We start from the raw sequence: 144179 nt of genomic DNA, 5'->3' as shown, positions 1-144179 counted from the left end.
TCAAGACTTCTAGAATTGTTGACAGAAAACCAGATTTGGCAGTACTTGACTTAAACTCCATAGTGCTACATATTGTTCCTCTCTTTAAACAAATGACTATTGAACAACTATTACACAGCCGTGTATTCTCTATATAGAAAGTAGAAGACAGAGTTCCTGCCTCAAAACTTTACATTTTGAACTAAGGAAAGATGTTTTAGGGAACCATTTATTCTGTTTTCAGGAGGGCCGTTTGGGTTTCGAAAGGCCTTTACAAACTTTTGTGGAAAACCAACAGTCTCAGACACAAACTCTGTGTGTAGCATTCTTCTGACACAGTGGAGCTCGTTGGCAGTGTCTGTGATCAACACCAACTGCTCTGAAGCTTTGAAGAAAGGCATGAGCATGTGTATGCTGTGTACAATACAGGAATGCCACTGAAATCCAACTTAATCCATTAACTCATAAAACAGATTCAGTGTTTGTTTAGTGCTTGGCAATACATTTTCTCCAATTTCAAAATTCAGTGGAAATCCCACCCACATTTGAACATGTTTTTTTCTTCTAAAATTCTTCAAAGTAATCTTTGCAGAATAGTAACACCAAACAGCTCATATAATAAGTTGAAATTCCTATTGACATCTGACAACCCAGTACACTGGAAAGAGCATGGTTTTTGATGTCAGAAAGGCCTTCCAGTCTCTTTTATGTGAGCCTTGGCAAGTTAGGTGACATCTTTGAGCCTCATTTCTTCATCTCTTGAGTGGGGATAATGACATGTACCTGCCAAGACCATTATAAGGATTAAAGGGATAATACATATTAAAGTCTTGGCACATACGAGGCACTTTGTAAAAATTAGCTGTTGTTACCATTCTTCTTATTATCAGTAGTAATTCTGTTAAGGGATCTAAGTTAAGCTTATGCTCATCACTCATTTGTTCATTCAGTTAGTGTTTACTGCACAATGTCTGCTGTGTTGGGTACTCTAGGGTGTGGGTGGGAGTGATATCACTACATACATTTTGCCTTCAATGGTCTTATTTTCTAGTTGAAAAAAATATGTACATAAATCATTAGAAGAGAAAGTGCCAAAGAGAGGCAGACTAAATAGCAGAAGGCTTAGACGGAGGGAAAAGTCCAATTTTATTAGGAATGGGAGTGAAAGATGAAGTACAGAAAGGCTTCCTAGAGAAAATACAACTCTGTTTTCCCTCCCCACTGGGTAAGTGGGTCCTTCGGGTCAATTAGCGCAAACCAAAACCACCCCTCCCCCCTTCCTCTGAAGCCTCTGACGGTCTTGTCTCAGCCATGTTTCCAATGGCTGTTAGTGGCTCTACTTCTAGTGGTCCCTCATTTTGGCTTAGCGGATCTGAAAGGGACATTGAAGATCAACTCCTTAATTCCGCTGAAGGAACCCATCAATTAAAAAAAAGTCTATTTTAAAAAGCAACTATTTGCTTTCTTTGTGAGGCATGAAGCAACTGTATACCTACCTCTCACCCGCCAGTGAGCATCTTTATTTTGGTTTCACATGGTAAGCCGTGGGGCAATGAAGGTCCAGGTTTTCCACAGTTACTTGCTCTTTGTTCAATTTCATGACAATTATTTTACTCACCTTAAGCAGTTTTTATGTCACCATTTATTTTTTTAGAAAGTACACTGAAGCTGTTTTTATAATACATGGTTAAACTTGAGATTATTGGAGATTTGGCTTATAGAATTAAAGATTGGTTCTTCCCCGTTATAGGCAATGATACAACAAAAATACAATGCAATACTAAAATTATTCCCACATTTTTGCTTAGAAACTCGCTGCCAAATGCAAAACCTAGCTGTAAGAATTACTTTCTTGATAGATACTTGAAAGGCACTTAACAATTTTTATCCATTGTTCCTTGTTAAAATCTATAATGAACAAAATTAAGATGCTATTTCCTCCATATGATAAGCATTCATATACATACATGTTCACACATGTACAAACATATATTCACACACAAAGTCACACATGTCTGCTATCACCACAGTTATTTCACACTGTTTTGGAAAAATAAGCCACACAAGTAGTTAAGAAAATAAGAGAAATAAATTCAGAAAAAAGTCAAATTTCTAATTTCAAAAAACCCTAGAAACTGACTAAAAACTTAGATATGAAAAGAAAAACTAAAAGAGAGACAGAGGGAGGGGGAGGGCAAGAGAGAGAAACCAATAATATAGCTGGTTAAAAACTTAGTTTACAAGACTCTTATGTAACAAGAAGGTGCAGATAGGAAATATAATGGTGAATATTCTGATACAAAATATAGCTTGATACATAAAATATTTAGAAATAAATTGAAAAAATAAAGATTCAGAACTTACATGAAAAACTATAAACGTCCATCAAATATCATAATAAGGGGAGAATAAATGAAAAGTTACACTTGGTTCTTGTGTGAATAATGATGCCATCATTCACTGAACAAACCTATATGTTTAACACAATCTCGATAAAAACAGTTTTTTATTAAATTATTTTAATGTTCATCCAAAACTAAGTTAGCATAGTAAAAATTTTCTGAAAAGAACTAGCATGGGTGGGGAGGAGCACTGAGCTACCAGATTTCAAATGCAATAAATGCAAGATGGCCCATAAACATTTGAATAGATGTCATACTACACTAATAATTAAAGAAATACAAATTAAAATAAAAGTGGGAGTTTCACTTTTGCTTTTTTTGGCAGATGTTAAAAATTATTAAGATACCTAGTGTTTGTTACTATAGGGATCAAAAACTCATATACTTTTAAGGTAAGTGAGTATAATTTTCTTGACAAAAATTTGAGAATGCACTTCACATTTTTAAGTGTGCATGCTCTAAGGGTTATGCACCCAGGTATGTAGGTATGGATGATGTGTGATACATCAGTTGTTTTGTCTAGGAATTTTTCCTATGTAAATGATTAGATGAGTGATTCAAGATATATGAACAAGGATTTTCATTGCAACTTTTTTTATAAGCAAAAATAATGTAGATAAAAAGAAAAAGGCTAAGATTTCATTTATGAAGAATTGAGTTGATCATATGATCATCTATTTAATGCAAGAGCAAGAATCTTTAATGGTTAAGTGAAAAAAGCAGAAAACAGAACTACATGTCATTAAAAAGAATATTTTATATACATACATATACATACACATACACACACACACACATATAGAAAAACAGTATAGATATATAGTGAGCAAGTGAGGTTTGGGCAGGATATACACCAAAATGTTAATAATTTTAATCTCCCAGTGGACCGATTATTAATAACATTCATTTCTATTTTATTCCTTCTTTACTGTCAGGGTATTTAAAAATCAGCAGTTAACCGTTCACACTCTGTCTCTCTCTCTCTCTCTCAAAAATAAAGAAACATTAAAAAATTGAAAAACAATTAACAGTTAAGCTTTTTGGTATCTTTGACTCTTATAGTAACTATGGTTACCCAGCTTCCTTTCCTGTGAGCCCTGAGAAGATATCTCTGCTACCTCAGAACAACAGCCATCTTCTTTCTGGCTCTTATCAGTGGATTTCCACTAAACTCTGGCTTTTCTTGATGATTATGAAGCCACAAGAGGTTATTTTCCCACTGCAAGGACTGGAATCCTCTTTGAGAATGCTGATATCTGAATTGTTACCTGGTATTCCCAAAGCTGCCCATGCCAGCGGGGTTGCATTCTCTGTAATGTGTTAACTGGCCACCAACCTGATTCCTTCCCTTTGGGAGCACCCAGCAAGACTGTCCTTCCCAGGATCCCCACAGTTTGATTTGGCCATTTGGCCGATTTCAAACTAGTGGATGTGAGTGGATGTGTGGATGTAAGGGCCGTCACTTTCAGGCCTGGTTCATTGAACTTTTCCTGGGTGATTCTCTCTGTTCTTCTCGTCCTCTGGTTAGATGGTGGTGCCTGAGATGATGTTAAAAACTATGTGTTGAGGGGCGCCTGGGTGGCGCAGTCGGTTAAGCGTCCGACTTCAGCCAGGTCACCATCTCGCGGTCCGTGAGTTCGAGCCCCGCGTCGGGCTCTGGGCTGATGGCTCAGAGCCTGGAGCCTGTTTCCGATTCTGTGTCTCCCTCTCTCTCTGCCCCTCCCCCGTTCATGCTCTGTCTCTCTCTGTCCCAAAAATAAATAAACGTTGAAAAAAAAAAAATTAAAAAAAAAAACAAAAAAAAACTATGTGTTGAAAGTTAAAGAGCCTAGATCTTCAAATGATTCGTGACCAGAGTCATTCTGCCAGCCTAGACTGCCAGCATTTTACACGTGCTCACACACACACACACACACATCCCAAAAATATAAATAAAACCAAAAGCAAGCAAACAAGAAACACTTCTATGCTTGAGCCCTTGCAGTTTTCAAATGTTTTAATTTTTTTTATTTTAAAAACAATTTTTTATGTATTTTTGAGAGAGAGAGAAAGAGAGTGTGAGTGGGAGAGGGGCAGAGAGAGAGGGAGACACAGAAACTGAAGCAGACTCCAGGCTCTGAGCTGTCAGCACAGAGCTGGATGTGGGGCTCGAACCCACAAACTGCAAGATCATGACCTGAGCCAAAGTTGGGCCCTTAACCCACTGAGCCACCCAGGCACCCTGAGCTATTATGCTTTTTTGAATCTATTTGTCAGTTGCAGATAATTGACCCCACCTGATCCTCAAACCATATAATTTTCTGTGCAGTGCTAGGTCAGGGTGCATTATCCAGCTCTACATTTTATACTCTGTCCAGCCCAGCCAGTATTCATGTATCAGAGCCCTTCATGAGAAGAGCTCCTTCAGCTGGTGTCTCAGTGTCTCTCCAGGGGGCTTAGACATGAGTTCCTGGGGCCCAGCAGAGAATATTCCGAGATACCTTGTCTGTGGTGTTCTCCCTTCCTCTGCCTTCCCTTTAGATACGTATATTCTGAACCTTCTGTCTTTTTAACCAAATCTTTCATGGCATCTGACACATAGAGAAAACTCTTAATGTACTTTCTTCCTGACTGATTGGCTCTACTGGGATAGCTTGAAGCTGAACTGGAATTCCTGTTATACCTGCGAGACACAGTCTGATTTCACAGGATGTCTGTAAGCTACCAAACCTGAAATAAATGAATCCAGAGCCTCACGCTTCACAGCATCAACAAGGAAGTGGGGTGTAGCATCAGACAGACCGGGGTTCAAGTCCTTATTCTGCTTATCAACTATGTTGACCTCTCTGACTCTCAATTTCCTCAGCAGGAGAATAGAAAAGAAAGTAATTTCTACATTATAAGTGTATTCTAAAATATAAATGATCTTTGTAAATCACCTGGTACTACTTACATCATGAAAACGAACACAGATTTGTAGATGGAGAATAACAACTGTGATAGAAAAAATTATGAAAAAAGTTCATTGGGTTGAAATTCTACAGGATTCAGAGAGAAGGATTGAAAGAGAAACTTGAATATTCAAAGGGTAAATACTGACCCTGACCAAATTAAGTTGAAGCCAATGGCACTGTAATATTACATGTGACTCACAGTTATTAAATACAGCTTTAAACCTAGTGTGGTGTTAGTATCAACTTGGTCTGCCATATCCGATGCTCATTCTCTCTCCTCCCTCAAATTTCCATTGTCCTCCTTTGCCATATTTTATGTGAATGTAGATATTTTCAGCGGGTTATTATGCTCCATTGAGATATTAGCACCTTCTAGAGTACTTCATGATTTCATCTCCTGGGTATGTATTCCCATGGAAACTGCATATAGTATAACACAACTGAGAGGGGGCCCCATATGCCTTTCCTGTGTATATCTTCAAGAACGGCATTAACTAGAGGAATGAAGCTGGGAGTATGGGGTTTATTGTGGATTTTCACAGTGATTCCCTTTGCATCTCGTGAAGAGTTCTGTTTTTAATAAACTTTACTAGAAATGTAACATTACCAAAAAGTATAATCAAGCACATTGTATATGTATGAATCATAATAAATGAGGATTAGATAATGTTTTTGCTTACATAAATAGGCTGTTTCACAGTTGATATTTATTTTTTAGTGGAAAATTTGGGTGAAGCAAAGGACTCTGGGTGAAAGGCTTTAGAATGGGGTTGACTTATATTCAAGTAAAATTTATGAATACACATGAAGTTGACCACAATGTTCCCTCTTCCAGCTTACAGTTAACTTTACCCCATGCTGCACTCAAGCATGAGCTGAATCGGTGAGCTGTATAGGCTCTACGGATAGCAGCCATCTGAATCGTCATGAAGGACTATCTTCATGATAAGTTCTTAAATTTGGGGCCTTGTGCATTTAATTTTGCTGTGTTTTAATTTTGGTTTTCTCATTTGTAAAATGCAGCTGCTGAAAAGTGGTGAGCCTAGCACATCTGACACATAAAGATGGGGTTTTGGAATACCCCCCTCCTCTAAGCAACCAAGTGATCTTCAGTAATAACCTTAATGTGCATGTAATAATAGCAGCAAGAAAAGAAATACAGACAATAAATTTTTTCTATGAACACACACACACACATACACACACACACACACACACACACACATATATAATCATGCCAATAAAAATACATTATAAAAAAGGAAAAATACTATAGGATTAATACTTTTAAATTACGTTAATGTGTTTTTTTAAGGGAAAAAGTTACACCTACATTTATGTAATAATAATAGAGTTTCTGTTTTTGTACCTTGTGCAGATATGTCAATGACTTTATCAAATTTGATCTTCCTTGTTTGTTTACGTTCAATAGACAGTATGGCCAACTTATCAATCTATGTTCTCACGTAATTGATCAAGATTTCTTTATTTTAATTTAATTTCAAAAATTGTCTTTCATAAGAACCAATAGGTATACAAATAGTTAAGAAAATATTATGCATAGAATAACTTTGGCAGATTCATAAAACCCCATTTCACAATAAATTCCAGAAATTGTTACACAGATTATGTATCTTTGGAATCGAAACAACCACTTTTAAAATCTCCTATGAAATTAAAAAAGAAAATCCACTAAAATAACTTTACCAGAAAATTTATCAAAACCATCTTACATTTTATAAAATCTTATAGAAAACTCAGAGAAAATGACTACATAATAACTAATATTGACATTATTCCATGTCAACTCATTATTCAATCAGGTGCTTTAGAACAAGTTCCTTGAGAAAATGATTGCGGCAGACATTCTTTTGTCCTTTTGATTTGTCCTAGCAATGTCCAATCAACATCTTTTATTGCTTCTTCTGCATTCTTCTTTGAAATTTGACTCATGCAAAATATAAATTTCCTTGTTGTATAGTTAATGACCCTTTCCACAATTGCTTTGTGCTGAACTTCAGGGACGAATTTTAAAGTATGGTGTTTTAAGGTATATTGATCAGGCTGATTCTGGCTCTTTGTAAGTAGTATTTTTGGTGTCTAATTAACCTCAGGAAAATTCAAATTCAGAACAGTATTCCATTAATGAGCTCAAATTTGCACTTACTAGCCAATAACATAACATCCTATACCTTCGCTCTGTTTAAGTTTTAAATGCAAAATAATTCTCCCAACTGGTCACCCAGAATGTCAGATATGTGATAACTTTAGTTTTGTTTCTTCACCAATTTCAATTATTATGTTGTTGATGTTCATTCAGAATCACTCATTTAAATATAAGGGTAGGTAATACCACAAGGGCTAGAGATGTGAACTGGAATTGTTCTAAACTGTCACAAACATAATCTTGACTTGCATGCCCATAGCCTGTTAGGTGCTGCCGATATAGCTGGGAGTTCTCTGAATTCACTTCTGTGTAGAATATGTTTATTGAAGGATGAGTAACAAAAAAGTGTTAATTTAAACCTTACATACATATTATTAAAACTCACAAGTAATCACAACAATTGTTTAGAATTTAGACTAACAAAACATTTTTCTTAGGGAGGAGTATTTTATCACAGATGTTCTTTAGAATTTCTGGCTCATGGTGATAATAAAGAGCAGACCAATCAGCAGCATTGTTTTAAAGTACCTTACGGACAGTGCCCCCCTTACTGCCTGCACCCAGGGTAGATGGCTCATACCATCTTGTCCTTGGTACCATACTGGTTTGGGAAATCCACTATGATAAGGGCTGGCTTGTGTTAGGTTCTCAACAAATGCTAGATTTTCAAGTTGAGTCATGCCCATCCAAACTTTACTCTGCAATTTATTTGTCTATGTAGGTTTATATGTATTTATGCTTCACGCATTTAGTGAGTATCCACACAATGGCAGACCCTGACCTACGCCTTGGGAATATAAGAATGAAAGGCCTAACAATCTCTGCTTTTGGGCAATGTACTAGTCCATTAATAAATAAATTAGTTTTCAAGGTTTTAGCCATCATTGGAATTTGTCTTTATATATATATATATTTAAAATAAGGGGAGCTGCAAGTGACAATATTAAGGGCTCAAACTGTAAGGCCACTTGCTGTTGGATTAGCACACTACCTAGAGATGTGAGGACCCAGTTTGGTTGCCAGCTAAACAATACTATCTAGGATTTTAGTTCCTTTGGTCCTTTGTCTCTACCATCTTCAGTTTGTATGCAGTGTCTCCTCTTGTGGTCGTAAGATAGGTGCTGCAGCTCTGAGTCATGAAGTCCCCAGTGACTTCTCTTTATGTCTCATTGGCCAGAACTGGGTTGTCTGCTCAACTCTAAGCAAATCACTGATGACATGAAACGGGATTGTCATGACTGGATCACACCAATTATGATTGATTATCTGGACCTGTGCATATGTCCACGTGAATAAAATCAGAGTTTTGTTCCCCAGGGAAGAAGTAGGGGATGGCAGTTGAATTAGGTAGTGAACGCTGTCTGAATCCCTGAGTTAGGAGAACTGTATGCAGACCCTGTGAGGGCACAATTTATCAAATTATTGCCTCTGTTACTTCTTTGTGTAAATAATAATTTCACCTCGCCCATACTTAGCCTGAACAAATGCTTAAACCAGAGACTCAAACTTTGGATAAGAGAAGTTCTAAATTCTATCTGTTTCTTATAACCATGAGAGAAGACCCTCTTCAGCCCTTAGCCTCCTTCAATTCAGAGGTGTTGAGGATTAAATGAACTTCCAAGTTCCTTCTTCTTCAGACACTATATGAAATAGTTCACTGGTGCCTGGAATGTATCAATGATAACAGTCTTAGCTTTCCTATGACCTTGTCACCATTCAGACAAGATTGTCTTATGGCTTTGCTCCATGCCTCTGTCAAGAGAGGCATCCAAGCCGATTGTTCCAGCCATTTAATGCCTAATCGTGAACCTCCCTACTCCATGGGTATGCCAGTTAGAAGCAATATTGCTTGCCTCTGGATTATTTCAGTCCAGCTACTGTCAAAATAGCATAAACATGTGACAAATCTTCCCAGCTATGTGAAGAATCAAGGCACTGGATGTAATACAGACAGTATAAGTCACTACAGCAGTTCAAGTACTTCCCCTAAGGCACTCCAGCTATATATATGCAATCTAGTTACATAAAACCCTTTGAAGATTGGAGAAGACAAAGATCCATGGGGATCTTTTTCTCAAGATCCTGTTTTCTCAAGAATAAAGTTTGCTACAAGTCATGTTTAAAGGACATGTCAAGATGTTTAAGGATACTTCAAGGTACTTGAAAGATGAGTTTCCCTCAGGAGACATGAGTGATCCTTAACATTGATTTGTTCTCCCGAAACAATATAACAGAAAAAAAATAGAATCAAACATTGCTGGTTTAAATGCTTTCTTTCATTATTTATTATCTGCATAATCATAGGCAAGGTATTAACCCCTCTCTTCTGCCATTTTTTTTAAATTTTTTTTTCAACGTTTTTTTATTTATTTTTGGGACAGACAGAGACAGAGCATGAACGGGGAAGGGGCAGAGAGAGAGGGAGACACAGAATCGGAAACAGGCTCCAGGCTCCGAGCCATCAGCCCAGAGCCTGATGCGGGGCTCGAACTCACAGACCGTGAGATCGTGACCTGGCTGAAGTCGGACGCTTAACCGACTGCGCCACCCAGGCGCCCCTCTCTTCTGCCATTTTTGAGACAAGTATGTTAAAGATGGTAGAATAGATCTCCCAAAATGAAGGCTGGACATCAAAAGACAAGGCAATGTAGTTGCAAGGACTAAGCCTGCCCCTAACTGTGTGGTCTTGGTGAAGTCCCTTCCCCTTTTTTGGATTTAAGGTTCCACATATGTGCAGTGAGGGGTTGCACCCCGCTCAGGTAACCTGCAAGTCAATGTAGCGGTTGTCATATAAATGATCACAAGAAAAGGCCACGTATCAAAGAAAAGGAGGAACAGAGAGGGCCTATGGCCAAGATTCACTAAGCCAGGTTTAGAGACTCTTCAGGAGATAATAACAAGGTCAATGACAACTTCGGACAACCCCTGTATAGCTGCAGGGCTATCAAAAGCATAGGTCATTTCATCTTGACGTTTTACCTTTTGATGTTTCCCTTTAATCATCACGGAAGTCAGCCAGTGGTCTCACTATAGTGTAACTACATGGCAGCAACTTTGGCAGTCATCTTGCTTATCTTCACCATTCTATTGGCCACTTTTTCATGGTGAAAGTGGGAAGACCAGGGGATTTAAAGTGATAGGGGATGGTTTCTAGCTACTGCTCTAAAATAATGAAGTTGAATTCTGCTTATCTCCTTTATCCTGCTTCAACATGCAGCCAGTAGAGTGAAGAAGGAAGTCTCCCAAGTGTCAGTCTCTTGTCTCTACATTCATGCCTTTATGCTTTCTTCCCTCACTCCCTACTCAGCTGTCTTCTCTGATTCCCCAGAATACACCAAAGAGTCTTGCTTCAAGTGGCATTCAAACCAATAGGGACAGAATTTGGGGTCCTCATCAACTTTGGATGTTCCCAAATCGCTTTCATATGACACATCTGGAAAAGTATTTGCTTCTTTATTGACCTGGTGATTTCTGTTCTCCCCATGTCAAATCTTGTTATGCCTTCTCCATTAGTCTCTATTCTGTCTTACCTACTTTTATACATACCTTTATCATAGCCCATCCTACTATGGGCTTCTTCACTTCACCCTTCTTCACTTCAGCAGACTTTGAGCTCTTTGATGCCAAGACGTAAGTCTGACCATCCTTTCAGGACAGTGCCTGGTACAGGACATGGCAGAGGAAGAAGGTGCTGGACTCAGTGACTGGTGAATGAATGTATAGTCTGTGAGTCTGACCCCATTTGTTGACTGATGGTTAGGCAATCTCCCTGACACCTGATGATTTCTGCACCCTCCAGAGGCTCCAGTTCTGGAACTGGAACTCATCTAGTTTGTGAGGAAGCACTTTCTCCATTAAATAGAAATCCCCATCTGGACCACAGTCCATTGCCTCAAATGTCAATAAATAATTCAGGAGGCAATAAGTTGACTGGATATAAACTCAAAGTGAGGAATCTAAAAGCAAATAGAAGATGAGATAAGCCACTATATCACACGTACACACACACACACACACACACCCATCCAAAATCAAACCATACTGAAGCACTGAAAGAAGCCTCTCCAGATGGGACAGGAGGCTGACTACTAGGCAAAGCAAAAGCCAAGCAAGTTTCATGGGGTAGAAGAAAGGAACATCCCTTTTCATCCTCTTGGCTCTAGAGAATTCAAGTAATTCAGCTTTGAAGCAGCACAACAGGCTAGACTTGAGTTAGTTAACTAAACCCACAAACAATGCTCATTAAATACCCATTCTGCCTTTATTTCTGAAAATATAGACATGAAATTACAAGGAACTTTCTGTATTGAAGAGACAGCTCGTTATAGTGTGTGTAAGTGCTGTAGTGAAGAGAAGTGCATAGCATGATGTGGGAGACGTAGTACAGCCTGGGGAGCCAGGGAAGGAAGGGTCACAATATGGGTGGAATTTTGAGGAGTGAATAAACAATGGTCAGATAAAGTGGTGGAATAGGGTGGAAAGTGTTCTGTGGAGGAAGACAGCCTGGGCAAAGGCATGAGAAATCTAGAAAATTGGGAGAATGGTAAATCATCCCATATGGCAGAGATAGACAGAAAGAATAAATGGTAGATGAGGAGAACAACCGTGGCAAGAGATAAGGATGGAATGTTAGGTGAGAGCTAAGTCATAAAATACCTTGGAAGTCCTGATGAGAAACTTTCAGTCTTTCCAGGAAGCATCAAGAAGCCACAGGGAAATTCTTTGGGTACGTCATTTATCTGGGTGGCAGAGACAGAGACATTCATTCATGTTGTTGCTCTTTCAATGCAGCTCAGAGAAAGAAAGGAACAGATAGGCCTTTAGCATTCTTTTTTTTTTTTAATGTTTATTTATCTTTGAGAGAGACAGAGCATGAGCTGGTGAGGGGCAGAGAGAGAGGGGGATAGAGGATATGAAGCAGGCTCTGGGCTGACAGCAGAGAGCCCGATGGAGGGCTTGAACTCACAAACCATGAGATCACGACCTGAGCCAAAGCTGGATGCTTAACTGACTGAGCCATGCAGGTGCCCCAGGCCTTTAGCATTCTAAGGCCAGGATTGCAATTTCTTAAGGAATATAATCAAAGTCATGTTAATAGAAGGACCATCCAAGGCTCATGTCGACTAGACAAGGTGGTTTACAGAAGGAATTCAACCCTCACAGTTATATATTGTATTTATTTGGAGAAAAAGAGCCACAGACCAAAAGGAAAACATCCCTCACACCCAGCCCCCATCTTCTCCCCATCTGTTGATCTAGCAGGAACTGAGTGGCCAAAGAATTGCAGAGTTTAAAAGACATAAAAAGGAAACATTTCATCACATTCTGAGAAAGGGGGTGGAAAGAAGCAGCAGGTAGAGAAGGTCATGAAGGGAAGGATGGTGGTGAGAAAGGAAGTGAGAAATAGAAGAGAAAATCTCTGTGGAGCATCCTGCCAAGGCCCACACAGCAGGGACTTGTTCCTTTGTGATATAGGAGGTGAATTTAAATAACTCAAAAGCACAGCTTTCGGCCCTTAATTAGAACTCTTTAATAAATAACTGGTCAAACTTCTCTCAGGATACACTGTGTAATTATTCCATGTTAAGATGTAATGGACATTATTTAGAATGGCGAAGGGAGCTCCGTAGTTTCTGATAGTCACAGGCCTATACCCCATTTGGAGTACAAAACAGGTAAGTCTATTATTCAAAAGAAACTACCAACTGGAGAGCTAGAAGGCTTATTCTATTAATTTTTTCCTCTTTTGATCCTATCTAGAGACATATCTTGTGGGGCAAAAAGATGGGATTAGAAGTGGGAGTCTGCCATAGGGATTCATTATCATTTATTGGGAACATTCTATGTGCCAGGGGCTGAGCTAAGTGCTTTATGTACATGATCTCATTTAATTCCTACCTTAATCCTGTGTTATCAATACTATTTATCTTTATCCTCATTTTAGAGATGAGGATAAAGAGACTATTTATAAATGTCAAGAGTCGACATGATAACTTAGATATCCTGAAGATCCTTATGGTACAAAATCCATGAAACTTCTGGGTAAAATATTGACAAAGGAACAGGAGGAGGAGGGGGAGGGGGAGGGGAAGAAGGAATATTCCTTTAAATTAGTGCATTTGTGTTTTGAAACTGCAGGCCTGGGGCGCCTGGGTGGCGCAGTCGGTTAAGCGTCCGACTTCACCCAGGTCACGATCTCGCGGTCCGTGAGTTCGAGCCCCGCGTCAGGCTCTGGGCTGATGGCTCAGAGCCTGGAGCCTGTTTCCGATTCTGTGTCTCCCTCTCTCTCTGCCCCTCCCCCGTTCATGCTCTGTCTCTCTCTCCCAAAAATAAATAAACGTTGGAAAAAAAAATTAAAAAAAAAAAAAAAAAGAAACTGAAGGCCTTATCCTATCGATGTATAGGAAAATCAGTTTAGTGGGTTGTGACCAGCATCTTAAAAATGCAGTGGAATGAGATGGAACAGGAAAGAAAATGTCAGAGTGGACTGTAGATGGTAAGGGGAAGTATTGTTCCATGAATGTAAGTTTTTTGTGGGTATTGGTTTACAATGTAAATGTATATCTCTCTGTGAGTCACTCTTAAAATTTGAAACCCACTGTTTAAATGCATAGTTGAACTTATTAGAAAATTAGGGAGGTCTTTAGAAGTCAAAACAGAGCAGAATCTTTCACTCTATTTAGAGGTATAACATGGATCTGCTAAGTAAAGAAATGGCTGGAAGTTTATGATCTTTCTAAATTAAAATTTTAAATCTATTGGTAATTTTTAGCATGGTTGCAAAATATTGAGAATTCAGAAAGTGCATGTAAGCTAGACTTTCTGTAGGAGGTAAATGGTTGTTGGTGGGTGTTGGAACATTGTTTTTAATCCAAATATTCTTTTTTTTTTTTTTTAAATTTTTTTTTTTCAACGTTTATTTATTTTGGGACAGAGAGAGACAGAGCATGAACGGGGGAGGGGCAGAGAGAGAGGGAGACACAGAATCGGAAACAGACTCCAGGCTCTGAGCCATCAGCCCAGAGCCCGACGCGGGGCTCGAACTCACAGACCGCGAGATCGTGACCTGGCTGAAGTCGGACGCTTAACCGACTGCGCCACCCAGGCGCCCCCAAATATTCTTTAAAAGAGTTACTTTTATGTTTAAAATGCATCCTGAATACACATAAATTTAGGGGATTGGGATAAAGTAACTGGTGAGTTATAGAAGAAGATTTCATTTCAAAGACAGTTTTACAAAAACGTATTATAATGATTCTTGCAAACTGATGAATAGAAAGATTCAATCTTTATTTTTTCCTTTTGAGACAACTCCCGAAGAGCAGCATTTTCTCACCCCTGGTTCCACAAGAAGGTATAGTTCTCATTTCTGTGATTCCATCTAAAACCTCGAAAGGACACACCGAGGGAATATGCTTAGTAGTTGGCAGGCAGGCTTAGCATCTCAGAGAGGAAATCGATTACCATTTCAGGACTTCCATGCAGTCGCTGTCCAAACCACAGCGAGCAAGATAAACCATAAGTTAAACTGACCTCCTGCTGATATGCCTGGGACACCATCAGAATCTATTTCCAAATATCACAGAGGGGACCATGTGGAATCCTCTGACTTCTGGAGCATTAGATTGAATGGGGAGCCTGCTTTTTATTATGCCTGGGAATAAAAAAAAAAAATGTTTAACTATTCCATGACTTTAATGGAACACAGATTTGGTTTGTCTTGGAAATGACTGTTCGGCATTATAATTACAATTTGCTTGCAGCATCAGTGAAGGCACACGGTAGAGTTGGCTTCCAAACCACGGAGGCAAAGAAGAGAGAGGACAAGCACTAAGATACATGTGTGCGTACACACGTACACACATGCACATATACATCATCCACTGGTTCATTTGCAATTCATGACACTTTGGAACAGAGGAGATTTTTTTTTTTCAAAAGGCAACATCCGTTCCCTGACAAACTCATAAATCATTTTATTTTTCTGCTATAAAGCAAAAATCATTTTTAAAACCAGTGCGATCTTCGAGTCTCTGCTCATTTGGCAAATGCATCTCATGCTGAAATAAGCCTGCTGTCAAGTTTGACAAGAAGTCTGCATTCCCTGAATGTGTGTACTTTGCAATGTTCATTCAGAGGCACGCCATTTTGGGTAATGCCCTCATTGAGCTGCTCTTGCCAGAGTGCTCAGCATTTACACTCATCCACTGGGGCCCTGCCAATGTAGCCCTTTCACCACTTTTGAGGGCTTTCAAGTTTCACCCAAAGCTTAAGTGTGATAGTACAGTATGGAAAGAATCCAAATGAGACCAAAGAAATGAAGCAGATCACAGCTAATAAGATTCTACAAAGCACCATGTGTTAATTCTGGGGTTTTAACTGTTTTCTCTTAGAAACCATAATCCTAGACTGAGTGCATGCTAGAGGAGGGATGGGGTTATTGGCTGTAAATTATTCAGTGCCCAGTGTTTCATCAGCTGGACCTTTGTACTTGCTGTACTCTCCCTGAAGTAGGCGTTCTCCAAGTCTTTGCATGGCCAGCTCCTTCTCATCCTTTAGGACTCAGCTCATTTAATTCTGATAATCGTTCATTGAGTTCAGTGTTATTAGCACCTCTTAAAAGATAAAGAAACTAGGGCTCAAAGGGTCTAGGTAATTTGTCTACTGGCTAGTAACTAGCCAACTAAGATTCCAACCCCACGGTTCTAGATTCAGAGCTCATATTCTTAAAGATTGCATTATGCTGCTTAGTCCTCTGCTCTAAAAAGGATCTCCGACTAGTCCAGAAAAAAGTTTGTTCTTGCTAACTAGTTCCAGAATGGAGGTGCTCGTGGGATGTTGTAGGAACCTGGGAACTCATTGAAGCATTCCTGAAAAATAGCAAACTTGAGCTGGGTTTTGAGTTGAAAGAGTACTGGAAGAGGAAAATATATTCTGTGTAGAGGAACATCAGGCAAAATGGCCTATCATCGTGAAATAGCAAGAATTCGAGAGAAAGCTACTCTAAGGAGATAAGCATTGCTTGAGTATTATTGTAGTAAAGAGAGCGGTAGGAACTAAGGCTGGAGAATCTAGTAGGAATACATATAAGGTCTAAAATGCCAAGTTACATTGCCCCCAATCTTGAAAGGAGTGTAGAACAATCATAAGCAGCAGAGTGACATGGTCAGACTTGCCTGTTAGGAACATCATCATAGCTGTCCTGAGGAGGATGGATTGGGGAAGGACAAGCCTAGGAGATGGAAGACTGTCTAGGAATGCATGCAATAGGAAGGTAAAAGGTGCTGTGAGCCTAAAGCAGGACGGTGACAGTAGACGAAGAGAGGATGGCTCTAATTCATGAAGAATTGGAAGTTAAGATCAGAAAGCCTTGGATTTGAGAGATGGGGAGAGTGAAAGATGAGTTTGGGTATTCTCCCGGGTTTCTGACTCATGTTCCCTGGGTAGATGATGGTGCCGTTCTTGGAGAGCAGGAACCATCATCAGTGAAGAAAAGGATAAACTCCCTTGATTTAGTACCTGACAGGACATGGCGGCACAAGTGTCGATCCTGTTGGAGAGATGGCAGAACTAGGATGTTGGCTGAGAACACACAAGCATATGAGATGTTGTGAAAACCGTTGCTTCAATGAAGTGTGTGAGGAGGGAAGAATGGAGTCCTTAGACCCATGTGGCACACCAGTGGTTACAGGGTGCTAGACAAGAGGAGCTCACAAGAGAAACTTGAACTCTGAAGGAGGCAGGGCCCGGAGACTCAGTCACCTAGCTAGCCTGTAGTTGCTCTGTCCTCTAGGAAATGAAATCAGCTTCTCTTGGGGGATGAAACCAGTAGTCAGGGAGCCCTGAGAAAATGATTGTAAATCCATCATTTATCTGAGTGTGCTGAGGCTAAGTGGGCTGACTATGGAGGATATTAAAGTATTCTGAAAAGTTAAAATTGTTTCTAAAGAGGTACACATTTTTCAGAAGTTTTTCTTAGCAAAATCCAGAGAATTAGAGTTTAATTTAAATGACATGAACATTGTGAATGCAATAACTTTAAAAATAATAATAATAACTATTATTATTATTAATAATAATAAATCTGGCTCTGTTTCTACAGCAGTAACTTTCACAGTCCTGGCCCTTAATTGTGTCAGTATGCCCAGTGTTAAATAGAAAACAGAAAAAAAAATTTTTATTTTCACCATTAAGCATTCAAAGGTTTGGTTTATGTAATCATTTTCTAATTAGACTTCATTTGTGGCTAGCCATTCCCATTCATATGGAGATTTAACAAACTTTTAATGCTAGCCTGCTATCTGCCTGGAGCTATGCTAGGTACTTTGATGTTTCATTTAAATGTTTCCCTGAAACCTTACCACTGGGCCAGAGTGAGGTCAGAATGATTATTTTGTCCATTTGACAGATAATGAAACTGAGGCTCTCAGAGGTGAAGTGATTTGAGTTTACTCAGCCAGTTAGAGGAGACGAAATATTTGAGCACATGTGTTCACACATATATACATACGCACACACGTGTTAAATTCTAAGTCAGGGGTGGTTTTTTTTTTTTTTTTCCTTTTAATACAACTGCTGTTTCTAATTCTAAAATGTGGTTCACATCTTGCTGATTTTTCTAACTGAATAAATCTTTTCTCATCTTTTCTTAACTCCTGAGCATCCCAATCCCATTGGACAAATGCATAAAAAACAGAGATAAGTGAAATTGTGACCTTTATAAAATAACTGTTCCTAGATCATCTGTGCATATTCTTTGGGTCTACATATGTGATAGTTTTGATTTGGTAGTGGATAAAATTCAGTGTCATTGGTGTTTCTCATCAAATTCCTTGAGGCTAATGGGCTGTGGTGATTTACATAAACTTACAGGGCTAGTTAGTGTCACATTAACTATGTGACCTTCTAAATCTTTAACTATGTCCGAATTACCTTTGAGGTTTAAAAAAAGGTGACTAGGCCTAGCATGTCTCCAGTGAGACAGTCCTGTGTGGCTTCAGCGTCTGAGTAAACTCCCACACTTAGCTGAACAAAATAAACATAATGGTCATTATTGGTGTTCACCTTTTTGTCTTCTTTTATTTCATTTTCATAAGAAACTGAGTAGATCATAAATCTGTATACGGGAAGCAAACTCTTGTGTGTTTCAATTGGATTTGCCAGGATGTAAGAGAAGACTATAGGAAAAGCAAAACACAAAAATGTGTGTTGCTACGTATATCCAGTACATTGACAAATTCTATAAACCAAAGTTTTTGGTCAACATACTAATGCTTAGAAAATCAAGCTGAGATTGTCTAAGAAGAGTAAAAAGCCACCATATTTTTTCAGTTCTTTCATTAATTTGGCAAACATCTGAGCACCTACTCTAAGCGAGGCCCTTTGCGAGACACTGGGGACATGAAAATAAACAGGATCGATATGGTTTCTCCTGTTACTCTTGAAGATCCTAAGGAGGTCTTTGTGAGCGCCTACTGTGTGCTATATATATTTTCTGTGGAGACATCAGTAGCGCCTATCTATGTTTAGCAGAAGGCCGAATGTCTGCTGATTGATCCCTCAGAAGAATCTCTGCATAGGAAACCAAGCACATAATTTAGATGGAGCCTTTCTTTGCTTTAGGGCTTAACTATTGGTTATACCTCTGCTATAAGATCTAACAAATAGAGGAGGAAAAAGAGATAGAGAACCAGAGTATGAATGTTAAAATTTTTTTTAATGTTTATTTATTTCTGAGATAGAGAGAGACACAGCATGAGTGGGGGAGGGCAGAGAGAGAGGGAGACACAGAATCCGAAACAGGCTGCAGGCTCTGAGCTGTCAGCACAGAGCTCAACGTGGGGCTCGAACTCACAGACCGCGAGATCATGATCTGAGCTGAAGTCGGATGCTCAACTGACTGAGCCACCCAGGCGCCCCCAAAGTATGAATGTTTAGACTTATCTGATGCCTCTAAGGAATGGAGAGGAACTGCCAAATGACGAGGATTACTGAAAAGGTCTTGATCCAGAAATTTTACTCACCTTTGCACAGGTCCCTGAGGTGCCATCTTTATTAGTAAACATCATGCAAATTTTCTAGCAAAATCTTGCAAATTGACTAGCAAATGGCTAGTATCAGTTGAGTGTCCATTATCTGCCAGGTTCTGTCCCAGTTATTCTGCAAACACAACCTCATTTAATCCAAAGGGCACTCCTGTAGGTGTACATTGTTATCACAGCAGCCACGGGAAACAGGATCCAAGACGTGAAATGGCTGGACTTGGGTCATGTAACTACTATGTGCTGCCTGCACTGTGCTCTTGCTGGCCTGAAGTCTGTGCTGTACCTATTTTTTAGGCTCCCCACCATCATATACTGCCTGGCATTATTAAGACATTTTCCTCTGGTCACCTTTCACTGTTTTTTCCACTTTTACATTTCAACTGACAGAGAAGGCAAAGACATTACATGCATTATCGTATTTAAGCTGCCCCACAATACTATGGTATGGGCATCATCCCTAATTTATCCACGTAAATAATGAGTTTCAAGGGTTTTAGTAATTTCCCAAAGTCCACATGGCTTTTAAGGAATCAGAAAAAGGGAAAGGCGCTTGTGCTTTGAAGTTGGAAATTTGGATTTAAACCTCATCTCTCTATCTCACCACCTATACTAGTTATCCATTGCTGCATAACAAATTACCCCTTAACTTCACAGCTTACAATAACATACCTTTATTAGCTCATGGTTTTTGTGGCTCAGGAATCCTGGCAGGGCTTCCCTGGATCTTCTGGCTCAGGGTCTCTCTTTAGACTACAGTCAAGGTGTTGGCCACGGCCATAGTCATCACAGGGTCCAGCTGAGGTGAGATCCTCTACACGCTCATTCAAAAGGCACTGTCAGGATTTAGCTCCTTATGGGATGTTTACCAGAGGCTGCCTTCTGTTCCCTGCCAGAAGAGTTTCTCCATAGGATGGCTCACAACATGGCATCTGGCTCCATCAAAGTGAGCAAGCAAAAGAGAGAGTATAAACAAGATGGAAGTCAGTCCTTCTATAATCTCATCTTGGGAGAGACAGCACATTTCATTTGCTGTGTTCTGCTCACTAGTGGCAAGTCACTAGACCTGGCCCACACGTAAGGGGAGAAGATTAGACAAGAGGCGACGCCGACTTCCACACTACCTGTTTGAGATGGCTAACTTCACTTAGCTTCTTTTCACCTTTGTTCTCCCATGTTTAAAGAAAGAATAAGATCCGCTTTGGTCCACTGATGTGGGAATTAAACAAAATAGACTATATAAAGCCCCTGGCCCATAGTAACTGCTCACTAAATTATAACTACAACGATCATTGCTTTGTTGATGATTGTAAGTAGGAGAGCCAAAATTCAAACCCAGGTATGTGTAATTCCTATCCATACTGGCTCACATTGCCTCTATACAGCATTGCTTTTGGTCTGAGGTAATCTGAGATGGGGTCTCATTTTCTGAGATAATTTGATTAAAATAGTCCAAGAAGAGCCATCTATCCTAGTGTCATGTGCAAGGGGAGAGGCAAGGTGGATTTCTTTTTTCCTTAACCACTATAAAATATGAGGAAGCCTTCGTAGGAGAGGTTTTCTTTGTTCAAGTCTTTAGCTAGTCTCATAAGACATTTTAATGTTAATAGAGCTCCCAGAGGGATAATATAATTGATACAATACTCTTCCAAAGCTGTTCTAAACATTACAGTCACCCGAGTGTAGCAATATATCTTCCCAATGTCAGAAAATGCAGAGTGGTTACTGAACTCTGATTTGCTTGACTCTGGGATGGTTTCTTTGAAGAAGGATCTTAATGGGGAGGCTGACTTTGGAGCCATGGGAACAAGCCTGATGAATGTGCTGGAAATGCTACAGTGGCCTTTCAGATGCCTGAACGTCACTGGGGGAAATAAAAATGCTAAGGAGAATTAATGTGATAAGCAAGTGCTGTCAGTGAGCCATCTCAGAATCACGGACTTTGGATTTTAGCAAAACCGCATAGTGCGGTGGAAAGACCGTGGACTTTGGAGTCAGCTAGACAAAGCTGGGTTTGAGTCCAAGTTCTGCCTCTTTCTCGCTGGGTGGGACCTTGAGCAAATAATTTAACTTCTTATGACTTCCAGCTACTTGCGCTGCAAAGTTGGGTGATAATAACTATATCACAAGGTTGCATGGGTGTCAAGGACCACACCAAAGGTGCTTAATAAATTTGCGACCTCATCTTCCTTTTAAAGCTTGCTTTTAATCCAGTGGTGGTAAATATTTAACAACAGGCTCTCCAGAGGGTAGGAGGGAAAGACCTGATATGTAGCATTTGCCTATTTCTATAGTGTAAAAACTTCCACCATGCTCATTTCTAGTTGCCAACCTGGTCACTGAATATGGAGCCAGGAAGGGAATATTTGTATTCCACTCTTGGGAGTTTCCTCTTTCTTTCTGTCTCTGTCCAACTTTCTTTCTTTTATGCTGATTTATGTGATTTATGCCTTCCGCCAGGACTATGACCATTTGGGGGAAAAAAAAGGATGGCTTTCCTCTCCTCCAATCCCCGACCCCCTTCATCAATTAAAAATTACCAGGCATGCAAATAAGCTTCCCTTCACCGTTCATCTGGTCCCCCCGCATCACAGGCTGGAGCGTAAGTTGATATGAGTGTTTATGTCCAGTCGATTGATAAAGTAGTCAGAGGACTACGCAGTTTCTGGTCTGCGTGCAAAGTATGACCGTAGCCAGGTACCAAAGCCTGGTGAATAGAGCAAAAGTCTGCTCCTTTACTAACTTTCTGGAAAAGCTGCTGTGTCAAAACTATGATAATTACCATAACAGTGTTTGAACGCAGAGCTCCCGTGTACCCTGTATCTTCTTCTTGCCTTTCTCTCTTTGGAAATTTCAGGGGCTGTCATGGATTTCCTCCACTTATTTGCTTTCTCAGACATGGGACTGACAAGTTAGTTCTCATTAACTTCCTTTCAGTCTTTGGTCCCGTTTAGCAGAGGTCCCTATTATAGAGGGATCGTTCCCTCGGATGCACAAGTACAGACTTTTACTAATTTTTATAAAATGATCTGGTGACAATTCAATAAGGACGTAAGAAAAGAGAAGTTAAATCCTGTTCTCAAGTCACCATCTTATATGGATATCTTTGGCTAATATTTGTATTTTAAGACGGTGCTAAGTGCTATAAGGGAATAAAGACAAAGTAGTGTGCATTTCCATCTACCGATGAAAAACATTTTGGGGAGATCAGGAAGGACTTTAGAGCTTTTCAGAGTCTCTCTATCCCTAAGTTTAGTACCAACAATAAGTAGAGGAAGCCATTTAAATATCATCCCTGTCGTAGCTAAATTGTTTTATTCTAGTGGACTCTGAAAAAAAACAAGAAGAAGTGAGCAAGATTACTAAAATTACTTTAAGAAGGGTTGTCCCACACTATTCCAGGGAAAACAAGCCTTGTCCCCCTTCTTGTAGTACAAGCAGTGCAACAAAGGGGACAGGAAAGCCTCACGTGTATGCGTGGAATTGGTTGGTGTGCCATATAATCCATCTTCCAAGGACCCTTCTCCCTTGGAACCATCTCCAAGGAACCCTCTCCCTATAACAAAGAGGACTTCAGGAGAATTGTAGAGCCAAAAATTCCACATGGACAAAACCCTTTGGATGAGAGAGTGTTAAATTGATATTTTTTACATAATTCACTATGATTGTCCCAGTGTGCTTTGAGAAAAACCAGCTCTACTCTTGGACACAGCCGACTGGACAGGTGAAATGGAGGGAGGCTGGCTACCTCTGAGATGTCTCGGTGGAAACTTTGACCAACATAGACGTTCCATACTGAGTGACAGCGAATTGAGCCACTTAAATTTTCTTTGGGGAGAAGAAAGTTATAGGCGCTAAGTTAATTAGAGAAAGGGTAGTAACTTCAGCTCAGGCTGCTGCCCCAAGGAAACCGAGCAAACTTTTCAGTTTCTGTGAATCCCATTGTCCACCCCAGATTCAGAAGTATGAGACCCAAGGATCTTATGCCTGGCTCATGACACAATTTTCAGCATGTATCTTTTCTTTGCACCACCACTGAGTGGAACATGACTGTTAAGTGCAATGTTTTAGTGGCTAAAAAAGAGAGTTTTACATACCTTTCAAATAGTAGTGTTGATCTTGAAAAGAGCAGTCCAGTGCAAATGTTTTATTTCTTCTGGAAAGAAGGGCTGAAGAAGATTCCACCCCCTTCCACCCACATTATCCTCCAAAGAACTCTATGCTCTCTTGTAATGGGAGAAAAATTAGGTTCTACTGGTACAAAACCTAGGCAAATGTGCCCTTTGACTTGTTTTATGGGATTATCCCTCATAGTATCTTGAGAGCTGCCCCTAGTTCAGATGAAGACAGTTTAGAAAGTTGGACAGGGTTTTTGTTGACAGTATTAACTTGGCGCTAGATGCCTTATTACACATCCAAGCATTGGAATATCATTTTATGACTAACATTTGGGTTAAATCTGTAAACATTGTTTATCTTTGACATTATTTCCCTTAAAAAAAAAGGCAATAACAGCAACATTTTTCCTCCTGTCATTTTGGCCTGCACCAGGGGAAGAAGGTGGGTGGAATGAGGGTGAGGAAGGCAATGATGACAAGATGTTGAGATGCTATCTCTCCTTATATCTCCCAGCTTTGCTGGTGGGGGGACAATGTTGACATGGCATAGAAGGTGCCTCAGGGAGTCCCACGAGTGAAAACTGATGGAAGTTCACCACCAAATCCCTTTCTTTAAGGGATGTTATCATGTCACATTTATGAAAATACAGAATGCACCCTGGATAATATTTTTACATATGCTGATAAACTCAGCTGCCAAGAAAAGCATGCTTTAAAAAAAAAAGAAAACTCAAGAGATGTTGGGGGTTGTGAACAGAATTTATATTTTCATGGACGTTTTTGATTCTCTCAGTGATACTAAGCTTTACCTATTCCCCTCACTGCTTATTTCCACCATAACCTTGTCCAGAACAGGAAGAGTAGAAATAATTAAAGCTTGATTCTTAATTTTCTAATAATGCATGGTGATGGAGATAGAAAACTGGCCCATCTGGAGTAAAAAAGCACACACAGTGCCAAACCAAACCAAAATGAGAAGCAATTTAAAAAATGGGAAATAAAATCATCCTTAGGACATCCATAATACAACATCATACTATTTTGATTTTTTATTTTCTAGTCTTCAGTTTATATATTTTACATCAATGCAGTCATTTTAAATTCCACCCTCCAAGTTTCATCGGGGAAACTGAGCCAATTTGGCCAAAGTCATGATTATCATTTTTTATGTCTCTAGAGTAATCAGTGGAAAAGGTATTCTAATGTTTTAACTGGGTGTTTCTCCATTTTTGCACAACTAGGTTGTTTTCAATTTAACCCATTTAGAATTGCAATTATCATCTTTATTTCTTAGTTCTTTTATTTTTCTTTTGATTGAAACACTATTTAGGAAAAAAAAATTTAAGCATTTCAAATATTGGCTGTTAATGTTTTTAGCACTTTTGCCAAATTATTTTCCAAAAGTTTTGCCAAGAGTTCCATTGGTATTATTCCTTGTATCTTTAATTTCACATAGCAGGGCAGTTTTACATAGGCATTAGGGCTTTTTTTTTTTATTAAAAAAATGTTTTTAATGATGTAACATGGTGTTACATTAGTTTCAGGTGTACAACATGATGATTTGACAACTCAATACATTAAGGCATCAGGGCTTCTGTGAAATGCTCATAAAGCGAACACGTGTGGAATCTCAGGTGGTCACGTGAAGGAAATAAGCGTACCTGGTTATTCTGATGCAAGGTCAATGGATGAGACTTTGAAAAACATCCAATAACCAATTGCTTTTCTCTTTGCATTGTCTCCTATGCATAAAACAGGTAGCCTGTCCTTATCAGAATATAGATTCATATCTTAGATTTCACAGATTAATCTTGCCTCTGGCTTCATTTTATTTTTATATGCTTTTATTTTTTCCTTAATCCCAATTTCTTTTTTTTTTAATCCATCTTTCTCTGATTATTGCTATAAGATTATCTTTTGAACCAGATCAGAATAATTTCAAAAGACAATTCTACTAGGAAAATACTCTGATGTAGCATATGTTCATTGAGTAATCATTGAATAAATAAGTGAATACAATGTTTATAAGGATCTTGAATGTTAAAAGCATTTTTTTTCATGTTCACATATTCACAAATAAAGCTAGGCAGTATAGGGGTGCCTGTGTGGCTCAATTAATTGATATCAGCTCAGGTCATGATCCCACGTTCATGGGATTGAGCCCTGCATTGTGCTCTGTACCGAGTATGATGCCTACTTGGAATTATCTCTCTCCCTCTCTTTCTCTGCTTCCCACCTGTATCAAAATAAATAAATAAAAACTTAAAAAAAAAAGCTAAGCAATATAAATCCTGGTGTACTATTTAGGTTCCTGCAAATTTAAATTATTTTTGTCATGCCACTTTATACTTTAAAAAGTGATTTCACAGGGCACTTGGGTGGCTCAGTCAGTTAAGCATCCTACTACAGCTCAGGTCGTGATCTCATGGTTCATGGGTTCGAGCCCCCCATTGGGCTCTGTGCTGACAGCTCAGAGCCTGGAGCCTGCTTCTCTCTCTGTCCCTCCCCAACTTGTGCTTACTGTCTCTCAGAAATAAACATTTTTTTAAAAGTGAGTTCACTAACATTATCTTATTTGATACCCACAAGAATCCTGTAAGTTGTAAAAGACTGGCAGCATTTCTCCATTTTATAGAAAAGTGAACAGAAACCCAGGGAAAAAAAAGAAAGTTGAAGGTCTTACTATAGATTATGCCCATTCCGGGGGCTTTACTGTATTAAATTGTGGCAGGTATTGTTATCCTGATTTTACCAAAAAGAAATGGAATTTCAGGGGAATTAAGCAGCTTGCCTAGGAACAGGAAGAGCATTCAGGCCAGCTGGATCCCAAGGCACATGGTACACTTTTACATCGCTTACCCATTGAGCACTCCAGCCACCCTTTGGTGAGCTATGATTACTCTTCTTCTTTCCTCAGAAGCAACTGAGGCTCAGAAGTGGTTTTGACTTGCCAAAGCTCATACACCTCAAAATAGAGCAGACAGAATGTAGATAATATTGTAAAAAACAAACAAACAAACAAAAAAAAAACCAAAAACATCTGCTCTGCTTACCACTTGAGTGGAAATACAGAAGGTAGGTATCTGAAGTTACCTTTGAGGTCATCTGGAATAACCACAATAACAAATGAAAAAGCTGATATACTGAGTACATATTGTGTGTCAAGCATCATGTTAACGTGCACCTGCCCCCCATACACGTGCAGTTCTTACAACAACCCTATGAGGAAGGTGTATTATTAACTATCTCTTCTCCTTTTCTAGATGATAAAACTGAGGCCCAGAAATGTTAAGTAACTTGCCCATGGCCACACAGTTAGTAAGGACAGAGCAGATCTTGTGCTCCATGTATGAATTACCCGACACAGCTCATAAAGCATTCTCTGAGGCCCTGTTCTTCCAGAGACGAGGGGTCTATATCTGATGAGGCATTCCACCTGCTGGGAAATTCTTCTGACATATGACTCCCTGAGACCTCACTCATGGGTCCAGAAGAGTGCTTGGCACCTAATTAGCACAGTACAATGTTTGTGAAATAAATGCATATATTTCTTTTAAAGTCTTGCTATGTAGGTCTGTTTTCTCTTCCCTGCCAAGGCCCGTTCTGAGACTGGGGTGCGGAGATCATGTGTCTCTTCTTCAGAATGCATGTGCTCATCTCGCTTCTTCCAAGCATTTTCTACCTGTTGAGTTTTTTTTAATGCCTTCATTTATTCTTCTCAAACCTTGAATATATGAATACCAGAAGGCCAATTTTATCTTCCGTTGTGTTACAGAAAACCACCCTACTTCTAAAAAATACACGTTCGTGGTTGAGTAACAACTATGGGTACATTTCCCATTTTATGACCTCCCATTCCCAGTTTGAACCCCTGGAATAAGGAGCTAAGAGAATTGTCACAGTAAAGGAAATCCACTGTCCTCTTGATAAAATAGGCACAGTAACATTATGATGTCTTTTCTTTTTATGATAAATTCCTACAGTAAGCTTCAGTCATCTGACCATTTGGGCTTCATAGTATATTTACCTCCATTAAAGTAAAATGCCTTTTTTTTTAAATCAAAGATACTATCATATTATATTTGTTATATTAGAATGCTTTCCATATCTATCAAAGTTGAAGATAAGAATAACCATTTCTCCAGAAATCTCTGTCCTAAGTGTAAACCATAGAGAAGTATGTGCGTATATGTACTAGGAAATTCCAACACAGATATTTATATTAGCATTGGTCCAAATTGCCAATAATTGGAAACAGTGTAAATATTCACTAAGCAGTAGAATAGATCTATATGTCACAGCGTAGCTACATAATGGGATATTATGTAGCAATAAAGAAGAAATGAACTACAGATACGTACAACACCATGCATGAATCTGAAAAATATAATGTAGGATAAAAGAAGTTGCACTCGAAAGAATACACACAACAAATCCATTTATGTGATGTTTTAAAACAGCTGAAGAGTATATTGTTTCAGGAGTGTATTGTTTCAGGAGGTATAGAAAAATGTAAACAGGAAAGATAAACAAAATTATTACCATAAGAGTCAGGAGGGTGGGGACCATGGGAGATGGGAGGGGGTATGGGCATCATGAATAGGAAGGGCATCTTCTCAGGTGCTGGTGACCGTGTCTATGGGTTTAACTCCTTTATCTGCATGTGTCCATTTCACAGTAGAAAGTATCTCAGAAGAATAGTGGTTAGGAGAACAAATAAATTGCCACATGCTTACTGCTCAAGTACACTACTGAAAACAACTCCGTGTATTTCCTTGCAGTGAAGAAAATATGCTTCTAGGGGCACCTGAGTGGCTCAGTCACTTGAGCGTCTGATTCATGATTTAGGCTCAGGTCATGATCTCATGGCTCATGGGTTCGAGCCCCACCTCGGGCTCTGCTATCAGTGCGCAGCCTGCTTCAGGTCCTCTGTCTCCCTCTCTCTCTGCTGCTCCCCTGCTTGCACGCTCTCAAAAAAAAAAAAACAAAAACAAAAACAAAAAAAAAAAACCACAAAGCAAAGAAAATCTCCTTGTAGCCCCTTGTCTGCTTCACTTATGACTCCCATTAAAGCACAACTGAACGGGTGAGGAGGAGAATGAGGATCTCCTTTGTTTGGTTGCCTTTTAGACTTTTCCCCCTGTCTGTGAGTGAGCCACATTGAATAAACAATGAGTTGATGGAGAAATATGTGTCTAATTAAGCTGTTGCCTCTCTGATGCATTTCAGGTCCCTAACATTTACCACATTAAAGATAATGAAATGCTAGTTCGGCCACGTACTGCTCTCCTTCGGTGAGACCTCATGTTGTGAGGCGGTAAACACACTGCCAGGCTGTGGATTTTATTAGAGGCAGTAAGTAGTGGCGGGAATAATAAGCAGTGCCAAAGTGATCCATGCTCATGCCTGTCAGTCTCCCTCTCCTCTGTGAGGAAGCCAAGGGCCTCATTTCCACTGTGTTATATAAGCTGAGAAACGGAATCGTGATGCTTTGATGGGCTGCACACAGTTCCCGGCTGTCATCTTGCCAAATCCTTCAAGACATCCAGCTTCTCCCTTCAACAATTCCCCAGGCGGGCATTTGGTATGCACTCTATATGCTCCTTCAGTGACCCACACATACATCACAAAACATTTTTGTTTTATTTGGATTGCAACATTGCCTAAATATTTGTCCTTATTTTTCTGAGATGCATGGAAACCGGATCAGGCCGAATGTGAAGCAAACCAGGCCTGTCTAATTCATCCAGGCCACTCATTAACGTCCTCCCATTCACTCAGATCTGGGGCTCATTTGGGTCCTCCTCATGGTGACTATGAGTGGAGCTCACAACACCAATGGCTGCCAGGCCGTACATCTCCACAAGGTCGTTAGAGCGAGGCAGAACACAGCTCCACGATTTGGGGTGATTAACAGGCTGACATGACGCGTCTGTCTTCCAGACTTCACGATGTGCTCTTTTGAAGGAGACGATGACTTCACCAGAGCAGAGCAGATATATCTGTGCCCGATGAGATTTATTCAGGGCCACATTTACTGAGCAGCCTCTGGGTACCAAGCCAGAGGTGCTGGAGCTCAGAGGGAAAAGAAGTTTCCTGATTGACACACGACCGAACGCATCTCTATCAAGTGAGAGAAATGCACTGTCAGCGTGTTATGGGACACTGAAGAAGGAATCGCTAATAATACCAAGAAGGGCAAGGGCAGAGAAAGCTTCTCAAGAGACTGGTATGCACATGAAGGAAGGGATATTCATTGGAGCCCCACCAAAGCAATTTTGAAAAAGTACAACGAAATCTTCTCTGGGAAAAGTGAGGGGCCTAATTATGAAATGCCACAAAGAACACTCCTGGTTAAGAGATGAAGAGCAGTCGGTAGTAAGGGGCGCAATTCCACTGTCCGTTCAAGGCGATTAACATAAAACAAAAACAAACAACAATAAAAAACCCCCAAGATTCTTCAAAATGGAAAAGCTGCATAGTAAATATTACTCTTGGACTTACTCAACTTTGTATTCTCAGTACCCCGTGTGTCTCAGTAAATTGCGTATGGCGGAATACATGAATGAATGATTTATTATACATCCTGAAAATACATATACATACACACACACACACACACACACACACACACGTGTAGAATGTGTGTGGAAGCAGGTGGCATGTGTAGAGTATGTGAAAACAGACACACTTGCAGACAGGGCCGCTCTAACTGGCACAGCTTTTGGAGACATGGTGCTAATAACAGCCTGGTTTCAGCACTGGAAACCAAGTGTAACCTGGAGAGTACACTCCAACCACCCCAGCCACCTGCAGAAGAGTTTCTCCTATCATTGCTTGAAAAGGAGATTGGGTGAGAGAGAAGAGACACATAGATGGTTTCTGTTTACTTTCTTCCATAAGGTCTGCCGCATTAAGAACAGTGTCATGGCACATAAGAAGCCAGTGTTGGAGAGGATGTGGAGAGAAAAGGAAGCTTTATACACTGTTGGTGGAAATGCAAGCTGGTGCAGCCACTGTGAAAAACAGTAGGGAGTTTCCTCCAAAAATTAAAAACAGAATTATCCTATGATCCAGTAATCTCACTATTGGGTATTTACCCAAAGAATACAAAAACTCTAGTTCAAAAGGATATGTACACCCCTATATTTGTTGCAACATTATCTGCAATTGTCAAATTATGGAAGCAGCCCAAATGTCCAATGATAGATGAATGGGTAAAGACGTGGTGTAGCTATACGACGGAATATTATTCAGTCAGAAAAAAAGAATTAAATCTTGGCATTTACAAGATGTATGGGGCTAGAGTATAATGCTGAGTGAAATAAGTCAGAGAAGTACGAATACCATATGATCTCACTTGTGGAATTTAAGACAAAACAAGCAAAGGAAAAAGAGAGAGAGAGAAACCAAGAAACAGACTTTAACTATAGAGAGCAAACTGATGGTCGCTAGAAGGGAGGTGGGGGGGATGGGTGAGATAGGGGGAAAGGATTAAGAGTGGATTTATCACGACGAACACTGGGTAATGCACACAATTGCTGAATCACTATATCATACACATGAAACTAATACAACACTGTTAACTATACTGGAATTAAAAACTTAGTAATTTTTTTAATTAAAAAAAAAAAACAGTGTCATGGCACCTAACAGAGAAACACTCAAAGAGCAAACTAAAGCCAGAAGTTGCATTTCTGAGCCATCCTTCCGTTGCCCACTCCTCTGTCTTTCTTTGGCCACCCCACTCAGCTTTCACCGTTTCTCCAGAATAAGCTGGCTAAATGTGTTCTAAATAGTAACTCCAGGAGCTTTTCCCATCATGCTGTGTTTGAGTAGGATGTGCTCTCTCCTTCCTTGGAGTGGCATTTGATCATGGATCTGGAGACAGGTGGGATGACTCCTAGGATGGGTCTGAGCGCAACGATCTATAGAAACAATGAGGAGGCACCACCCCAGCCTGTGGTAGAAAGTAAAGGTGAAAGGAAGAAACAGCATGAGTCTTCTAGAAGGGAAATCATCTGGAGTGAACCTTGAACGAGGAATATGTGTTAGCTGGGCTAAGAAATGGAGAGTGGAATTGGAGGCAGAGAGAACAGGATGCTCATAACATGGAGGAAAGGCCAAGCAAGGGTGATTGGCACCTACAAGTGTTTGGTTTCAAAGGATCAAAGGATTCATGGAGGGAGAGGGCCAGAGCGAGGCTTTGGAGCTGCACTGGGCCAGAACTTGAAATACCTTGTATGGGTGCTAATGAGTTAATGCTTTATCCTTAAAGGTGGTGAGGATAGCACAGAGCTCTCAGTGCATTTCGGAGAAGGACCTGGAGGAAAACAGAACCCTTTGGGATGCTCTCCTTGTGGTCAAGGGGTGAGGAGGGGAAGGATCTAGGGCTTCTTCACCCCATGACAGCACTTGTCTCAGATTGCCTTGTTTTCACGTTAATTCTACAAATAAATGATCTTTCCAGCAGAGGTCATGTCTTTTTTTTTTTTCCCTCCCAGCCCAAAGTGTATTTATTTACATCACGATCTGTGTGAGTGCTTAGGAATGTGATGAGCGGGCTGAATTTCTGCAGGTCCAATCCATTGGCAGGTAGTCGCTAGTCTAGCATGATCTTTCTTCTTCCTGCTTTATGTTTGCCTTTGGCCTATTTCAGTTTCCAGGACCTCCATCAGGTGAGGAGGCGATAATGTTTAAATTGTATTTTTCTTTCTCGTACTCTGAAAATTAAGACTAAAAAAATAGAAGTGATCTTCAAATGCGTTGTTAAAATTCAGCTATACTCTGACCACTTAGTAGCTATATACTGACAGGAAATTTCTTAGAAAAACAGAGGTCCTTGTGGAGCCATGCTTGAGGGAACTTCGTCACCATCAGAAGACCCTCTTTAGCTAGGAAAGTCTTCATTTTCTTTTTTGTTTGCCAGAGGTGTTCTATTTTTTATGTATCATTATCTAAAGTGTTGGGAATACATTGTTTATCAATAATTTTACAGAATATCCTAAGACAGCCGGAGGAGAAATGAAAATGGCTCACGAATGGGAATGGTCGTGTCTTAACAAATGTTATTGAACATGTACACTGGATTGGGAACCATCCTAAGCCCTGGGGACTCTGCTGTGAGCAAGCTAAGCCAGATCCATATTCTCATGGAGATATTTATTCAGAGGGGTTGCGGAGGGGAGGCAAACAATAAAAAATAGACAAGCAAGCCACATTCAGCGAGAGGGAAGTGCTGTGAAGAAAATAAAACAGAGTTGTGTGGTAGAAGGAGTGAGTGGAAGGAGGAAAAGCTCTCTCAGGGGAAGTGGTTCTAGCTGAGGCAATGATGAAGAGGTGTCAGCCATACAAAGGTCTGGGGAAAGGTCATTCTAGGGAGAAGGAGCAGTGACTGCAGAATTGCTCAGGTGAGAACTGAACCGGCTTGGGTGATCAAGGTGGAGAGAACTGCCCAGTGCAGTTGAGGCCTAGAGCTTTCGGGGACAGTGCTGCATCAGGAGCAGGTAGTGACCGGGTCCTGTGGGGCTTTGTCACCCATGGTGAGGAGTTTGGAGTTTATTCTAGGTAATTTGGGAGGTCGTTAGAAGGTATTAAACAAATGAATATTACAATATGGTTTAAATTGTTCAAAGTTTGCTCGGCCACTGTGCGGAAAATGGATTGAAAGATGATGAGTGGAATTAGGAAAGGTTGAAGTCCACTGAAAGGCATGATTGCGTGAGTGGTCATCAGCCAGGGCTGGAGCAGTGGATGGAGAGAAAGTAAGAGATCATGGCTCTGTGTTGGACTTGCTTATGAAGTGTGTGTGTGTGTGTGTGTGTGTGTGTGTGTGTGAGAGAGAGAGAGAGAGAGAGAGAGAGAGAGAGAGAGAGAGAGAGAATGGCTAATGGAAGAAATCAAGGGTATTGTGGTCACCTCAAGACCTGGCATGTAAGCAGCCCTAAATGAATGTTTGATGCATTGAAAACATGTTTCTCTTTATTTAAAAATTATCATCCCTCTGAATAATGATTTAATAACTGCACAGCCTGTGCATCATGTGAGCTTAATGAAAGTGTTCTGAGAGGTTTTTCAACAAAATTGCATTTAGAAGTAAATATTTACTTGAATACAACTCATTTGTGAAATTAAGTCATTTTTATGAGGCATACTCAATTATTTTTGTGACTAGTGAGCAGCATAAGTATCTATGGAATTATACAATGTGAAGCTTTTCTAACTAATTATCTTACTTGAGAAACATAAACACAGACTTTTTTTCCCCACCAAGTACAGTTACAGACAAAACAAGTTTCTTAGTACCTCAAAAACATCTAGCAAGTAGATGTGCAGCACCTTCCTGGGTACGTTTAGAAGTCTTGGAAAAACAGGAAGCCATGACTTCTGTGTCTTTTCCCAGTTGCAAAAGCAAATTCAGGGTCCTGAAATAAAATTCCGTCATGCCCGTCTATCATGTCTGCATGTGGTACTTTCCAGACCTGCTAGGGACATTCAGAGGAAGGAGAACCAGTCTCTGCCCTAGGTTCCTAGGTCAGTGGAGAGAGAGAGAGAGAAACCAACGACCAATAATGGTTTTGGTAAGTGTGGAGTGGAGGGTAGATACAAACTCAGGATGCTGCTCTCAGAGCCCAGAGGGCAGCAGGTAAGGGGGAGGCAAGCATTCCAGGGAAGACTTCCTTGGCTGTGAGAGACACGACTAGAATCCTTCAGGGTGAGCAGGAGCTGTGTGGACAAAGACAGGGGAAAGGCAGAGAAGGGCCAGGGTTGGGAGGTGAGAAAGAGCTCAGTGGAGGGATTGTGAAGGAGGTGACGAGAGTCATAGCAACAGGTGAGGTGGGATCTGCTGGGTCACAGAGGGCCTTGCCCGCCATGCCATGCTGAGGACTTCCTTCTGAGGACCGTGGGGAGCCCTTGAAGCTAACAAGCAGTAAGAAGAGGGAACAGATGGACCTTTCACAAAGATCTATTATTAGTGTGGAGGGTAGGCTGAAGGCCGGCGTCTGAGGCAGAGAGAGAGAGTGGGAGACTTCTGGGCCCCCAGACAGGCACATTGAGGCTCTGGGATTGGGAAAGAGGGAATCAGGAAGTAGAATAAACCTCGGGGATGTGAAAAGTAGCTAAAGGAGGAAGCAAGGCTGGATTAAATTTAGGCTGAACCTGGATTATTTTATATTTTAACAAAACAAGGAAGCAGGTCACCAAAGCGAAGGCTCTCAAGCCTTAAATAACTACAAAGCATAACAGCATTACATCTCCAGGCTAAGATTTTTTTTTTTTTTCTGATTTAACTCCTTTATTTCATAGATGAGGTCTAGGACCTGTGCATGTAATTATATATTTATTAGTTGTTTGATGCTAGTTTGTGTTTTTAAATCTATATATATATATATATATATATATATATATATATATATATATATAAAATTATATTTGTGTCGCCCCCTAAGCAATTTGCCTTATCAAGGCATTGAACAAGAATCATGAGATTCTTGATCGGGGCAGAGAGGCATGCTAACTAAAGGAGCTGGTTACCAGAAACATCTGGGGGTCAGGCTCACAAGCCACTTTCCCCTCACTGGGCTGCCTTTTACTTGTCTGTAACTGGGGTGGTAAAAACTATTTTGACACCCTTTGAGTTATAAGGTGGTATTTATTAATTTGAGTTGTTCATTTGTTTATATATTTTAACTCACTGTATTCCTCAAACCCTCCTATGAGGTAGATCGTCCATTATTAATCCTATTTTACAGATGAGGAAATTAAGGCACAAAGCATTTCAATAACTTGCCCGTGATCATGCAAATAAATGGAAAATAGGAGACTTGAAATGGATAGTCTGTCTCCAGGGTCTTTACCCTTGACCACTGAACTCTGTAGCTGCATTCCTTGCCTTGCTTTAATTTTCCATTCAGCTCTTAGGTGGCTTTTTAACTTGTTTTTCTTTTCTTTTTTTTTCTTTTCTTTTTTTTTTTTTTTGCAAATACAAACACTAGTTCATTAAACATGCTTCTATGGAACTCCTTGGTTTCATGCACAAGTTCCTTCCACAGACAATTGTTAAATTAATTAACTAAGGAGGCCATTAGACTGAGGTGGTTTTAAAGCCTTGGTAGCCTCCATAACCAAACCGCAACCTAAGCCTGTAAATGACTCAAGTTTAAGAAATCAAAACCTAAGGATAACCAATCACAATCAGCCAACTACACTTTCCCAAATATGGCAAACCCTTCAGCTCTAGCCAATCGTATGATCGCCTTCCTTTGCCTCTGCATCTTCTCTATAGAAGTCTTTCCCCAGCTCCTGTGGGTAGAGCGCTCCTAACATTACTTTGGTGTTGCCTGATTCAAACAGATTTTTGCTCAAATACATTTTTAGCATGACTCAGTTTATCTTTTAATGCTATGAATGTCATTGCTGAGTCCTAGAGTACTCATTCAATCTCTAGGCCACTGCGTGCTGGTTTCTGCCCCCATCACTTAACCCATACTGCTCCTTTACAACTTATCAGAAGCCCCCGTGCTGCCTTACCCAGAATGTGTCAGCCTTTGGTCTAACTTGCCAGCTCAGCAGCATTCAATGACCCCCTGATCATTGCTCCCTTCCTCAAACAGTTCTCTTTTGTCTGCAGCTGTACTTCATTCCAAAGGATTGTCCCTCTCCCTCTTTTCTTAGTGCCTTGGTCCACATCTCTAAATCTTTCTACCCCTTCCCCATTGGAGATCCTCAGGACTCAGGATCCTTTGCCCTCCTTTCATCTTGGGCTCCCTAAACATCTTATTCCAGTATGTGGATCTTGAAAGATCATTTACCCACTGGCAACTCTGAAATTTCATCTCCATCCCAGACCTCTTCGGAGCTCTGGAAGTATACATCAAACTGCCTCTAAGACAGTTCTGCTTGAGTATCTCAGAAGGATCTCAAACCTAACAGATTCAAAACCACGCTAGCCCTGCTTCTCTTCCAATTTTTCTGATCTTAGTAACTGGTACTTCCAGTAACCCAGATGATTATCCAAGAAATGCCAGTCTTGGAAATCATGTTTCTGGTGGTCCTACACAAATACGTTGCCCATTGATTCCGCTTTCCCCATATATCTGATTCCTTCTGGTTTTCTCCATCTCGACTGTGAACACCCCAGTCCCGGCCTCTACCTATCTTACCAGAGCTATCGAAAGTCCTCTCAGTTGCTTCCCTACTTTTGATCTCCATACAGCATCCTAGTGATCACCAAAAAATGAAACTCTGATGTTGCCCTGCCTACGGCTTAAAAATGTTCGATGCGCTTCCATTAGGAGGAAATTGAAACACCTCATCCTGTTCTAAAATGTTCATCTTGTTCTCAAAGGTGGTTCAAGTGGTTCTCAGCTTTGGTTGTACATTAGAATCACTGGGGGAGCTATTTAAAAATTCTTTTGTCCTGGGGAGCCTGGGTGACTCAGTCAGTTGAGTGTCCCACTCTTGATTTCAGCTCAGGTCATGATCCCATGGTTGTGGGATCAAACCTCAAGTCAATCTCTGCATCGAGTGTGGAGCCTGCTTGAAGTTGTCTCTTTCTCTCCCTCTGCCCCTATGCCCCTGCATGCTCACTTGCTCTCTTTCTCTCTGTCTCAAATAAATAAATAAATAAATAAATAAATAAATAAATAAATATTCTTTTGTCCAGAGCCTACTTAAGACCAAACAAATATTATGATCTCTGCTGTGGAACATGGGTACTGGTACTTTTTCAAACTTTCCCTAGTAATTCTTAGAAGAAGCCAAGGTTGAGGACCATTGAGCTACCCCTTATTTAATTCTGCAACTAATCTAACATTCGCCCCTCATTGAAAAAACACACGCTTTAAAAAAAAAAAAGAATAAAAGAAAAAACACATTCTGACCACAGTAAGTCCTTGCAGTTTTATACTTTATGGCTTTCAAATATTCTCTTCTGTCTGCCTGGAATGCTTCATTCTGGGTCGGGCTAAATTACACTCACACTTCAAATCTCAGCCCATACTTGCCTTCAGCAGAAAGGCCTTCTCCTGCATTTCAGTTTTCTGCCCTCTGGTTTACTCTCCAAGAGACTTACTTATTTTATTTCATTGTCTCATTTAACATGCTGTGTAATTACGTATTTAGCTGCACGGTTGTTTACTCAATGTCTTTCTTCCCCGACTGATCCATGAAGGTAGGAACCCAGTTTGTTTGGCTGACATCACTCTCTCAGCACATATCACGAGGCCTATCCCACAGCAGGTCCTCTATGGGTACCAGGGTCATAAAGAACAGCAGTTGGTCCGATAGCAGTTAGCTATGCCATTTACTAGCCTGTTGATAATTGGAAAATCATGGCTCTCCCAGAATCTTAGTATGAAACCTGGACTATCTTGCCCACTTTAGAGTCATTTGAGATTCAAGTAGGAGGATAGGTCTGGATGTGCCGTGTGTATCATAAGCCTTACATAAATATTAGTAAAATTGCCAATGTTTTTCAGTAATTATCAGCTCAATCCATCTGTCAATATAGTCTTTCTTTTTAGATATCAGGAAAATGGTTCAGAGAGTTTAAATCATTTGCCTCAGTCTCTAGATGTGCCAGCCTATGAGCAGAGAGTAACCAGATCCTAGCACAGCCCTATCTCTTCTCCTCTGTGTGCTTTCCCTCTTCTCTCCTTCTCTCCTCCTCTTGGCTCCCCATTGTCTCAACCACCACCTCTGTCTTGAAACATAATTACTTTCTAACACCAATAATCCTCATTGACCTCATTCTCAAAACTTTGATGTACCAAGGGACCATTTCCTACAAACTACTGCTCAGCAAATTATTTAATAGTACCCAGGGTGCTGCTGAGAGCCAAAGCAACTCCCCAAAATGACGATAGAAACTAGGGGCCGTGGGCCCCTTCATAGCTGCAAATCATTCAATTGTCCTCTTCTTAAACTGGAAGAGCAAGGAGTGATAAAGCAGCAGAGGACTCAATTCGCATATGGGATTTGTTTTAAGATCCTGATGTGTTTTTTAATGGGAGAGCAAGGAAATACAAAAACAACATTCGTTCAATAGACACTTAGTGAGCATTCACTGCAGTTAAGAGCTAGGTTTTTTTTTTTTAAGTTTATTTATTTTGAGAGAGAGGCTCTTCCTATTGACCACCATTTCTTGGAAGAGCTCTGCTTCTTCTGAGCACTGTCCCTTCCCTGGAAGTTCTACACACAGGCTGAGCCCCTCTGTCTTCCCTTCTGCTGCCTCCTTCGTGCTCCTGTTGCTGCATCTGTCAGTCATTCCATGTCCCTTCCTCTCTCTGGAGGGTGTTCGTGTGAGTATGGACCTTCCAGTTGGTTGGAACGTACAGATTCCGGTTGTGCATCCCTTGTCTTCTTCCTGCTCTGTCTCCATAGACCGTTTCTCTGAATTTCACATCATCTGCTGGAAATCAACCCAGGGGTGGATGCTCTTCACTCTCAACATGTCCCTTCCCAAAGCCCTGACTGCTCAGGGATCCATCCCAACCAGAGCTGCCAAATAAAATACAGGAGACCTAATTAAACATGAATTTCATATACGTCGGGAATATTTTTTTGGTAAAAGCATGTCCCAAATATTGCTTGTATATTGCATATACAAAAATGTATTTGTTGTTTATTTGAAATCCAAATTGAACTTGGCCTCCTGTTTTGAGTTTTGCTAAATCTGGCAACCCTAATCCCAGCTCTTCCCTTTCCCGGGGGCCCAGGCAGTGGGAAGAAGCAGGGAAGCGAGGTTGAGAGGGATAAGCCACAGGATCCTGCTCCAGTCCTGGCTCTTCTGTGTACTCATGGTGACCTTGGTGGAGTCTTTGTCCCTCTCAGTGATTCAGTTTCCCCATGTGCACAAGGGGGGTTAAATCAGGTGGTCTCTGAGGATGTTACTGGATCTCACCCTCTGGCATAGGAGAGAGGTTTTGTATTTTCTCTACGCCTACCACCTTGTTCAGATGGTAGGAGGGATGGTTAATTACAAACCTTGTTCCCACCAGATAGAACCGTCTGGTTTCAAAGATTGTTTTTTATTCACAGGCAGCATGGTATTATAGGGAAAAACAAAACGAAACAAAACAAGATTTTGACATCGTGAGTTGAACACTTGGCAATACCATTTACAAATGACCTAGCCTGTGTAAGTCTTAGTTTCTTCATCCTTATTACAATTGGAGGATTGATGTAAGCTCCTAGAACCCTCTCTAGCGCATAGCAAGCACTTAATAAGTGGTAACCATTATCAGTGAGTCTGGCAAGCAAGGGTTATGACTCAGGATTTGCGCTCTAATTATTAGATGGAAAAAAAAAAGATGTAAACACACACACACACACACACACACACACACACACACACACGTATTTGGAAAGCTAAACTTCAAAGATTAGCTGGCCATTAGCACCGAGGAAAGCCTGGAACCTTCCTCCTTGTAGAGAAGACTACAGTAGACCTGCATCTCTTCAGCTTCATGAGAAGGCAGTTGCCTTAGATCCCAGCTCTTAGACTCTTAGAGCAAGTTCACAGACAGCTTGCAAGGATGGGTATAGCCTGGAGTCCTTTTTCAGGCTTGGCAAATCAGCTCAGACTAATGGATCTTCCAGCAGACTTCTTGCAACTGTCAGAGCCTGGCTCTAGTGCACAAACTCCAGGCTCAGGATGTCTGGCCAGCTCCCAGGCAGTTGGAAGCATCCAGTGCATTCTTGGCCACGGCACATAATATGTAGATGAGGAAGTGGGAAGCATAATTTATTCTTTGGGCAAACTGGGGGCTGATGAATGGGTATGTTGACCCAACTTTCTCATTGGAGTGCCAGCTGCAGAAGATAGATTAAGTCCTGAACTGGGGTTGCTGACAGTGAGTCCAGGAAGTCTAGAAGAATAGAGGAAGTTGAGAAAGATGGGGAAAACTGGCATCCAAGACAGCAGGTGCCCAGGTATGCAGGGGTATCTGTGCTGCCTGAAGGGAGAGCAGAGAGGCAGTCTGGGGGGTTGGAGGGAGACTCTCATCTTTTAGTGGAATTAGTCTACTCAGAATAGAGTTCAGGCCCCTAGGAAGCACCATGTCACTATTAATGACAATATTAACAGCTAACATTTATTGAGCACTTACTGTATGCCAGGAATTATACTAGGAACTTGACATGGATTGTGGAATCCAAACATCATGATTCCTCTCCATGGTATTTACTAATAGCAGGGCTCATATTTTAGCTGGTACATTTGGGTGTTAAAATATTGGAGTAGTTCAAATCCAGTTCGTAAATAGCCGCTGACCTGATCTCCCTGAGTGTCTCTCCACCCTCTGGATGCCTCTGTTCCTCCCAAGAGGCAGGAAAGCAGGGGGCCATTCTGAGGGGTCTGTGCCACAATATACTGCTAAGTATATATATATTTTTTTTCAACGTTTTTATTTTATTTTTGGGACAGAGAGAGACAGAGCATGAACGGGGGAGGGGCAGAGAGAGAGGGAGACACAGAATCGGAAACAGGCTCCAGGCTCTGAGCCATCAGCCCAGAGCCCGACGCGGGGCTCGAACTCCCGGACCGCGAGATCGTGACCTGGCTGAAGTCGGACGCCTAACCGACTGCGCCACCCAGGCGCCCCAGTATATATTTTTAATGTTGCGCGGTAGACTGAGTAATGGCCCCTAAAGGTATCTAAGTTCCAGCCCTTGGAATCTATGAATGTTACCTTATACGGCCAAAGAGACTTTGCAGATGTGATTTAATTAAGGACTTTGAGATAGGGAGATCATCCTGGGCGCAATCAGAAGTGTCCTTATAAGTGAGAGGCCAAGGGAGATTTGGCACGGAAGCCTGAAGGTGATATAATGATGTAAGCTGAGGGAGATTTGAAGATGCCATGCCACTGGTTTTTAAGATGGACGGGGTAGCCACCGTCCATGGGATGAAACTCTTGAGGCTGGAAAGGAACAGGAAATGGTTTCCTCCCTAGAGCTCTGGAGGGAGTACCTTGGTTTTGGCACAGTGAGACTGACTTCAGACTTCTGGCCTCCAGAACTATAAGCAAATAGATTTATGTTCTTGAAGCCACTGAGTTTGTGATAATTTGTTAGAGCAGCCATAGGAAACTAGTCCAGTTGTCCTAGTAACAGCCTCAGTGGAGGAGATGAAAACTTGATGGGTAAGTGATGTGCTCCAAGTTGATGATTTGCTTTTGAATTTTGGCTGGCTTACTTCAGAACCCATGTTCATAACCACTAAGCTGCCTTCCAATAATGCTGCAAAGAAATGGCCATTAAACCCATTTCAACATGAGATGGATCATAGAAACATAGAGATTTACATGACTTTGTCTGAGGTCAGAGCTTTGCCTAAAGGACAGAGCTGGGATTCAGAACCCAGGGTCATCCCGTTTTGATGATTTCTATATTACAAAGTCCCCCTGCCCTGTAACCTGGGCTAAATAATGCTGTAACTTGGAGATTTGTGCGTATCTAGGATTCAACCCGGGTCACCAATTGGACTCCCAAGGGACAGCAAGCCACCCCTTCCAGTCCTGGAGGCAAGACTGAAGGTATTCGTCTTGGCCAAATGGAGTGGCTTAGGAATGTGGGTGGGGAAGCAGCCTGGATGTGCCAGTTGGGCTGCTACAGGGAGCTGTGAATACCAGGGTGGGGAAAGGAAGTGGGCCTGAGTCAGCCAAGCCGCACGCTGCTCTTGAAGAGCCTGCTTTCTGGATTCGGCAATATCCAGAGAGAGCAGTGGGAGGATGCCTGTTGATTGGCAGGCAGGCTGAGGGGCCCATGGGGTGTCTGTTAGCCAGGGCTTTCCTGGCCAGCTGTGGTCAGTTTTTGCCAGTGCCTCCATTCAACCCTGGATTCTGTGAAAGGCTTCCTTGAGCCAGGTCACCATGCAGAATTTGGGGTCAGGCCAAAGAATAAATGCAGAAACTCAACAGTCTATGAGAGGCTATGTAAATAGTATCTTGGGCTCAGATTAATGTTTTATTCTCCCTGCACAGACCATTTCTCTTGGGCATTTTCTCCAAATTATGAGGCACATTTTCTCCACGTCTATGAAGCAATATAAGATGAGTACCAGAAGATGGAGACTGGTTCCTGGGAGGGCAGAGAAAGGAAGGGCCCCATCTGGTTGGGGCATCAGGGAACATTCCCCATGGATGTTAGACTGAGCCTTGGAGAATGAAGCGTACCTGGGGTGGATTGAATTGTGTCTTCCAAAAAGAGACACCAACCCCAAGTACCTGTGAATGTGACTGTATTTGGAAATAGGGTCTTTGAAGTTGTAATCAAGTTAAGATGAGGTCCTTAGGGTGAGGCCTTAATCCAGTATGACCGGCGTCCTTATTAGAAGAGAAGGATGCCATATGAAAGCCCAGAGACATGCAGGCATGAAGGGAAGGATGCCATGTGGTGACAGAGGCAGAGATTCAGTGATACAGCTATAAGCCAAAGAACACCAAGGACTTCTGGCCACCACCAGAAGCCAGGAAGAAGCAGGGAGGGTTTACCTATTGGAGAAAGCACAGCCCTGCTAACACCTTGATTTCAAACTCCTTGATTCCAGAACTGTGAGAGGATAAATTTCAAGTCACCCAGTTTGCTGTACTTTGTTCTGGCAGTGCTGGGAAACTAATGCAGGACCAGAGGGTTTGTGCCTTGAGATACTTCATTCCTTTTCATGTCTCCTGCAGACCTGGTTCACAGAGGCTTGTGCTCAGGCTGAAAGTGTAGCTGTGGGAAGACCCATACGAGTAAAGGCCTAGTGGCTGAAAGGTTTGGATCACGTCTGAGGGAAAAAATGAATTTGGCCACAGAGCGGCCAGCCATGGTGAATGGGGCTGGATAGGCAGACCGGGGCCAGATTGTGACAGGCCTCGTTCCCAAGCCAAATACAATATTTTCAGCCTTGGACTTCCTCTTTCTCAGAGGGATAAAGCATGTGAGTCTCACATAAATTACCACAGGACAAAATATCAGAGACAACCTCCCCCTTCTCTACACCTTCCAGAGATACACTGTAAGTTTTGTTTTGAAAATTCCCACTTCTCTGTTCTGAGACGTCAACAACCTCCCTAATTTCACCTCCAATTGGAACCAATTGGAAGACAGAGGTAAGAGTCAGCACAATGAATACCAAGAGATGACTTTCAATATGGTAAAACCTGTTGTAGTGTGTGGTTCTGTGTTAGAGCCAAATATGCCTGACTTGGGGATAGTTAAACCATAAGAAGGCTGGAATCTGCAGAGCAGACCCACTGAGCCATAATCACTGGGTGGAAGAGGAGAATGCCCAGTCCCAGGATTTTTGATGAAGATGTACATAGGGAGCCATGCAGCAAGAGCCATCTGCACCAACCAAGGGACTGACTGCACCTCTGAAGAAAGAGTCAGGGCAGGGCGGGAGGCCAAAGTACTCAAGGAAATTCAGAGGTGTGGACAATAAGCTTTCCACCCCCTTAGAACCCAAATATTTTGCCTGCATGTGTCTATGTGACAGCTTCCTGGGTTGGGGGGGGGGGCGGCGCTCAAGTGCAATGTGGGAAGGAGAAAGGAACACCCTTCAAATCAAGACAGTGAAGGCCTATGGAACTTTGATGGGAAACTGGGTGGGAGGGAACACTGGGATTGGAATCAGAAGACGTGGGATATTTTTGGCTTTGCCATAAACTTGGTGACCTTCTTGCAAGCTCCTTTTCCTTCTGGGCATCAGTTTGTCAGTTGGACCGAGACAAAGTACATACACATTTGTGTGTATGTGTATTTATATACGCTATACATCACTTATACATAGAGTTGTATGTATGTTATATTTATATATGGTCCCTCTAAGCCCAGAGCTAAAGTGATGATCCTGGGGAGAAAGGCCTGACTGAAATGTCTCTGGATGAAACGTATGGACAGTTCCTTAAGTGAACATCGGTAGAACAAATGACCACCGAGATTACTTTGCCCAGATGAAAAGAGAGAAAACTGGTTCATCACTGCAGGCTTCCAAGCATCTCGCAGAGCAGTCCACTTTTCATCCTGGCATTTGGCATCCCTTTGGCATGGACTGGGAACAGTCCTTGTGGTGATAAACAGAAAATGATTAGCCCTCTCAGCATGGGAATGATGGTGTCCCTAGAGCTGGGAGACAGAGAGGGCTCCCCCGAGCCCCAAACCCCACTTTGTCTTGGTGGGAGAGGGTGGAGGAAGCAGGACATCAAGCTTCTGGGTAGAAAGTGGCCTTCCCGAAAGCTCTGGGCTCCTCATGCCTCTGTCTGCCCCTAACTGAGCTCTGGGGGATTCCCAGAGCTCCATCCTCAGTCCACAGCCCTTCTCTTGATGTATATTCTCCCCTGCTGCTTTAACCACCTCCTTTAACATGCTGAGGACTCCTAGATCTGTGTCTCCCCGCTGCCCCAGGCTCGGTTATCCTATTGCCTAGAGGACATCTCCACCTAGATGTTCCAGAAGAGCCTCAAACCCAGCATGTGCAAACTCAGTATCTTTTTTCCTTGTCCACAAATCTATTTTCCTTTCTCAGTGAATGATGCGACCTCTACCTGGTGACCCAAGAGAGAAACAGTCGTCCAAACACCCTTTCTCTCTCCCCCGCCAAACACTGAGTCCTGACAATTCTGTTCCCTCACTATCTCCTGATCTGCTCCTTCCTTTCCATCCTCACTCTACTTGTTCCTAGCAGGCTCCCAGTTAGTCTCCTTGCCTCTGATCTCACTTTCTTCCCACCACCTTCCTCCAGACCAGGGCTTAGCTCTTTTTTTTTTTTTTTCTGTAAAAGGATGGGTGATGAATATTTTTGGCTTTATGAGCTCAATGGTCTCTACTGCAACTACTCAACACTGCAGTTGCAATGCAAAAGCAGCCATAGACAATACACAAATGAATGACGTGTCTGTATTCCAACAAAAATTATTTACAAAAACAGGTGGAGGGCCAGATTCGTATACTGGGCTTAATGAGATCTCTCTAAAAAGAAGTAGGATCATGTTTGCTGTCTTGCTTAAAAACCTTCAGTGCTTCCCCATCACCTCCAAGCTCTTCCCAAAGCACAGCGGATCTGGCCTCTTGCTACCTATTACACTGGAGATCGCATTATTCCCTCTGCATTGTTTGTAGCTCTGTCTTGTTTGCAGTTCCCAGAACGTATTGTTCTATTTGTCAGTTTCATACCTTTGCTTGCCTGTCTCCTCAGCCTAGAAGGCTGTTTATCTTCCTACCACCAAGCTTCTGGGGATGCTGCTTATCTTTGTACACAACCCATATACTGTCTTTTCTTGACTTCATTCCTTCATTTGTGTATTCATTAAGCATTTATTTATAAGCCAATTGGTGAGCAGCATTTATGCTCCAGGAAAGGCCTATACCAAGCATGGTGAAAATGGGGAGTGGGACCTGGGGACAGTTTGGCATGGGTCTCATCAGAATAGGTTGGGGTTTGAGGCATTTTCTCCAAATGAGATGACCTATAGGATTAAGAAAAGGCATTTATCATGTAACTTAAAATTTGTACCCCCAAAACATCTCAAATTCAGTTCAAGATACATTATTATTAAATTTTAAAAAATACTTGAATTGGGGCACCTGGGTGGCTCAGTCGGTTGAGTGTCTGACTTTGGCTCAGGTCACAATGTCACAGCTTGTGAGTTCGAGCCCCGCATCAGGCTCTGTGCTGACATCTCAGAGCCTAGAGCCTGCTTCAGATTCTGTGTCTCACTCTGTCTCTGCCCCTCCCCTGCTTGCATTCTGCCTCTCTTTCTCTCTTAAAAATTTTTTTTTAATTTAAAAAAATACTTGAATTATTCTGTGACTAAGAGAATAACATTGCTTTCTGTTTAGAGAAGAGAGGGAAACAAACCACAAGAGACTCAACTGAGTTTGTTAGAAAACAAACTGAGGGTTGATAGAAGGAGGGGGGTGGGAGATGGGTTAGATGGGTGATGGGTACTAAGGAGGGCACTTATGATGAGCACTGGGTGTTGTATGTAAGTGATGAATCACTGAATTCTACTCATGAAGTCAATATTGCACTGCATGTTAACTAACTAAAATTTAAATTAAGGAAACAACAACTTTCACTTATTACATGTGAGCATTTTAAAAGCAGCATAATTTTTGTAATTTCTTTCTGGCATTGCTTAATTTTTAATTGTATTGGAAGTTTAAAATAAATATATATGGGCCCCTCTGGAGTTCTAAGAGGCTGTGAGACAGTGATTATCACAAGGGGGCAGCTGGGAGAGGGGTATCTTGAGTTACTTTTCCCAAATCTCTAATAGTCTCCCTGCCAAAGCCATGCCAAGCATACTTGAGATCACTGTAACAAGCAGTATAGGGCCTGCTGGAAAATGGAGCTTTGGCCCTACTTTCATTCCGTGTAGGTTGCTGTCCCTAAACATCTTCTGGGTAGAAATTCCATAGGTGCCACTGCTCAGATGCTGGACATACAGTGGTGACTGAGACAGACGGGGTGTCCCCAGTCCCAGATGCTCCATCACCATGTAAATCACAAGTGAATAAACAATATGGCGTGAGCTACTAACAAAGGTGATAAGACAGACAGGGACAGATGGAGGTAGGAGAGAAAGCTCTGGCAGAGCCACCAGGCATTTCCACTTTAGATGGAATGGCCACAAGAATATTTCCCGAGTTGTACAATCTCTGGCTGTGGTCTCACTGCACTTGGCTAGTGTGGTATTTAACCCTGCCACACTTTATTTATTCATTTGTTTACTCATCTGGTGCTCCCTGTGGACTGTGAGCTCCTCATCAGCAGAAACCTCACTGAGTGCTCCCCGTCTCTCTTGTGCCTGGAACCCGGTAGCTGCTTCATTAGAATTTGCTGAATGAGTACATCCAGCTGCACCCTCCAAACACTGCCTGCATTTCTGCCACCAACCACAGGAAGCCATTTAGGGAGACCAAGGCAGTGTCAGTGTAAATCTTGAAGTTAAGCTCAGTGGCAAGCCCACTTCAAAGGCAGATGACTGAAGAGAGACAATAATATATGTGCCTTAAATTTACCTTAGAGATTAAGAGCCAATATCTTCCAGACAAGCGCCGCTGGGGTTTCACCAATCACCTAGATGTCTGAAAACCAGCCCAAGACATTGAACACACACAAAATGTGGCCGAGTTGAGCTGGTTGTGGTGATGCCTCTAGATAAAAATAGCCACTCCACGGCCTGATCCTATAGCAGAGGCAAAGCCCTCTCAGTTCTGATGGGGGAGAGCGTTGCTATTTAAATCTTGCTTTTCAAACAGTTTTTAAAACATATTCTTTATTTCCCAGTCATGAAAAAAATACTTGCTTACTGCAGAACATTTGAAAAGTACAGAAAATTGCAAAGCCCCTCATCAAATGCTTTGGCACATTTCCTGCCAGCCTCACTCAACACAACTCATATGCTGACAGCAGTTAGGAGTAAGTAGAATAAGAGGGAAAATACCATTTATTTATCTCTTTTTATTGTGGCAAAATATACATAACACAAAATTTATCGTTTTAACTATTTTTAAGTATACAATTTAGTGGCATTAAAGTACATTCATAATGTTGTTCAAGCATCAACAATATCAATTTCCAGAAGTTTTCGTCATCCCAAACTGAAACTCTTACCCATTTGACAATAACTACCCATTTCCCCTTCCCCTCTTTTTCTATCCTCTGTCTCTATGAGTTTGCCTACTTTGGGTGCCTCATGTAAATGGAATCCTAGAGTATTTGTCCTTTTGTGCCTGGCTTTCATTTAATGTAATGTTTTCGATGCTTATCCATTTTGTATTTTGTGTCAGAATGTTCCTCCTTTTTAAAGGTGTTAAATGGATGAAACAAGGAAGCCAGTAGACTGAGGTAGCTCTAACGCCTTAGCAGTCTGTGTCGGCCAACCAAAATCTAGGCCCTATAAATGCCTCAAGGTTAAGAAATCAGAACCCGCGGAAAACCAGTCAGAGACAGCCAACTGGACTTTCTCAAATAAAGTGAACCCTCAAGCAACAGCCATTCACATGATTTCCTTGCTTTTCTTTGTCACTTTCTCTATAAATCTTTGTCCTGGCTCCTGTCGGTGGAGCGCTCCTGACCATTTCCTGTTGGGCACCGCCTGATTCATAATGATTTTTGCTTAAACTCTCAAAGTTTTTAATATGCCTCAGTTGATCTGTTAACAGGGGTAAATAATATTCCACTGTATATATACACCACACTTTGGTTATCCACTCACCCATCGATGGGCATTAGGGGGTTTTCTACCTTTTGGGTATTGTGAATAATGCTGCTTTCAATATGGGTGGGGCAAGTATCTATTTGAGATCCTGTTTTCAGTTCTTGGGGGTACATACCTAGGAGTGGAATTGCTGAATCACATGAAGATTCTCTGTTTAACTTTTTAAGGAAAAAACTGTTTTCCACACCTGTGGCAACATTTTACCACATTGTGTGCAAGGAAGGGTTCCAATTCTCCTCACACTGATCAACACATTCTTTTCTTTTTTTTTTTTAAGTTTATTTATTTATTTTGAGGGGGGAGGGGCAGAAAGAGAGGATCCCAAACAGGCTCTACGCTCAGTCTGGAGCCCGACACGGGGCTTCATCTCATGACCATGAGCCACCCAGGTGCCCCTCTTCTCCATTTTTTTTTTTTTATTGTAGCATCCTAATGGCTGTGAATTGATATCTCATCATGGTTTTGATTTGCATCTCTAATGTTTGTCTCTTTAGAGGAGGAGACTAAGTCACAGCAAAACAGTAACTTCTCCACATCACACTGCTGTTAAGTAGTAGGCACAGGATTCAAATCCAGTTTCCACTGACCGTAGCATCCAAACTTTTAATTGCCTCACTTGTTTGCCACCCTTCAGATTAGAAATGCTTAAAGTGGCTAGTGATACAGATCAGAGATGGTTCTCAGCAAGAAGCTGTCCCTTAAGTGATAGATTTACTCAGTTATCCAGACCTACATCAAAGCATTCATTTAAAAGACACTAAAAGATGGTCCTCACTTTTGAAGATCTCTCAAACTTTGGGACAGTGCTTTTCAAACTTCAGACAAAGAATCTGTTTTATTTCTTTAATTCACAACCCATTACACACTGCTATTTTTGTAAGGCACATTAAAAATGAGTTACTAGGAAAATAAAATAAAAGACATATACAGTACATCCCTAAATACCTTGTTATTTGATTTGCTGCAAAAAATTACTCCATTCCATAGCTATAAATATTTACTCCCTTTAGATTTCTGTATTTGTCTCATCATGGATCGGTGACCATGCACAGACAGCATGGTCCACAAGTTACATGTTGAGGAAGAAGCTCAGTCTTAAAGGAAGGAGACACATTGAATTTTGAAGAACAAATGTGAGTTGGACACTGTTGATATGAAATTCCTGGGCATCCATTGTTTTCACCTCTTTTCTTGAGGAACTAGATCCCAGAGTACATGGCAAATTCCAGGGGCATTAAAATTTGGCTCCAAAGAATTGGTATGTAAGATTAAAATATACTCTTGGGTCAGGCAGATCTGGGGTTAAATTCTCGCAACTGTGTGTCCCAGCTGGGTGACCTTGAGCAAGTCATTTTTTCTCTCTGAACGCTATTATCATCATCCTAAAAAATGAGGCAAGAAAGTCCTATCTTACAAGGATGCTGTTAAGATGAAATGTCACCAAGTATGTAAATCACTTAGCACAGTGCCTAGTCTGTCATAGCTACTCAACCAATAGATGCTAGTCCCTTCCCTTTTTTCTTGGCAAAGCTCTGACAGCTTTCAAAAGCTGCCAGCAGAGTACCAGACCACAGCAGTCTAAAAATGCATCCTCTCTTAATTACCGTTTGGTTTGGAAGGAGACTGACTCATCTTTAGCCTCAGCAGCAGCAGGTTCTGGTCAGGAAAGAGGCGATACTGGGTCACTGGACATGCCTTGGCGTTCTGCCTCTTCCCAGCATGCTCTGGGAGGCTGCCACATTGGGGCCATTCAGATTCAGGAAAGCAAAAATGCTTTTAGCATGCCATTTTATTTGAAAAAGCTGGACTTTAGAAGAGCCAAACAAGGGGATTCTAACAAAGCAAATTCAGTGTTTCCCATTACCCTGGCCTTACTTCAAAAGGACCACATACCCTACTGAAGACTCTAGCAGCATCTTTGAAAATCTGTGAAACCCTGATATCCCAGGACGCTGGCAAATAAGTCATGCTCCCAATCCTACCCCCTTTCCTTTTGGCAGGAACTGTCCTTTGTTGAACATAAAGCATGGTAGATATTTGGTTTGGGGATTTGGGTTTAAAATTCTAAATCCATGATGCCAGCTGTGTGATCTTGGAAGAATCATGTATAAAATGGGTTTTTAATTATCATTATAATGCTACAATTTTCTGTCTTTGAAAGGAATGGGTAGGATTGTGAATGTGAGGCTGTCACACAATTCCCTTCCCTTTTCCATTTCCTCTCCCTAAGTGGTAAAGGGCAAATTGGTATTAGTTTTTAATTTTACTTTTTAAAAATGTTTATTTTTGAGAGAGAGGGTGGGCGAGAGGCGGGGCAGAGAGGGGGGAGGACAGAGGATCTGAAGCAGGCTCTGCACTGACAACACAGAGCCCAGTGTGGGGCTTGAACCCACGAACTGTGAGATCATGACCTGAGCCAAAGTTGGGCCCTCAACCAACTGAGCCACCCAGGTGCCCCAGGGCAAATAGGTATTAGGTTAACCAAATGTTTTGGGACCCACAGCTCAAGGAATAGACCATCAGGGATGTTCTACTTCCAACCTAGAATCCAGGTTACCTCTGGGTCGGTGGAGTATAAATTTTTACTGTTTAGAAGGCATATATTAGGGGCACATGGGTGGCTCAGTTAGTTAAGCATCCAGCTCTTGATTTTGGCTCAGGTCATGATCTCACAGTTCATGAGTTTGAGCCCCTCATCGGGCTCCACGCTGGCAGTGCAGAGCCTGCTTGGAATTCTCTCTCTTCCTCTCTCTCCCTCTCCCTCTCCCTCTTCCTTTCTCTGTCCCACCCCTTCTTGTTTTATCAATCAATCAATCAATCAATCAATAAACTTTTAAAAAAGGAAGACATCAAAGCCTAGTTGCACTGCCTGCACACCTTGTAATGTGAGCACAACTGCTGAGTTTTGTGTAGCTGAACAAGGAAATAATTTGTTCATCATTTTTAAAAGGAGCTCTGAACCTATACCAATAACAAGGGTACTGTGTTTATCTGGAATCTTTCTCTAAAAAAATGTATAGCTCAGCATAGTCCTGGAAAAGAGGGACAAGAAGTGATGAGGACCACATGGCCCTAAGAATGCAGCTGACTTCATGCTTACTACATATAAGGTGTGTTTTCCCTATTTCCTGAGTGGAAAGCTGGACTGACCTTTCAGTGTGCCTTCAGGAGAGGCCATTTATCCACCTGGATCCTAGAGGGTGGTCACGTAAGCAGAATGCGTTCAGTAGTACCAGCATTATGCCATTGCCCTGTGGAGCTCAGCAAAGTGCTTTTACCCTGGCATCATCCTCATCAGCAATTCATACCTTGCACATATCTATGATTTCACTACATGCTGTGCTATTCTCTGCCTGTCCTGATGCCCAAAGACCTTTTGACTTCTTGGTGAAAACCCTGATAACCTGGCCAAGCTGCCTTAGGCTGCCTTATGTAACATCCCTCCTACTTTGACCTTGGCTTTAGGATTCTTTCCAGTCCAAAGTCATCCTTATAAGCTTCTCTCCACTTCAAATTACCCATGTCCAGCATAACCTGTTCGTATTGAGTATATATTGAATTGGTGGGACTGGAGATAGAACATCTCTCTTGGAACTCCATCAGTGGATATATTTGGAAGCCTGAGTGTGGTTGTGAGAGGCTATTTATGGAAAGGAACAGTCCCTTCTGTTTTCACATTAACCATAGGACTAACCATAGACATGTCTTGAGTTCTCTATTTATGCTGTTACTGACCTTTAGCTTTTTAAAGAAATGAGCCCCTGGAAATACCCTCTCTTAAAATAATAAGGAGAGAGCTTACTTTCCATTTTCGGTGCTAAAGAAGGAACACAGGCATGGGTAATCCAGAAGGTCTTATAGCCCCCAAGTCCTTGATATTTATATTTTGAATGTATTATAATAATGGCACAACTGGCAGAACATGCACCCCTGGAAAAATGCAAAATAGTCTATGTGGGATGAAGGGCTTTCATAAGCATTATTAAGGATCTGTAGGCAAATTTACTCCCATAATTCATGCAATATTTTTTATCACCTTGGAACTCAGGGAAACTGAACAACCAACATTAAAATCCTTCTGTAGAAATGTAGGCTTTCACTCCAGATCCAGCTGTCCTGCCAGGGTGGCCCCAGTACAAAGTGCCTCTGGACCTTTGTTGGGCACTTGGTCCAGCTCCAGCCAACCTGCCAAGGTGGATCCTAGGCAGATACCCGGGGGCCCCCATGGCCTATACCCTCTCCAGCTCCAGCTGGGCAGCCAAAGCTGCCAGGCCCATGCAGTCTGCCAGGCCCATGCAATCCTTCAAGATTGGCAGAGGTAGCTTTTCCACCTAATTCATAGAAACAAACAGATAATCCAACAAAATGAGGACAAAGGAATATGTTTCAAACAAAAGAACAAGATAAAACTTCAGGGGAAAAAACCCTAATGAAATGGAGATAAGCAACTTGACTGGTAAAGAGTTCAAAGTAATGGTCATAAAGAAGCTCACTGAACTCAAGAGAAGAATTGGAGGGACACAATGAGAATTTCAACAAAGGGTTATAAACTATGAGGAAACACAAAACTGAAGAATATAAAGACTGAATTGAAAAATACACTAGAGGGAATCAATAGTAGACAGGATACAGAAGAACAGGTCAGTAATCTGGAAGATAGAATAGTAAAAATCACCCAATCAGAAGAGCAAAAAGAAAAAAGAATTTTTTTAAAAATGAGGTAGTATAAGGGACCTCTGGGACCAAATCAGGCATACCAACATTCACATTATAGGGGTCCTAGAAGAAGAAGAGAGAGCAAAGGGAACAGAAAACTTATTTGAATAAATAATGGCTGAAACTTCCCTTATCTGGGGAAGGAAGGAGATATTCAGGTCCAGGAAGCCTAGAGTGTTCCAAACAAGATGAACCCAAGGAGATCCACACCAAGACATATAATTAAAATGGCAAAAGTTAAAGATAAAGGGTAAATCTTAAAAGCAGCAAGAGAAAAACAAATAATTCCTTACAAGAAAACCTTGTAAGACTATCAACTGATTTTTTAGCAGAAACTTTGCAGGCTGGAAGGGAGTGACAGGATATATTTAAAGCACTAAAAGAGAAAATTTACAGTCATGAGTACTCCACACAGCAAGGTTATTGTTCAGAATTAAAGGAGCGATCAAGAGTTTCCTAGACAAGGAAGACTAAAAGAGTTCATCGCCAACATTTCTTGACCCTACAAGAAGTGTTAAAGGGTCTTCTATAAGTGAAAAGGCCATACCTGGAAAAAGAAAATATATGAAAGAGAAAAATCTCACTGGCAAAGGTAAACATGCAGTAAAGGCAGTGGATCAGCCACTTAAAAGAAAGTTATGGGGCACCTGGCTGGCTCAGTCAGTACAGCACGTGACTCGATATCAGGGTTGTGAGTTTGAGCCCTGTGTTGAATATAGAGATTACTTTAAAAATCTTAAAAAAAAAAAAAAAAGATAGTATGAAGGTTAAAAGACAAAAATAGATCAACTATAGCTACAATAAGTTATTAAGGGATACCCAAAATAAAAATATGTAAAATATGATGTCAAAAGCATAAAACATGGCAAGAGGGAGTAAAAATGTAGTTCTTTTAGAATGTGTTTGAACTTAATGACTATCAGCTTAAAATAGATTGCTATATATGTAGGTTGATATATATGAACCTCAAGATAACCACAAACCAGAAACCTACAATAGATATACAAAAAATAGAGAGGGGAACCCAAACATAACACTAAAGAAACCATCAAACCACAAGGGACGAGACCAAGAGAAGAAGAAAGGAACAGGAAAGAACTACAAAAACAACCAGAAAACAATGAAAAAAAATGGCAATAATTACATACTTATCAATAATTACTTTAAATATAAGTAGATTCTATGCTCCAATCAAAAGATACAGAGTGGCTGACTGGATGGTGAAACAAGACCCACCTATATGGTGCCTATAAGAGACTTGCTTCATATCTAAAGACACATATACCAGAAGTGAAGGGATGGAAAAAGATATTTCATGCAAATGGACGTGAAAAGAAAACCAGTGTAATGATACTCATATTAGAAAAAATAAACTTTAAAACAAAGAATGTAACAAGAGTTAAAGAAGGGCATTACATAATGATAAATGGATCAATCCAAAAAGAGGATATAACATTTGGAGATATTTATGCACCCAACATAGAAGCACCTAAATATATAAAGCAAATATTAACAGACATAATGGGACAAAATTGACAGTAATACTATAATAGTAGAGGACTTTAATATCCCACTTACATCAATGAATAGATCATCCAGACAACAAATCAATAAGAAAACATTGGCCTTCAATGACACAGTAGACCAGATGGACTTAATAGATACATACAGAACATTTCATCCAAAAACTGCAGAATTCTTTTCAAGTGTGCATGGAGCATTCTCCAGGATAGATCACATGTTAGACCACAAAACAAGTCTCAATAAATTCAAGAAGGCTGAAAAGTGAGCTTGATGCTTAGAGGGCTAAACAGTTCAGGGGGAAGAGAATAGATTTGGACTTAACCTTTTTACAATCAGTAAGATAAAAGGGATGAAAGTTCATTTTTAAAGAACTGTGACTATTTATATATTTTAGCAGAGTTCATCATCTTTGAAGGAATATTGATGTTTTGTTATAAAAAATATTTTGACAATGCCACTAGTTATTCAAATATAAAGCACTGGATGTAGAATAGAGGGGAGATGTTAAGACAAAGGGAAGATCAGTTTCTCTGCGTGTAACATAATCTCTTTAGGAAGAGAGATTGAGAGTTAACCATATATTATAGCCTCTGGGGGCAGAGAATCTAGAAATGTACAGTCTGGGGCTCTAAAAGACAGAGTGAAGAGAAGACTCAGAGGAGGAACTCAGGTGTCAGAGGAGTGGACCTGGCAACATGGTGGCAGGTAGGTGATGGGAGAGGTAGAGGAGGAAGAGAAGCATGGCTGGGGCTCAGACATGGCTCCACACCAGTGCTGGGCAATTCTCTACCACTTTTCCACCTTTATCCCAACCTAGATTATGCTGAGAGAGGGAGGAAAGAAAAGAGAGGAGGAGAAAACCTTAGGGTAACCAAATTTTTATTTTGAATTGGCCAAATTTAGGTAAAGAAACTATTAAATTTTCCATGATTTTAATTAAATGTCATTCAAATAAAGTTACAACTTTATCCCTCTTTGAGTGAAATTGCCATGAAATTTAAACCCATTTGTGTAATTCCATTTGTGGAATCTGCTGAGTTTTCATATAAACCTTGTGATTTCTGTGGTCGTTTTGTTCTTGGCAGTTGATAACATGCTAGAATGGCTTTCTGCCTCCATAGCTCCTGGTTCTTTGCCATCACCATCCCTTTCACATTTCTGTTTATTTACTTTCCTCTTCTTCACCTCTGTGAGGTCAGAAATTCTGGAGAGCACTTTCATGGTTGTATCCCCGTTTCTTAGTAGAGTGCTTGGTACATAGTAAGTGCTAAATAATTTTTTGTTGAATGAATACCTAAAAAAAGGAAGAGGGAATGGCCAGGAGAGGAGGAACGGTCAGAATGGGAGCAAAAGAAGGGCTAGTCAATAGGTCCTGATTGGGTCATTAAAATTGGGTGCCCAGGAAGACAGCAGCATGGCTGTAGGATATGAAGACAAGAACCTTCAGGGTAGAATGGAGAGGACACAAAGGAAATCACTACAGTTCCATGTCAAGCATTCAGCGAGCTGGCAAAAAATGCTGATTCCCTCTCAATATTTACTGGCCTGGTGAAAGGTTGTAGGGTCAGGATAGAGCAGACTGGTGTTGGTTCAAGTTGTTCAAAGTCTTTTAAACTCTCAACGGAGAACAGCCGTAATGCCAGCTCTCTGACTCTATGCACAATGCTCTTCTCCTGAGCAGCTGTGATGGCTTTCTTATCCTTTACAGCTCCCCTTTAGAATGTTCTACCAGCATGTGAAGGCAGAAGTTCAGGGAGAGCCTAAAACCCTCTGCCACAAATCCTAAAACACCACTTGGATTATGTTATTCCCTGTTCCATCACCTTCAATGGTTTCTTCTTGCCTTCAAGATTTATTTTAAATAGATGGGGCTTGTTCAAAACTTCTCACACAATAGTTACAAGGAGTATTTGATGCCCTTCCAACAGAATAAACCCTCTTGAATAGGAAGGTTGAGATCCCCCCCCCCCCCCGCCGCCTTGCAGATTCTGTTAGGGAAGAAAAATGAACCCGAGAATAGAAGCCCTGGAGCCAAATTCTTGGTGGATGGGAGACAGTGGGATACCATTACAGGGCAGAGACTCGAGTAGGCTATGTGGTGGTGAAAGCAAGTGGTGAGAGCTGACACATCTCTTGACAGCATCCTCCCTCCTCCTTCTATCCTCCTCTTCCTGTCCAGGCCCTGTGACTGGAGCTTTTTTGTTGCTGTCTATTCCATCATGAGTTAATAAATATGAAAATCCTTAGAGCAGTTGCTGGCTCAGTGTTAGCACTGAATAAATGTTTACTACTTTTTTTTTTTGAGAGAGAGAGAGAGAGAGAAATAATGAGCAGGGAAGAGGGGCAGAGGGAGAGAGAGAATCTTAAGCAAGTTCGAGTGCGAAGCCTGACACGAGGCTCAATCCCACGACCCTGGGGTCATGACCTGAGCTGAAATCAAGAGTCAGATGCTCAGCAACTGAGCCACCCAGACACCCCAATGGTTGCTACTTTTTGCACTTTTGATTGTATTCTATTCTTTGTGTTTCTTGCCGCTCATGTTTTTTGCTACGTTAAACAGGGTTTGAGTCAGCATGCAGTATGCCAAGGTGAATGGTAGCCAGGAGGTTTGGTGAGGAGATTATCCCTGCATGAGTCTGGAGGGAAGTGAATGTAGAGTAGCTGTTGGGAGCATCCAACATGAAAATCAGATGAAAATGGCTCACTTTTGCTGCAGGGCTTGGGTCAGAAAATGTCAGGTAAACGACTGTTAAACATTTGCTGAACAAAATGCATGGTGGTATTTGACTAGGCTTTGAAGTATGAGTGGAATTATCTGCCAATCAGAGAAAAGATGCTCAAGGTGACAGTTTCTCTGTTGCAGAACTTAAAAAGCTGCAGAGAGGGGCGCCTGGGTGGCGCAGTCGGTTAAGCGCCCGACTTCAGCCAGGTCACGATCTCGCGGTCCGTGAGTTCGAGCCCCGCGTCAGGCTCTGGGCTGATGGCTCGGAGCCTGGAGCCTGTTTCCGATTCTGTGTCTCCCTCTCTCTCTGCCCCTCCCCCGTTCATGCTCTGTCTCTCTCTGTCCCAAAAATAAATAAACGTTGAAAAAAAAATTTAAAAAAAAAGCTGCAGAGAGAAGTAGCTCTATGACTATAATAATAAAAGAATGTGAACCAAATGGAAAAAAAAAAAAGAACAAAAGTGTGAGTAGAAGCATGGGAGAATTTTGCCTTCCAGATTTTTGAATAAGCTTTCCTTGTGCCATGGGACTTAGAAAACTCCCCATGGTAGTCAGATGTGTGTGCAGTGCCACCAGGCGGGTGGTCTTCCTGCCCAGAGACATCATGCCCACCCACCAGCACAAGAAGGCAGCTGAGCATGACTCCCGGGAACACTAATAGATTGTGCCGAGTCATTCCTGTTTGCTCTGAAGCTACATTCCTAAAAATAATGTTGCTCAGGATGCCTCCCTGACCTATTGCCTATAAGATAAGCCCAGGCAGTTTAGCTTAGCAACATATCCCCTGCTGCTTTCACCGCTGCATACCTCGTCCACCCCGACGCATGTGTAATCCTGCGTCACAGGGATGCTGGTGGGCGCCCAAACTGTCTTGTTTTCCATCTCTAGACTATGTGCATATCATTTCCCTTATCTGTTGGAGGTTGAAATAAAGTGTTGATGTCACGAGCCACCATCATTCTAGCAGACCCTATATGACCTGCTGGGCTGTATACACCCCTACTGGGAGGAATGCTGACCACCAAAATCCTGCCTTGCTGCCTGTTTCTGTCCTGTTGTCAGCCTCGAACCAAGTTTAGGGTTTTTCTAAAAGTACTCTGTGCCAATTTCAAGGACAACTGTCAAAATGGGGTTTGGGGAATAAATAGGCAGCCATGTAATCACATTCTCTCTCTCTCTCTTTTTGAGAAATATATTAAGCTCCCATTTTGATTTGATAATGAGTCATTTTGTCCATGCATTTCCAGGCTCTTGGCTATAATTAGAACATTTCTATAAAGGGTGACTATAGAGTACAGACAATAGGATTGTTTTTTTTTCTACCCTACAAATTTGTATGTAGATATCAAAATGATAGCCAGCCCCCTTGAGATGGTCTCCTTCCAGAGCATGGTGTACTAGAAAGAGCTGGAAGTACTAGGCATCAATTTCTAGCTCTACTATTTACCAAAGGGTGACATTAGGCAAATCACCCATCTTATGGAGATAAGGCTTTTTTACAGGAAGATTCTCAGGTTTAAAAGAGGCAATGTAAATAGAGATCTTGGCACATAGAAGATAGTTAATGTGTATGAATTTTCTGTGTTTCTTTGGAAATCATGTGTTTTTGTACTAATGTTGCCTTTGGAACCTGTCATTGAAAATGACTAACAGCATCATATGTAAAGTGGCAATATTGCAGCTACCTTTTGTTGATGATCTTGATACTTCTATCAATCTGTAGGATTTGCTGGAAACCACTGGTAATTCATTCTCTACTCTTCTGTCATTGTGCCCTTAGAGCCTACATCTTTAAGGAGCATTTGTCTGGCCAATGGCCTCCTTCCCACTGCTCCAGGTAGAGATGGAAGGAGAAAGAGACAATCTAAAAATTTTAAGATAATTGAGAGAATCTACTCCACTGGTTGAGACTACTGGTTGTGCACTACCAACAAGGTAATTTGCCTTACCTCCATTAGATATGGTGAAAGCTAGGTCAAGGGCCAAGAGATGTGGAAAGAGGTGGACTGTGACAGCTGGGCACCAACGAAAGCCAGACTGTAGCTGTCTTGGAAGTTGTTGGCTTTCTCCCCACCCTAAACAGGATCCTTTTACTATAGCCAACCCACACCCTTGCCCAGAAAGGCAATGAGCACTCTGAAGCTGCTCATTCTGTTCTGGTGTTACCTCTGACTTTTTCTTGTACCTGGTTTCCTTCTGTCTCCCCAGCTTGTACTGGTTCTATGGTTTGGCTCTTAATGGAGCTTTTGAACCATCCTCAAGTTTATGCTTTTGCAGATGGACCATTCCTAGTCCACCCCTTTTCAGGGCCAATAACTGTACCCCCCCATGCCAGTGAAGAAGAGATTAATGACTGGTGAATCTGGTTGAATTCCCACCAAGACTATGAAGAGCCTGAATAACAATAGAGACTTTCAGAGTGACCTGGCCTCACTCAGTGCCTGTCTAGAGACCTGGATCAGAAAGAAAGAGAAACCCCTTCCCAAACTGCAAAGTAAATGCTACGTTCTGCCCCCTTCCAGGGAGCCTCTGTGAAGACTGCCCTTGGGTATATGATTTCTGTTACTGTTTAAAATGAAAAAGAAAATGTCACAAGTCCCCTGGGTACTAAAAGCAGAGCAAAGTAATTTCTTCAGTTATTCAGAATTGTTATTTTCCAGGAAGAAGAGTCAGCAATTAGAAAGAAAAAAAATGGCAATTCATATAGTGATTTAAAAACAAAACTCTGCATTTTCTATTATTGAAGTGTCAACCTATAATGATATTCCTTATGTTTTCTTTGACCCCTATTTTAAGCAGATAGCAAGTTTTAATTAATTCCACATTTCATGAAATTTTGCAGTGTAGAAAATAGCCTCTTGCTAAAGCCTAACTGAAAGCATTATGCTAAGTGTGCTTGAGAGAAGAGATGGAAATGTGAACAGAGTGGGTAAGGCATCTCAGAGATGAAGAAAGGCTATGGGTTCAATGATTACCTCAGTCTCCTGCCCTGCCCTGTTTTGTTCTCTAGGAAGTTGATCAAACCTGAGCATGGTTGGCGTCTTGGTGTATGTCGAAGGCAGGATTCTGGGCACTAGAGTGGTGAAGAGTTCCACACATATGACATGGATGCAGCTGGACTTCAAAGGGCTGCTTCAGGGGATGCCCAGATGGTTCAGTCAGTTACACGTCTGAATTCAGCTCAGGTCATGATCTCACGGTTCATGGGTTCAGACCCTATGTCAGGTTCTGTGCTTACAGCTCAGCACAGAGCCTGCTTCAGATACTGTGTCTCCCTTTCTCTTTGCGCCTCCCCTGTTTGTGCTCTGTCTCTCGGGAAAAATAAATAAACAGTAAAAAAAATCAAAGGGCTGCTTCAGGCTTAGTGAAGATTTTCATGATGACCATGATGGACTGGGAATTAGAGATCCCTCCTCTTTTGAGGGCACCAAAGAATGCTCTTAGATTTTGATGTGGCCTTGTGGGAAGAAAGGGTTACCCCTCATAACTTACTTCTATGCTACCCCTCATAACTTCTTGCTGCTCTGGTAGAATGACCGCTTGAAGTTATATTCAATTTGATTTAAAAAGAAGACAGAAGTGTGGTATTTCTTATACACCTGGAGATGAAAATTGACAACCACACACTTCCACACATAAAATAAGCTGGGTTTTTAGTGTTAGGTACTTTCAACAGGGCCCTCAATAGGAGAGTTGCAAATTGGTAGTTTTATCCTTAAAAAATAAAAATTTGGTTTTTATCTTGTTTTAGCTGAAATGCCCTTTCTTCAGAAGAATTCTTTTAAAAAAATTTTTTTAGCCCGTATTTTTTTTTTATTTTTTATTTTTTGTAATCTTTATTTTTGAGAGAGAGAGACAGAGTACAAGTTGGGGAGGAACAGAGAGAAAAGGAGACACAGAATCCAAAGCAGGCTCCAGGCTCTGAACTGTCAGCACAAAGCCCGCCATGGAGCTCCAACTCACGAATGGTGAGATCATGACCTGAGCCGAAGTCAGATACTTAACTGACTGAGCCCCCCAGGCGCCCCTAAAAATTTTTTTTAATGTTTATTCATTTTTGAGAGAGAGAGAGAGAGAGAGAGAGAGAGAGAGAGAGAGAGAGCATGAGTGGGGGAGGAGCAGAGAGAGAGGTTAGACACAGAATCTGAAGCAGGCTTCAGGCTCTGAGCTGTCAGCACAGAGCCTGATTCAGGGCTCGAACTCATGAACCATGAGATCATGACCTGAGCTGAAGTCAGACGCTCAACCAACTGAGACATTCAGGCACCCCGGAAGAATGCTCATGTAACATATCAGTACACAATTCAGGTGAATCTGGAAGTGTCCTGATTGGAGTTGGTGGGACCCAGGACCCTGCCACTGGCCTATTCCTCACACTGACTGGCCCGTAAGTGACATCTGTAAAGTCCCAGGGCTCTCAGGCTCAGCTTGGAGCCATGCTATAGGTTGCAGACTTGCTCTGATAAGTAGGTGGCTGAGATAACAAGTAGCAAGTAACTTCCGGATCATGCCAACATTCCTTAATTTTATTTAAGGTCCTAAGGAATGTGGCCCCTTCCTCCTTCCCAGCCCCATTCCTTGCTGCTTGCATCTATCTTTGTATTCTGAGGGAAGGTCCTAGTGCCCACTTCAGTGCCTGGTATAGATAAGCACTAAACAAATGTCAAATAAACAATGGGATAAGTGTCATTTGAGGAAAGTCATCTTGCAACTGAAATGGTGAAAGGAAATAGAATAAAATTTTTGGCATTACAGAGGAAAAGAGAACAAATGAAGCTTTACTTTTATATTCTCTCTCTTAGTTTAGAATGACGTCTATGAAGTTCTACCCACAGTTGGGGTCTAATACATGGAAACTAGTTGAATCTTTCACTATACCTCTTCCAACCTCACCGGGCATGTGCACAAGCACACGTGTGTGCATGCGCGTGGACACACACACACACACACACACTCACATAGTGTGTTTGAAACCAGTTGAGAGATAGAGAAGTCAGAAAGATGGAGATAAAAATAACTGGTTTTGGGGTGCCTGGGTGGCTCACTTGGTTGAGCGTCCGACTTCAGCTCAGGTCATGATCTCACGGTTTGTGAGTTTGAACCCCACATCAGGCTCTGTGCTGACAGCTCAGAGCCTGGAGCCTGCTTCAGATTCTGTGTCTCCCTCTCTCTCTGCCCCTCCTCTGCTCATGCTCTGTCTCTGTCTCAAAAATAAATAAAAACATTTTAAAAAATTTAAAAAAATAACTGGTTTTGCTAGTAATGCTGGATCAGAGAATGTGGTTTAAACAAGTTGCCTCCTCCTTTTCCACAAATCTTGACTCTGGAAAGAGTTACCTTAGTTCAGTGAGCAAGCTTACTTAACCAACCAGCCTGGGGTAGGGAACATGACAACTGTGCACTCGAAAGGCTTAAAAATAAGAACAGAGAGACTTGGGTCTCCAGAGACAACTATGGGCTCTGATTCAGATATACGTCCACTTGGAAAGATACGTAAAGTACAACACACACATATATACACACACACAGTGAAAAGAAGAGTAAAAGCTGAGCCTGTCTGGAGAAGTCTTTCCTACTCCATTGGGTTGTGGCTAGAGGTGGGAGGTATAGAGTAAAGGGTAGAGGAGCTACTTCCCAATACTCATGAATGAATAGAGGTCCCAGTATATAGAACAGGGTAGAAAATTTAGATAATGTCCCTAAGAGTCATTTTTCACTACATTAAAACCAGTTGCATTCGTGAAAGGCTCCACTTGGATCATCATGTCAATCAGACATTTTGAACTGTGGTTTTTATGTTTATTGACTAAGACAAGCCCTATGTTCACTTCTGGCAGGGTGATTATACTTGGTGGATACCACATGATGGCCGAATTCGATAAAAATGAGAGAAAACCGACCCCCAAATTATGAGCCCTGTGTTTTCAAATGTATAGCAAAATTATACAATAAATACCCTAAAAGAATTTAGCTTTAGCCTTAGAGTACACAGTTAAACCCTAGTATACACTAAATGGTGCAGATAGTAGAAATTAAGCACCATAAACAGATGAGCAGAGACAAAACACAGCAGTGTAAGTGAAGAGACGTGGGGCCAAGCAGCCTATTAAGTCTACAGAAAGCACAAACACAGTTAAAGATCAACATATAAAGCTAATTATCCTGTTCAACACCCACCCCTTACATCTCAGGCATGGCCCTTGTCACCAACAATTTTCAAGTGGAGAGGCCAATGGAGACTGAAATCTGAGACCTGGCTGGAGATGATATAAAGAGAATCTGAATTAGACCGGATCCACAGAGAATGAAGACACAGGTGTTAGGAGTGGTTCAAGGAGGAAAATGGTATGCCAACCAGACTTATTGTTTGCAAGGAATAGCACCCAAATCCCTTGGGATAAGAGAGAATTTTAGTAACTCATGGGAACTTGAAGAGGTAGGGTTGGCAGACAAATAAGATTCAGAGTCTGGAAGCCAGGTGACAATAGCATTGTGACGAGGGCCACACCACCACTCTTAGAGTGTGCTTCACTCTGTGGGTCACCACAAGTCATCACGGCCACTGCTGGACACTGACCTCGGACACCATGGCTGCTGCATGGCACCCCAGGCACTTCCAACTTTGCTTCTTTTTGGCATCTCTCAGTTCTGATTCTAATCTCCAATTAGGAATGTATCTTTGCCTCAGTCTAGGATGTGCCTGTGCCCTGGCTGTTGATGGGTGAGGGCAGATTGCCTTCATTTACCATCAAGAAAACATACACTGGGAAACCTCCCCTCCATCTTCCAGTGGAAGGAGGGTTGAATAAGGGTAGCCTAAATACAGTCACATATAAAAATAATGGATGCATCAAACATGTCCCTTGAGATGTAACATTCAAATTTCAAAATTAAATGGTCATCTGAAAGTATTAAGTGTCACAAGACCAACAAAAGCATTTCTTCATCACAAACTGGTATTTATGTAGTTTCATCATCATTTAAAAAAATAAAAATCAACTTATATGTCTACTTATTGACAAATTACAAACCTCCTTGTCCACACCTCCCCTATTATTTCTTATCCTCCTTCTCTACCTATTTGCCCTTGCAACTTACAACAATGTGTACATTATACGAGGAGCAGGGCACTGCCAAATGAGAGTCAGTAGATTGCACTACCTGGCTGACAGGTAGATTGCGCTAGTTATTCTTGCTAAGTGAAATTCCTGAGATGATAATAATAGGTAGTATTTATTGTTTACTATGTGTCAGATGCTTTGCGTACATTATCTTGTTTAATCATCATGGCAGCCTGGTTGGAATGAACACCATTTTGCAAAAGAAGAAAGGAAGGCTCGGAGAACATGACTGACTTTGGTGAAGGTTGTAAAACCAAGCAACGGGCTGAACGGAGATCTTAAACTTCCTCTCTGTGTAACCTAAAGCGTCCTTCCACCAATGGCACACCTCCTTGAGGGTTAGCACATCTGAATAGACCCGGGTCCGTGAGACTCTGATGGGGCGCTGGCTTCCTGCACAGGCACATTCCTTCAAAGATAAAAGCATTGCTCTCACAGGTTTCTTGGCAGAGAGAATGGGAACCTCAGCTCCAAAATGAAACTGAGGATTTGTTTCAGGAAGTGGGGATTGGCAGAAAAGGGAAAAAGAGGGTCTTGAATTGCAAGAGGCAAGCACAGGCTGAACAAGACTGCCTGGAAAAGCAGTGCCCTGTGAGGATGTGTTGGCCAGTGAAATTGCTTTTGGCCAGAGTTGCCTTCTTCGTAACAGACGGAAAGTAATGGTCAGCCCAGGATAACACGACACAAATTTGCTTTTCTTTGATGGTTCCTTCTGCCTATGTGATGTTTCCCAGGCTGCGTTTTCTACAAGCATTGGCTTTATAAGTGAAAAAGAAAGAAGTTGTTACACATCCTGTAAATCATGACCATTTTGCCTTGACTTTGGATTTTAAAAAATACTCAAACTGCATTGCAGTTACACCACAATTTATTTACAAACTCATGAAAGTCAATATGCATTCTCTTCCAAAAACACCAAATGCATAGAAAACCCGATAGGTCTGTACTACTTTACATATAGTACTAAAAATTTTTCCTCCCTAGAGGGAAAAAAAAAACATAAGCTTTGAATGAGGTGGAAAAAAGAGCAAATTGAATGTAAAGCTAGGATGATGTGTCTCTTCTCAGATGTTTTCTAAACTATGGAGATTTAGTTCTGGGGTATTCAATAAGATAAGCCTGTCAACAATCAACAAATGAATAAAAGAAAAAAAAGATCGCTAATTATCTCACTGTTTTAGTGAATCAAGTACATTCATTGTTCCTTTTTCACATAGAGTCATGGTATATCTGGCTTTCTTCCCCTAACCCTATGTCACAGATTTCCTGTGAATATGTCTTATTTTAAAAGACAGTTTTATTTGCTGCATCAAGTTCAGTCAGGGGGAAAAAGCACAATTTAATCAGTTTCTTATTTGGGGGCTTGAAAGTTGTTTCTAACTTTTCACTATGATGGAAGTCACTGCAATAAACTCAGTTTTGTATTTAGTTTCTTCCACCCCTACCCTTTTAGAGAACTAGTTCCTTAAAATAAATTTCCTGGAGCTGAGTCATGAGGTCTAATGAAATGAGCTATTTTGCTGTTCTTGGTAGATATTGTAAAATCGCTTTCCAAAAAAGTTTTTATCAATTTACACTACCACCAGCAGTGTTTGCATAAGCCGTTTTTCACTACAAACTTAGTGGTGTAAGTTGTTTTATGTCTTTTAAATTGAAGTTCTTAAGGGAAGGTTTCTCTCAATTGAAGTGTGGCTAAAAACTTGCCACTCAGCTATTGTGTGAACTCTTAGAGACTAACTATGAAATCATAGCAATAAAAATTGGAGATGTCAGAGGCCTTTTTAGTTTGCTCTGTCCCTCTGTGGCAGGTGTTGGATTGTTACCCACATGCCAGTACTTTGGGGACACAAATGAGTGGAATATGTTTGTCAAACACGTCAGTTAGAGTTCCCATAAGACTTGGCCACAAAACGTCGACAAAGCTGGAATACAAAGGCCTGGCTCTTTGCCTGCCATCCCCTGCAAGGCTTGGGAGCCCATGAAAGGAAGGGCATCTCCTGGGTATGCTATAGAGCCTTTCTGGGTTCCAGAACTTTGCTTGGACACCTGGAATTCAAATTTCCACCACTGCTGAACCGGAATAAACAAATGTACCCCAGGGCTGCCTTCTACGATTTCATTCTCTGAATGTGTCGTTTGTAATGTTGAAATGTATTCTGCTAGAATGTCATTGGACAGCAAGTTGCCAGGGCATTGGAAACCATCTAGTCCAACCCCCTTATTCAAAGAGGAGGAAACTGACACCGAGTGAGTGGAAAGTTCTAAAGCCTAGGTTTCTTCATTCTCAGCATAGTGGTGGCACCCATTGCCTCCACACATTATTTCTCAGTGATGAAATGTCTTTCATAAAAGCTAGTTCAGGACTGTCTTGCTAACTTTAACTATCAATGGGATCTTCCTTATTACTGGTGATTGTTCCTGGTGTATCAGGCAGTAATTGCAAAACATGCACAAAGAAGTTGTAGGCATAAATCTCAGAATTTTTGCGTAAATTACAATGATTAATTACATGTATTTAGTGTTCATCATGTCAGACACTGTTCCAAGTAATTTTCATAAATGAACTCATTTACTCCAACACTTTTCTAAAACATATTTTTCATCATCCTCCTTTTACAGAGAGGTAAACTGAGAGTGGTTTTTAAAAATAGCATATTAAACAGTATAACCTAAATTATACTGCAGTAACAAATAACCCCAGATCTCACTAACTTACAACAGTGAAGCTTTATTTCCCTCTTGTGTTTGCATTGTAATTTAATGTTAGTTCTTTTTTGGGGGAAACCACATTGAAAGGGTAGCCCTCATCTGCAATCTAGCTGTGTCCTGGCAGATGGAATATTGTGAAGTACAACACACAATGGCTCTTAAAGCTACAGACTGAGAAGAAACACATGCTCCTTCCTTTTAACTTCATTGACCAAAGCAAATGATGCAGCTAAGCCCAGCATTAATGACACAGGTAGTAAGATACTCCAGCAGGGAAGGCCCAGTGAATATATTGAATGAATATAGTCTATCACTGACAGTAACTTACTCAAGTTCCCACATCAAGTAAATTTTGGAGGCAGGATTTGAACTCAGTGTTGTTCCAAAGTCAACACAATTATCTGTTTTATGCTCTCTCAATGATCAGATGGTAGGAAATGTCCTTGGAACCCAGGTTGAAACTTACAATCTATTCTTTTGCTTCCATGAAAAATGCCACTGTGAGCATTAGCATGTGCTCACACTTTTCCAGCCAACACAAAATTTCGCAATATTCACTGAATGAATGCTTCCTCTATCGGAGCACTAGCACGTTATTAGTCTGCATGCTATTTCTTTCTGGGTGAAAGAGATCTGTACAGTCATGCAATGCTGCCATACATAAAGATTTCTCTAAAGACCCCATAGAGTCTTGGGGGCAATCAGGGCCTCAAGGGACTACAAGGCCAGCCCCCTGCCAAGGATGGCATTCCTGTTATGGAGTTCTACCAGGAAGCCACACAGCCTCTCATGGGCAATTCTGTCTAACACCTCCCAACCAAGGAAGGCCTGGCTATTTATGGATAGCTATCACTGTGGAAAGGTCTACCTTGAGTTGTATCTCCTTTCCAGAGCTTTCATTCTTGAGGCTACAACTTAAGGTAAATGTAATCCTGTATATCTATGCATGTATGTATATGTAACCCATATACATGTATATGTGCGTGTAAATATGAAATATATAAGCATACATATCTTTTATTATATTCCATTTTTATACTATTTATAATTATATGTTTATAGATATTTATGTGTTTTATATTGTATATTACATATAATACTATATATCAAATATCAAACTCTATATCTATCTATCTATCCACACGTGTCCATCTATCCCAGATTTTTATTTTAATGCAGAAATTACGCTTCCCCCTGTTATTATCTTCTGTAGCACCAAATGACCCAATTTCCTCTTAATATGATATAACTTTGCATCTCAAAACATCCTAGTTGCCGTTTTTGAAGGTACTCTAGTCTATCTGCAATAAAAAATGGGGTTTGTATAAGATTATTTACCCCTCCCCTTGTATTTATACTACTGGAGTTGTAACTCCCCAAATGGGAATGTATTTTAGATTTAACATAACGCATGATCTTTTCTATGATAAATTAAATTTATTTAGCAATTTCCATCAATACAAACCGTGTTTGATATTTAGAATACTCAGAAATGCTGACAGGTGGGGTGAGAATATCCCCAAATCCTTTAATACATGCTTCAGAAATTATTACAGGATGGGGCGCCTGGGTGGCTCAGTCGGTTGAGCCTCTGACTTCAGCTCAGGTCATGATCTAATGGTTCGTGAGTTCGAGCTCTGTGCTGACAGCTCAGAGCCTGGAACCTGCTTCCGATTCTGTGTCTCCCTCTCTCTCTCTCTGCACCCTCCCCGGCTCATGCTCTGTCTCTCTCTCTTAAAAATAAACATTAAAAAAACATTTTTTTTAAATAAAAAAAAATTATTACAGGGTAAGGAGTACCTTATTTCTTCAATAAGTAAGATAGTTTTGCTTTCATACTTATTTACTTTAAACAACTGGTGTATATTCAAATATAGAATATATATACAATCGATCCTTGAACAACATGGGTTTGAACTGAATGGGTCCACTTATATGTGGATTTTTTCCAATGAATACAGTGCAGGACTGCAAATATATTTTCTCTTCCTTATGATTTTCTTAATAATGGTTTCTTTTCTCTAGCTTACTTTATAGTAAGTATGCAGTGTATAATGCCTATAACATAAAAATATGTGTTAATCGACTATTTGTTATCAATAAGGTTTCTAGTCAACAGTAGGCTATTAGTAGTTAAGCTTGGGAGGAGTCAAAAGTTGTGTGCAAGTTTTTGACTACCCATGGGTGGGGTTCAATGCCCCTAATCACTCACATTGTTCAAGGGTCAACTGTAGTTTATTTCTATTCAGTAAATGTTTGACAAATTCTCTTTTTAAATTGGCTTTTAAATGGGGGAACTTTTTTTTTTTTTTTATGAAATTTATTGACAAATTGGTTTCCATACAACACCCAGTGCTCATCCCAAAAGGTGCCCTCCTCAATACCCATCACCCATCCTCCCCCCCCCCCCCCCCCCCCCTCAACCCTCAGTTTGTTCTCAGTTTTTAACAGTCTCTTATGCTTTGGCTCTCTCCCACTCTAACCTCTTTTTTTTTTTTTTTTCCTTCCCCTCCCCCATGGGTTCCTGTTAAGTTTCTCAGGATCCACATAAGAGTGAAACCATATGGTATCTGTCTTTCTCTGTATGGCTTATTTCACTTAGCATTACACTCTCCAGTTCCATCCACGTTGCTACAAAGGGCCATATTTCATTTTTTCTCATTGCCACATAGTATTCCATTGTGTATATAAACCACAATTTCTTTATCCATTCATCAGTTGATGGACATTTAGGCTCTTTCCATAATTTGGCTATTGTTGAGAGTGCTGCTATGAACATTGGGGTACAAGTGCCCCTATGCATCAGTACTCCTGTATCCCTTGGATAAATTCCTAGCAGTGCTATTGCTGGGTCATAGGGTAGGTCTATTTTTAATTTTCTGAGGAACCTCCACACTGCTTTCCAGAGCGGCTGCACCAATTTGCATTCAAATGGGGGAACTTTTGTGGCACTCGGGTGACTCAGTCAGTTGAGCATCCTACTTCGACTCCGACTCAGATCATGATCTCGTGGTTTGTGAGTTGGAGCCCCACATCGGGCTTTCTGCTGTCAGCCTGTCAGCACAGAGCCCTCTTCGGATCCTCTGTCCCTCTCTCTCTGCCCGTCCCCTGCTTGCATTCTCCCCGAAATAAATAAATATTAAAAATGAGTAAATAAATAAGGGGAAACTTTCTGATATGTAGACAAAATCAGGCGACTTTCAGTAATTGCCTGGAGTATTTTATACTCTTTAAATGATATATATTCTACTTTGTGGAAGCTCTGTGAGGGGGAAGGGCCATGTTTTTTCTCATTCTTCACTCACCCCTGAGCAGTTGTTGTTGAGTTAAAAAGTAAAAACAATGAAGAACATAGGTCAGTGGCCATATATAATGCTTTGATTTTGCCCATAGCAGTTGGTTGTGCTCAAAAGAGCACAAATTACCATAATTGACCTAAAAGGCATTAGTGGTAGAGTGGAAGAAAAGAGATTTGATACATTTTTAAGAGGCACAGACCAGCAAGATAGTGAATGATTGGAAGATGCAAAAGAATGGGGGAAACAAGGAACCTAGAATAACTTAGGAATTTCCAGTTTGAGTGACTATGAATGGGTGGTTCATGGACTGTTCCAAAAAGTCTATACCTTGTTTATTTTAATAAAGCTTTATTGGAATTCAGCCATACACATTCATTTACACATGGTCTGTGGTTCCTTTCACACTACAATGGCAGAGTCAGGGAGTTGTGGCAAAGACCATATGGCCTACAAAGACAAAAATTTGACTATCTGGCACTTTACAGAAAAATGTTGGCTGAATCTTGCTCTACAGAAAATAGATTTTTGTTGTTGTTGTTGTTGTTGGGGGAGGATTTGGGGGCAGATAGCTTCTGTCTGTTAATATGCTGAGTCTGTGGTGATTGCAGAACATTCCAGTGAAGATGTTCAACAGGAAGTTGTAGATACAAGCTCGGAACTCAGGCCTGAAATTGTGGCTGAACAGATAGATTTAGTAGTTTGTGGTCAAGTTGTGGCTTTGGCGGCCATGTTAAGGCAACATGGTGGCTAAGCATCTAAAATGAAAGATACTCTTGGTGATGTACAGTACTCAGTGAGATCTAGCTTAAGAGGTGAATCAGCAATGTTTGACTTCATCTTGTGTAAGCACAAGAAGAAGGATAGGGGTACGTAGGGTGCCTTGGCTTCATCTTCTAGAATGTGGGGCAGGGGTTCCACTGAGCACAAGGCCCAGAGTCCTTCAGCCACCATCACCCATTTGTTTCAGAGTGACCAGTGTTGCTGCAAGTCCTCACAGTAGGCCCCCAGCTGAAATCAGAAGCACCCCTTTCAGCTTTACTATGCAGTTTTGCCAGCCCAACCACAGAACATCTCATATTGGTTGATTAAGGGGAGGAAAAACTAAATGTTGGTTATGGTTCTAAAGTGATGCCAGTCCTAGGATCGTGAACTTCTGCTGTAGCCATCAGGGTTAAGCCTAACAAGGCAACTCATGTACTTTCCAGGCTGTTTTCCAGCTGGTAAGTGAATATTTCTGTACTGCACGTGGTACAGAGAGCTCAGCCCAGTGCAAGGACAGTTTGTTCCAACAGAGTTTCTAGGCCAGTTCCCACATGCCTTTGAATCCTCTTACTTCCAGAGTGAATCACTTCCATTTCCCATTTTGCCAAGTAGGGAAATGGCAGCTCCCCTTTCTCATCCTTGGTAAACATTGTAAGGACAAACATTTTGAATGACATGGGGAGTGTGCAACCATATGGATAGTGAGCTCCTGGTAGGAAGAACTGCAGTTTCCACAGTGGAGACCAACAAAGAGCAGATGCCCAGGATGTTGAATAAATAGGTCCTCAAAGGATAATTTACTCCAAATGTAGTTATATAGACTTTCTAACGTGGTGACCCGTACAACAGACACCGACTGTCTTAAGCAAGACTGTTGGCAATTGTGCCAGGATCTTCCCTCTTTTTACCTTTTTCATTAGCCACTGGAGAGAATGAACTTCACGCATGAATTTGGTTTTTTATTTTTCTGATGGATTTACCTTATTAGATGGGAAACCCTGCTAATAACCCTGAACTAACTCCAATACACATTCTGAGTTGTATTTCTGGAAATGCAGTTTCAGAGCATAAGTGTTTGAATTTTTCCAGTTTCATCAGAGGCTATTATGCTAAATACTGCAAAGTACATTGAAAAATGGGTGGAACCAAAGGGGGAAAAGGAACACTTAAAGCTATGATCAGATTTTTCCTCAGATCACGTTTTTTTAATTTTTTTTTTTTTTACCTCAGTAGGAAATTGTTGGATTTTATTTTTAACATTGAACTTCCATACTCCCTTTTGAATTTCTTGTGTATGCTACCAGGTGGCCATGTGTGTGTGTGTATGTTGATATGTCAGAATGTGTGTGTGTGTGTGTGTGTGTGTGTGTGTGTGTGTGTATGCAGATGAGTGTGGGTGTATTTTCCTTGTGAGTGCGCTAGTCCGACAGAAGGAGCTCTTAGATACCACAAGAGCCACATGTCTATCAGGAGGGATCTTTGTTACGTTTTTCAGCACATGCCTTTGTAGAATTAAAGAGTGGAACATCAGGATAACCACACAACCCTCTGTGAACTATTCTGGGTCTCCCCAAAGACCTTTAATTTACTATCATATTTAAAGACAACACACGGCCTTACAGAGTTGTATCTAAATGCTCATCTGCTCAGTGGCCTTGGAAAACAGACCATCACCTAGTGGGGGCCAGCTCAGAGGTTTAACTGGTTTCTGCTGAACCTTAGTTGAGGAATACATTTTTCTAGAGAGTTTTTGTTTGTGTGTTTGTTTTCTTCCTGGCTCGCTCTTGGCCTGGACTCAAGATAAACTTTGCTGCTTTTCTGCCTGCTGTGCTTAATTTTCTGTGGTACCTAAAATGCTGGATTTGTAGCCTTTTTCGTTTGGCTGCGGTTTGGCTTCTCCTTTCCAATTCAACGTTCAAGTTTCCTCCGTATGCAGGACTCAGAAATGTTTCACTTGAGAGTTTAAGTTTCATGATTTTAATTATTCACATCGTCTAAACTTGGCTTTGAAATCAACCATATCAGGCATGACAATTCACCCAAGAGTCTGAAATGGAATAAAGAAAGCAGAGATGAGGAGACATCTGGTGCCAAACCACCCCAGTGAGGTGCCCATATGTTTAGGAAGGGGGCTGGGAAGGAGGAGGATACTTGGGGAGAGAAGAGAGCTAACTTTTATGAAGCACCTACATTAAGATAAGCCCTGGGTTTGAGACACTTACATACTTTGCCATCCCAAGAATCCTTTTGGAGGTAGGGATTTCCCAATTTTTTTTCAGCTCCTGCTTGCATTCCTACACATTTTTGCCCTAAGGTGGATGCTGTAGTTGCAGTGGGGTGAATACAAAATGTTACTCCAACACTCTGGCTTAACTTAGAGGATTCTCTCTTTGTCCCCCTCTGCTACCCAGAAGTTCTCGTCTCTCTTGGTGTTTTCTGTATCCCATTAACAAATGCCACCCTGGTTTTATGAACTGAAGCTAAAAACTGCCAGCTCATTTTTTTGCCCACCAGTATTGTATTGTTCAATTGTTTCCTGCCCACTCTGTGTGGGTTCTTTCTATAATGAAGTACCAGTCTAGTAGTCAAGGATTCTACAAAGTCAGGTATAGAAAGTTCCTGTAAACACACTGAACGGAAACTGTGATACTTAGGAATAAAGAAGCTCCTCTAGTCCCTCGACGGCCAAGACTTTTTCATTTTGGAACTCTCCTTTCATAAAGTCTTATGCTATGTAGGCATCAAGAATGGGATGTCTTGCATGGGAGGGTAGATGCATATAAAATTTATTTGTCTAATTATAAAGGTATAAAAATATTAGAAGGGGGAGACAATAGAAAATAAAGCTCAGGCATCACCAAACCAACCCAAAAGAACTCTACTAACATTTTAGTGTCTTGCCTTCCCTTCCCTTCCCTTCCCTTCCCTTCCCTTCCCTTCCCTTCCCTTCCCTTCATTTCCTTTCCCTTCCCTTCCCTTCATTTCCTTTCCCTTCCCTTCCCTTCATTTCCTTTCCCTTCCCTTCCCTTCATTTCCTTTCCCTTCCCTTCCTTTCCTATTTCCTTCCCTTCCCTTCCCTTCCCTTCCCTCCCCTCCCCTTCCCTTCCCTTCCCTTCCCTTCCCTTTCCTTCCTTTCCCTTTCCCTTTCCCTTCCTTTCCTTTCCTTTCCTTTCCTTTCCTTTCCTTTCCTTTCCTTTCCTTCTTCCCTTTTTCCCCTCCCTCCCTCCCTCCCTCCCTCCTTCCTGTCCCTTTTCTTTCTATGTATTTTTAGAAACATACCGTAGCCAGTCTCTTAGAATAACTCTTGAGATACAATCACAAAACAAAATTATTTCATCTTTTTCATTGTCTTTTAAAAATTAATTAGAAGGAATCATTCTTCCTTTGCCCTAAAATGAGACACTGGGCAGCCTCTTGACTCTTCTGATCATGCCTTCATGAAACGGATGGTTCCTTTTTCAACAAGCACAGTCACCATTCAGAAATTGCAATTCTCAGTCCCTTATAGTAATCCAAACTTTGGTTTGAAATAGTCTCTGCACTTTCCCAGCTGGGCTGGCTGCCAAAACCTGAAGAAGGCCAAGAGGGTGTGGTCTGTTTCCACTCTCAGTTTTTGCCCTCCACCCCCACTTTTGTCCATTTCTGATCCCTCCAGGGTTGGAGTCCGGGGAAGAGCCAGAAGTTTCTTATGTGACTGGCACTGTCCAAGGCAGGCTTCCCACTTCCTGGACCAGGCAGATGTCTAAAGTCAGTGCTCTCATTGGCCTATAATGTGTCCTTCAAGACACTCTTGCCTCCACAAGAGCTTTTATCTTCAGTTCTCTTGACGTTAGTGATCCACTCTTCTCGTACAGCTCACGTTCACTCCTTTCTCAGCCCCTCCTTAATTCAGCACGACTTCAGCTTTTCTGTAGTGGGGACTCTCTACCCTCCAGGAGTCCTGTTGGATAGGACTTGTGAGATAACAGGAAAAAAAAGTGTGTATTGCTCTCTGCCCCAGTTCCTGGCACAGAGGTCCTAAAACCCTCATAATTTTCCTAAGTGATAAAAGTGCCAGGAACATCTCTTATTCTAATAATTGGTCTTTGAGTCCATCCCTGACACAGGGCTCCGGAAATGCTTGTAAATTCCTAAGTGATAAGAGAACTAGGAGCATCTTTTGTTATGATGAGGTGACTCTGGGTAAGCTCCCAGATGGCTCCTGGATGGGGGCTGGTCGCTAGAAAGAGCAAGCCATGAGTAGAAGCTTGGAATTTTCAGCTTACCCCTCATCCTCCAGAGAGGGGCATGAGCTAGAAATGGACTTAATAATTGATCATATCTATGTGAGGAAGCCTTCATAAAAATCCTGACAGTATGGACCTTTCAAGTTGGAGAACACATATTCCGCATATGGGAAGGGTAATGTACCCTAAATCCATGGGGACAGAAGCTACTGCATTCAAGACCCACCCAGACTTCACCCTATGTATCTCTTCATCTGGCTGTTCATCTGTGTCTTCTGTGGTATCCTTTAATAAACTGATAAATGTAAGTAAGCATTTCTCTGAGTTCTGTGAGCTGCCATAGCAAATTAATGAAACCTGAGGAGGAGTCATGGGAATCTCTGATTTATAACCGATTGGCAAAAGCACACAGGCAACCTGGACTTGAGACTGGCATCTGAGGTTGACGGAGGGGCAGCCCCATGGGGTTGAGCCCTTAACCGGTAGGATCTGAAGTTATCTCCAGGTAGATGGTATCAGAATTGAGTTAAACTGTGGGACACCCAGCTGGTATTGCAGGATCGCTTGATGTGGGAAAAACGAACACACAGCCAGTATGAGAGGTGTTGTGAGTGTGGCAGCAGTGTGAAAGTATAGGAGACACACGGGAGGAGAAAGACAGGTTTTCTTCCTCAAGACAAGCCCCATGCTGGTTCTCTCTCACTCGCCCTTTGTGTCTGCTCCATGGGAAACACACAGCTTTTGTTCCTGCAGGGGTGCTTGCCATCCACCCCAACATCTCTTCTCCGCTGCCCCCACCAGAAGGGTTGGCTAAGCTGGCTCTCTTCACTGAGATGTTCCACTCTATGACTCCCCAGTGCGGACACTGACCAAGTTTCTGGGTAGTCCTGTTGAATCTCTTCCCAGGTGGTCTGAGATGAGCTTCAGGCCCCACTCCCAAAACATATACACACAAACACTTTGTGTTTACGGCAGGTACTCACAACTACAGTGACCGTTCTCTTCAAACACCTCCTTCTTTACTTCCAAAATGGGATCTTTTCATACTCCAGAGGTGGGCAAGCGATTAGAGAGTCACGTAACTTTTTCGTATCCATTTCCTTTAGAAATTTGCATCTTACACCTCACTTTGAAATGTCATGTTTGTTGAATCTTGGTGATAGTCGAAACTTATGACTTAATATTTATACTAGCTTTTATAATCATTGTTTTCAAATAGTATTTATCCTGATACGGATCCTATATCATCATTTATTTTAGAAAATATGATTTTAATGGTGTTTTAGTGCTAAAATTAGTTTCCTGTTGCCACTATTACAAATTACCACAGCCTTTGTGGCTGAAAACAACAGATTTATTGTCTTGTAGTTCTGGAGGTCAGAAGCCCTAAATCAGTCTCGGAGGGCTGAAATCAAAGAAAGCAGGGCTGTGCTCCTTCTGAAAGCTTTAGGGAACAATCTGTTTCTTCGCCTTTTCCAGCGGCCCGCATTCTTTGGCTTATGACCCTACATGGCTCCAACCTCTGTTTCCATTGTAATATTGCTTCCCCTCCCTCTGCTTTCACCATCATATTGCCCGCTCTGACTCTGACCCTCTTGCCTCCCTCTTATAATGACCCTGGTGATTACATTGTACCCACTCTCATAATCCAGGGTAATCTCTCCATCTCAAGATCCGTGATTTACTCGTTTCTGCAAGTTCACATTCACCATGTAAGGTACCATATTCAACAGTTCTGAGGATTAGGACCTGGATGTTTGGTGGCAGGGAGGGGCCGCGAGGGCGTTATGCTGCTTCCTACACCCATTTCTTGAATGTTTCACAATTTAACAAATTTTACTTTCCATTCTTTATTTTAAATATTGTAAACAGTAGTGTAATGACTTTCCTTACAAATGAAAACATCTTTATGAGTTTCTCTGATGATTTCTCAGTGTAAATTCCTAGAAGGGGAGTTATTCAGTAAGAACATGTTGAAGACTTTTGATTTATCTTGCCAAATTGCCTTCCAGAAAGATTTCATAAAATTTTGACCCCACAAGCTATAAGGAGTCTGTCCTTACCAGCACTAAGTGTTCTTCATATGATTTCTCATTTTGGGGTCAATTTAATAGCTAAAAATGATATCTCTTACATGTTTTTGATTACTAGCGGGCTGGATATTTATCATACGTTCATTGGCCAAATGTATTTCTTCCTCTCTGAAATAGGTGTTAAATTGCCTTTGGCCACTTTTATGCAGAGTCATGTTGGGATCTTTAAAGACAAATGTGTCTGGTTTTGATTCCCCCCCCCCCCAAGTTAGCTGTGTGTGACCTGTGCATATCATGCAACTACCCTTTGTCTCAATATTCTCACTTTGTACACGTGAATAAAAGCCCCAGCTCTCCAGAGTGAGGTTTGGATGACAGATGCAAAGCACCTAGATGAATGTTTGCACTTGGTGACACTGGACCGTTGTGTTGCTGCTATTGTGATATACTAACGCGTGTTAGAGAAACAGGATTTGTAAAATGTATTCTTACGTATTTTTTAAAAAATAGTAAAACCCTTGATAAAAGGCACAGCACGGAGAATATAGTCAATGGTATTGTAGTAGTATTGTCTGGTGACAGATGGTAGCTGCATTTGGGAGCACAGAGGTACAGACTTGTTGAATCACTATGTTGTGGACATGAAACTTACGTAACATTGCATGTCAACTATACTTCAATAAAAAAAAAAGCATTAAAAGATTAAGCCCTTGTTGTTCATAAGTGTTGAAATTGCTTTTCCAATTTCTTATTTCTCATCTACTTTTGTATTTATATTGTGTAAAGATGTCTAATATCTTGGGATCAGTGTGTTGTCATTTGTGATTTCTTCCCTTTTGACCCATTTTCAAGATAGTGTAAATATTTACCATTGTTTTCATTTTTTTAAACAATGGTTTGCCTCGTTTGCACACACATCTGTAAAGCAGATGAAATTTGAATTGTTGGATATGTGAGGAGAGGCTCAGGTAAAAGTTTATTTCCCCTCCCTATTTTAGCCACACTCCCCAATATCATTTGGTGAATATTATACTTTTTCTTCACTGAATTTTGCTGCTTCCATTATTATCATATATTAAGCTCAATAGTATTTTAAGATTGTTATTGAACTTTCTGTCATGTTCTACTGATACAGCTGTCTAGTCTTTTGACAACATGATTCTATTTTAATGATAGCAGTATTTATGTTTTGGTGGGCAAACTTCTCTCATTTCTCTTGTTTCAAACTTGTTCTTAGCAATCTCACTCATTTCTTCATCCTCTGCTGAATAATTTTGCAACCATTTTCTTCATGTAAGAACCCCACTATTATCATGATTAGCTTGCTTATTAATTTTGGAACATCTGGCATCCTCGTTCATTTATCTCATCTGGGAACTTGAAATCTCCTTTGATTTTGTAAGATTTCTTTTGAGTCCCTATAAAATTTTGAGGTTTCATTTCCATAGAGCACACAATTTTCTCTAGGCATATATTTTGATGAGTGTGACCAATCTTTTTCCACTATGTTTTTTCAATGGATGTTGCTGTCGTAAAGAAAGTTATTGATTTTATTCTTAATCTTATTTGGCTGAATTACTGATCTCTCTTATTAGAGTCTTGTCAGCCTTTTTTCCTTAGTTTTACACTACATAATCAATTATTTTAAAAGATAGCAATTTTATATCCTTTCACTGGAATTTTTGCTTCATTTTTCTGACTCTTGCTTTATTGTATTGGTAAGGTGTCCAGAAAGATAAGTATTAATGTCACTGGTGGCTACCATTATCTTTTTCTTTATATTAGTTGTAATGCTTCTGGCATTTCACCAAAAAGCAGGGCAAACTAGGTTTTCTCATGGAGTTACTCAGAGATTGTTCTTTTTTTTTTTAATTTTTTTTTTTAACGTTTATTTATTTTTGAGACAGAGACAGAGCATGAACGGGGTAGGATCAGAGAGAGGGAGACACAGCATCTGAAACAGGCTCCAGGCTCCGAGCTGTCAGCACAGAGCCCGACATGGGGCTCGAACTCACGGACCGCGAGATCATGACCTGAGCCGAAGTCGGCCATGTAACCGACTGAGCCACCCAGGCGCCCCTCTCAGAGATTGTTCTAATTGCCTCCCCTGAATATCTTCGTTACAATTATTAGGAAAAAATGCATGCCAATAACTCAGAAATTTAACAGACACTTTGTATGTCGTTTGAGTGGCATTTTAGTACAATGAAAAGAACATACACTTTGGAATCAGGGACACTCAGGAGACTCAGTCCTGACACAGTCGGGACACTCGGTTTTCATTTCATCTTAAAATGTCGACAATAATATTCCTTTGTAAGACTGTATATAGATTCAGAAGATATGGGGAAAATACGTAGGACGGTGCCTGGTAGATAGTAGGCACCGGTCAGGAAAGACGTTCTATTCCCCATCAGTTGTCCACTGAAAAGCCTGCAGAACGAATTTTAATTACAAAAATGCTAGGCCTTGCTAATGACCTCTGTGGAGTTCAATTTCTTTCTCTATTTATGTGCAAACTAAATGGTTAGGACAGTCTCTCCAAATCCGGAACATTCTGAAAATTCTGGGACTCTCTAATCACAGCCACCGGAGCACCCATTTCTCAGATTCTGGTGCAGGCAGCCCTTGCCCAGTGGGATTGCGGCAGAGGGAAGGGGGAGCGGCCGCGAGGAGCCTGGCAGCCACTGCGTTTTCCTCCCCAGCCCCTCCTCGGGGAGCCGCGCGTGTTGTTGCCGTTGTACTGTACTGTTCTACCGCCTGGATTCATAGTTAACATTTTTCTTCCAGGCACATTTAAAACATTTGGCTCGCGTCCTCCCTGAGCTGTTTTATAAAGGCAGTAACTGAGGCCAGGGTGTGCTCTTGTCAGCAGGCAAAGCACGCAGCAGAGGCTGCCAAAGAGTTTCCTGCTCGGGGGCCACCCATCCTGGCCGCAGGACCACGGCTGGAGCTCATGGCAACTTGCACAGAGCGAGCGCTGGGACTTTCTGTTCTCTGGGCTCACGGTTTGGATTCCATCCTTCAATCCCTGCCGCACTGATCAGTGGAGGCTGTTGTGTTTGCGCTTGTTTGGGACTCGTTCAGAACACGTGTCGCAGCAGCAGTTCAAGGCCTCGCTGTAAGGCTTGGAGCTGGGAAAATGCTCTCTAAAGACTAGCAAGCTGTTCTTCCCTCCTGTTGATGCTGACACAGAGTTCCCACGAATCAGCTGCAGGGGAGGCAGGCTTTCCCCTCATCCCGCTCCCGGTGAACTAACTTCTGGAAAGGGCGGGCAGCACCGGCGCCAAGTGGAGGGTTCTGACATTGTGACTCCACCCTCTTTGAAGTCCACCTTGGCATAAGCCGACATCTTTTCATGTATTATTTATTGCCAAGGACTATGACGGGGAGAATGCACAGTAGATCCCTCAAGCTGTTTTTTCAGGATTTCCTTTGATTGGAAGCTGTTGGCTGTGCCTTCTGCAGCTGGCTCCATCACAGAGCAGAGGGCTCAGTGTGTCTCCCAAGTGACAGCTGCCATGCCAGCACAAAAGAGGCTCTGGCTGTGAAAGTGCCTGGCTGCTCTAGAGAACTCCACCAGCGGATGGGGTATTGTTGCTGCTTCACTCACCAGGAGGGAGGCCGTGCGATGCTATGAGTGGAAAGAACACAGGCCCAGGCCCAAGAGCTGCAAGGGGGAGCGTGGGCTTCTCCTTGGACTCGCAGTGTGACCTTGACCTCAGTCTTTGCACCTGCAAAATGGCAGGGAAGAGATTCACCCCCAAACAAATGTGTGGCAGAGGATCTATGAGAACAATGCAGAATTCAAAATTCCAAATCTAGCCTGGAAATTTCAAAGCAGTATGGATGACCACTAAATACTCTCTCCGTATCTTCTTCATTTATCCATCATTCAGTCAGTCTGAATTTAATAAAAACATTTCAAAACATTTCAGTAACTTTACTATTTTAGGTAGTATACTTACTAGGTGCTAGGAGTAAAGAAACACATGTTCAGGACATGGCCCCATCCTTGTCTGTCTCAAAGATGAAAAAAATTAAGTGACCAAATATGCAGGGTCTTATGGTGGCGGGTGGAAGATTCAGGAAGTGAAGGGTACAGCCAGGTAGGCTTTTCACACCAGTTTATGAAATGACAGAAGGTCTTCCAGAAGAAGGGGCATGGATCCAAGGGGTGATGTCAGCATATGGAAGACAGCATAAAATATTCCCAGAACTTAGAGACGGGGGCCCTTTGAAGTGTGACCGGACTGACCTGCCCTTAGAGGTGGAGAGCCCATAGGCTGCCATGGGAGGAGTGAAAAGTGTCAAGTCTTGTCAAAGAATTCAGCTTGTGGTGGCCTATAGCTGCATTCAGCGAGGCCCTACTCAACAGGACCGCAGCTGACCGTCAGGGGCAAGGATAGGCCCTGCCCATCATGGGCTGCCTGGAAGCCAGGATTCAGAGCGGAATGTGGAAGGATAGACGTTTGCCTCCTTATCCTATTTCTCTCAGAACTTCCTCTGCTTCTGATTCTCTTCAGCTATTTCGTTACTGCTTCCACCTCAGCTTTTACTTGATAAAAGGGTTCCTGGGTAAAGACTTTGTGAACCACTGCAGCATATTATGTAGGAAGACAGCTCTTGGAAAACGAGTTTCATAGCTGAAGACAGGAAGCACATTGTGCTTTACAAATTTCCTCTTCGGTGCCTTTCCCCAGATGATCTGAAGATACCTGTTTTCCCAAGAGACTGTGGGCTTCTTGAGAGCAGGAGCTCTGGCTTACTCATCATTTTACCCTGAATGCTTAGTGGAACACTGGGCAAGCAGTTGCTACTCGTGTACTACTCAATACTGCCACCCAAATGATCATTTTAAGATTTTTTTTAATGTTTATTTGAGACAGAGGGAAAGAGAGAGAGAGAGAGAGAGAGAGAGAGAGAGGCAGAGAGAGAGGGAGACAAAGAAGCCAAAGCAGGATCCAGGCTCAGACCTGGCAGCACAGAGCCCGACGTGGGGTTCGAACTCATGAACTGTGAGATCATGACCTGAGCTGAAGTCGGACATGTAACTGACTGAGCCACCCAGGCACCCCCCCAATGATCATTTTAATATGTAGACCTGAACTACTACTTACCCAATGCTCCTCAGTATTCTTCAGTGAAAGATTATAAAGGGTCAAGCACAGAGAGGGGAGAGGAAAAATATCAAACACAACCTGTGAGAAGTAAGAAGAAACATCTCCTTTCCTTATTATGCAATTTGGAGTTTAACCCTAAAGGAATTGGCCAGACAGCATGCGGAAGGAGTGTGCCAGGAAGAGGAGAGATGAGTGATGGACAACGAGTCTAAATAGATAACAGACTTGTGCTTCTCTTGCTTCTGCCATCCCACCCCCAGAACTTGTGTATTTCCCTCTCAGATCTCCTGAAAAATATTCTGGGAGGATAAAGAGGTTTGAATATTAGTCCTTCCTCATAGTAAATAATCCTTTTTTCAAAGTACTCTATTGGGACCAGGACAATACTAGAATATCTACTTTAATAACACCTTTACTAGGAAACACTCTCATGAACTTAGACTAGACCAGAATGACCAAACCAGATAGATATGTGAAATCACAAGGCCACATTTTATGGGCAAGGAAACAAACTCAGAGTGAGGAAATGAGGTGACCATATTCTCACAGAGGTTAATGTTTGGGGCCTGGGCCCAGACTTTAAGACTCCTTGCTCAGTGGCTTTTGTACTAAGATCATGTGTGAAAAGGGGTCTTTTGTCTAATTCAAAACTGAGTTGTGTTGGGGCGCCTGGGTGGCGCAGTCAGTTAAGCGTCCGACTTCAGCCAGGTCACGATCTCGCGGTCCGTGAGTTCGAGCCCCGCGTCGGGCTCTGGGCTGATGGCTCAGAGCCTGGAGCCTGTTTCCGATTCTGTGTCTCCCTCTCTCTCTGCCCCTCCCCTGTTCATGTTCTGTCTCTCTCTGTCCCAAAAATAAATAAACGTTGAAAAAAAAATTTTTTTAAAAAAAACTGAGTTGTGTTGAGGCTAATTTAATCTTTAATTAGGGAGGAAAAATAACATGTATTAAACGCCTCTACTCTATGCCAACCATATCCTCACTGATCATCACAATATTGTAGTAGACACAATTTATCCAGTTTTCAAATGAGGGACCTGAGACTTGTGGACTCTGAGGTCCTCCACCTTCAAGCTCACTTAGGATCAATTCATTCCAAGCTTTCACCCTGAGTCAGTGTCTCATAGTCGTTCCTCTAGCGGTAGGACAAGGGATAATGTGACAATCTTCATCTCACTGATGTTCCTTCATAGCATCTCATGAAATAACCTCCACCTCTCCATGTTGTACAAACTGGGCATGGCATCAGTCATAGCAATTGGCATTAATCCTCTGGCTGATAGAGTCCTGAAATTATATTGGGAGAAATACAACTCAATCTCTTCTTGGATATTCATCTTAATATATAATTTCTCTAGATTTAAATATGTAAATACATATAAGTATATTATTCATGTGTATTAATCTTAATTATTTGAAATTGAATGAAATAACCTGTTCAGAAAGACTATTCCCTTTATAATTTATAATACATGAAGTTTGTACCAATTATTACTTCGCTGCAACCTAATGAGAAAATTATCTACAAATTTACATTATGTGTGTGTGTGTTTATATGTGTGTGTGTGTATGGGTGTATTGTGTGATCAATATCATCCACCAAAATAAACACTTAGTCTTAGAAGACATCATGTATACCGTAGAAAGTGATTTTGAAAGTTAATTTTTTTGTGTGATTATTATTTGTCATTGGGGAATTTGTTCACCTGGATGCCATATCTTATAAATAATAAAACTAGGCAGAGCTGGATGAGTATTGAGGAAATGTGATAGCTTGATTATTCCCAGTATCTGTAGGTATGAGATGCTGGAGAGTGAGAGAGTAAATATGTACAGGACCATGTTTATGAAAAAAAAAAAAAATAACAAGTCAAATAAAAGGAAAAAATTCTGTGCTAGGTGGCCAAGGTGAGGTCAGTATCAATATTGGCATTGGCATTGCCAGGTCCATGTTTTGCATGATGATAATCCAATCATGATATGTTGGTGACAAAAGGCTTATCAAACCTAGAATGTTTTATTACAGGTTGGTTTGTTTGACAAAGTGGCACCCATCTTCTTTCACAAAGCTACTGCAAAATTCATATCCGGCCTTGCAAAATGTTATGTTGACAGCAAAGACTGTGGAGGTATAAATGTATTGAACATTTGACATGCTTATTATTCATCATTAAAAAGAAAGGTGTTTCATTTCTTTTCTTAGGAAACAGGGATGTTTATTTTTTACCCCCCCAGAAGCAAAACATGTAACACAAATTATATCTATAACCTGGATGTTCATATATACTTATTGAATCTGACAGTATTTTTATACATTAAGAAAAGTGCAGCTATTGTTGTCTTATTTACTAATTGGAAAACTAAGATAAAATAAATTTGAAATATTTATCAACCTTTTCTATATCAACCTTCTCAGGCAACTGTAATAGGCAAGTCAGGTAAAAGCTATCTGACATTAAACTTGGAGTTCTGAGAGACAAGCTCGTAGTACATTTGATATGTAAATTTATCCTTTTAGTATTTACTTGATATATCTATTCATTCAGTTTCTACCAATTTACAGTAGGAGTTTGCTGCCTTTTGGTAGCCTTTGGAAAAGAGGGGAAAAAATGAATAATTTTAACAAAATTCTGTTCACATGCAATTTCTACAGGCAAGGACCAGATTGAACTGAGTTTTTTGGTAGCCAAGGCATTAAAAAAAAAAAAGAGGAAGCAGAATGTAGCCTTACTGTCAGGATCAGAATAAGAGGAAGTGTACAAGTTTCATAGGTAGAGACAAAATTTCCCCAAGCAGTGAGCTAAGAGAGAAATTCATCCACTGTGTTCTGTACACACGCACACACACACACGCACCACTTATGTAACAGTCATCATTGTCAACACAACCATGAAAACCACCTGTGACAGAAATGAGAAGAGCAATGGCGTTCCTTCATGCATTACTCACAGAACTTCCAAGGGTAGTGACTAGCTACAGGGAAGTGGAGGTCATTTGTAGTTCATTCCCAGGCCTTCTAAATGGTGAACTCTCCATGTTAAAGGAGATCATGCTTCCTAAATGAATTTCCCTTCCCTGAAGAAGTTTCCAAGTGTATCTAGGTATGACTGAGAAAACACAAAGTGTACTTCCAACCGTATTCAACACTTCGGGTGCATATATCTCCACTCCCCAAACACCAGCAACCTGATTTGCTGAACTCTTCATCATGTAGAAGGTCTGTTTTAATAGAGCCATGGCTGCTTCCTTGGAGATTCTACTCATTTGTTGAAACTGTAAATCTGGGCCATACCAGCCAATTCCTTTTCTTCCCGCAAACCATAGCCTTTCAATTGTTTGAAGATGACTGTCCTAAGAGGCAGCTCTAGAATTTCTGTGTAGGAGGAGTTGAGGGGTAGCATTCTGGCTGCTTCAGGGACTGGAAGACTGGCTTTTTAAAATTTATGTATTTATTTTTAAATCCAAGTTAATTAATATGTAGTGTAGTAATGGTTTCAGGAGTAGAATTTAGTGATTCATCAGTTACATATAACACCCAGTGTTCATGCCACACGTGCCCTCCTTAATACTCATCACCCACTTAGCCCATCCCCCTAACCATCCAGCAACCTTCAGTTTGTTCTCTGAACTTAAGAGTCTCTTATGGTTTGTGGAGGACTGGTTTTAATGCTACCTTTCTGTACCAAGCATGCTGTTCTGACATCATCTTGGCATTTATTTGTGTTGACTTAGAGGAAGACGTGTTATAGAGGTTATGGAACTGATCTTTAGGCATTCCAAACCACGGCCATTCTGTGATGCCATCATTTTACCAAGGGGGCTTGGAAATATACAGGCCATGCCCACTAGTCTAGGGGCCCACCTGTCTATGAGCAGCCAAATTAGGATATCTCTACTCCCAACTCCTCATAACTTAGCTACCTGAAGAAAATACCTAGAAAGACACCTCTGCCTAATGTCCACTGTGAGGACAACACCTCTGTAAACTCATATTGTATCCTAGAGAAATAAACCACTCAAGGATTCAAGGGCCCCAGGTTTGAAACCAGCTAGTAAAGATTGATTAAGCAAAAGGAATGGATAGGCTGGCAAATAAGATCCTCACGACTCACACGTGCCTCCCGGAGACATCTTACATGGTGGGGCACCATCAGAAAACACACCTTTGAGTATGGTGCAGTCTTTTTGTACTGTTGGGATGAAAGGAAGAGCTGATTTGATCTTTGTTGTGATGGCTCTGGAACATTGATGGATTCCTGAGCTTGTTGCTCATTATAAGCTCATCATAAAAGCTGTTGTAGTCTCTGAAAGGATGGCGTGATTCCAGTTAGATTCCTTGTGATCTCCAGATTATCTTCCCTGATAGAAATACCAAAATCTACGATCATAACACTGATAGTGGCAATGACAACAACAATCATTAACATTTGTCTTATTGGCAGTGTATAAGGGACCTTGACATTGTTCCTCACGGCGTCCCTCAAGTGGTGATGTTGAAAGCTCTGTCTTTTACAGCATAAGCAACTGTGTCAAATAGGTGGTATGGTTTGCTGTACAGCCAGTAAGTTGCGGTAGCCCTGGGAAAGCTGAAACTCCCCCACTTAAAAGGGGGTCCTTTACAGTGGGTAAAGTTCAAAGGTAGTATTTGGTCATAGTGCTTGAGTGGAGGACTGTCTCTGTGAATGAGAAAAGAGATTTAAGTGTGAGGCCAGAAAGGGAAAGTCAGGCAAGAAGAGGCAGAGAGGCTGTTGTTCCGTACAGTGATCTAGCCTCTGTCTTGGCTCACTCTTGACTTTCTCATCCTTTCTTTTACTGCCTGCTCCTCTCTGATCTTCTTTAACAAAAGATATAAGGTTAGAAGCTCTTGTTGTCCTGTTTTAAGAAGGTCTAGGCCAGTAGACCTAGATCAGCTCTGCTCCAGGCTTTGGGAAAAGCTCTTTGCATTTGCACTAGGCAGCTGTCTCTTCCTGGACTGACTTTTCCTTTGCAAAGGAGAGTAAGATTCAGAGGGCACATGGGTGGCTCAATCTGTTAAGTATCTGACTCTTGATCTCAGGTTCATGAGATATAGGCCCACGTCACTGACAGTATGGAGCCTGCTTGGGATTCTCTCTCTCCCTCCCCACCATGCTGTCTGTCTGTCTGTCTGTCTGTCTCTCTCTCTCTCTCTCTCTCTCAAAATAAATAAATAAACATGAAAAAAAATGGTAAATTTCAGGGAACTAAGGTATTGGTTTAGGCAGTGATGTGCTACTAAAAGTTTAGCGATAACAAAGGGAAAAAAGGAAGAGAAAAGAAAAGAAAAAGAAGTCCTTATTTGTAGCATTTGCCAAATTCTGCAGTGTAAATACTCCCACCATGGCCCATTTCAAGCAACCAACTTGACATCAGCTGGCTCACAGAATTCCTGAAAATTTAGCTATCAGCTCTCACAAGCCAATACAAGCTTCTCCAGTACAACAAACTGGTAAGAAAAATGGCCAGAAGAGAATAGGCAACAGCTTTGTCTTTTCCAGGCAGTAGGCATTTTCCACACACTCAGCCTAGATCACCAGGGACTACATTAATATGTAGAACAAAGCTGCACAGTTACAAAGACAGCACATGGATTGGACTTATTCATGGTACATTTTTTTCCCTTATAAACTACAAAGGAACATATGAGTGATAGATTAAAATAGGATGTCCAGAATCTTCTAGTATTCATATATTTATCTCTCTCTCTCTTAACAAACATGTGTGTATGTATCCGTATTTAAAACATAAAACCCCCCAGTGGATCAACAACATTTGTAAGCCTTACACCACCTAAGTAGTGTAAATGTTAAAATATTGGGCTTTATAATGAAATAAACATAAATTTGATTCCCAGCCCTTTCACTTAGGCACAATGCTTAAACGCTTGTGTCAGTTTCCTTATCTGTAAATTAGGAATACTAATAAGTACCTGATAGGGTTGGTCTAGGGATTAAATAAGATACTAAAGGTATAATACTTGTTAACATCCAATAAATGTGTTGAAGTTTTCATTTTCCCTGTACACACCTCAATTAATTCTCAGTGCTATCAACACCTTTCCTCCCTGTCCTCTGTGGACACTCAGGAATAAGCTGCAAAGTACATGATGGCTGAGTGACATTTATTTGGTTCCTGTTTAAACTGAGTGATAGGGGTGTTGAAAATCTTGTGCGTTTTCTATTTAAATAATTTTCCCACATGTTCAAATAATATACTTGTCACCCCTTACAGGCCTGGGAACAGATCTTATCTGCTTTGCCACAAAATGGTACCTGCCTGAGTAAACACAAATACAGAAAGGAGAGGCAAAGTCTTTGCTCAGCATTTGTAACCTAATTCACTAAGGCAAACAGACAATATGGCCACCAGGCTTGGCCTTCCAGAGCAATTTTAATCACAAAAGCAACGATTTATAAGTCTCTAAGATGCAAATAAAACATTGTTAAATTGTCCCAAGGGTTATCTTAAATCCTTAAAGAAAGAGCAAGGGCATTGGGGAATACAAATATTTAGAAATTAAAGTTGTCCCTGAGAACCTAGGGTAGAGGTTAATGTCTTACCTTTTTTTTATAACTTCATCTATTCATTAACAAAAATGTAGTTTTCATTTTTATCATTGTGATTAACATACATAGCTTAAGAATCAAATAATTTTACTTGCAATTATGTACACTCATTATTTTAGCTAATTTTTGTTATATTTGCTTCCATGTTCTCTAAATAACATGTTTATAATGATACTCCTTAATTTTTATGTTAGTTTATGAATTTTAAATTAATTTCCCATTTTGGGAAATGAGGGTTTAGCTCTCTTTCACCTTCTGTTCCATTTAATCCAGACACATTTTGATTCCCTACTTGGCTGAAGATAACCACACTTTACTTGTGGTTGATCAATTTTTAGTATTTACATTAAATGATTACATAAATGCCATTCACAATTGATCCATGTTGTATTTTTCTTTTCCTGCACAATCTTTTGGTTTCCTTAGATTTTTCTTTTTGCTTAGTTTCTCACATACATGTCACTAATTTATCCCCAAACCCTTCCCAACTTATGTTATATCTTTAAGACATTCAAATATGGTAGGTAATACTAATTTCATCTTGAAAAAATACCCGAGTCCTCTGAACTTCTCTTATGTAGATACATTGTCCTCCCGTATGACTGATACCTTGGACTCTCTTTCGCCATTATCTTGGGCGCTCCTCTTTGCCCGTCTCTTGTGTTGGATTCACTGTTTACTAATTAAACTTCTTTATTATTTGTCTCTCTCTTGGTTCTGTCTATTCTTAAATGGCTTTCTAGATGAGGGTATATCATCAGTCACTTTTTGAGGCCTTTTAAGTTTGGAAATATCTTTATTATCTCACTTAATGTATAGTTTGGGTAGGTATAATAACATTCTCAGTCGAAAATCAGTTTTGAATACATTGCTCAGTTTTCTTCTAGCTTTTAGATATGTGTGGAAAAGTCTGTTTCTTCCTGATTCTTGATTCTTTCTATGAAAACATTTTTTTCTCTCTCTGAAGGAATTTAAACATTTTCTTTGTTCCCAGTGATCTAAAATTTTGTGATGATGTGTTTTGATGTGGATTTATTTTCGTCCATTGTGCTGCACCCACTCAACCTGAAAATTTTATCCTTCATTTCTGAAGTTTTTTCTTGAATTATTTCTGTAATGATATTTAACCTTCTGTTTTAGATCTTTTTTTTTCCTTCCTGAATCCCAGTTTTTCAGATGTTATACCTTCTGGAATGATTCATTTATTTTCCTCTTCTATTTTCCATCTCTCTTCATTATATTTCTTTCTGGATGATTTCCTCAGATTGCCTTGAAACACTCTCATTTAATACTTTTGTTTATGCTCTCATTTAACTTTTTTTTCCTATGTGTTTTGTGTTCTCATTTCTTATATACTGTTCTTGTCCACTGATGCAAATATTTCTTTCCTCTCTGGGAAAATATTAATGACAATTTCTTAAAATTATCATGTCCCTGTTTAGGCCATATTACTTGTTTGCTTATTTATTTTGGTCTCTATATTTCATATTAACTGCTTTCCCAGATGTGTCATATTTAAATGTGGGACACTAAAAAGCTGTGTATACATGGAGGGATGTTCAATGGGTTTCAGTATGGGGTTATCTGGTTGGCCCATTTCATACCTCAATGTTAGAATTTACAGGTTTCTGTCTCTCAGATTCCCCAGAAAAGTTCCCTCTTGCATCCTGCCTGAAGAGTGTAAGTCTAGATCCCTCATCCTAGAAGCTGTGTGAGGGTAAAGTCTGAATTACATGTGATACGTACTTTTATTCAATAACTCCTTTTCAGTATGACACCCACTTTTCTACTCTGTTCAATGTTCTCTATTCTTGAGATGTGTTGTTTTACCCTCTTAAAAGAAAAAAAGACTCCAGTATTCTGCCAGGAATGTTAGTAGCAGTTTCTTAGCTATATGATGAAAGGTAGAGGGTCTCACTAATTTTTAGATATACTTTCAACCAGTCCTCTTATTTCAGCCCCCATTTCTAGAGATAGCTAATGGTACCAAACCTGGGGATTTTGCAGCTTTCTCTATTGCTGATTTATAATTAGGCTTTACTGGGTCTGTTAATTCAGTTACATCTGCTTTTCATCTTCAGAAAAACTGTTTTTGTTCTCTTTTGTATTCTTTATCCTCCTGGATTTCCTTCTTTATTTCTTAGTCCTTAAACTATTGTTCCAATAGAGTTTTGAGACAGAAGTAGAGGGAAATGCACAATGTATGTACAATTAATAATCTTTACTAGAAGTCCATGTTTACTTTTTGGAGTAAATTTTTCTCAGTTGTATTCACTGAATTTCTTGCCATCTTATTTTAATCATCTCTGTCCACTGTATCATTGTCTTAGAGTCTGATTCCACATGACGTATAAAGGAGCTACTAGGAGTCAGCACTATACTGATTGTCATGGATACACAAATACAAGATTAAAATTCCCCTTGAGGCATTTTGGTGATTATAATAAAAAAGTCATAAAGTTTACTCTGAAACAGACATTCTTCTGAAGTTAAATTCATCTTCTTGCTTCTTCTCAATTTTCCTATCTCCCTTTTGGTTAATCTAAAATTGACAAAATGTTTATAATTTTTCTGTGTCTTCCAGTGCCAACAACATGAAGATAAGGTCCTTTGCTTTTATATTCTATATATTCTTGTATTTGCCTCCAATATTTATCAGCCTCTGCCGTGTTTTGTGCGTCTTTACTTCAACCCTACCATTGACTACACTTAGTGCATCTTCTTGCTGCTTTTTTTTTTTCACATGACACGCAGCAGCCATGCATACAACATTTAAGAAAAGTCTATTCTTTTCATCTTTACATCTGCAATCCCTTTGTTGCAAACAGATTTTGAAAAGAGATGGTCGCTACTTGATGGAAGTACTTGCTTTAGTAGAGAGATGGATATGTAAGCAGAAATTTCAAGATAGCATAACATGTGCACTAACAGATGCAATTAGAAATTAATTACTCATTCTTCTGATGAAGGAAAATTTCATGGGGATGATGGCAGCTGAGCTGTTTTGAAGGATGATTAGGATTTGACCAGGTGCTTTCTATAATAGATAATCTGGTTATAAGTTACTTCCTCACGGGGCACCTGGGGGGCTCAGTCAGTTAAGCGTCCGACCTCGGTTCAGGGCATGATCTCACAGTTTGTGGGTTTGAGCCCTGTGTTAGGCTCTGTGCTGACAGCATGGAGCCTGGAGTCTGCTTCAGATTCTGTGTCTCCCTCTCTCTCTGCCCCTCCCTCCCCGACTCATACTCTGTCTCTTCTCTCAAAAATAAATAAACATTAAAAACATTTTTCTAAGTTACTTCCTCACTGTGTTGTAAGCATATTAATACAGGGCCAGTATTTGAATATTTAGTGCTGAGAGCAGTGCCTGGCACATGGTAGAAGGTCAGCAAATGCTGAATGATGTAAAGATTTAGAAGGAGCCGAAATTTGAGTTACATCTATATTGCACTCAGCAATTTCCCTGAATTAAACAAATAAGTAAATACAACGAATACCTGACTTTCCTCCAACAATTTCACTTAACTAGCTGTAGCTATTTACTGCTTTATTCTTTTCTAACGAAACAACATATACTTTAAAACCATCTTTACTTTCCAAAATTACCTGGCATGTGTTCACTAGTTTGATTGGAGGATACTTTACTTGATAAAACCCTGTAAGACATTCAACCATTTCTCCTCCTCCAAAATAATTCAATTATAGTCAGCACACAGAACAGTTTAGGCCTTTAACCCAAGATAGAGTTGACCTCAGTGAGAAGGCTTAAAAATAACTCTAGAAGTCCCTATTCTCTGGGTTTGTTTGCAGTGACTCAGGAAGAAACAGGGTTGGAAACCCTGGTTTCTCAGCTAACATAAGACATACAGGCAGAAAAAACCTGCTGAGGTTACTCGTTTATAAAGGGAATTGTTGATCGGGAATGAAGCTCATTTATATCCACATTTGTACGTTGTATTTTATGAAGACAACGGAAGGTTCGGTTGAGGATTACTGAATGTAGAGGTTGGACTCAGAATTGATGTATGTTAACTATCTTATTAATTTAAATATAAATGTCTAGAGCAAATGATCATTATCAGTCAATGGCATTCTGATGCCAACTTCTAATTCCTCCTAGGAATTTTGAAGCACTCTATTAAGTGTGCTTGAGAAAAATAGGTCTATTCAAGCTTTGTCAGGATTTCTCTGTTTTGTGCCATCAGGCCCTGATGAGCCTCTTTTGAAAAGGTCAAACAAGTGAGTACAGGCTCATGGGTGCCCCCTGTGGATGAGACATGCCGTTTTGACTTCATCGCATGGCTCCCCTGCTTTGCCCCTCAGTCCCCCAAAGCATTTCACCTTTCTCTCCTTTATCACTGTATAATCTGCTCTCTATGTTTGTATGTTCTGCAGGATATCTAATAATGGCTCAAATTTTTAACACAAATGCGTTTAATGCCAAATTGTGTCATTGGTCCTCCACGTACAGCTCAGCATCGCATGCTCTGCATAGCATGGCAGCAAGGGTCCTGGGTTTGCAGCCCAGCTTCACACATTAATGCTGAGGTTTAGGAGGTGGACCCCTCGGCCTCTCTGAGCCCAACTCTGCCATCTAAGTTAGAAATAACAACAGTGTGCACCTAACTTGTTCTAAAAACAAAAAGAGATGATCCACGGAAGGACCTAGCACATCGATGGTAAATATGAGTTCCTTTTCACTCTTTTTCCTCTTTCTCCCATTGTAATCATAATTATTCTCAGTATTCTTGTGTTGTTTTGTAGATGTTTTGTCCTAGGGTTTAAAAGAAACAAACAAATTGAACAAGACAAGATTATCAACCGTAGAGAACTCACAATCCAATAATAAAGAGATGCAAACAGTGCAATGAGCACAATAAGAGATGCATTTCCAGGGCATAGAAAAGCAGACTTAGAGGAAAAGAGAGAGGAAAAGGGGGGAGCATCGAAGGAGCCCTCACTTAGACAATATCCCAGAGTTGGCATCCTTGTTTTGGCAAACTGAGTAAGGTGTCTGTGCTAGAGTGGATATCATGCTTCAAAGATGTGCTTAATTTAGTCTTCCTGTGAGCTCACCGTTGTATTTGCATTTCTTTACTAATTCTTTATCTCAACATTTAAAAAGTAATATGTTATATTAATAATGTTTAGGAAAAGATATAGAAGTAAAAAGAAGAGAAAAATAAACTGTTCCCAATTCTTATGCTTTTACTGTGTTTCTTTTCAGTTATTTTCTCTGTACCTGGTGTTTTTTGATTTGGTTAGGTCCATACTTTACAAAAGATATGATTCATAGCCACCATTTCAGTTCAGGGCTGGTTATCATAAGATGACTTCTCCCCTTGTGACGTTTCTGAGTTGCCAGTTGACTGGGAGGAGGTGCTTTAGTGAAATATTAACAGTGCCCCACTCCTGTTTTTTGCCCAAGATGCCCTTAGGCAAACCAAGAATGCATATGGCACACCAATGGACAGTGAGCAGAGATGAACAGGACCGTGAGGGCTGTGAAGTGCCTTTGCCATAGTGTCAAGGGTTTGCCTCCAGATGTAGGAGCCCAAGTGCTACTGTGCCTTCCTCCCCTGTTGGTCTTGATGCACAGGCCTAGAGTAATTTAAGAGAGGGAGAGAGAAGGACAAGAAAGAGTATTTTGCTAGTGATGCAACCAACCTGAAAATATAGACTAATTCCTACCTCTATAATTTTAAAACACTTTTGAAAAGAACTTGTGTTTTTACCTGAAATATTAATAACTTCAAAGATGCAAGAACAACAGAAGAGATTACTTACTGAGCAGTCTCTACAGCCTGTTCTTGTGCTGGCGCATCCACATTCTACCTCCTATGATCCTCGGGGCACCCTGAAAGGCAGATGGGGAAATGGAAGTTTAATTCCTTGACAAGTTGATGTAATTAGAAAGTGGCAGGACTGTGATTCAATACCCTCCCCCCTCAGAAAAGGTCAAATTTCCCTAACAAACATTCTTATAGCTGTCATAGTTCCGCATATTCCACCTGCAATATTAAGTGCCATTTCATTGTCATCGACTATGTTTGACTAATAATCGATTAGTTTGACTAATCTCTACCTTCCCGAATAGAACAGTTCCCTGAGGTCCTCCACTCAGATTTGAGGTAACTATTGTATCCCCAGCACAGATCACAGGGTATGACAAAAAGTTAAAGATAAGTATTTGTTGAATACATGAATGAATGAATGAATGAATGAACAAACGCACGCCAGGCATCTCTCTAATTTCTGAATCAGATCTGAAAGGTTTCCAAATCCTGCTAGCCTGCACTTTGTTGGTTCTTTGGAAACTGTTTAAGCCCACGAGGGGCACAGTGTTGCTCCAAAACAAAGGAATATTAAAGTTCAAACAATTTACCTTTCCTCCTCACTTAAGCTAAGAAACTGTAACATTTCCCCCATTGAAATTACAGGAAGTAGAATTTATGACCAAAAAAAAAAAAGGAAGATTTAAAACATAAAATCTGGGTAAGAGTGAAGGCAACCCTTGAATATTTTTCCCTAAAATGTTAAAATGTGATTATGAAAGGAACTTCCAAATGTATCATTTACATTTTTAACAGTCTTTACCTTCTGGTATAGAGCAGAGGGAGAGGAACTAAAGACAGATACCGGATGGAAAATATCAAGCCCCGGCCTAGGAGATCTGAAGATTTGTGGGAATAGCTTTTAGACGTGTCTTACTTTGACAAAAGCAGTGCCATGTGGAGTGCACACTTTTAAATGAATCTTACATTTCAATAGAAGGCGAAGGAGCCTCCGCTCTCAGTGTTCTCATCGAAACTCTCCAGCAGGCAGTAAATGATGCTCTGGACGGGGGCCCAGTTACAGATGTGAAGGCGTCGTTTTTCACCCAGTGGTAGTTGTGAGTGCTAGGGTCCTCCTCGCAGAGCACACAGAGCACCAGAGAAATGCCCAGAAAGGAAATGACCACAGGCCTCTGTTGGCCACACATGGTGCTCTCAACGTCCCGGAGATTTCCTTCCCCCATTTTCCATACTCTCCTTCCTCAACAAAACTCTATATCAACATGTAGTAAGATGGTCTAGTTTATATTGCCCTTGGAGCAGTCCTTATCTTTTGTTGGTATTATTTGCCGTGAACCTTCCTTTTAATTGTTATTAAGCATATACTTGAGCCAAATTCTGTGCGAAGTACTTTGGATTATTATTAACCTTTCATCCAATGAAACAGTTACACTATATTATCTCCATTTTGCAGAAGAGGAGACTGAGGCTTACAGGAGTGATTTTACATGAGTTAGAAACTGAAGTAATCCCTAGAGAGTGTGACACAGGGCCCCACATTTTAAAGCCATGTGCTATATTCTGTCTCAGGGACTATACCTGGACAATTGCAACATCCTTCTGGCTGGCCTTCTTGAATCCAGTCCAGTTCCAAATATTCCACCCTCCATAGCAACCTCCAGATGAGCTTTTACAAAACTTGACTTAGTGTTCTTTAAATATATGCAAACATGGGGGCACCTGGGTGGTTCAGTTGGTTAAGCGTCAGGTCGGTTCAGCTCAGGTCACAGTCTCATGGTTTGTGAGTTTGAGCCCTGCATCAGGCTCTGTGCTGACAGCTCAGAGCCTGGAACCTGCTTGAGATTCTGTGTCTCCCTCTCTCTCTGCCCCTCCCCTGCTCACACTGTGTCTCTCTATCTCTCTCAAATATAAACATAAAAAAATACATATATGCAATCATAAAAGTAGTTAAAAACTCCTTGCATTTGTAGCTCATTTGAAACTAACAAACTATGGAAGCAATACAATTGAAACTAATAACTTGGATGTAATGAGATAGAAGATGTGTTAAAAATGAATGAAGTTTACTTTTCCCAGCAAACTTCAGAGGAGTACATTTCACTCACTGTTGGGTTGATTATTTTGATGTTGAACTTGACAAACCAAAATGATTGCTTCATCTCAGATCTGACCACCATCCTCCATATCTGGACTCTGACTCCTACTTCAGCCCCATGCCCTAGCCCCTGCCCACTTCTTACACTTGGTACTCTAGTCATAACACATGGTAGGGAGTCCCACAACATGCCTTTGGCTATCCACTGTTTCTTATGCCTTTAGTGTTCATCCATCATGTACACATGATGAACTGGTAAAAAAAAAAAAAAAAATACTCTGCTAAAGTGTCTCCTCCTCTGGGAAGCCCTCCCTGGGACTCCCAGAAACTCTCATCCCTGAGACTAATTGTGCACTTTGTATCTTATATTGTGATGGGTTTGGAGCATCTGCCCTTCCAACAAACTGAACTTCTAAAGGGCAGAACAATGTGAGAAGAATGGTCATTTTTATCCCTCTATCACAGATTCAGAGAGGTAGAGCAACTTGCCCAAAGGTACACAGCTGGGTCTCCAGGTGTGATAAAGGGTCCAACCCAACTATTTGGTTTTCTGAGACTGGGGTTTCAGATGGTGGCTTGTTTCTTTCACCAGCTTTTTCCTTTGGTGACTCAGCAGCTGAAGGGAGAATCTCAAAAGGCCCTGGGTTCTCACCTTTTTACTGGTTGCTGTATGTGAGACCTTCAGCTAGTCCCTCCTTCTCTCTGGGCCTCAGTTTTCTCATCTGTCAATGAGAGTGTTGGGCCAGATGGCATGCAGCCTCCTTTGATTAGGTCCAGTGTGTACGTGTGGCTCACAATGCCTGGGTGACCTTGTCACGTCAACAACCCAAGCTTTGCCAAAAGGGCAGAGCCAGGCTTTGCAAATGGCAGAGGAAAGAATGGCTCCTTCACGTGGGCCATTTGTGTGGGGCTAGCTGGCATTATCGCCAGAGGAAATTGACTCAAGGAGATAGCACTGTGGTATCAGAGAAAGCTAGGCTATTGGTGGGCAGCCCCCATGAGCCCAGCTCTCCTTGCCAAGGGTGCCTGAGCAGCTGGCCTTCCTGACACATGCCAGAGGCGGTGCCAGGCGTGGGACAGGCCACTGTGGGAAAGCGCAGACCAGAGTCAGACCTTGGTGATTCTGAGAGCTCTGGCAGGCACGGGTGGCTTCCTGTGCCCCACCATGACAACCAGATCCCCACCCGCCCCCCCCCCCCAGCTCTGCCATTTCTCAGTTACTGTGACAGAGAAGGGCAATATTTCCCTTAAGAAAAACTCTGCTATACCTATAGGTTCTCTGTCCTGTCCAGACCTTACCTGGACCGCTGCCTTATACCCTGGACACTTTATTGCTGAGCCAGGGGCCACCCCATACTCACTCCGTTCTGCCTTCCATTTCTCAGAATCAGGGAGCATGGGATAGAAAGCATGGAAGCAGCTTTAGCCCATCATCAGGTGCTGGATTAGGTTTCCCCAGCTCTTCCTGTCACCCTTGCTGGGCCAACTTCACCTGAAGCTTCAAACTTTAGCTCACGGGTACACCTCCTCCAGGAAGCCTCCCCTGACTTTCCATAGTCTGGGCTGGGCACCGAGCCTGGTTCTTCCTTCTACCTTGACGTCATCACTCTGTTTATTTCCTGGGTTCTGAGAACCTTGAGAAAAGAAATTATTTTTTCCCGTCACTCATCCGTGCAACAATGAAGCAAATATTCTTGTGTGCTTATTCCCTGAGAGACACAAAATATTGAAGAAAACAACCCCAGAAATTGTCCTCAGTGTCATGGTATATACAGTCCAGTATCTGACATCCCTTATCTGATATGGGAGGAACTCAAACCCACAGGGTCTAGGAACGACAGCTACGCAACCACTCAGCACATGGAATGGCAGGAGACTTTGATACAGTCAGGGAGGGCAGTGGAAGCCTCCCTAGAGAAGAGCTGACAGAGCTGAGGACAAGCTGCAGGTACAGGGCAAAGACCAAGGAGGATCACCCATGTCCCATTCATCCTTGTATCCCCGAGATATCTCGGGGCCTAGGCCCTGAGAGTTACTCCATAAACGTTTATAAATACCGAGGCTGTATTTTCTACGGTTGGCTCTGAGGCCTCTGAGGCCAGGATCTAGTCCCCACCTTGGTCCATTCGCCTTATAACTGTTCCAGCAAATATTTTTATGTCACTGTCATTCTGGGAAGTTTCCGTGTCTTGCTCATAGTACTTTCCCTCAAGATCCACAGTCTTTGATCTAACCCTGGCCTGGAGCCTGCCGCTAGCTCACCTGCTGCAGACTTTCACCTGTGGGGTCTCCCCAAATCACCCCGCCTTGCTCTCTTTCCCCAGGGGACCCACGTGGATCTCTACCTCTTCTGGTCTTTCATGCCCATGCAGCCAATTTGCCCAAGCTAGCTGACCTTCTCGACCACCACAATTTCAGCTATTGCAATGTTAATCTTGCCAGTTGGGCTCCTCTGAGCCTGCTTCCTATTTCTCTCAGTGCCTCCCAGGCTCCAGGGGACAGGATTAGTTCTGGGACCCTGATGTCCTTGATTCATGCAGCAGACCAGCCATGCCCATCACACGCCTAAGACGCTACCCAAACTTTCTTAGTATTGGGTTTATCACAGCCAAAAACACATTTGGTTAATCAACCTTTTTTTTCTAAACTGGAGCCACTCTGATCAAGATTGAAAATGTGCCCCCATTGTAAGTGGCTACTGTTTCCAATTACACATGCTTCTCCCAGCCACCATGCAATCTGTTCACTTCATGCTGGTTTGCAAGAGCTGTTCACACCAAACCATTGACAGCCACTATCTAAACTGAAACCATCTGCTTAGCCATTTGCCATGCACGGCTGGGTCTTGCAGACTTACCGAGTTGAGGCCCCGTGGAGCAGTCCATAAAACAAGCATGAATTAATGCAGCCTGTTTTTATTAAATGTCTTGCAACTGATGGGAAGATGGACAAGGCTGTCTGGCAAGGATAAAGGCCAATCTTCAGAGAATCTGAAGTCTTGGATAAACTCCAGTAGCACCCTGCATCTCAAGACCATCGAATGTTTCAGGAGTGCCGCCGTGCTTAGAAACCCTTTGTCTGTAAAAGCTTTTTAAAGATTTTATGGTTTCTCCTCTTTCTTGGGAAATAGTTTATTGGTGAGCTCTTTAGCCAAATCTTATACTTCTTCTCTTCTCCTTGATATTGCTTAAATGGAAACTCAGAGAGAAGCAAATAACAGTAACCAGGAGCTTCAGTGGAGCATGCGTATCCTCTGTTGCTATTACCAACTCTGGAAGATTGGGGCAGGTAGGTTTTCTATTACTCATAAAAAAGGCCTACATAGGTGGCCTATTAAGTACCTATTAAGTGATCTGGAATAATCTCCATGCACTTTGTCCAAAAACCTTGGCCTGAGAAGCGAGGCTCCAAGGGAGAGGGTATCTTGACCCAGTCATACGAGCCATGTCTTCGTGGCTGAAAGTTTTCTAATGCTTTGGAGAGGAACATCAGCAGTCAAACCCAAAGGCACTGCCAATAAATCAGAAAATTCAGCAAACTGTACCTACTCTGATTCCAGAGTCATTAGGCAGTTTTCTGGTATTCTGACTGCCCAGGTAGGAGAGCTGTCTGTATAGACATTGGGCTGTTAGACAAACACAAGCCTCCATCCCACTTGATAATATATCTCACACTATAAAGCAGTATAGTGGCATCATACAGTGGCATTCAAGGTTTCTATTATGCAAGTTTTTCAAGTGAAAGAAGTGAATTCAAGAAGAGTTCACGCAAAGAGTGGTGTGCCCCTTCCCCACTGCAGGGGTATTCAGAACATTGAACATCCATCAGTGACTCCCAGTGGACTCTGATTGAAAGCAAGAAGGTCTGCCATACTGGCAGGTTCAGTCTGAATATTGGTACTGCCTCTAGTATATTCTACATTTTATTCATTCAAAACTAGATGGATGGATCTCTGTAAACTTAGGTCACATCCCTTACCTTCCTCAGTTTGCTCTTTGGGACCCCATGCTGTGATTTTACAAACATTGTTGCTAGCATTGTCTGTATGAAATTTGCTTTGTATTCATGGTAAGACTACAGTCACGAGTCTGTGATCAGCAGTCCTCTGCTTTGCTTATCCTCAGAGCCAGCAACCCCTCTGGCCTCCAGGAATCTAAAGAAGAGGAATAATGTGGTCCCTTCCCTAAAAGCTCACACTCCAAGTGTGAGAAGCTTTTCATTCTGTTCTTCAGTGTTCCTTACACGAAGTTCTAAATAAGGTGTTTCTTTAAAAATGCAACCCTTGGGGGCGCCTGGGTGGCGCAGTCGGTTAAGCGTCCGACTTCAGCCAGGTCACGATCTCGCGGTCCGTGAGTTCGAGCCCCGCGTCAGGCTCTGGGCTGATGGCTCAGAGTCTGGAGCCTGTTTCCGATTCTGTGTCTCCCTCTCTCTCTGCCCCTCCCTCGTTCATGCTCTGTCTCTCTCTGTCCCAAAAATAAATAAACGTTGAAAAAAAAAAATTTAAAAATGCAACCCTTGGGGAAAAGGGAAAAAGAAAATTAAGAAACAAAAACAAAAAAGCAGAACTACCACAATTCCCAAAACAAACCCTTTTATCTTCCTTAAGCAACTTTTATGCTTTTTTGCTGCTCAGATTAAAAGAGTTACAGAATTTCATATTTCTGTATTCCCTGCTGTTGGGAGATGCAGATCCCAGTGTGATGCCTCACCATGTTCAAGTGAATTATGTTATCCCTTAAAGTTCCCAAACTTTCCTTTCCCCTCCTGCTTTTGGCTCAATTTTAGTGTTTTTTAGTGAATTTCCATATGTCTGACCCGTATTGTAAATGGGCTCAAATCCTTATTGTATAGAGCCTAAAATGATATAAATGTACAAAATGCATTTTTTAAGACTTGAGTTTTTTAGAGACAGTTTTCGGTGCACAGCGAAATTGACAGGAAGGTGCAGAGATTTCCCGTATACCCCCTGCCTCTACACATGATAGCCAACCCCATCATCAACACCCCCCACCAGAATGGTACATTTGTCACAGTCGATGAACCTACGTGACATCGTAATCACCCAAAGTCCATAGTTTCCACTAGTGTTCAGCCTTGGTGTTGTGCATTCTTTGAGTGTAGACGAATGTATAATGGCATGTATCTATCAAGAAGGTATCATACGCAGTATTTTCACTGTCCTAAAAATCCTCTATTTTCTACCTATTCATCTCTCTACCCTTACCCCCCAGCCCCTGCGTTTTTTAAATAAAAGTGTTTGGTTTATTGTCATGGCTTTTGTTTGGCCCAAGGAAAAGAAATTCCAATTCTTGTATCTTTGAGAAATGGAGTCTTCTTTGTTCATTTCTGTCTTCTTCTCTGACCTCTTCCTTCCTTTTTTCCACATTGTTTCATGAGCTAAGACTTTGTTGACTGGAGAATATTACTTTATTGGAAGAGTCACCTGGCCCATTTCGGGGCCAAAAAAATTATGGCTTATTGTTTATTGGACCTACCGTACAAAGAGACAAGAAATGTTTATTTAATTTCATAAATAAATAAATAAGAACTGGGAGGACCTTTAGAATAATGAGATTTTCTTTTTACTTTCTTATCCATTTCTATCTGCAGTTGCCAGCATAGAGCATGACGTTGAGTAAGTGCTCAGTAAAGTGATGCTGAATAATGGAATGCACAAATGAATAATCAAATAACTTAGTTCCTACTCTGACAGTCATGTTTTGTCTTAAATTCTTGCTCTTGTAACATACAGTAGCTACTGTAAAGCACGTAGTTGAAAAATGAAGACAGCTCAACCATGACAGGCATTTTAAAATTCTGACACATGTCTGTGGATAGATGAATATATATGTATACATGTGACTATACAATATGCAATTGTTTGCTTTTTCCTGGGTTTAGCTGGGCTCCTTTCTGTGTAAGCGCTGCCAGAGAAAACACAAAGCCACCTCCAATAGACCCTTGGTTTTTAATTATTAACCTCGAATGTACCTTATTCCTGACGCACCCTCCTCCTGGACATGTTTAATGCAGAAGCAACTCAGTGTGGAAGAAAGACAACAGCTGGTGATGCCAGGACACCCAGCATGAGTCCTGGCTTTGCTCTGCACTCACCATGACCCGGGTAGCCTCTTAAAGCCTGGGACTTCTTATTTGCAAAAGATGAACCATGCAGGACCGACTAAGAAAGGACACTTCAATAATACAGAAGTGCAAATGGTTTGTGAAGTAGGCGAATATTAACCAGTTGGTCTAATTCTGCCACCACATTTACCTGGATACCCAGGGCACTAGGTATCTTGGCACACCACTCATGCCTTTTGTCCACTTCCCCATCATGTGCGCCAACCCTACATTTCCTTATCCTTCCTCTCTTTTGCATAAGCTGTTAAGGATCAAAATGGGTTCAGTTCCCTTTGTTAGATTCACCATTAGGTGCCAGGCTGTGTGCAGACACATTCACACGTGTACCATCCGAAGACAACCACCAGATAGTTAGTATTATCCCTGCTTTGCAGAAAGACAAAGAGACTCCATGAGATTAAATGCAGCTCTTAATGAAGAGGGATATTTATAACACTTCAAAGCCAGTGGCTTCTCTAATGTATCACAAAGAGTTAAGCCATGGATAGGCTCACTATCAGCAAACCTCAAGACAGTGGAAGAAAGAAATCATGGAAGAAAATGGGGATAGTAACAGGGGCATGGATGAAATTCCTTCTTATTAAGGTAATAAGGTGGACTTTCAAGTGCTTGCTCCTTTGAAAATGGCATAAAAAACAGCAGTAAGGCCTTGGCCTGGGCTCCTCTGGCTTGGCCTAGTTTTCACTCTGCACCATCTCGGGAGACGGAGAACTTGGGCATATCTTTACAAAAAGTAAAGGGAGGCTCCCAGAAGCAGACTTACTCCCTGGTGTATTTGAGCATTCCTCCTTACCTGGTGAAAGGAAACTTGGCCAAGTCTGAATTTCCATTTTTGGCAATCTTCAAACCTGGAATTTATCTCTTTAGTCTGGCTCAGTTCACATGCTTTTGTCCCTGTATTCATTATTATCTGGGAGAAGTGACAACTGTGAAGGCCCACAGGATCTAATTTAACCAGCACTAACTGTGGGCTGAGCACTGGGTTAAGTATATTTTATATCAGTATTTCTTCTAACACTCCCATATGGTAGGAACTATTCATATTCTAATTTGAGGACATTTAGGTTTGCTCCTTTTTGGGGGGGGAGGGTGGGGGGGTGTTCTGGTTTGTTTTTGCCAGTATAGGTAAAGCTGAAATGATTAGTTTTGCCCACATTGCAGATAATTGCCTTAAGACGACTTCCAGGAAATGAGACCAGTTACTCAGTCAATTCTTCTGACCATTTTTAAGGCCCCTGATGTATATTGCAAAAGTGCTTTCTAGAAGTTTGGCACCAGTGTACCTGAGGACTAGCGCACGTGCTTGCTGGTGTCTCAGAGCCTTGCTAATACAGTGATGCACAGCCAAGAGGGTATCAGAAGCTCATCTTTTCAGTGAACCTGAAAACAAGCCAGAAAAACCCTGGCCTGGGATTAGAAACCTGGTCCTCGCTCTGCCGTTGGCCCTGTGTGGCACGGGGGCAGTGCTCACCTCTCTGAGTCTTAGTTTTCTCAAGTGTGAAATGTAGGGGCAGAACAGATGATCGTGTTGGCTTTTTCAATCCTAGTTTTCCTTGACAGTTTGGGAGAATATAAAACCTCTTCAGGCAGTAGGTGGCTCAGAACATAAATTAGAGAAGTTTACACATGAGATCTCCAGTTGCATATGGAAGGAGATGGGAAGTCTCCTTTAAGAGGTCAGCTTGGGTGTTAATCCTATCTTTACTATTTACTGTATGCGAGGTCATGCAGAATCATTTCTCTTTTCTGAGCTCTGGTTTCCTCCTCCACAGAAGGTAGATATTGATGTGACAGGGGTTTTTTAAAGGTCCAGTGAGGTAACATATATAAAACATAGCGCAAAGTAGGAGCTCAATAAATAGTAGTCCTCTTTACAGAGGAAAATGTAATGCTTCCCTTCCTCTCATCTTTTTTTAAGTATATGATTTTATATATATAAATAAAATATATGTATATATTTTATATATTTTTATATATATTTTATATATATATATTTTTATATATATATTTTATATATATATTTATATATATAAATAAAATATATGTATATATATGTGTATATATGTGTATATATATATATGTGTATATATATATATGTGTATATATGTGTATATATATATATGTATATATATGTGTGTGTATATATGTATATATATGTGTATATATATGTGTATATATATATGTGTATATATGTATATATATATATATACACACACACATATACATGTGTACACATATATCTATAGTTGATTGAGATATAATTGAAATACAAAAAATTGTACACATTTCATGTATACATACATCTTGATGAATTTGAACATATATATATACACTTATGATATCATCACCACAGTCTAGGTACTAAATATATCCATCACCTCCAAAAATTTCCTTGTGTTCTTTTTATGTGTGCTGTGAGAGCATTTACCAAGATCTGTCCTTTTAATATATTTTATAGTGCACAATACGATGCTGTTAACTCTAGCTGTCTGTTACAACAGATCCTCCTCCCATTCTTTAGTAAAGAATAAGGAGTTATTTTTTGTTTATTTGTGATACTGCACATGCAAGTGAGATCATGCAGGATTGTCTTTCTGTGTCTGGCTTCTTAAAGCAGCTCTAAATAATTGTTCAAAGATCCTGAGTACCCAGGGGCCTGAAGATTCTTGTTTCTTACCATAGGCATCTGCAGTTTCCAACATCTTCCAGCTTAACCTCCCCGCCCTGAGCACCATCCACCCAAGCCCAAGTGTTTTCAGATTTAAAGTGGATTTGAGAGTTCCGTGCTGACCCTTCACATAACTAGAGGCACCGTTTCACGGATACAAATCTGTCCCTGATATCACGGTTGGCCCCAGCGGCTTTGATGTTCCAACAGTTTACTAATGTCTCTGTCAGTTCAGGGAGCTCTTTGAGCTAAACGCTGATTGATTAAATGATGAATTCATTCTGTGGGTTTGCATCTGTTCACCACACATTTAGCACCGTGGCTTCCCTGGGTGATAGGGTTACCGGGATGAAGAAGAGTTAGTCCCTGCCCTTTGGAGTTCCCAGACTAGTGGATGAGAGGCCCCAGTAAATACATAATTACAAGACAGTGTGATAGGTACTATAGTAGAAGCAGATATGGTGAGCTTTGGGAGCACAGGGGAGGGAAGGACTCATTATATCAGGGAGGAGAAGTTGAGACAGGCTTCCCAGAGGATGTGGCATTTAACTAATCATTTAATTTTTGTAAAGAAATTATTTTTATTGTTTATTTACTGTTGAGAGAGAGCAGGGTAGGGGCAGAGACAGAGGGGGACAGAAGATCTAAAGATTTGAGGCTGGAACTTACAAACTGTGAGATCATGACCTGAGCTGAAGTCATATGCTTAACCAACTGAGCCATCCAGGCAACTCTGTGGCATTTAATTTAGATCTTGAAACCTGAATAGAAATGTGTTAAGGAAATGTTGAAGAAAAGGATTCTCAAATAGAGGGAATAGCTAGGCTTAAAATAAACAGTCTAGATTATTTTGGGGGGGAAATCAGATAGGAATCGTGATAGGAAACGGGATGGGTAATGGTGATTGGGGCTAGATCATTAAGGGCTTTCAATGCCAGGCTAAGAAGCTTGGACACCATCTTACAGATTTACAATGTCTATTATGGTAGCCACTAGACATGTGTATCTCTTTAAATATAAATTAGTGAAAACTAAACAAAATTAAAAATTCAGTTCCTCAATTGTACTAATGATATTTCTTTTGTTTTTTAACCCGAGTATAGTTGATGCACAATGTTACATTAGTTTCGGGTGTTTAAGGTAGTGATTCGACAAGTTTTTTTTTTTTTTTTAATGTTTATTTATTTACTTTTGAGAGAGAGGGAGAGAGAGCACAAGTGGGGGAGGGGCAGAGAGGTGGGGGAGAGGGGAGACACAGAATCTGAAGCAGGCTCCAGGCTCCAAGCTGTCAGTGCAGAGCTTGACACGGGGCTTGAACCCACAAACTGTGAGATTGTGACCTGAACTGAAGTCAGTCGTTTAACTGATCGAGCCACCCAGGTGCTCTGTGATTCAACAAGTTTATATGTTATGCTACGTTCACCACAAATGTAGCTACTATCTGCCCCCATTACATCACTATTATAATATCATTGACTATATTCCTTATGCTGTGCTTTTTATTCCTGTGACTTACTCATTCCGTAACTGGAAGCCTGTATCTTCCTCTCCCCTTCACCCATTTTGTCCAACACCCCATTCCCCTCCCTGCTGGCAACCATCAGTCCGTTCTCTGTATTTACAGGTCTGACTCTCACTTTTATTTTTATTCTTTTTTTAAAAAAGATTTATTTCACTTATAAGTAAAATCATATGGTAGTTGTCTTTCTCAGTCTGACTTATTTCTCTTAGCATAATGCCTTCTTAGACCACCCATGTTGTCTCAAATGGCAAGATCTCATCTTTTCATGGCTGTGTAATATTCCATTCTGCTAACTATATTTCAATGCTCAATAGGTTCACATGGCTGGTGGCTGCCACATTGGACAGCACTGATGCAGAGCATTTCCATTATGACAGAAAAGTCTATGGATAGTGCTATTATATATGATGTAGAGTGAGTGATGGATTTCAAGAGTATGGTCATGGGTAGATTTGTCTGTAATGTGTAGAATAGATTTGGGGTGGGTAATGCAGAGACAGGGAAAATTGTGAGGAGGTTATTGTGATATTCTAGAAAGAGATGATGAGAATCAGAACTGGAGCATGGACTGTCACTATGCAGGAGGGAACCGAGACATTCTTGTAGCTCATCAAGTATCAAAAGACCAAAGATCATGGTTATCAAGCAATTTTTCCCTTGTGATCTAATGGGAGTTGGGGAAAAAAATCAGTCTCACCTCCAGTTATGAGCACCGTTGGGCTTAAAACCTCAATCCTCAAGCCTCTCCCCTGGCTCTGAGGGTGTGAGCAAATCCCCAAGTGCATGTGAGCTCTCTGTAGTCTCCCTGCCCCTGCCAGCCTGTTTTGTCATGCCATTAGGGCTCAATCAGATGTATATCTCATTTGGCCCCTTCTCCACCCATGGCAACTGAAATATGGAAAAGGAGGATTATATGGCCAGCCCACTCATCTGTTTTGCTCCCAGTGTCTGGGTTCTATGGGTATAACAGGGTTGTAGATACCGCAGAAAGGCAGTGGCAGATTGGATGATAAGATGTGGTTCCTTGTCTCCTCCCTGCCTGATAGGATCTCTGCTAACCATAAACAAATTACTTCCATTCACAATTGACAGGAGGAAGAGCTGTACTCTGCAGGGGGAGTTGCTGAGTACACTGTGGTGAGGAATGTAGACTATTTCTTAGGAATGTAACAATGCTCTCGGAGACAGTCTAGTGCTATGGAAAGTTTACTCACACCCCAGAATTCAGGGCTTCAGTATGGACTCTTCTCAGCCATGTTACCCTGGTCCAGCTTCTTACATCAGAAACGGTTCTGGCAATCCTTTCCCTTTCCCATGAGAAATGTTGTAGAGCAATTGGGACAAATGCAATGCCTAGAAAAAGAAAGAAATTCTCTGACAGCGAAACGTTAGTTTTTTGGTGCTATGCATCCTTCAAGGCCTACCTCAACCATTAATTGCTCTGTGAAACCTTCAGATACCGACCTATTCCTGCTCAAATGGATTCTTCCTACAAACCTGTTTGGCACCCACCAATGGTAGTAGGATTATACTCCTGCCTGCTTCCCTACATAATGAGCATTTCTTTATTTTTTTTTATTTAATTTTGTTTTTTGAGAGAGAGAGAGAGAGAGAGAGAGAGAGAGAGAGAACAAGCACACATGTGTACGCAAGCAGGGGTGGGGAAAAGAGAGAGAGAGAGAGAGAGAGAGAGAGAGAGAGAGAGAGAGAGAATATGAATCTGAATGAATGAATCCCAAGCAGGCTCCACTCTGTCTGCAGAACCCAACGTGGGCCTCAATCTCATGAACTGTGAGATCATGACCTGAGCCAAAATCAAGAGTTGGACCCTTCACCAACTGAGTCACCCAGACACCCCCATAATGAGCATATCTGAGTAGGATTTCTGAGCAGGATTTGGCCTAAGTCAGGTTTGCACCAAAGGACCTACCCAGAATTCCATTCTATAAAGTTTCACTAAATTGTACAAATTATGATTCCTAGTCTTCTGTACATTTGGGGTAAAGCAAATCAGAAAAGGTCTAGGAAAGACTTCAAATAAGAATCTAAGGAAGAAAGCATCCATTTACTTTAGGTGTTTTTGTTTTATCATTTCTTCATGCATTTATCCAGTCATGTGTTCGTTCCATTACTGCACAGACATTTACTGAGTCCCTACTGATGGCCAAGCAATGTTGAAGACACAGAGAGATTGGTAAAGTTAAGAGTTTGGAAACGGTGGGGTAGTCAAGGCTTTAAGTAAATAATGACAGTCCACTGTGGGAACTGCCCTGCTGGAAGGCTGTACCAGGTGTAAGTGAAGGAAATCAGGGAGAGCCTTTGCTCTGTTATGTGAGAAGCACAGACACTGGAGTTCAGACCCTGGCTCCACTATTGCTAGCTGGTGGGCCTTGGGTAATTTGTCTCTTTAAAAATGACAGAGCTTTTGGGGGGGAGTGGGGTGGGAAATGGGATAATATTTACAAAAGTGTTGGTGCAGTGTCTGGAATAGAGTAAGTGCTCCATGGATGTTATTGTTCAGGCCTTCGTATTTGTCAACATAAATGATCAGGACTGCTTCCAACTCCTCTTTGTTGGAGGTGAATGTGACTGAATACTTTGAAGAACTTGCAGGTGGTGAGATGTCTCCAATAACATATTTTAGATGATGCAGCCTTTGACCAGAGACCTTTCTATTGCACATTCTCCTAGATTTGGCTTCCAGAAGATCAAACAAGTTAAGTCTGTCTTTCCCTTTTCTGTAAGACAAAAATACATGAGGCGTGAGAGAATTGTAACTGTTTGGGGCTAGAATTGGTGAACCATTTTTTTTTACAAGCTTTCATTGTAAACAGATTCATGAAGACACAAAATTCTACAGGGGCCATAGAAATGTATTGAAAACAGTATGTTGATACTCTCCATGGAAAGCACATGTCTACCCAGATCATGGTTATGAATATTTTTGTCATCATTAAGCCAATAGGGAGTTAGTGTTATTCTGACTGCAGAAGGTGGTTACCGATGTTTAAAGTGTTGGTCAAAACAGGGAAGAGATACTGCTGCCGCAAAGAACCTGTATCTTTAGAGGGACAGACGATAAAACGCAGAGACATTAACCAGTAAAGTAATATCATTATCTTTTCTCCTATGGAGTGAAGAAAAGACTGGTTGGTTTCTATGCTCACTGACTGTTCCGTTCACTCAGAATGAAAACCCAGGAGAGTCCAATCAAGTTTTGATACCCGTCTCAAAGAGGCAGAACAGGCCCACTTGTGGCAGGAGAGAGGGAAAATTCCTCACTGGCCTTCTGCCTGCAGCTCTCCTTGCTCCTTGTTGATTAAGAACAATCAATGGACAATCAATAATGTCTCTGTTAAGAAAGTCTGACTTCTAAACCAATCAACCTTTCTCAAACACACTCAGGAATTGCTAGCCCTCCAACTAGCTGCTTATAGGGAAAAGGAAGGGAAACAATATTTTGGACACTTCTCTTCAAAAAATGGACTATGTTTATATTTCATTCAAGAAATCAAAAGATGTTTTTTAAAAATGTTATGTTGGGGGGGCGCCTGGGTGGCTCAGTCGGTTAAGCGTCCGACTTCGGCTCAGGTCATGATCTCACGGTCCATGAGTTCAAGCCCCGCGTCGGGCTCGGTGCTGACAGCTCAGAGCCTGGAGCCTGTTTCAGATTCTGTGTCTCCCTCTCTCTCTGGCCCTCCCCTGTTCATGCTCTGTCTCTCCCTGTCTCAAAAATAAATAAATAAACGTTAAAAAAAATTAAAAATGGTATGTTGGGGAAAGTAATGGTAGGTGCTCTTCTTAGCCCGTATTGTCTTGACTTTAAGTCACAGAAGTCTAAAGAGTTTAAGTGAAAGACTTCCTTGGCTTATATAATCATGAGGAAGAGACGACTTAGGAATGGCTTGAAAGTATAGAATATATTTTCTTTTCCTATTTATCCCTAGTATCTTCCAAAGTGTGTTGAGCTGAACTGGGCTAATAGAGCAGGATATTATTGAAACTCTGTGAATTAATCTGTATTTGTAGAACAGCCACCTTTATGTTTCCATCAGCTCCTGGGATGTTTTCAATCCCATGTCTCTAGACAATGAGTATACCTGCTATGACTGATGGTTGAGTCTCTCAATATTTTGGCCAAGGCTTCCACCCCTCTGCCTGAGCATTTGCTTTGTCAAAAATGAACAAACAAACAAACAAACAAAAAGCAAAACTCATTTCCTTCCAAGGTAGCTAAATTTATTTCCTGACATATTTGTTAGGGCCCCTTTATTCCATCAGCCCAATCAGTCCCTTTTCTTCAATAGTACTATCATGCATCATTCAGATCATTCAGACTAGGCCTTTCAATATGAAGTTTATTCTGATTCAGTTTGATTTGATTCAGCCAAAATTTGCTGAGTACCTCCTGAGTATGTGGAATTCAGCTGGGTTCTGGGGACATAGAAGTGAGTATAATATAGTCAAGGCTCTCATGATTTTATGCTATAGATTGTGGCAAGGATGTAATTTTTTAAAAATCATATGTGCTTTGGAATAAAACAGAAATGCATATGAAGTATGAGGGAGGTAGTGGTCAGGTGTTCTTCTAGGTATGGGCAACACAGGAATGAAAAATATTACCATTGTTCTCAGGGAGCTCCAGGACTAGAAGGGAGCACAAAATTAGTTTAATATTATAACTATATTCTTAACAATATTAACATATTATTATATAAAATATAACATCAAGATAAAATTTTGTAATAAAATTATTGGTTATTGAGAATATAACTATTATATATTATTTGTATTGATAAATTTATTATGTAAGTATAATATTTATATCTCTAATAAATATATTCATATAAAACTGCATGTACATGATAAAGGAAGGGAATGATTGGTTCCACCATGATGAAAGGGAAAGAGGGCTTCACAAAGTCCTGCAAGGTCTGTCATTTCTCCTTTCAAACATTCTTCCACCCTTATCCCTGCCACCACCTCCAATTCCTCCCCACATTCTGTGCCTTGCTTCTTCTAGCTGACTCCTCTTTGCTGAGTTAGGAGAAAAGAAAAAGAAAAAGCCCTAGGATGAGCTGGTAGCATGAGTTGTGATATTACCTGTGTGCCAAATATAAATGTATGCACTTCCCCTGAGCTATTTGTCCAGGAGTCAAATACATGCAGGGGGCAGCCTCTCTCCTGGGCAGAGGGAGTGCTGTCCAGCTTGAAGCCTTTCTTCTGGGAGCTGGAATCTCTGAGGCTGCCCGTGCATGAGCCAGAGGGGTGGGTCTTCTCTGTCTGGACCATTTGGCCTGGATTTTACATTCCCTAGGAGTTTAGTATCACAGGACTGGACAGGGTCGAGAAAGGCCATCAGGACAACATTCTCTTGTTTTCTTTTAATTACCCCAGAGCCAAAGGATCTACAACTTTCTTCAAAACATTTTCTGGGGGCGCCTGGGTGGCGCAGTCGGTTAAGCGTCCGACTTCAGCCAGGTCACGATCTCACAGTCCGTGAGTTCGAGCCCCACGTCGGGCTCTGGGCTGATGGCTCAGAGCCTGGAGCCTGTTTCCGATTCTGTGTCTCCCTCTCTCTCTGCCCCTCCCCCGTTCATGCGCTGTCTCTCTCTGTCCCAAAAATAAATAAACGTTGAAAAAAAAAATTTTTTTTAAATAAAAATTAAAAAAAAAACATTTTCTAGTCTCTCAACATTTAAAGCAGGCAGTTCTTCCTAAGTGGTGCAGATGGCACTTGGGACAGAACCATTTTCTTGTCATAATAGACTCTCCCTTGATTGCCAGTGTGTTAATCCTTCTTGCTCCCTGCCGCTGTTGTGAGTGGCACCACTACCAGTCATTGAGATGACCAGGAATGCCACACTTTCCTAAATACCCACCCACAAGGCAACAGTTCCATCCCCAATTGAGAACCATTGGATGATGTCACCGGTTTGGTTTTGAGTCTCAATTATTGATTCATTCATGTAAACCTTACAAAAACAAAGCATAAATTGTATCATGCACCTGTAAGTGTCCACATGCTGTGAAGGCTACAGAGAAGAATAAGACACCTACTGAGATCTTATTCCAAGTATAAAGAAAAGATGAGCATTACTGTTGTAACGTTTGTCCATTCATTTGAAAATATGTTTACCCTGTTTACCCTGCCCTGGGGCCTCTGACTCAGACACTGTCCCACGTATATAAGACAGAATGGAGTGCAAATACCATGTGAGCACAGAGGGAAAGGACATCTTTCCTTGTGGGGATCTGGAAGTTTCCTGGAAATAATGTTTCAGGTGATACTTGGAAGGATTTGGGTAGCTAGGGATTGGTGATGCCTAGGGTAGAACAACTCAGGTGGAGAAGTGAGATGGCAGGTGACCCACCTTGACTGGGGTGACAAGGGAGAACACGGGAATGTGGGAAAGATATCTGGAAACGTGAGGATAAAGGACTTGCACTCTTGAGAAGTTTAGTTTCCATTCTGTTGGCTATTGAGAGGATCTCCGAGGGCATATTTATCCAGATCTAGAGGCTGCCCCATCCTTGAAACCATTTCTCAGGTTTCTCCCCGCCACCCCCCACTCCTGTTCTCCACACAGAAGCACACACTTGCGCGCACACACACACACACACACACACACATTCACACACCTCTCCCCTTCCCTTTCCCAAGTACATTATCCTTTGCTCACTTATTCTCATGGGAACCATTTTCCAGTTCAAGGGGAGAACTTAAAGACTTCCAGGTAGATTTTATTTAGCTACCACTGTGACTCATTTAAATTAAATTTGTGAATAGATCAAGCAGGTCCCCTGCCAGAGGCCCCACCACTTCCTAGTGTCACCATTGTCTCTTTTATTTGGCACTTTTGGGAGTGAAACTCCTCTGCCTGACCTTCAAGCCCTCTTTTTATCAAACCTCTACCTCCTTCCTAGCCTCATCTTTTGAAGGTGCCTTCACGCACCTTCACCACAACCATCCTGAGCTGCACCATTTAGTTTTGCTTCTCTCTGCCTGACCTTCACCACGAATTCCTGGCTATTCGGGTCCAATTCACAAACCACCTCCTCTGGGAGGTCCTCCCTGAGCCTCCAATAGAAATTACAAGTCATTTACCTATCACTCCCCATTCCCATCCCAATTTCTTTCAATCCATACCCAAGCCCATATCCTGATACTTTTTTATTTTTTTTATTTTTTTATTTTTTTTAATATAATATCCTGATACTTTTTTAAACTACTTCAACCCTTTTTCTCTTTTTAACATTTATTGTTGGAATTCTTCATCTGGCTGCATAGCACACATGGTCGTTACAATCACTTTCTTTTCTATATGTCTACATCTTACACATACCCCCCGTGGCTCTCTAACCATGCTGACCATCTTCCAGTTCCTTCCTGCCCCACAGCCTTTGTGCCTTCTTTTCCCTGTTTTCAGAATGCAATTCCTAACCACCTCTGCCACTTAACCATTCTCCTGCCCTCCCTGCACCAGATCACCCCCTACTATTCTTCTAGATCTCAGATCAATGATCATTATCTCTGAAAGCCAGGCTTCTCTGATTTATATAGATCAATTCTATGCATTGTTGGTTTCATGGCATCAGTTTCTGCTCCTTTATGTATATTTGGGTAGCTTTGGGGGGGGATACCTTTTTGATTAGGTATAACTGCTCCAATACATTATAAGCTCAAGAAGGCAAGATACTGTGCATGGTTTTCCTCACCATCATTGCTGCTCCTGCATTCAGGATGTAGCTGTCCCAGGGGCTTAGTGGCTATCGGTTGCTAAATATATACATGAATGAATAGGTTGGGTTCATACCAGTATGATTCCTCATATGTCATGCCATGGGGGTTACGTGATCTCTACCTACAATGATTGAAAAATGACAAGAAATAAATAAACGTTGAAAAAAAATTAAAAAAAAAATAAAAAATAAAAGGGCGCCTGGGTGGCGCAGTCGGTTAAGCGTCCGACTTCAGCCAGGTCACGATCTCGCGGTCCGTGAGTTCGAGCCCCGCGTCAGGCTCTGGCCTGATGGCTCAGAGCCTGGAGCCTGTTTCCGATTCTGTGTCTCCCTCTCTCTCTGCCCCTTCCCCGTTCATGCTCTGTCTCTCTCTGTCCCAAAAATAAATAAACGTTGAAAAAAAAAAATTAAAAAAAAAAAAAAAAAAGAAAAATGACAAGAAATATTGAGTACATTAGCATTTTAACTCCAACCTATCCTTAGCCTAGAAAGTTCTGGTCATGGGGGCGCCTGGGTGGCGCAGTCGGTTAAGCGTCCGACTTCAGCCAGGTCACGGTCTCGCGGTCCGCGGGTTCGAGCCCCGCGTCGGGCTCTGGGCTGATGGCTCGGAGCCTGGAGCCTGTTTCCGATTCTGTGTCTCCCTCTCTCTCTGCCCCTCCCCCGTTCGTGCTCTGTCTCTCTCTGTCCCAAAAATAAATAAACGTTGAAAAAAAAAAAAAAAAAAAAAAAAAGAAAGTTCTGGTCATGAAAAAAAAAAGTAGTAATTTTTTTTAGGCTAGAAATCGAAAATGGAGGTTTTGAGGGAATTTTGTTTTTCTTCAGTGTTGAGATTTATTGCATGCATGAGACCTTACACACAGAGTTGGCTCTCAAAGGATGCTATCACTGACTCATCCAGGAGAGATTTAAAAATGTGGTTTCTAATTGAATCATCTGTGGAGCTATCTATCAGGTGCTTCCTATGAATTTGGTGGTAATTAAGATTCTACCATGAGATACTGGTCATTAGTAGCTTTTCTCGTAATCCTGTCAGTTCTCCTGGAAATAGAAAGTGTCTTAAGCCATCAGTCAGCTACACCAATTTATTAAAACCTAATGACCTGGGGCCACAATTAGGATTCCATACTGATGAAATGCTTTCTGCTAAGTCCTTTTCTCTGGAGACCAGAGAATGAATTTTCAGTTATTAAGACCAGGTCTGGTTGTACAGATTTCCAAACTTGAAAGCAAAATGCAGTATCAGCCAAAAAAACTAGCAGCATACCAAGGGCCCCACCTCTCTGTAAAGTCCCTTAAAGGTCCTGGGCCAGAGGAAGAAGTGAAAAATTCAGGAAGCCAGGGCTCAGTTCTCCACTCAGGCTGCTGAGCAAACCCTTATCATTGACCATCTCATCTTGCAAAGAGCAGAGGAGGCTAGATGGGGGCTGCGGCCTTCAACCAAGACCAGAGGATTCTGGCCAGAAGGAGGGGCACAACGACTATCCTCCTGCCGGCAAAGCAGCAGGAAGAGGGCCCAGGGAAATGCCAAACTCAGAACAAATAAGCAGACTGATGAAGCGCAGTTCCTCCTCATGCCACAAAGACCCAGGATAACATCTTCTGTATCTCTCCTGCCCATCTGCTGCCCCTGGGCCCTTCCTATCTCTTACCTCACAGCAGTATCCTCCTGGACATTGTCTTCTTCCTGATTAAAGCCCACAGACTTGGCTGTGTACATTCTCCAATATTCGCCAGGATCAAACATCCTGTGCATTCTTCCCTGCCACCCCTGTTGCCTCCCCCAACCCCCACATACCCACAACCATGCAAAGAATCCTCCTCATTAGATTTGATTTCTAGAGACATTCCTCATCCATAACAGATGGGTGTTAAAGGGAGAGGAGACACCCATTGTGCTGTAACAGATTGAAGGAGTAGACCTTCCAGGCCGATGCTATTGAGTATACCCTCCAAATCAACCTCACGACAGAGTGATTTTTCTGAAATACGTCTCCTACTTTGTACCCCTACCCTTTCCCTTTTAACAGCTTTAGATGTCATCACAATGTATAAATAACAAGGCCTAAACTCTTAAAGCCAGCATTCATTGACCTTCATCCTTTCTTCCCAGTGTCATCTTCTGTCATTCTCTCCAACCCTCCTGTCTTATACTCCCACACATCAATTGTCTTCCCAGCTCCTGTTACGACAACCTTTTCTACGCCTCTCTACGCTTTGCCAATGCTGTTCCATCTGCCTTAAGTAAACTTACACTCATACATCTCCACCTGGAAAATACTTCTGCCTTCAAGACACAGGTCTTGGGCCATTTGCCTTCCTCTCTTCCCCACCCTCTTCACTCCCAGATGTAAGAATGGTTTTCTATGCTCTCTTAGCTTCTGATTCCACCTCTGTTGAGTTTCTAAATTTTCATTAGTGACAAGGAGACCCTGAGGTATCAGATACAGGTAGGGAGTCTGAAAGCCAAAATTAAGTCACCAGGATAGGCAGAGGAGACAAACCAAAGTGTATGGTCACAGCAGCCACTGAGTATGGATGACATGGAGGTGTGAAGGACAGCACCCAGACTCAAAGTTGTATTTAAGGTAAGGGCAAAAGGTTCAATCTAAATAGGCAGGAGCCCCAGATATCCTGGAACTAGACAAGAAGAGGGAGCTGTACCAAATACTATGGGAATCCAGGTGAGGAGGAAAGAATTCTATTTGTAGGGGGTGGTCAAGGTCAGCTTTTTCTGAGGAGATGAAACTTGAACTGACTTTTGATGAATGTGTACTTTTCAGTCTCCAAAGGAAAACAGGGTATCCCCAAGCCCTTGTCATCAGTGTTCCTAGCAGCCAAGGAGATGAATGATCACACCAGAGGGTGAGGGAGTAGCAGCCTTGTTCATTTTCCGTGGAAATGTTATCACTACAATTTGCAATTTTGATCATCATTTGCAATTTGTCAGCAAATTATGTGGAAATAATGATAACATTAGCTAGGTATTTCTTGAAGCTGATTCATACTCATGCTCACAGATTCAGGGAAATTTATAAACTCTGATTCCAAAATCATAATGAGGAACCTATTGGATCATTCTGTTATAATGATAGCATCTTACTATTTATACAGAGATTTCGTTTGTTATGAGAATAACAGCTGTCACTTTTAGTGTATTTTGTGAGTGTTCTCCTTGCATTATCTTATTTAATCCTCATAGAAAATCTATAGCTAAGTCACACTATCACCCATATTTTATAGATAATGAAGCTGAGGCATAGAGAAAATAAGTAACTCCCCCAAGACCATTTGGCACAATCATTTGACATTAGGCAAATTGACACTAAGAGCCCAAACTGTTGTTTGTCTTAGTTCAGTCCCCTCAACCACTTTGGAATATGAGTGGGTGGATTTTGTTAAGAGAATTCTTTGGTGAGAACTGTCTAGTGCTAAGATAAGGGCAGAGGGTTCAATCCAACAGGGCCATAAAGCCAGGCAAAAACCAGATACCGTGGAGTTAGACCAGAAGAAGACACAAATGATAGAACTTCAGTAGGTCCACTTGGAGAACCTTTAAGCGTATTACCTGTGGTTGGTTGATGCAGAAATCAGTGTCTCTAGGGAAAAGAGCGACCAAGAGCTTTGGGACCAAAGCCAAGAGAGCATGTTTGCTTTGACATCAGTCTGCTTTCCTGGGTTGTTGGAGTAAGGGATTTGTGGGTATTTTCTATGCCCCAGTTGTGGGCCATGTGGGAAGGAAAACTCTGTAGTGTGTATGAATGGCGGTGGGGAGGGGGGTGGTTAGCAGTGGCATGTATCTTTCCATCTACTGAATGGTGTCATTTTGAGTGGCTGAAGAAACTGGTGATGTTGGCTGGGAGACTGGGATCACTAGAATCCTAGGACTGAGAAAAGACCTGAAAGAGACCAGCTAGAAGTGTGCTACGTCCATTCCTGTCTAGAAACAGAAAAATAGAGGGGCCCAAGAAGGACCCTCTTAAAGCTCTATGGAAATGTAGACATCTACCTGGTCCAGAGAGCCCAGAGATAGCTATAAGTGACAACTTACTTGTCCTCTTATCTCTCCTTCCTGTTCCTCCTCAACCTGGGATCTTGGTAAAAAGCAAAGAGAGCAAGAGGGAGAGCGAGTGAGAGAGGAGACCGATGGATGGCAGGGGTAGGGGTCCGGGACTGTTGGAGAAGTATAAGGCAGAGACATGAGGAGGCCAACATGCCCTTCATTCCACTGCAGGCTTCAGGCCCAAATGGCTCAAAACGGGGCAGGGAGAAGGTGTGACATGGAAATTTAACATCAAGACCCATTTCTGAAAGTGGACACGTTAGGATTTTGGAGTTGAGATTGTGATTTCAAAATAAGGGCCCATTGCGCTCTGACCCACAGGGAAGTGAACAGTGAGGGCCTACTGGGCCTTTGATGCCAGGGCAGAGAAGACATCATCCCACCAGCACTCTTAAGAGTAGGGTAAGAAACAAAAACCAAGGAACAAAATTTCTGCAGCAGCCTCAAGAGTTATAGTCCACAAAACCTCATTTTCAAAACACTTCTGGTATAAAGTCCCACATAAAGACAGAAAATAAATTCAGGGGGTGCCCAGCTTGCTCAGTGGGTTAAGCATCTGACTTTGGCTCAGGTCATGATCTTGTAGTTCGTGAGTTCAAGCTCTGTGCTGACAACTCAGAGCCTGGAGCCTACTTCAGATTCTGTCTCCCTCTATCTCTGTCCCTCCTCTGCTCATGCTCTGTCTCTCTCTCTCTCACTCAAAAATAAATAAAACATTAAAAAAAAATCAATTCAGAGGTATGGAATGGAAGAGCAATCAAGTTACTTAATAAAGTTGTCGTTTAAAAAAATTGAGAATTAAAGTTTTAGGCAATGAATTACAACTGATATGAGGGTAAGAGTAGTGGATAGGGACAAAATTAACATAAGAATGTGCTAGGCAATCTTTCTCCTTCATGGAAGACATAAATACTAATTCACCAAAAGATACTACCAATGTAATAAAGTACTGATATTAACCTAGTGAAAACTGGAAAAGAGAAAAGAAAAAAAGAACCAAGTTATTTTTCTATTGGATAAATCAAATTTTATATACTGATTTATGAGTTTTAGTTACAATTTTAATAAATGGAAAGCACAATAAAATGGCAAGAAAGTATTAACATAATAATAGATATAAATGGCTAAACTCACTAACTAGAAGAGCCTCGGTTTAGATTTTAAAAAATACAAATTGTGTTGTCAATATACACCCTTAAATAGAAAGAGATTTTCAAAATCTTGTGATGGAAAAAGATATATCAGGCAAATATAAACCAAATGAAATATGGAAAAACAGTCTTACATTTTTTTAAAATTTTTTGTAATGTTTATTTATTTTTGAGAGACAGAGAGAGACAGAGCGTGAGCAGGGGAGGGGCAGAGAGAGAGGGAGATACAGAATCCGAAGCAGGTTCCAAGGCTCTGAGCTGTCAGCACAGAGCCCAACACAGGTCTCGAACTCAAGAACCATGAGATCCAAAGTCGGACGCTCAACCAACTGAGCCACCCAGAGCCCCTAAAAAAATTTTTTTTTAACATTTATTCACTTTTGAAATGCAGAGACAGAGTGTGAGCAGGGGAGGGGCAGAGAGAGACACACACACAGATTCCAAAGCAGGCTTCAGGCTCTGAGCTGTCAGCACAGAGCCCGACACAGGGCTTGAACCCACAAACTGTGAGATGATGACCTGAGCTGAAGTTGGATGCTTAACCGACTGAGCCACCCAGGTGCCCCTGGAAAAGCAGTCTTGAAAACTGAAGGATTCTTTTTGAGATGATGACAAAGTTCTAGAGATGGTTAGTGGTGATGGTTGTTCAGCATTATGAATGTGTTTAATACACTGAATCATACTCTTGAACATAGTTAAAATGGTAAGTTTTATGTTATCTGTATTTTGCCACAGTAAAAAAAAAAAACAAGTATTTTTTTAAGCTGCAGGAAACAGCATCTCAGAGGAAATAGAGGTATATCATATTCTAGAACAACAGAGCAAGAAGAAAAACACATCATAAGCACATGTCCCCTAACAATATAGCCTCCAAATATTTACCACAGCAGCTTATAAAACTATAGTGAAAAATAGATACATCAGCAATTATAATTATAGACTTTTTAACACATCCTGTCAAAACAGAACAGATAATAAATGATCTGAATGATACAAATCAAATGTGGGTTAAAAAATATATCTTACAATTAAGGAAGGCTTTGGGGGAATGGAAACAAGTCTCCCCATTATTGTGTATATAATTTATCCATACTAATAGACCAAAGAAAAATTTTGTACGATTACCTCATGGATGAAGAATTACAGTTATTTCTTCAAAAATCATTTGGTGAAGTCCAGTGTCTGCTTATGATAACAAAACAAGAGAAAACAAAAACAAACCCAACTCTTAGCAAACCAGGGACTGGGGGCTTAGACCAGAAATCAACTGTAAATATTACACATAATGGAGAAACTTTAGATACATTGTCTCAAAAATGAGCTGTAGATCCAGAATATTTACTCTTCCTTGTTACTGTTTCAGACAGAATAGAACTTCAGAACAGAGGCGGGGCCTTCTTAGAAATGGTCTGCTGATTTTCAGAAAGCATTCTTTTTTTCCTTAATTTTTTTTCTACTTCCCTGTTTTTCAAGCTGCTATTTATTATTCAAATACTGGCAATTCCATTTCCAATTTCCACATCCCTTAGCTTTTCTTCTATGGTTCCCCACCTCCCATGGTGACTTATTTTAAAGGGAACCTAATCCTCACATCCTCTAAATCCTTCTTCTCCTATATCATTCTGGTATTTTCCCCCAGTAGATTTGTCCCATATCTTACTTTCTTTATTTTAACTATTATATTTTTTATTCCTAAAATTATTACTTGGGATTTTTTAACTTATTTGTATTTTGTGTTATCAACATTCTTTTTATCTTTTAGGGTATTTTAATGCATATTTTATTTTATTTTTTGATATGCTATCATAGCATTACCTTTATTTTATGTATTTATTTATTTATTTATTTATTTATTTATTTTTAATTTATTGTCAAGTTAGCTAACATACAGTGTAGTCTTGGCTTCAGGAGTAGATTCCTGATTCCTCACTTACATACAACACCCAGTGCTAATCCCAACAAATGCCTTCCTCGATGCCTATCACCCACCTCCCCCACCCCTCACCCCTTACCCCCATCAACTTCATTTGGTTCTCTGTATTTAAGAATCTCTTATGGTTTGCCTCCCTCTCTGTTTGTAACTTATTTTTCCTTCCCTTCCCCTATGGTCTTCTGTTAAGTTTCTCAAATTCCACATGTGAGTGGAATCATATGATATCTGTCTTTCTCTGACTGACTTATTTCACTTAACATAATACCCTCCAATTCTTGTCCTTTCTACAGTTCTACTTTACGTATAATGAATGTTGTCTTTCTTTCATGCTGCTTATACCTGTCTAGTTACTTTGGCCTGTGTGTTCATGTTCCCCTAGATAATCACTAGTCAGTCTGACATGGTGTTTTGAGGGGATAGTTGAGACCTCCATCCAAATGGGTGTCCCTCCTGGTGAGTTAAAGAAAGGAGTGGTTGGGGCCCTTGGGTGGCTCAGTCGGTTAAGTGTCCGACTTCAGCTCAGGTCATGGTCTCGCGGTTTGTGAGTTCGAGCCCCATGTCAGGCTCTGTGCTGACAGCTCAGAACCTGGACCTGCTTCAGATTCTGTGTCTCCCTCTCTCTCTGCCCTCCCCAGCTCATGCTCTGTCTGTCTCTCTCTCTCTCAAAAATAAATAAACATAAAAAATTTTTTAAAAAAGAAAAGAAAAAAAGAGAGAAAGGAGTGGTTGACCTCCAGGGCAGATTGTCTGTGTTTGTTCCAAGCACCTCCTTCGATTAAGCACTTTCTTCCTTTATTTGATTTATTTTTTGCCAAAGGAGCAGTGGGAGAAGACCGCTTCTTTAAATTGCAGTACAGAGGCCCTGCAGAGAGAGGAGATAGGGGAGGGAGGACAGGATAACTGGTTATCTGGTCTACTTCAGTCTCTCCCCTCCTGAGACTACTCCTTGATATCATCACTGTGGCTCTGCCATGTTCCTTTAAGTGACAGGCCTCTTCCAGCTGCTGTGGGTGAGTTGTAGGCCTCAGATGGTGCTCTAACTTATGAGAGGAGGGAAAGACTGACAGCATCTGGCCCAGGGTGCAGAGGCTTTGCATAGCAATCCTTGGTAAATGAAGTACAGAGACTCAGAAATGAATTCCAACCAAGAGACTAGCCTCCTACGTGTAAATGGTTAGAAAGTTCATCAATAGCTTCGAAACCATTGCTCTGTGGTTACTATTAGTTGTTAGACTTCGGCCAGGTCATTTACATCTCCGAGTCAGAGCCTCCTCATCTGTCAGGTGGGGAGAAGACCAAACAGCCTTCCCAGGCCGCCATACGTGTTTACAGGTGAGGCCGCAGGGAGACCGGGTGAGAGGGTGCTCAAGAAGAGGCCCGCACGATGCAGGCAGCACTTTCAGTCTCTCGGCCTAGTACGCCGCCATATCTTCCTGCCCTTGCTTCCCTGATTCTTCACTTGGCCGGTTGAATGGCAGGCCTACCCCTGTAGCACCACCAGAGCTGTCGTCATGACCCGTGAATGTAGCGAGTCCCAGTCCCAGGAACAGGTGCCACACCCTCAGGTCTGCATCTTGTCCTTACCTGCTCTCGGGACCCTGAGGCCTGGCGATGCAGGTTCTTTGCTGGCTGGAGGCCCATGCTGCTTACACACACAGCCCTCATTTACCATACCGCATCTCAGCAGGCCCTCGACAGAAAGCATTTGCCTACTATTAATTACTGGGAGTCTGCAGGCTGAGAGCTTTTATCCACATGCCCTCTTCTCCCTGGGTTTGTATGTGTGGCAGGTAGTTAAGTGGAGAAATGGGGAGAAGGTTCAAGCAAAATGCACCAGCCGCCACCTGTGGTGCTGCAAAATGAAAACAACTCCCTAAGGCAATCCTATCAGCACTGCAGGGATCTGTGCACTACCCTGGTTGTGCTCTGGGAGATGCTGGGCCTCTGAACCACTGACAGTCATAGTCAAGAGAACCCTAAGGAAACTGCTGTGTGCTCATGCAGAAGTTGCTCTAAAGGGTAAAAATAACAAAATTGTCTCATCTTCTTTTTTAAAAAAATAATAATAAGAGTTACTTGCTGCTATTGCAGCATAAGAGAACTAATGAGAATAGACTTTTTGGTCAGAAGTCCTGGGTTTGAATCCTGACTTCAGCACTGAGTAGCTATTTGCCCTTAAACAAATCATGCGATCTTCCTCATTGTCCTTACTTGGAAAGTGTGACAATAATAATTAATATGCCAGAGAGTTGTTAGGATAAATATAGGATGACAGAAAATTAAAACTAGATGATAAAAAAAATAAAATTAAAAAAAAAAAAAGAGGCACGTCTGGGTGGCTCCGTCAGTTAAGCGTCTGTCCGACTCTTGGTTTTGGCTCAGCTCATGATCTCACGGTTCATGAGTTTGAGCCCTGTGTCAGGTTTCACACAGCCGGTGTGGAGCCTGCTTAGGATTCTCTCTCTCTACCCCTCCCTCCCCTGCTCGTGCTTGCTCTCCCTCTCAAAATAAATAAACTTAAATAAAACAACTGGGTGTTAAATGTAAATAAATGTTGGAGACTATGAGGAGCTTTGCATATAGATGTTGGCTGTCACCAATATCACTGGCTTAATCCTCAGCAGAATGTTAGCTGTAGTAACTAGGTTTCTTTGAAGCTAATTGTTCTGGGGTAACTGCTCATCTCTGGGTTGCTGAATGTATTCTTCAAGTCCCAGAACTTATAATATATCTTCCCTTGAATACACAAAGTGGAACTAATGCTTTCTGAGAGACAACCACATACCAGGCACATGAAGCCCTCCACTACAACTATATATGGGAGGTGTTATACTCAGCCTCCAAGATGGCCCCCCAGGGTCCTGTGTCCTGCTATTCCCATCCTTTTGTAGCCTCATCCCACACTATGCCAGCATTGCTCTCTGTGACCAACAGAATATGGCAGAAGTGATGGTATGTCACTTCCCAATTAGATTATAAAAGACCCTGTGGCTGCCATCTTGGGTGCTCTTTCTTCCTCTCAGATCTTGTGCTTTGGGAGGAGTCAGCTGCCATGCTGAGAGGCTGACACAGAGGAACTGAGACTCCTTCCAACAACCATGTGAGTGAACTTGGAAGTGGATCTTCCAGCTCCGGTCAAGCCTTGAGATGACTCCAGCCTCAGGATATGACTTGATTGCAACCTCAAGAGAGCTCTTGAACTAGAACCATACAGCTAAGCTACTCCTAGAGTCCTGATTCTCAGAAATTATGTGAGAGAATACATGTTGGTTGTCTTTAGCTACAACGTTTTGAGAAAATTTGTTGTGCAACAATAGATAACAAGTATAGGAGGTATGATCATTCCTCTTTTATAGATGAGAAATCTACAAATCAGGGAAGCTACATTCCTGCCCCCCCCACCCAAAGTATTTTCAGACCCTAGTATTTTCAGACCATTGAATACCCTAGTATTTTCAGACCGTTGAAAATACTAGATTTGAACTAGATCTTTTTTACTTCAAAACTATCATGATCTTACACTGAATAAGCTGCCTTCCCGTGATAGAAATGTACTCTTTTCTTAAAGAGGAAAAAATAAACATAAATATTAGGCTCTTTAGGGAAGACATACTTTTTGTATATAATTCGTAGGATTACTCTCACTGATGCCTCAAAGAATTATGTTGAGCAAAGAGGACCCTACACTGAATATAGAACACACTTAGTCGAGAGGAAGGGAAGAATCAATTCCTTTTATACAAATGTCTTGCAATCTACTAAATGCCAGGTTCTGTGGATAAAACTGAAGATAACCGGCATGGTTCCTGTTCCAATGGAGCTTACAATCTCCCGTGGAAGGTAGTTCAATAAGACATTATAACTGATAAGACAGAATAATAATTGAGAGCTCTGGAGTCTGGCTGAATTTGGTAAGAATCCACTGGACTTAGCATGTGTGTGATCTCAGGCAGATGACCAATTGCTTACTATGCAGAGGACTGTGCAAACTTCTTCAAATTCATCTTCTCTTCCAGCACTAAGCTCTTTACATGCATTATCCAATTTAATCCTCACAACAATCCTTTGAGTAAGTAGTATTACCCCAATTGAATGGATTAGCACCTATCTCATTGGGTTGCTAAGAGAATTAAAACATATAATCCCCAATAAAGAGCTTGACCCAGCGTCCAGCTCATGGTAAGTGCTGACTTAGTGTGGGTTACTCTAAAATCAGACCTTGAGACAAGATTACATGTGCAAGCACTTTATTTGGGAAAGAGTGCAAGACACTGTGAGAGGATAGTGGAGTATAAAGCTAATGACTGAGCAGGTTACTTTCTGCGTGATACCGGTACTCATTTGCACTGGGGACTCTCTAAGATGCAGTGGAGAGCACCTCAGGATTTTCCCAATAGAGCTATGAGGACTTATCTACCAACTCATATGCCTCTGTGACTGAGGTCATCCTTGCAGAGCTTCCAGCCTGCCCTGGGCATGGATCAAACGGGCTCTGTGACCAAAGAACATTTTTAGATAGAGGCACAAGGAGCTCTTGAATAAGGGAAATGTCTGCAAATGGCTGAGGCAGGCCCAGACAGCTGTTACAAGTAGCTGTTATTAATATTACTTGTTAAATGAGTTAACAATATTACAGAATGATTAATACCATGAAAGGGATATGTTATAGCTTGTCTTAGAACACAGTGAGGGTCATCTTTCACATTTGGACAAGTAAGTTTGGACAGGCTTGTCAGAGATAGGGGGTCAATTGGAGATAAATAAAGATATGGGGAGAAAAAACAAATGAGTAATTCAGGCAGAGAGTAGCTTGTGTGAGAGATACAACCAAGGAAGGTTTATTCTATTTAAAAAAAGAAAGGAAGGGAAGGAAGGAGGAAGGGAGGCAAAGAGGAAGGGAGAGAGGGAAAGAGGAAGGAAGGAAGGAAGGAAGGAAGGAAGGAAGGAAGGAAGGAAAAAAAGAAAAGAAAAAGAAAGAAAAGAAAAGAAAAGAAAAGAAAAGAAAAGAAAAGAAAAGAAAAGAAAAGAAAAAAGAAAGAGCCTTGAGAGGTTAGTCTGGAAGGGTTGGACGATGTAAGATCTTGCAGGCCCTATAGGCCATATTGAGGATTCTGAACTTTATCCTGAGAGCAGTGGGAAATCCTTTGGGGGTTTTCACAAGATTCATGTTTTGACCTGAATCCTCAGGTCCCTGTAAGGAAAGTGAATTTGGGAAAAGAAAGGTAGTTGAAAGCAAAGTGACACATTAGAGAATCAGCTACTGTAGTTTAGACAAGAGTTAACATGGACAGGACAAAAGTAGTGATAATGAAGCCTTAATAATAAACATCCACATCTCACATAGTTCTTGTGGGTCGAGAATTCAGGAACAGCATATCTGGAGGTTCTGGCTCAGGGTTTCTCATGAGCTTGTCACGGGAAGTTGACAAGGACTGCTGTCATCTGAAGGCTTGACTGGGCTGCACGTTCTTCCAACATGCCTCATTCACGTGGCTGTCGGCAGGAGGTCTCAATTTCCTGGCATGTGCACCTCTCCACAGGCTGTTGATGCCCTTGTGACACGGCATCTGGCTTCCTCCAGAGTGAGTGATCCAAGAGAGAGGTGGGGGAGAGAGAATAAAACACAAGATTCTGTATTACAACCTAGCCTCAAAAGTCACACTCCATCATTTCTGAAATATCCTATTGGGCATGCAGTCCTATCCAATGGAGCAAGAGGTCATACTATACAAGAATATAAATACCAGAAGGCTGGGATCCTTGAAGGCTATCTTGAAGTCTGGTGATGACAATCTGACCTCAGTCCCCTCAGTCCCCAATGGTTCATGTCCTTCACACATGAAAAATATACTTACCCTTCCCTGAGGCTGTCCCAAATCTCTTTCTATTACAACATCAGATTGAAGTCCAGAATCTAATCATCTAAATCTGGTTTAGGTGGAGATAAAAGTCTTGGGTATATTCCTTAAGGGAATCTCCAGGGAGTGCAGGTCCTCTTGATCTGTACCCCTATCGAACTAAAGAGACAAATTATCTGCCCCTGACTCAAGGGTGGGACAGGCATAGGGTAACTGTTATAGATATTCTTATTCAAAAAAGATCACCAGAGAAATTCTGAAATCTAGCTGGTGAAATCTTGGAATTTCCTTTATTAGTACTCAGTCTTACTCGTGCCAAGGAATAGTTCTTGACTCTCCATGGTTCTCGGATCTGCCCTACTGCCTTGCATTGGGCATGTAACCCAAACAGAAAATAAATGTATGTTGCTGGATTTTAAGGGTTGCTTTTTAGTGCAGTGTAACCTAGCCCATCCTGACCAGGAGAGTTATCAGGCAGGGGAAAGGAATTTAAAGGGAAGGCAGAGAAACCTGCAATGGAAACTGACAGGTAGCCAGCGAGTTAGAAGGAACACTAACCAACTTCAAAATTAAAGAGAGTCTTCCAAGAAGTGTGGAGTAATCAACAGTGAAAAAATACCTTTGAGAGGTCAAATTATGGGAGCAATTAGGCTTTTAGATTAAGAGAAAGATGGTTTAGGGAAACCACGGGAAGGAGAACAGAAAGATCAGAAGCAGATTAAAATGGGTGGAGACATAGATAGGAAGAAAAGAATTACAGACAGAAAGTATTGGCTGTGAAGAGTGGCAGCTGGAGGGGAACGTGGGTATTGAGAAGTTTTGTTAAAGTGAGAGAGTGAGCGTTTTTAGACTTATAGAAAGGAACAAGTGAAAAAGGAAGAAATTAGAGACAAGATGAAGTGTCTAAGAAAGCAAAGGAGGATGGGATTCAATGTCAGAGAGAAGGAAGGGTACTTAACAGCCGAGGAGGAAAGGATGGGCCTTGCCCCAGAAGTGTCTGGTGTAGAACGGGAAGGCTGGGCAGGGCTGGGTGTATTCTGGTTATAGTGAGAGGTTCTCCTGGCTGGCAGATTGGCTGGAAGAAGATGAGGGAGGAGAATGGAAGAGTAGGAAAGGCAGGGAGGGGCTCACACTTGAAGGGCCTGTAATGATGGGTTGAGTCCATATCTGGTGTACAACGGAGATTCGTCCAGGGGTTTCAAGTGGCAGGAGGGACTTTCCTTTCAGACTGGATTGTGACCGATTGCCCACGAGAGCTGAGGGAAGAGAATGGCACTGACAATCTAGTGTCCTGGAAGGCTGTGGGATGTTGATGCCATTGACCTACATAGGGGCTACATGGGGGGAAACAAGATTTACCATTTATTTGGGCAACCCTGGAAGGTCTTCAGTTTGCTGCTGAGCTGGAAGAACTGAGCTCCATATCACTGAGGTGAAGTGGACCCAGCTGTCCTGGGTTTCAGAGCCAGGGCCTGTCAGAACCTCCAAGGCCAAATTTAACACCGAGCAAAATGTTGATGCTGAAAATGACTTTCTACAGCAACAGGAAGGAGATGCTTAAAAGTGCTTGAAAGTGAACCTTTTATGCATCCAGCTGGTGTCCAAGGGACACATGAAATAAAGGCAAAATTTTCAGTTTATAAAGACAGAACCACTGAGCATCAGAATTGGAAGTCATCACAAAGCTGTTCTAGCCCTGGCAGCAGTGGAAGAGTGGGTCCAGCTGTATGACCTTGGGCACATCACTAGCTACCTGAGCCTCAGATTCCTCATGTGAAAGGGTGGTGGGAACGGCTATTTTAACAGGTTGCTGAAAAGACTAGTGATCCTTCTGTTTTCATGATGTATACACTGTTTACAATGCTGCAGGCACTTGGCTAAGCACTTTACAAATGTTAACTAATTCAACCCTTATAACTGTTGAGTGGGTAACCATTATTATCTACATTTTAAAAATGGGAAAGGTGAGGCCCCAAGGGGGGGAGGGACTTGGCCACAGGCACCTTTGTCTTCAAAGGTAGAGCCAGGATGAGCACCCAGGCCTCGGGACCCGCGGACCTGTGTTTTCCATGCTTTCAACTGAATAAACACAGGCATGTTCCAGCTGCATCTTCACGTACGTTTACATGGCATGTTTCCGGGACGTGACTGACGCCTGAGCAAATGCTGCTAGAACATGTCTCTTAAGGTTTCAGGAATATCGTCTCCCCAGGTCCTCGGCCTGCTGTGTGCTAATGCTGTTAGCGCCACCCAGGGAGGAGCTAGACACCCCAGAGGCCAGTGGGCCCTGTAGCAGCTGGGTCAGGAGGATTGGCCAAGATCGTGGGGCCCCATGTTCTGGGGGAACCACTACCCAGAGTGCACTCTTTCTGGCTTTGTTACTCTTAAAAGGAGCCACGCTGCCCATCTCTGCATTGTTTGCCATTCCCTCTGCTCATGTATTCATTCATCCACTTCAGAGAACGTCCCCAGCTTCAAGAAATCCTGACAGAATTTGAAGCAATCGATATTCTCCTGTTTATGTCTCAGATAGTAGGTACAGGAATGTGCACTCTACATTCGTCTCCTGCAGAAATGGGGGAAAAATGGTTAGTGACCTTAGCCTTTAGGTATAAACATGAAGAATGCTAGAACCATCAGGTCAGAAAATCTCTGTGTCCCAGAGTCATTATAATCAACTAAGCACATATTGCCAGGGTTGTTAGGACCCTTAAACCCCATCTGGTCCAAGTGCCCATTCGATGCTTGGAGCTCGTCCTCCAACCCTCCGTGGAATGGTCATGAACATGCAGTGTGCTTGACGTCTCCAGAGACAAGCCCTTCACTCCCTTAGCAATTGGTCAAATCGCCATCCAGAAATTTCCGAACGCTAGAATCTCATCACTCTGAGTCCAAAGATTCCTTTCCATACTTTCTACCTTTGGGCCTAGTCCCAGGTGACTAAAAGAGTGGTTCTGTAGAATCCCTAACTAGTATCCTGGACAATGGAGCGTGGGCTATTACCTTCTTACAGAAATCTGTCCTGCTGTTTCCTTGTTTAAAATGGAAATAGCTGTCTTTTCTTTCACCATCAAAGTCCTTTCTTCCCCAAACTTCAAATAAAGTACTTTCATGATTTCAAAGCTTTTCATATTCTAAATGACCTAATTGTTTTATCGAAAGAGAAAAGAATGGAGCCACCCAAACCCTTCCACATGCAGATATTTGGGGAACACCTGGTACCTGGGAAGTATTAAACCAGGTCCTGGTCACAGGAGGAAATGATTTGGATAATCACGTCTGGTGCTGGACACCATCATTCTGCTGTTCTGTGTGGACCCAGGAACCAGCCCGTGTCTCAGATCAAAGGAGCAGTCCGGGCCCGCAGGGGAGCTGCTGGGGAATCGCTTGAAGGGCGGCAGCCAGAGAGTGACAGGGAATGGGCAGGAAAGTGGGTTTCCCAGGAACGACTGGCTACATAATTTGCGGGGTTGGGTGCAACAGGAAAATGTGAGCCACTTGTTAAAATTATTAAGAGTTTTAAGATGGCGTCAGCTGAGCGTTCTACCACGTGCAGGCCCTGGGCAAATGTAAGAGCTGCACCAAACCTCAGGCTGTATGGTCAGTCCTGTTTGTTCTGCTAGGGGGAACCCCAAGCTGTGTAGGGCAGGAAGTGCAGGGAAACACCTTTCCTCATGCCCGCTATGGGACAGTAATGGGACCAGGGCTCCTGGCTTTCTCTGTAGTGCACTTCTTACTCCAAATTGCATTATTTTCTCATTTCAAGGCAAGAAGGCATTTACTTACACAGATCAGATGAAACGTCCCTTTCCAAGTGTCTTAGAAGGGGGTGATATACATGGTAGGGGGAGAATAGAGTCTGTCATCCAATTCCACGGTCTATGTCCCACTAGCCACTGACTAGGATGCCACCTAATATCCCTGGGCCACATTTCCCTCAACCCTAGAGTGGGAATAAGAGAGTGGGATCGTCTTCACATCATAGGCAACACTGGATAAAAAATACATGTAAAGGGTTTAGCACAAAACCTGGCACACTAGAGGCAGAGTATTTCATTAGCAGTTTGTTGGGAAGAGACTATGGAAGAGGGGTGTGAGGAAGGTGAGGAAAGGAGGGAGGGAAAATAGAAAAAGGACAGAGCACTCTTTTCCCCTTATCCCTGGGAAGGATTATCCCCTAGGTTCCAGCTCCAGTGTCATTTCTTCCAGGGAAGGAGCTGTCTTCTGAAACCACATGTTCCCTTCCTCTGGGCTTTCCTCTGTCATGGACCTCAGGATGGGGACCTTGAGCATCTGCTTTCTTTTCCGCCACTAGGCTCAGTGCTCCTGGTGGGCACTCCTCTAAAGCCACACCCACCGCCATGTCCCCAGGGACTGGCCCCAGGCTGGAACAGAGGAAGTGCTCTGTTTACAATGAAAGAGGGAAGGAGGAAGACAGGAGAAATAGAGAAAATGAAATTGAGTGACTGCAGATAGGGAAGACTTGATAAGGTGCTGAGTCTACCAGGCAATTGGTTCACTGTGGAGTTGCCTCTTACAGTGACGCCAGCTTTTCAACACCTTAAATCACCCAGGCCCATCAAGGATCTTCACTGTTTCTCTGCAAGCCTCAACCTGTAGCCCCGACTAACCACAAGGTCTTCCTCCGAAAGGTGCAAAGGGAAAAACAGGGAAGGGGGTGGCGAGAAAGGTCGGGGCAGGAAGTGAAAGAGAGGGCTATCCTTTTCCTGCCGAGGGCCTCTCCACCATCCATCAAACCCCAACCATGGGCCCCACAGAGTGGAAGGCTCAGGGCGTCCCCGGACGTGGAAGTAGAACAAGAGGGAGAGGCAGAGTGAGGAGAGAAAGCTGAAGGGACAGAGGTGGAGGCGGGCTCTCAAAGGGGTTTGGGCAAACGACCTGTGGTGAGGGGGAGAAGTGGAGGCTGAGATCTGAGGATGGAGTCCAGGGCTGGAGAACAACTCCCCCCGACACTTAGGAAGATGTGGAGAGGGCTGGTGAGGGCTGGTGAGGGCAAGGCTGGAGCTGTGGGTTGGCACACCGGCTGCAGTCCTTCCAGTCGATGGTCAGACCAGGCTTTCTGGAACATGCAAACTGAGATTCTCCTCCTTAGGCACCTGAAATGGCCCACCCAGCCTGGAGGGAGCTTACATTCTTACGACCGGTGGCTCCAAATGTGACCTACCTCATCTCCCCTGCACCTTTTCTACTTCCCCAGACTCGCATCTCCTCCTGAAGCCCTCATCCCAACCAGAAGTGTCAGCCTCATCCTTTACTCCCACCTGCCTCACCCTCCCACGGACAGTTCCTTTTCCTCAGCTCTACCTGCTCATTCCCCAGGCACTGTTCCATTCAGGCCACCACCATCTTGAACTTAGAGTATTGTGGCAGCTTCTCTCCTTCTGTCCTTCCCTTGGCCTCCCCTCATCAGTCTCCTGGGCGGCAGCAGGTGACTTACCTACAGTACTGTTCTGTGTTCTCTCCCAACTAAACCTGGCCATGCCTCCTTTGGTGTTTATAGGAACAACTCCTTGGCCTGACTTTCAAGGCACTGTGTGATCTGCCCCCAGCCTCCCTCTCTGGCCTCATGCCTTCTTCTCTCCACATAGCTCAAGCACCAGCCACGTGTCAAATATCTGTGCCTTTTACACTTCCATGTCTTTGTTCAAATTGTGTCCTCTGCCAAGAATGCTGTCCTCCTCTGTGTCTACCTGATCATTTCCTCCGTGTCCCATTTGAAAAGCCCAGATAAAATATCATCCTCACCCATGCCTCTGACGGAGACCTTAGCCCACAGCCTGCTCCCAGGACTGGTTTGGAGCCCTCATCACCTTCCATGCTAATTAGTGGCCCATGCCTGTCATGTCCGTAGAGGCGAGTGCCCCTCAAAAGTTAATTCTGCCTCATTCATTTCAGTTCAGTGGATGGTTGTTGGTCTGAACTACTTTGCAATATGTCTGGCACCTGGTGCTGGCCATGACTGGGGTGCAATTGCCTAATTAAAACACGCTAGAGACACTCTGTCTCTCCTTGTATCAAATCTGCCTTGGCAGATCCTCTGGAGGTAGAGAAAATATCAGCATGGACAAGTACATTACTGTAAGTGGCACATCAGAGACTTGTAATTAGGAGATAAACATCTGGAGCACATGCATTTCAGCAGTTCTGGTCTATACTGAGAGCCTGCCGACAGTCACAGAAATGGGTTTCAGGTCACAGGGCTGTTTGTCAATGCAGTTATATGATATCTGCATGCTTGTCTGAGGGACTGCAGACAAGCAGGCAAGGAGCTCGGGCATCATCTTCCGGCCTAAGCCTCAGAGATGCGAGTTCCAGAAAGTTAGAGCAACCGACTCAAGAGGAGGTCAAGATGGCCAACTTAGTAAAGGGCTGTCCAACTGTGTAGAGACATTGGGGAAATAATTCCAGCTGCTTCTTACAGGATGCCAGCAAAACCCCACTCCGCCAGGGGTTACTTTTTGCCTTGGGTTCCTATTCCTGCACTGTCCAGTCATAAAACTGTTCAGTCTCAGGCAACACTTTACAAAGCTCTCTTTCCCACAAGGTCCCATTCAAGGTGAGGTGGGGAGCAATGTGGCCAGAGTTACCCAGCAAATGAGTGGTGAGTGGCAAAGATAAGATCCACAGCCAGTCCTGTCTGTTTATAGCCTTTTCTCTTGTTGAATTGGTCTGTCGTGGGTGGAATAGTGACCACTTCCCAAAAGTTCATTCCACCCTGAATCTCAGAATGTACCTTTTTTTTTTTTTTGTATAAGGATCTTTACAGATGCAATTAAGATAAGGATCTCAAAATGAGATTGGGGTGGGGGGGGCCTTAAATCCCATGATGGGTGTCCTTACACAAGACAGAAAAGGAAAAGACACACAGAGAAGTCAGCTCTGGGAAGATGGAGGCAGAGACTGGTTGGCGTGTTGAAGCCAAAGAACGCCAAGGCATACCAGTCGGCACCAGAAATGAGGACAGGCTCGGAGTGCATTCTCCCTCAGAGCCTCCACGAGGAACCAAACCCTGACAACATCTTGATTTTGGATTCCTGGCCTCTGGAACTGTAAGAGGATACACTTCCGTTGTTTCAAGACAACTAGTTTGTGGTAAGTTTTGTATAGCAGCCCTAGAAAACTAACACGTTGTCTAAGTCACCTTTGCTGTACATGGCAGTGGAAAACCCCTAACACCCACAAACCATTAAAAATTGCTTTTCATTCTATTTCATCCTCATAAGGAAATAAAATCCCCTCAGTGCCTCTCTAGATCACTATCAAGGAGGATAGAGTTTAACAGAGAAGATGGGGAAAAACATTTGGACGATCCACCATGTGTCATCAATAAGAAAATACTATAGGGGCACCTGGATGACTTGGTTGGTTAAGTGTCTGACTCTCGATCTCAGTTCAGGTCATGATCTCAAGGTTCATGAGATCAAGCGCTGCATCGCTTGGGATTCTCTCTCTCTCCTTCTCTCTCTGCCCCTCCCCTGCTCGTGCTCTCTCTCTAAACAAACAAACTAAAAAAAATAAGAAAATACTATATCATCGTACTCACTGAACAATTTAGCATGATTGGTAGCATTTCAACCCTATTTTATAAATGAAGCAAACAAGACTCCAGAGTAGCTTATCTAGGATTGGAACCACACTGACTGATAGCAAATGCTATGTCCTGCAGGACTAAGTCGGTGTTCTTTTGGCTCCTCTCCAAAGGTGTCCCGATCATGGGTCCATAGCCACCCCTGCACACAGGAGCCTGGACCCCAAATTCTCAGACAGCCTCAGCCCTGCTCACTCTGTACCTCACTCCTCTCCCTAATTCTCTTCTCATTGTCCTGCAGTGTTTGCCTGAGTCATGGGTAAATCTCCTCTCCCTGACGTGAGTGCAGCGGAGACCCCAGGCTCCCCCAAGAGTCTGAGGAGTCTAGTAACCTGAAATCATTCAGTCCAGAGACAGGGTTTGACTTGGGAGTTCACACATGTTTAGCCCCATGCGAATGGCTGTGCCAGGCTTCCTGCAGAGAGAGAGAGTGTATCTCACTTAACCCCGTTGGGCCTCAATTTCCCTTCGATAAAATGGAGGTAAAATAAGAGTCCCTAATTTGGACTACGCTCAAATTTTGATGCTGCCATTTACTGCATAAGTCACTTTCCCTCTCTGAGTCTCCCACATCCTCTGTGGGGTCGGAGCACCGGTGAGAGACTGTTCACTGAAAGAGTAGATAAAAGCCACGTGCAGGGAGCTGTGCAGAGGTCAGTGACTATTCTCAACAAATCGAGTCGTATTTGATTTGGACTATTTCTTCAGCTGCCGCGATATTTTTGACAGCCCAGCATAGCACTTAAAAGTATGGCTCTGGAGCCAGACCTCCCGGGTTGAATTCCAGCTCTGTTATTTACTAGCAGTGTGGTCTTGGGCAAGTAACCTAATCTCCACGTCCCTTAGTTTCCTCATCCATAAAGCTGGAAAATGCTAGTACGGATCTTCCTTGACTCACGGCGGGGTTATGTCCCACTAGACCCATTGTACGTTGAAAATATCGTAAGTCAAAAACGCATTGCATACACCTAGACTGCTGAATGTCATAGGTTATCCTCACCTACTCTAAATGTGTTGAGAACACTTAACGTTCGCTGATACTTGGGCAGAGTCATCTAACACCAAGCCGATTTTATAACAGGGTGATACATTTTTTTTAATTTATTTGAATATATTGAATCCTGTAGTGAAAGTGATAAGCAGAATGGTTGTGAGTGTGTTGGTTATTTGCCGTTGTGATTGCGTGGCTGGCTGGGAGCCATGGCTAACTGCCACTGCCCAGCCTCAGGAGAAAGGATCGCACCGCATATCATCAGCCTGGGGGAAATTAAACATTCAATGTGTGGTTTCTACTGAATGTGTGTCACTTTTGCATTACTGTGTAGTCAAAAACTCATAAATTAAACCACCATAAGTCAGGGATCGCCTATAGATACCTCATGGGTCTCTTGTGGGGATTAAATGAGTTAGTACATACAGCGTGCTTATCGTAGGACCCAGTGCTAGGGAACACTTAATGACTATTGGCTTTTTAACATTTAACATTTTTCAAGTACATGTTTTAAACCATTTAAAGTTTATCTATTTACTTTGGGGGGGGGGCGCAGAGAGAGAGAGAGAGAGAGAGAGAGAGAAAGAGAGAATCCCAAACAGGCTCCACACTTAGTGCAGAGCTCAACTCAGGCCTCAGTCTCACAAAGTGTGAGATCATGACCTGAGCCAAAATCAAGAATCAGTTGCTTAGGGGCGCCTGGGTGGCTCAGTCAGTTGAGCCTCTGACTTTGGCTCAGGCCATGATCTCACGGTCTGTGGGTCTGTGTTTGAGCTCCGAGTCTGGCTGCGTGCTGACAGCTCAGAGCCTGGAGCTGCTTCAGATTCTGTGTCTCCCTGTCTCCGCACCTCCCCAGCTCATGCTCTGTGTCTCCCTGTCTCTTAAGAGTGAATAAACGTTGACAAAAGTTTTTTAAAAAAAGAATTGTTTGCTCAACTGAGCCACTCAGGCACCCCTCAAAAATATATTTGTATACCAATTACTTTGCGGTTATAGGAAATGACACAGACCTGGCCTTGCTGTTCTTCTGCTGATATCACTGAACATTTAGACTGGAGCTAAGAATGTGATTCCATAAATTGTAGGTCTGAAACAACAACCCAATGGGATTCTCTTCATGAGAAGTGAAAAAGGAAAATGGACAGGAGCCTTAGCATAGTGAGGTCTTTCCCTTGAGCCAAAACGCTCACACAACAGGCAGTGTCCTTCTGGGCAAGTCACTTCTCTTTGTGATATTCTACTTACTAATCTATGAAATGTGCACCCAGGTGTGTGCGTGCATGCATCAACCGGTGGGTGACAGGAGGGGTGGGGGGACACTGAGGTCAGACCTCTCAGCACTTTAAGGTCAGATGTCTGGCACGTAGCAAAAGGTGTGGATTCCCAATGTATCCTTGAACACGTGTCAGGGACACCAACAGAGACTGTCCAGTTCAAGCCCAACATCAAGATAAGGACCAAGTAGCAGGCGGGGCGCCTGGGTGGCTCAGTCAGTTAAGCGTCCGACTTCGGCTCAGGTTATGATCTCGAGGTTGTGAGTTCGAGCCCTGCATCGGGCTCTGTGCTGACAGCTCAGACCCTGGAGCCTACTTCCGATTCTGTGTCTCTCCATCTCTCGGGGAAGTGGTCTGCAGGGTCAAGCCAGCTGCTGACACAGCCAGGGCTTCTCAGGGTCCAATGTGGAGGTGAGCAGGAGAGCAGGGAGCAGGACGCTACCCAAGCCATGCTCTTGTCAGGAGCAAAGCGGGGCTCAGAGCAGGTTTGCTCTGAAGGTCACCAGTGCTGGAACCTCAGAACCATACCAGGGCTGCTGCTTGTCATGACACAGCCGTACAGACCCAGACTCTTCTGTAAGTCTAGGCTCTCTTAACCTTTCAAACAACCATCTTGTATAGCCTCAAACCCCAAGACGGCCAACCTATGCAAATAACACCCTTTCCATCCCCTGAGTCCTCAGAGCACGGCATGAAGAAGCATCACAACCACACAATCAACTTGCAATGCTGGAGTTGAAGAGTGTGGGCCATTTCATCTCCTGGCTTCTGTTTCCTCGTCTGTCGAACCAGGAGGATGGATCAATCAATCTCTAAGTTATTTTCCAACTCTGGGACTCTACAATTTTAGGGTTTTTTTTTTTTATGTGAAACCTCTGTTTCCATGCTAACAGTCCTAGCTCACACAAAATAGAACATATTCCTATAATTTTCTTAATAATTCTAAAGGGAAAGTAAGCTTCTAGTAGGTGCCCCTGACCTGAAACCATGTGTATTCACTTGGCTGCTTTGTTCCTAAAGAAACTGGCAAACACTGCTGTACCTGAGGAGCATATGTTCTGGAATTGGAGGGCTTGGGCTTGAAAAGCCTCCTGACTTTGGCTGGAGATTCTGTCTATCTGTCTTCAACCTTTTCACACCCCTGTGTGTCCCACCCACCAACCAGCATGGACATCAGTTTCTTAAGCATTTCTCAACCCTGTGCTCCCAGTACTGTCTTGATTTGAGTCTTCCCAAACCTTTCAGTTTCTTTTTTTTTTTTTTCAACGTTTATTTATTTTTGGGACAGAGAGAGACAGAGCATGAACGGGGGAGGGGCAGAGAGAGAGGGAGACACAGAATCGGAAACAGGCTCCAGGCTCCGAGCCATCAGCCCAGAGCCCGACGCGGGGCTCGAACTCTCGGACTGCGAGATCGTGACCTGGCTGAAGTCGGACGCTTAACCGACTGCGCCACCCAGGCGCCCCAAACCTTTCAGTTTCTGACACCTGCTTCAAGTCTACCTTCTTCCAAGGACCCATTTAGATAGGCATCCTGAGGTACCAGTCTTACCTCTTCAGGCTTGGCTCAACTCCCCCTGCCCCACTACCCTAATTCAAACAGCACGGGCCATTCTGCATAAGAGCCACTCTCACCCAAGGAGCTCTGTAGCCTCCTCCCAACCCCCCTCCCCACTCTCCTCTCAGAGAATGACCTTAGTAGTAACCTCATGTCAATTGGGCATGATACCACATTACCTGGCAATTATAGAAAAGGGGGCTTTGTAAATGGAGAATAGCCACCAAAGCTTCTCTGGTTTGAGTACTGGTTCAGAACAGTGTGGAAGGAAGCCGATGTGGCTGGGTTTCACTGTTGGCCAGTTTTGAACCTGGAAGAAAGCGGCCCCCTCTGCCCCTGCAGTTCTCGCCTTTGGAAAAGGCAGATTTCAGAATGTTCCAGCTCTTTGGCTCAGAGGGGTCATGATGTGGTTCCTCTTAATACAATGGGGAATTCAAACCATACAGTACGGCATAAAATATCAATCCAGCCCAGACCCTGAGTGTTGTCGCATGTTGGAGAGGAAAGAGGGAAGTGGTGGGAGGGGTGTAATTTGTGTGGAGGAATGACAGATGTGGTTGATCCACTTTGGATTTATCTGCCCATCTGGACTTTCAAAAGAAAAGAAAGTGGTGTGGTAACAATTTCATAGCAAAGGCCACAGGCTGGTTAATCTTCAGGGATTTTTTTGAGCTAACTTCTGAAAACGTCGATTTGGCCTATTGATTTCATATTAATTGGCTCTGACTGGTTGGAGCACTGCCAGAGAGATCCCTGCACGCTGCACACTGTAGTCGTCAATCTCACCTCCTTCAGCACTCTCTGGGGTGCAGTGTGGCTGGGTGGCTTCTGCCACGGCACGTGGGCACTTTCCCAGGAAGCCCGTTGGGCCAGACTCAGGGATTCTGAAATGGAAGGGGAGTTGATGATGAGGGAGAAAAATTAACCCTCGATGTGCAATATTAGCCATCCTACTAACTGAGCCCATTTTGTCTGGGACGTGGGCCAAGCTGCTGAGCTTCAAAAAGAGAGAGTGTCAGTGGCGGGAAGGGAGGTAGAGAGAAAAAGAGAACAGAGGCAGAGATGGAGTCAGAGAAAGAGCGGGGAGCAAACGGAGAAAAGGGGGAAAGAAAATGAAAAACCAAGAGATACAGAGAGAAGTGTGAGACAGAGACAGAAACTCAGAGACAGAAAGAGACAAAGTCAGAGATACCCAAAGAGAGAATCAGAAATAAAAAGAAGCAGAGAGAGACACAGCTAGAGATACGGAGAGCGAATACAGAGAGGGCAGTAACTTAGACACAGAGAAGGGAAGAGCAAGAGAGATGCAGAGATGGTGACACATATTCAGAGGGACAAAGACAGAGGTTGAGGGATGAGGGACCCATCTTGCCAAGAGAGAAAGCACAGAAGCACTGGGTGGCGGCCAGATTGCAGAGGTGAAGGGATGAGAGTGAGGGGAACCCTAGCAGGGTCAGCTCCAGGGAACCCCAGGGGCCTGAGCACAGCCTCACTCTAGGGCTGCCCAAGCCCGAGCCCCTGCATCCCCCTCCCCCAGCCAGCCAGCCCTTTGGGGCCATGCCCTAGGACCTCTGCCTGCAGCCCCCCAGGAAGGCAAGCAGGGCCTCCGTGCAGCTCCCATCCCGGACCCTGCAGAACCAGTTAGTGTATCGTGTGATGGAACAATGACTGAATCGCGAACAACCGAAAACGACATAGGAGAACGAAGTAGGGAAGAAGAAACTCGCGGTAATGTTTTGGATTCCTGATTTCCTACGTGCAGTTGCTAAGCAGTTTCCTGCTGTGTGTGCTTCTTGTGGTCTTGAGAAGTCCAAGGACTATGAGAAAAGCAGGTGGCAGGGAGGTCTGCTGTGTGGTCTCTGAGTACTCCGGAGTGGAGGGGCTCTTCTTCTCGGGGGGCCAGGAGAAATGCAGCTCTCCTGAGAAACAAAATAAAAAGGCATTGACTTCTGAGCCTTCATAGACCAATTCTCTTCCAACCACCCACCACAGGGGAAAAAAGGTGGCTCATTAATATCTCAGGGACATACTGTCACCTGAGTCAGGAAACAGGGTCATGTTGGCTTCTCCCCCTATGTTACTCAGTAGGTCACTGGAGCCCTCTATGCCTCCATGGCTCACTATAGCCCTGATTATTCCATGCCAGGGCATCAGCCTGGGCTGTTTTCCTCAGACACTTTTATAACCATGTCACCTGAGGGCAAGAGGGCATCCTACCCGTCTCTCTGGGCCAGTTCCTAACAGAGAAGGTGCTCAGTTTGGAGTTACTGAATAAATGAGAACAGCAGCATGGTGACATCATAAATTTTTTCAGGATTTGTCCACCTGGCCCATTTCCATCATACCCCAGCTGAGTGAGCTCAGAAACAAATTGAGGGAAGATATACAAGTTCCCAGTTTGTGCTCATTCGATATCAGAAAAAGGTCTTGGTCATCTGTAACCCAAAGTTTTACAGTATTTTCAGGTGTATTCTCAACTCCCCATGCCACTGACTTTGGTTTTTTGTAGCTCAACGGGGATATGCCATTCCTAGGTGCACTCAGACCTGCCCAGAGATGCCAGTGGTCTGTGCCTACAGCCCCCTGCCTCAGCAGGCAAGGTTTTCATCCACTTAGGATTCTACCAGTTAGACTAGAACGAAGGGCCAACTGGGTAACTTGAGAAGACCAAACCAAAAAAGAATTTATTGGAAAAGTATTAAATGACTTCACAGGAAGGATAGTCAGTCCATAGATAAACCAGGATCCAGGGCGAGGTTTCAGGAACCTGCAGATGGGCAGCTCACGTCTCGGCCTCTGGGATGAGCTAGCACTGATCGATTCCCCTCATGGAACTGTGTTCGGATATCAGGCCACAGAGTCTGAGTGACAGAGGGGGGTCTGGGGTCTCCCTTTAGCCGAGAGAGGGGAGAAGCTCTTGGTTAAAAATCCCACTTAGACTGACTCTTAGCCCCACAAATACAACATGACAAGAAAGAGCAGAAGTTCCCCAATGAGGAATTTGAGTGACATTATGAAAAAGGAGAGAAGGGGCACAAGGGAGACAGCAACCCCCACTCTGGGAATTGTGTGGCCCTTCTTCATCTTCCGGGAGGGTGAGATGAAATCTTGTTGGTAGGTCATTCATATGCAGTGGCAAGTAGGCAAGGACAACCCCGGCCCCGAGGTAGAAGGATAAAGAGGAATATGTGATAGGGGTCTGGCTTTTTCTTTGCTTCGATTGTCTGGAGACCCCAGTTCTGTCTGTATAGGCCAACATGCTTCCTTGCCTCAACCTTATGCGAGAAAATAGGGCATTTTCAAAAAATAAGTCCCAGCCATTCAACCAAGTGAGCTTACCCTTTGAAACGGTGATGAGTTTCCCAGGGCTGAAATGGATCAGGGTGGACAGGACAGGTCCCTCAATGTCTCAGTGAACACCCTCTGCCCACTGTCCCCTACTACCTTGTCCCCAGCTCCTTCTCATAATAGAATACACTGTGAATGGCTTGGTGATTCCATTGTGCTTCCCATTTATAATATTCCAAAGTCCTAGTTGAAAAAACAAAACATTCTGCGTAGAAACCCAGATACCACTCGCGATTATAAGCATCAAGTTTGAAACTTGGCGGATCTTCAGGCTGAACACCTGGGCCATTCTGGCTGCTGCCAGTGGCTCAAGGAATGTGCCTCTATTTCAGTACAGCCCACACAATAATTAAAAGGACAATTTGCTTCTACATAAAGAATCACAGAATGCAGCCCCAAACCACATAAAAGCTGTTTCTGCTCTCACTGCAGTTTGGCTCTCCCCGGCCACAGTCTGTCCTAGGAATAGTGGCTGCTTTGTCTAGTGACTTCAGGAGGCAGCAAAGTGGTGGGAAAATCCCTGGGTTCCTCTCCTTACCTTGCCCAACCCGTCCATAGATCCACTCAGAACTACAGGTTTTCCCATCTGCAAAATGGAAATGAGTAGAACTCTGCCCTTCTCAGGGTTGTGGTACAGATCAAAATGAGAACCGCTGTGAAATCACTTCAAACAATAGAAAGGCTTTGTACAAACAAACAATCTATTGCTTTGACTTCTGTGAACCTAACACTAGGAATTCCTCCAAAGTACCACACAAAGC

The sequence above is a fragment of the Lynx canadensis genome, chromosome D4 (genome assembly GCF_007474595.2).
Source record: "Lynx canadensis isolate LIC74 chromosome D4, mLynCan4.pri.v2, whole genome shotgun sequence".
In the NCBI taxonomy this organism is placed as follows: Eukaryota; Metazoa; Chordata; class Mammalia; order Carnivora; family Felidae; genus Lynx; species Lynx canadensis.
The sequence above is the reverse complement of the archived record's forward strand: the minus strand, read 5'-3'. Positions refer to the sequence as shown.